General features: G+C 41.1%; 2 protein-coding genes across 8 annotated transcripts; one reads left to right on the top strand and one right to left on the bottom strand.

The window, feature by feature from the left end:
- Positions 1-17,407: 17,407 nt before the first annotated feature.
- On the bottom strand, positions 17,408-85,566 carry CDK8 (cyclin dependent kinase 8). Of its 4 annotated transcripts, none has more exons than XM_041487289.1 (13): positions 85,140-85,566; positions 66,678-66,753; positions 55,654-55,764; positions 52,417-52,557; positions 35,391-35,448; positions 32,516-32,647; positions 30,530-30,673; positions 28,439-28,508; positions 27,348-27,420; positions 24,986-25,083; positions 23,549-23,627; positions 23,271-23,426; positions 17,408-18,686 (listed from the first exon to the last, which is right to left on the bottom strand). In XM_041487289.1, exons 1-13 carry the CDS (start codon positions 85,265-85,267, stop codon positions 18,561-18,563), a joined length of 1,392 nt encoding a protein of 463 aa, XP_041343223.1. In that variant the 5' UTR covers positions 85,268-85,566; the 3' UTR covers positions 17,408-18,560. The 4 variants fall into 4 exon arrangements, with proteins under 4 accessions (XP_041343223.1, XP_041343222.1, XP_041343224.1 ...); XM_041487288.1 differs by having other exon boundaries at positions 23,271-23,429; XM_041487290.1 differs by lacking the exon at positions 30,530-30,673 and having other exon boundaries at positions 23,271-23,429.
- Positions 85,567-93,028: 7,462 nt separating this feature from the next.
- On the top strand, positions 93,029-101,622 carry RNF6 (ring finger protein 6). Of its 4 annotated transcripts, none has more exons than XM_041487211.1 (5): positions 93,029-93,085; positions 93,848-95,434; positions 96,727-96,936; positions 97,421-97,528; positions 98,829-101,622. In XM_041487211.1, the coding sequence occupies exons 2-5, from the start codon at positions 95,386-95,388 to the stop codon at positions 100,523-100,525; spliced, it is 2,064 nt and encodes a 687-aa protein (XP_041343145.1). In that variant the 5' UTR covers positions 93,029-93,085; positions 93,848-95,385; the 3' UTR covers positions 100,526-101,622. The 4 variants fall into 4 exon arrangements, with proteins under 4 accessions (XP_041343145.1, XP_041343149.1, XP_041343147.1 ...); XM_041487213.1 differs by lacking the exon at positions 93,029-93,085 and having other exon boundaries at positions 93,848-94,036; positions 95,281-95,434; XM_041487214.1 differs by lacking the exon at positions 93,029-93,085 and having other exon boundaries at positions 93,848-94,036; positions 95,293-95,434.
- The last annotated feature ends 42,557 nt before the right edge of the window (positions 101,623-144,179 follow it).

Consider the following 144,179-nt stretch of genomic DNA (forward strand, 5'->3'; position numbering starts at 1 on the left):
GGGCCCGCCCTTCACAGGGTTGGGAACAGTAGTTCCATCTTGGCCATGTGCCTGGAAAACAAGGTGTTTCTGGCAGCAAAATCTGGCACTGCCCAAATAGCCTTCGTCATGTCCCACATTCCCCTGGCTCTTCAGTGAGCCCCTCGGACACATCCCTGTGGTTGTTGCTTTCATGTACACTGACTGCAGGACCTTAACATGGGGAGCAAATCTTCATTTGGTATTTGTAAAGAATTTCACAGGATGATGTTTGGGGTAGCTTGGTTTTGGTTTTTTGGGTTTTGTTGTTGGTTGGGTTTTTTGGGGTTTTTTTGTTTGTTTGTTTGTTTGTTTTTTTGTTTTTTTGTTTTTTTGATTGCTTGTTTCAAGGTTTGGGGTTTTTTGAGTTTTTGTTTGTTTTTTGTTTGTCTTCTTTCAGAAGGTACCCTAGAAAGAAACGCAAAAAGAAAAAAGCAGAAGATGATGTTGACACAAGCTCTTCAGAAAAGCAATTGTCCTTTGGTAAAATGTCTAACAAAGCAGTTCTGAGCTAGGAGGTGCTCACTAGAGAAAGAGTCTGATCCTACCTTTTGGGAAGCTTTCTTGTTGGCTGCTCTCTCAGCCACTTTCTCTAGCAGCAAACTAGAGATGGAGCTGCCTTGGTGCTTATGGCTTTTAGCTCTAGAGAACAAGTGCTCACAACTCTGACTTCCTGGCCATACAGGGAAGGCAATAAATCTATGAGTTTGTCTTCATCCCCCTGAGCAAATCTGCTATGGTGCAGCAACCTCCACTTTGTGCTTCGATGTGATGCTCTCTGAGGTCTGGAGAGGGGATGAGGGGATCCTTCCCTGACCTGCCAGTGCTCCGTGTTAAACTGGAGGGCTGCAACATTCTCACCACCTCATCTCTCACTGTCCAGGACCTGCTGCATGCAGCAGGACACAACCTATGGACACAAATTTCTTAGGAGGGGAATGTGGGGGAGACCAAAGCTACACAAGACCTGCTCCACTCTCTCCTCACAGTCCCACCCTCAAGGATTTCCCTGCTCCCATCGCTCCTGCTGAGGGAGCTTTACCCCACAGCTTTACCCTGGCAAGAGACTTTCTTGCTTGGTGCCTGCCCATTGACTTTCTCTGGCACCTGTTGAGTCCCTGCTGCCCATCTGCTTCCCTCAAAAGCCTGGCAGCCCAAAACCTTTGGCTCAGCAAAGATGCTGAGAGGATTCCACTGTAGCCTCTCATAGCAGGCTGCTCTCCTTCTCTCTGCCTTCTCCCTAATGCCTTGAGAGGCCATGCACATTCCACGGAGCCAAGCAACCAACTTCAGGCAAGATTTTTTGTGGCTTGAAAACATTTGCTGGAAGCACCAGGGCACAGGAGGAGTAGAGGAGGCTTCTATGTGTTGGGCACTTCAGTCTGTTCTTGGGCCATCACACGAACTTCTGAGCTTGGCAAAGTTCAGGCCCTTTCCAGCTTCAAACAGTCTTGGCAAAAACAATGTCTGCCACTCGGGAGATTGCTGTGGACTGGAAGAAAGAGGCAGTTAATGTAATTCTGCTCCTTAACCTCCTGTGACAAGGCTTGGAGAGAAGGAAGGGGAAAAAAAAAAGGTGTGATGGGAAGGGGAGGAGGGGGTGGGAAATAGCACTTTTATGAAGACTTTTCAAAATGTCTCACACATTGTCCCTGAATTCAGATCTCCTCCAGAAATGAACACTGAGGAATGTGGTGGTGTTTTCAAGCCAGCCAGGGTTATAATGCAAGATACCCGCACTGGTACATATGTTTTGGTTGATCTGATTTCTTTTGTTGAAGTTCAAAAACCATGGTTCAAAAAGTCTAAGTTTGCACTTCAGACCTTGGGGAAAAAAGTTCCTTCCCTTGCAGGAGGAAGGCTGGTTTTGTGACAAAATTAATGTTTTTCTTCTGTGGGGCTGTTAGAAACTGACTTTACAGTGAATAATATTTAAAACACTTTGGCTAGAAGACATTGCAGCCGTTTTTGTCTTGCAACACACTGGAATACCTGAAATTATCCTTCAGATATAGCAGCCTTCCCAAGACCTATTGACAACCTTCCGGGATAAACCCATGGAAAGGACACCACACTCCCAAGGTGAGGGACCCTGAGATACCCGCTTCTTCTTCTATCTGTGCCCACCACAGCCCACCTTTTCCACCGGCACCCACCACTCAGGACAGGGCTACAGTTCCCCCAGAAAATCCACAGGGAATCATCTCCCTCTCATGGTGCGATCCCGCACTACACTCGGGCGCGCCTCTCCCGGCTCCCCGGGGTTCGCTGGAGCGGGCAGGCGGGACACTCGGCAACAAAACCTCAGCAAGAGTGATCTGACATGGGCATGGGCTGGAAGATGGAAGAGGGGATAGCTGCTGGGGAGGAGAACGAGGGCACAAAGGTGATGATGAGCATGATCAGTCTCTGAGGGAAATGGGAGGCGGTGATCATCCGCGGCTGCTGAGGGCTGGAGCCAGTGATGCAGAGCTCCCAGACAGTCCTTTCCACACCAAATCTAAAAATATTCCTTTGCCCCGAAGGCTGTGCTGGGGCATAAGGTCCCTCTGCACAGGTAAGGGAGTGGCACAGCTCTGCCCGGCGGACAGGTGAGGACAGCTGTCAGGCGGAACCCACCTGGCAGCCCTCGGTGCTAAGGCTGGAGGCATGCCCGCACCAGTCCACCCAAACTCTCACAAATTCCATGTATTTCTTGTCGGCAGAGCTGCTCTGCCCGGCAGAACCTGCGAGGCTCTCTGTGGCACGGGGGCTGTGGCTGGGGCCGGGGTAGGAGCCGGGGAAGCCGCTGTGCCCGCAGCTCACAGCCCCAGCCCCAGCCCCGGCCCACAGCCCCGCTGTGCCCGCCAAGGCACACCTTGCGCATCTCCGTCTGATGCCTGCGCGGGGAAGAAGTCAAATGGGCTTGCCAAAACAGTCCTTGTGGCTGCAGGGAGTGCCAGGAAGGCTGTGAGCGCTGGCCTGCGGGGCAGTGCCGGTGTTGCCCCGTGGAGAAGCAGCTGTCTGTCCAGGAAGAACAGCAGCTCCCTGCCGGCCAGGAAAGCAGCTCCAGGAGCTCCTCCTGCAGGGAAGCCCGCCTGTGCCCGGCTCCTGCCCAGGCCCCTTCCCCAAAAGACTCTGCTGCCCATGTGCTCTGGAGGTGCAGAGCCTCCAGCACAGCAGTCCCAGACCAGTCAGGTGCAGGGGCTGATCCTGGTTTCCATCATCAGTGTGATAAATGGGAAACCTTCATGGAACAGTTGCTGCTATGTCCATGCACCAGCCTTCAAAGAGGAATGCAAGTTCTTCTGCTGTTCAGGTGACTGTGTTGTTTGCAGAGTTCAGGGCAACCGAGGAGAGCTCACTTCATGGTGAATATTTAGAGAGAAAAGCCAGCCTAGGTTAACAAGGATTTACAGTGAAGCTGGTTACATTAATTTAAAAACCAAGCTGTCCCATTTGCTCTTCACACTCTGTGATTTTCATAGACCTCTCCAGGTCTGACTGATTGCTTTAAAGCCAGACTGTGTGTGTCCAGCTGACACAAGCAGCACTCAAAAATGTAGTTCAAGCGCAGTGCTCAGCAGCAGTGCAGGGGCAGGTGCCACACACAGGTGACAGGACCTCACAATGTGGGCACACCCTGCTCACAGAGTGGCAGAGGCACTGACCCTCCCCAAAGCTCCTCTCTGCTTCCCACATCCCAACCATATCTCCCACAGCTCAGCTAATCTGACGCTTACTAAATACACCTTACAGCCAGGTGCTCATCCTTTGAGATGGACCTGAGAGGTATCCAGGGGCTGCTGGCTGGGGCTGCATTTCACAGGCTGCTCCTGGGCCTGGTCCTAATTTGCCCCTGGATTAAATCATCTCGATACAGTGCAGCAAGAGTTAAGGGGAAAGGCTGAACAGAGTTGAACCTGGGTTTATATTTTGGCTTTGCTCATCCCTTCACAGTCCTGAAGAGTGGCCAAGTGCTTAAGTGCTGTTCATTTTGTTGGGTACATTCTTAACAGTGTGAAGGCTCCTTGCTCAACAAATCGGCAATAAAGCTAATGAATCTCAAGGTGAATTCCAATACACATGAGGTATTCTATTTACAAGTTTTCCCACTTTTTGCAAAGAAGGAAAGCTGCAGTTCTCATGTAATGGCATGGATTTACAGACTAACAATAGCAGCCTAGCTTCCAACTCTCCATTAATGCAGGGAGTTGGGGGAAATACCTCCAAATACTTCCAAACTGCCCAGACACCTTCTCTCTGGTTCTGCCAGGAGACACCACACATGGGCAGTGCTGCTGCACCACTCATGTTGCTCTCTAGGTGAAATTCCTGGACCCAGAGACCTGTTGATCCCCACAAAACCAAGGCAGAAAGGAGGAGATAGGAATCTATAAATCCTGGATCCTCATTTTCAAGAATTTCTCCAGGTTCCCAGTCTTGCTCAGTCAAAGATCAGCATTCACTGCAGCATGTGTCTTGCATCAGAAATCCCTTGCAACCTACAGTTCCCTGCCTGCCCTTAACATGGAGTTAAAACAGGACCTCTCATTAACCTCTTGTCTATTTTGGCTTAATAGGGTACATCACATAGTCAATCACACTGAAATTATAGGGAAAAAGGAAAAAACATCTGAGTGTTTATTTGCTGTTCTGGAGTAACAGTCTCTGAGTAATGCTACCTACAGATGAAATGGATGAAAATAAAACGGACAATATGGAATTTAATAGATAGTCATGGTGCAGCAAGCAGAGGTAAACACGTTCTACTGAAGTCGTAATTTAGCAGGGAAAGTGGCGGGGGAAAGAAGAGCAAGAAGGATTTCTACTGCTAGGGGAGGTGGTGATGGAGAGGGAAGAAAAATACCTGCAAAAAGATTTGTGAAAATCACCAAGTGTTTTTTTCACAGCCAGTATCCTATTTATGCTCCCAGAGCACAGGTGTCATACCTGGAGGGAGCGTTTGGATTATTCAGATTTCTTTGTGTGACCAACTCCTCCCAGGTGAGCTTTGAGGAAGCTGCAGTGACAGAAGCTGCGTGCAGCAGGCTGGGGGCTGCCAGCGGTGAGCTGCCTCGGGCTGCAGCGGCAGCCACTGTGATGACCAACTCCTCTCAGGTGAGTTTTAGGGAGCTGCAGTGACAGAAGCTGCGTGCAGCAGGCTGGGGGCTGCCAGCGGTGAGCTGCCTCGGGCTGCAGCGGCAGCCACTGTGGCATTGCTGCCGGCCACCGACTGGGTGACATTCCATTCTCTGTAAATGACACGTACTACGAGTGAACGAACAGCTGGAAATTCATGGAGTCATAACTGGGAAGGCTGAGGGGCCATTGCCATCAGCTGCCCAACCTCCTGTATAACTGGCCATAAAACTGCAGCTGGGAGCTCCTGTATCCAGCCCGGCAATTCGTGCCCGAGCAGGAGGGAATCTGTGAGAAAGACACTCTGTCTTCATTAAAATCCCAATGTGTGTCATAAATCCTGGCTGAGAGCTCCTGAGGGCTAATGACTCTCACAGAATTCATACCTTATTCTTGCTTTGGGTTTGCCCAAAGGATTCCTTACCTGCATTATTTCCAGAGCTCCCCTCCAAAAACCAAACCTCATATTTAATTGTACTGCTGTTTGACAGGCTTGGAGACCAATGCTGTTTGTGGACTAGATTCACACATTGCCCTGAGCAAACAAGGGGCATGGGATCACCCACCCAGAGTATTCAGGACATTCATCCAATATATTTTACTCAAGTGGTTTGCTGAGCCCTCATCTAAAAGTGCTCAGCAGCTGCTTGTGCCCCCAGTAAGGGCACAGAGGGAAAAGCAAGAAGGAGAGGGAGAGCCGAGAGGACTGACCCAGAGCTGATTAAGGAGAAGACTGCTGGCAGTGTGACAAAGCCTCACTGGGGACTGAGAACTGAAAGAAACCAAAACAAAAAGAGCACATTTTGGGAAGCACCGAGTGCTGAGGGAAAGATAAGAAAAAGGGGTTTGAAGCAGGGGTGCCAGGTGGGGGCAAGTCTGTGCCTGGACTGAGGGCCAGGAAGCTGCTCTCAGGCACCGTGCTGGGAGCAGGCAGCTGCAGGAGGCGGCTGCCAGTCACCAAGACACAGGAGAGCAGGGCAGGGCAGGGGAACAGAGAGCTCCTCAGCGTTCCCACCAGGCAGAACCAGACCTCCCATTCCCATGGCAACCCTGACCCGGCTGCGGCACACCGAGGCAGGCGAAGGCATGAATTTCCCAGCACAGCCATCTCAGACCCTCGGCACGCTCAAGGCAGCCGCCTTGGGGTTGCTGGGGAAACCATAACTTTTTAATCACACTGCATTAAGGGTTTTATTACTCTGCATATTTATAAGGATTGGTTTATTCAGATCCAGAGAGAGAGAGAGATATTTGCTATTTTTACTGTGTCTTTCGGATTACCCCAGACTTTTCCCCTGCATGGATGCTGCTGCAAGTGACCAGGGTACCACTGCTGAGGGCAGATGGGATGCAAAATACTTACAGTGTGTGCAAGCAACACAGCAGACAGAGATGCCAAACAGAACTGAAAAGTATGTGAAGGAGGAAGATCACTGAGGTGGTAGATCCAGTGCCTAATATAATACATCATATTTCTGTGGCTTTTGAATGAAAAGACAACTAGGATAAATTTTAGCAGGGTGTTTTACATAAATGGCAGCTACAAACATATCAACAACCAAAAGGGAAAAAATAAAAGCTCAATTAGCTACTTTATGGAAAGACTGAGGAACAAATGCAACCCAGAAGAGTTCTGCTCTCCAGAGCCTTTACACATCTCTGTTATTCCCACTCCTGGCCTGTACAGCTTTGCTCAAAAACCTATTTGGAAAGCTTTTAGAAAAACATCAGCATTAGTCTTTGTTTGAACCAGCTGGAAAAAATGACCTTTCCTGAACATTTGGAAAGGCATAACAGTGACTGACCTAAAGAAACCCTTGGAGGTTGTCCTGGACTCAAGGCTCAGACAGACTTGTTTCCTCAGATGTAGCACTTTAACATGTCCCTCCAAACTTTCACCCCACAGACCTGAGTATGTTTAGGCTTCCTGCTGAGGCACTTGGCCCACTGGAATGGCTGGAAAGGGCAGTGTAGGATGCCAGGGCCAGGCATCTCCTTCGTCCCTGGCAAGGACCAAGAGAGGTGCTGTGAGGCTGCGTGCAGCCCACACAGGCTGAGTGCTTTGGCTGCCCCTGCCAAGCCTGACAAACAGATGAGCTCATGCCAAGCAAAGTCTCTTCTGAAAGTAGCAGGAAAACCAAAAACTGTCAGCTTTGTGACACATGCTTTGGAAAATCCCTTTCAGTGCTCCAGTCATCCCAAGCTCCATCCCAGACAAGCTGAGCAGCTGGCTGTGCCTCAGCCCAGGCTGCTGCTGCTGCCAGCCCCATCTGTGGCAATGATGTGTCAGGATAGTAACAAGATCTGTAGCTCCTTTCCTGCTCTGCCTGCTGGGTCTTTGAAGAGGAGTGTGGGCACCAGAAACACCAGAGACTCTGCAGGGGGTAAGAGCTGGTTTGTTTATTCCCATGCAATAATTATTGGGAAGAGAAGTCAAAAACAGGAGCTAGTAGCATGTGTACCATGGTGGGCTGCACAGACTGGGGTGCTCCCACTGCTCATGTTTGTCCTTTCCTCCATCTGCTCTCCTTTCTGTCTCTGCCAACGATTCTACAGCTCCCTAGGCCCTTCCCACTCCTTCAGCAATGCCCACACTCTTGGTGGTACCTGCACCAGGAGCTGTGGTAGCAGCAGCCGGTGCCCCAGGGGTTCTGGCACCTTTGCTCTCTCCAAAGAGATCTCCTCCTCCTCTAACCCTGCCGGCTCAGTGTCTCCCCTCATTCATTTTGCTCCAAGGCTGATGATTTTAAAATTTTTGAAGATTTTGGGCTTTGACTGACCAGGCAAAGGCATCCCATATGAAAAGGCTCCAGCTGTGCTGGGCGAGTGGCCACGCTGCAGGACCGAGGGGGCTGAGCAGAGCACATTTGCCAGGCTTCAGCCACAGAGTGACCTTCTGTGGTGGCTCAGGGACAGCTGCCCCCACTGTGTGAGATTGCTTGTCATAGAGGAGCAGTCACCCTTGGTCAGACCAAATGTCCATCTGACCCCACAGCTTGTCCCTACCAGCCACAGATGCCATGTGAGGAGGGTGAGGACAGGGTGAACCCACTCCAGCACCTTCCCAGCCTCTCCTCCCCACCCATGGGGATCCAAGGGACCTCCTGGGCCGGAGTTAGTGTCTCTGTAGGCAATAGTGTTTAAACTATTTTCCTTTCATGACTTTTTCCTGCCACGTTTTGAAGCTGTGCCTGGCACTGGCAGGCTCCCATGGCAGAGCCCCACTGTGTAATGACATACGGTGTGAAAGCACCTCTCTGTTTGAAGCTGCTGCCTCCTGCTTTTGCTCCATGCCTCCAAGGTGTTGGCTGGGAAAAGGCAATGAATGGCCATGGCCTATTTGCTGACCCCAGGCCTCTTCTATCAGTTTTTTGGCTGAAAACCACTCCCTTTTCCCTGCTATTGCAACTGCTCTACACCTTCAGCCAGGACCTGGCTGTCTGGGGCGAGCTGCTGCACTTGGCTGTGGGGCAGAGGCTGAGCCCATTCCTGGCCCAGGCTGGCACCTGCAGCTGCACACAGCGAGCCACCAGTGCTGGGTGTGCACACAGCCACGCTGCCCACAGGGCTGGGCAAGGGACAGGGCTCACAGCTCACCCCAAAGCCTTGTGCAGTCCCTGTCAGTACTGTGATGCCTTTATTTTTCAGTGCCCTTTTCTTCTCCATTCAGCCAGTAACTTAGAAGAATACAAGATATTTTTAGACGTAACTTAGAAGTGCTTCAGGTCTGCAATAGGGTGACTCAGCTGCCAGTGCTGTTTACTTTAGTTTTACAATCAAACTGGGCAATTACAGCCCTGAACAGCTTTTAGAGACCACGTTTCCTTGTCATGCTGTCAGAGCTTGCATGTAGCACTGTCTGCAAAGCACTTTGCACACCCAGGTACGTGTCTGAAGGTTTTCTATAGCAGGTGGAGAACAAAGCCCTGGGCTGTCACACCTCTTTCCTCTGTCTGCTTGTAAAAGCACCTTCCTGTGCCCTTTGTAACACTGCCTCATTGCCAGAGGATCCGGCACGCTCTGCTGGGGATGCTCCCCAAGATGACAGCTCGCGAAGGATTGCTGCAGGATTTGGGTCACGGCCGGAGCGCAAGGTGGCATTTTCTCCCTAATGAAAGTCTCTCTCACAGCTTTTTTCTTTCAAAGGAAGAAATCTGTGCAGCTCACAGAGCCATTTGTACTGGTTTAATGATGCTCAAGACATTTATCCTGGGGAAGAGTTCTGCCTGAGCTCCCTGTTTACTTCAAACCCAGTTATTTATAACAACCTTTCCTCCAGTTTTTGAATCCTTCACCTGCACGAACATCTCCTCTAGATCATCTTTATTGAATACAGTTAAGTGTAGCTCATGGGGTTATTGAATTACAGGCATGAACTTGGCAAAATGAGATAAATCACTCACATATTAGCCTCTCTCTATTAAACACATCTCACCCAGAGGCGTTTTTCCATAAAACAGTAACTATATATCAAGCATTTGAATATTTGAAGCAGCTAAGGCAAGCTTCTCCCAGCAAGAAGGCACACAACAGGAATGTAGCAGCCCTCTCTGAAGGATGTTTTACTGCCTAAAATATTTATTAGAAATAGCACCCTCTGTGAGGCTTGATCAGTAAGAGCCTGAGAGCTGCATTTGCTCTGATTTGTATCAGATTCTCTTCCATGCAATGTGGCACTAAGTGGAGATGAGCGCTGGCAACCACCCAGCCCCAACACCCACCTCTGCCCAGCCCCTGGCACAGCAGGTTTAGGGATGCGCCCCCTAATGACAGAGTGGCAAAACTAACCTTTGTCCCCCAAAAAAGGAAAGAAGCCCAGAAGCTTCTCTCAACTGTTAGGTGAAAAGCCACCTCATAGGGCCTCAGGGACTTCACCAAACACTAGAGAGCATCTAATTGGATAGAAGCCAAAAAGTCCCGCCTGATCAATCAGGTAGAAAAGAACAGAACAAAAGAGAAGAGGGGCTTTTGTGAAGTGTTTCTACCAGGAGCAGACCTCTTTACCTGGCTCGAGTTTTTCTGTTTGTTATTTTGCCTTTTATTAAAACTTTTTTGTTTCTAACACCACAGCAGAAGCCATCCTGCTTATTTTATGCCCCCAAAGCAGTAGCTGAGCTATCCTTGGGTGTATTAAGTGTTTTTCGAGGGCTTATAAGAACTGGCCCGAGAAAAACAATTTAATAAGCAGGGACAGTGCCCTCCCTGGGCTCACTCCCCAGGGCGCCCCTGCCAGGCACCAGCTCGAGAGGGACATGCTGTCTTTTAGAGTGAGGGGAGCTTGATTTGGTCAGGAGCAGCATTAGGAAATGTTGATGCCACCTGGGAATGCAAAGGGGACTCAGCTGCAGGCTCAGCCCCTGGCATGGGGGGGAACAGCAGGTCCTGGTACTGCCCCAGGTCCTGGTGCTGCCCAGCCCCAAACCGCATCACTGCCTGCTTGCCCTGCAGCACCCTTGCATTCATGCCCCTCCAAAGTACCTCCAGAATATTGGTTTGCTTTTCTCTCCAGGTAGGTTTCATTCTGGCACCTTTTAACTTCTTTTACCGTGGCCTCAACTTCGGTATTTTCAGAGCCCATGACAAATCCATGTATAACCTTCCCTCCTCTGTGGTTCGATGTGTCTCAAGTTTTGGGGGGATTTTTTTCCCCTCCCTCTGTGACTTGGAAGCCTGAGGGGATGTGTGATGATTTATTTGGGAGATCCTGATCCCCAACTGCATCTGCTCCAAGGCATTGATGCTGTAAGATTTTCAGATCAAAAGACTACCTGAAATACCAATGGAAAAAAATATACATATATACAATAATCTGCCCTGATACATCACTGTGAAGATCAATAACCTCTCAGGACAGGCCATGTTCTGCATAATTCCTCCTTATGCACAGGATTTTGTTCTGAATATTAATTCAGAACACATTATTATTAATTAATTAATATTGTTCTTGGATATTAACATTTTATAAATAATTAGCATAATCAGTGTTTTATTTCCTGGCATTATTAAGAATTACACAAGGATCAGCAAAGGTGTATTTGTAAACTCATGGAGCATAAACTACCCTGTTTAAATACTACTATTTAAGGTGCTGCTCTCGGGGAAAGTAATTTTTACAATCCATGAATTACGTTTCCAGCCAGTGAAAATGGTTTTCAGTGTGGTGTTTAATCCTTTTCACTGGAAATGCCTTTTAATAACCTACAGATTCAGTAACAGTGATGACATCTCTATATTCCAGTGTCCTCTGGGGAGGACACCGGGGCTTCTCTGCCCCATTTTGAATGTTCTGTAAAGAAGTGCAGTGGAAACAAAAGCTGCACCCCCCCTTCTGCTGCCTGTGGCCCTGCACCCTTCAGGACCCCCTGAAATGCCTGAACCCCGGGAGCACACTTGTGGCTGCAGCACGCCTGGGCTGCAGTGCACAGTGGGATCAGTCACTGCCGTGGGCACGGGGGTACGATGTGTTGGAACCAAACCAGGGGCAGCTCCCCTTTCATGGCCTTTGTTCAAACTGCATGTTTGTTACCCCCACTTTGTCCTCCAAGTCCAGATTCCAGCTTGGCTTCTCCTCATTCCTTTGAGGTATGTGCCTGTTGCTGGTTGATGGATACTGCATGGTGCAGCATAGGTTACTCCATGAAAACACAAACCCTCTGGGATACCATTCCTTCTTGTTCCCAGTGAACTGAATTTCATACTTCTTATTCTCTATTTTAAAAAAACCCATCAGATAGAAAAGTGTGACAGACAAGTTTCCACAGTAATGTTTTATGTTGATCCATTTTCCCTGCCTTCTTTCCTGGCAGAAATGAAAATCACTCTTAGAGCCATCTCCCACTCTGTAATAATTTAACCAAAATGATCCATCTCCTGTAAGCACAACCCAGCGTGTGGTTCATTAGAGCAGTGGTTTGGCTCCTGTGTCACCAACTCACCCCATGACTGTGCCTCACTGTTCACACTGTTGCGATGCTGCACTCATTGATGTTTCATGGCATGGGCACAGCAATAAATCCCCAGGGGGTTGGACACAGGATTGCAGATCCCGGCAGACACTGGAAGCACCGTGAGGAACCAGGTGCTGTGTAAGGCAGCTGCAGGACATGAGCTGGGCTCCTCCTACAGCCCATTAGATCTGCCTTCGAGTGCCCACACGCTCTGCAACTTTTCAGTCAGACAAAAGGCTTTCCAGCAGACTGTCCCTCCTGACAGTGGGTCCCCACAGCATCTTGCACCATCAATGTCCTGCTGAGCCCCAGGGCACCCAACCAGATCAGCCAGCCTGACTGACCAGCACCTCATTGCCCACAGCCACCACCTTCCCACCTTCCCTCCTCCCCTCAGCCTGGCACAGCACTGCCTGAGCCTCCCTTCTCCTCCTCCTCCTCCTCCTCCTGGGGAGCTGGAGAAGCGTGTGATTACAAATGACAGCCTCACCTCTTCACCCATGGAGTGGGGGCTGGATGAGATCTGATCAAGCAGCTGCTCATCAGTCCCGGGCATTGTCTGCCCATCACCCAGGAGCCACAGGCTGCCCTGTGTCAGAAGTCCCTGCAGGGCTCTCCCAGCAAGGCCTCCAAAGACACTGAGGGGATTTTCAAACCAGCTGGTTCTGTCTGGTGTGCAAGTAAATTGTGCAGCTGTATTGCATACCTGCCTGGCTGGTGGGAGTAGAATATATTTTAGGAATTTATACAGGGATTTCTTGGGCTGGGACATCATACTCCTTCCACCTTTTCTTGGTCTGAAAGCAAGGTGGGCAGAGCAACAGAGCAAAGCAGGTACAGAGGACATCAGGAGTGCCCAAGCTGTGTATGAGCTGTCTGCATTGAGCTGAGCACACCTCAGAGCAAAACCTCCTCCCACAGGGATTGTTGCTAACACCCAAATGCAGGATTTATCCCCAAAGAATCCTTCTCCATAGTTTGCTGAGTTATCTCCATATTCTGATCTACAGGAGCACATGGCTGAAGCAGGTGTGAAGAATGCCAAACAATATATCCTACTGTCTCCCCTGCACAGGTAAGGGAACAAACTCACTAAGGTGGAGCTTGGCTAATGTAGGAACTTCACAGGTCCCTGAGTATACCTGAGAAACACTATAAACAGAAACAGAATTCTGATTTTAAAAGGTGGTCAAAAAGAGCAGCTCTTGGCACACCTGGCCAGCACCTTGTGGGAAGACCAGACAAATACTGAAGGCAACCTTGCATAAAGCAATGTAGGACATGGTCAGATTTTGGCACAGTGGGTCAGAGAAGGAATGAACTCCCATGAGAGACAGGTGCTCTTTACACCTCAGGGCAAGACAGTACCTCTGGGCCTTCTCAGTGTTACCATGGGCCTTCCATAAGCATGTGCTCAAGGGCTTTTCACCTCTGTCTCAGCACTCCTGTAAGCACTGTCCATACACAAATCCCCACTTCATCTCCCTCCCTCGGTCAGCCGCTGCATGCTGCATGTACCTAATGGGGTGGCAGAGAGGCAGCTGCTCTTCACCCTCTGGCTGACACTGTACAAATTCAAAGCTCCCACAAACAGTAAACAAAGGCTTGCTCCAAGGATATGGCAGCTTTCCCACACCCCCGGCTGAGCAAATGGAAACACTTCCCAAAAGCACATGCTGTAAAGGCTGTCCTTGGTGGTTCTGTGGGCTCAGGGCTATGTGCCAAGATGTGCTGAGCAGCTTAAGTAACAAGCACTCCTGCACTACCCCTTTCACCACCTCCCCTGGCTCAGGACACTACCCAGTCCACCTACGCAGGACCAGAAATGAGAAGGGATAGTTAAACTCAGGCATAATTAAATTCCTTGAGAGCCAAAGAAAGGCACCCTAATCCTGGCAGGCTGAAAAGTACTTTTCAACATCTTGTGACATGGGAACTTTCAGAGCAGCGATGGAGCTCATCCAGACTCCCATCCTGGGCTGGGGCTGGCACGTATCACCCCAGGGCAATGGCTTCATTAACATCAGTGCCAGTGCCCAGTTCTCCAGCACAGGATCCCTGCAAGTACAGACAGTCCTCTGGAGAGAGCTCCTGCCATCACTGAAGCCAACCACCAAGATAAAGGCTGCCTGAAATCCTTGAGGAGAGGAACTTACCACAAGAGACCTGGTGGAAACAGCAGCAGCTTTGTTTCTGTTTTGCTTTCGAAGGGCAAGCACCTTTTTCTGTCCCTATCCTACTGCTGGAGTACAGTTTGTACATCCCTTCATTCAGATGTCTGACAAATTATTTCAGAATGTTCTGTATCCATAGCTGTGACAAGCAAATTACACTGATTTAGGCTCATCTACCTTGGTCTCCAGGGATGCTGGATATTAAACTCTCTCAGAACTGGCAGCCTGAAGCACTGTCACCCACTCAGCCTGAAGGAAGATGCTTCCCTACTCACCAAAAGAAGGCTGCTCTATTCAGGGGAGGAACTAAAATATGATGAAGGGAGCACCACATTACTCATTCCTTCTGCAGAAATGAGGCTCATCTTAGCCATGGCAATAATATTTACTCCAAATGGCAGATCTGCAACTTCACCACTGGCTCCAAGAAATACTCTGTATCTTTCCTTCCTGATTGATACACAGTAAGTCCTGTGAGATCCTGCAGGCTCCATTACCCCACTTGGCGGCAGCCAAACTGCCTAACCATGCCCATAAAATGATCAACAGGCACCACACATGAAAGGCAGAGATCACTGGTGGCCTTTCAGTGAAGCCAGAAGAGGGTGTGCCCAGCAGTGGTTTCAGAATGAAGGAATCGTGGAATATCCTGAGTTGGAACGAACTCACAAGGATCATCAAAGCTCAACTCCGGGCCCTGTACAGGACAACCCCAAAAATCACAGTACATAACTGAGAGCATTATCTAAGTGCTTGAGCTCTGGCAGGCTTAGTGCCATGGCCATTTCTCTGGAAAACCTGTTCCACTGTCCAGCAACCCTCTGGGTGAAGAACCTTTTCATAATATCCAGCCTAAACCTCCCCTGAAAAAAAAAAAAAAAAAAAAAAAAGCTAAAAGAAAACCTGAACATTGGCCCACCCCTCAACTGGGCATTGCTTGGGCACTGCCATGGGCAACTCAGTGAGTGCACTGAGTATTTTCCTATTTACATATATATGAACAGGAAAGAACGGGAGAAAACCAGTCTTCTAGTTCTTCCTTCTAGGAAGGTGGGACTGCTCTTCCCACCACTAATGCTGAAACCCTCTTCAAAAGGGATCAGTGCAAAAGTTATTTTATTTCTTCTAATAGCAGCTGGGTCTTTATTTGGTATGATAAATGCAGAGCTGCCACAGGCCAAGCTTGCTGGGAGCGCCAAGGTTAAGGTGCAATAGCACATTTATCCTCACGATCAAGTTAAGCTTGCAGCCCATTTTCAACATAAGCCTACTCTAGCAAAACAATTTGTCCTTTAATCACAGCAACAAAGACAGGCACCCAGACTCCAGCTATTTTAAATGCACTCAGATGGGGCCAGATAATTGTTGGTGAGTAAGGAAAAGCTTTGAAGTTCTTGAATCGAGTAACAAAAGCTGAGCCATGTGAGGAAAGGGGCACGGCTGGCAGGCTGGCTGCTGCTGCCATGCCTCACGGGAATTTGTAACTCTTCTATTAAACCCTTCTCAAAAGTGCTTTCTTCTCCTCCCCTCTCTGTAACCCGCATGTAAAAAAGCCCCATCAAGAGCATAACAACAGGATTAATGTTTTTATACAGTTCAGGAAAGTAATTTAGAGCCTTGTCCTCTGTATTCCTAAAGCCAGTATTAAAAAGCTTATTTGATGCACAAGATCCCTTAAAACTATCACGAATGTGATGTGACTGACCTTATCTGCAATACGGAATCGTACCCTGTCTTCGAGGTACCAAAGGTTATGCCAAGCATTGAAAAACTTCTTTCCACAGTCCTAGAGAAAAAAATCTCAAGGACCTCCTAACAAATGACCAGATGACTGAGACATCAGTACAAGTCAAATATCAGGATTTGACTTCACCCTAGGATCTGTTTGTTGTATGTAATCTGCAATATATCTACTAAAAATGAGAACACAAGTGAATGAAATTGAGAGTAGCAGGCTATTCAAAACTAAATGCAGAAAATAATTTAGTTTTATTATAATTATTTGATAAGCTGCATCTTTATCTCAAATTCATTCTTAATAAGAAAATTAAATTCAAGCATAAACTAATGGCAAGAGCACTTTTTGTCAACTGGATGCATTTCCTTTTGCAAAAATGAAATTCAAGCAAGCCTGCTACTTTTCAGCTGCAGACATCACAATATAGTGATATCAAATAAAGTCTGCTATTACATGAATAATATTATTATGCATTAATATGAATATACATCAATAGGAAACAAAAATCTGGGCCAACAGCACTTTAGCAAAAAGAAGGTACTCTTGGCACCATCTGAGTACTTGGGAACAGTCTGGACAATATTGAACGGGCAAGCTTAAAGCCTATATATAAATTCAGAATAAAAACTGAAAATGCTTTAATTTGAAAAGCAAACCAAGAAGTTTAAGGCATTCCCACCTATACATTAATTTGTTCCAGTAACCAAGGAAAGACAGACTTTGACACCTTTTATGTCAAAATTAAGAGGGCATCATAGAGTATCATAAAAGCAGCATAAATTCTGCACTCAGATTTTTTTCTTTAGTTTTAAAAGGCTTAAGCCCCCTGAATACTTGAGCCCGTAGTCCATCCAGTTAGGTAGTTTAATCTTCACTTCAAACATGGTTTGCCTGTCAGGCAGGCTAATAATTTAGTTTTTGTTTTGCCCCCCCATCAGCATCTCAGTACATCTGGATGAATCACACCAGTTGATAGTCACACTACATGAAGCACCGGCAGAAAAATATCCTGCATGTATTGCATATATTTATGTCAAAATCATGGTGTGGTATTACCTACCAAAATAAAAATGAGCTACAGAAACCTCAGAAGAACATCCAGACAGGAATGCTTCTGGATTTTGTAGATGAAAAGGAACTGTCTGACCTAGGAATGTCACTAGTAATAAACCCACTTTTAGAGTATCTCCAGCTTATCAGCTATATGAACAGAACAAGAGTAATGTGGTTTTTTCTTCTGCTGTTTAAAAGAAAAATTATCCTTCTCACCAGTTAATGGAAGCCTGCCTTGCAAGATAAATCCCTGTTGCATATTGTTTCTCAGGACACATCCTGATACAGATGTATGGATGGGGAAGCAGGAGGTTTTCAATGATAAAAAGGAATACAGGCAAAGGTCATAATGCAGATTTATGAAAAATAAATTTATTACATAACACCTTGTTTTAACAATGTTTGATTTTTTTTTTTTTTACTCAGAATACTTGTGTCATTCATGTAAAATAGTTTGATACAGTACATTGTATGTAAGTTTTTCCTCATAAATTCTAAGGCTCTCCTAACATCTTGTTCCTCTGCAGTAGGAATGGCACCCCTAAACAACGTGCGAACATTTAAAAAAATAAAATAACTGAACAAAATTTAAAATCCACTACACCAAGCTGGTTTTCAAAAATCATGACAAAATATCTGAATGGATGCCGCACCTTTTTAGGAAATATCATTCATGCTTTTTTAATCCCAAAGCATGCTCACAAATCATTAACACCAACAGGAAAAAAATAAAACACTGTCTATGACAATCATTTTAGTTTGTTTGCTGAACCAAACATGTTTATATCAATGACAACATACTTATTTTACTATCAAATAGCAGCTTTAATACCAGTCAAGTCATAGATTTCAAAACAAAAACAAAAACTCATGTTGGAAATAAATCTTTGGGACGCTTGTAATTGCTGGGAAAAAAATGCAAACGCTTCCATGTTCTTAAAAAAAATCTCATCATAGCAATCATGTCAGTCATAAAACATCGATCTAGCTGGAAAATGAACCAACCCACAAAAGTCACTAAAAATAAATGTCTATCAAAACTGTCTGAGAATTACGGTTAGTTTGCTTTTTTGCCATGGTAACATATACTGTATGCTTCAAGTACCAGTTCAAAGATGTCGTGTACTATTGGTCAGATGAAGTTGTTACATCAAGAGAATTCACCACATACGACAACAAAAATGCTTGCCCCTAGCACATTTCACAGCTTCACCTGCTACAGACTGTCACTGAAAAAAATGCATCGGTCAGTCTGAACCATGTCAAGTAAACTACAGAAGTAGCATATCCACAACACAAACCGTGCTAGCACTTTCTTTTCAAGTCTAACCCCAAAACCAGGTACAACGTGGGAGCCCCCGGCCCCGTGGCGGGGGGGTCGTGGCGGTCGGACAGGTGGGAGGTGTGGTTGTACAGTACATTCTGTGGCCCCAGCCGGGCTCCTGGCACGCAGCTGCGCGGCCGGTCCTGCAGCGGCAGCGACAGCGCATCGACGGCACCGGGTGCAGCTCAGTACCGGTGGGTCTGGTGCGAGTACTGCGGCGGCTGCTGGGAGGTAGCTGAGTATCCCATGCTGCTCTGTGGCTGCGATGTGCTTGGTCCGGGGTTGGGGTAGGCAGCATGGGGGTTGGAACGCTGCAGGGGGGAAAGCACAGACAAACAGCCCTTCGTAACACGGACATCACCAGACAGTTTCACCTACTGACTCCTTCCTGCAAGAGGCACCCAGCACACACAGTCTCAAAGCAGCTGCACTTCCAGGCTTTGCTTCACTTACTCTGATTACAGCAGGTAAGAGACATCAGGAATACCAGATCAGAAAGTGACTGCTGCCAGCCTTCTGCTATCCACCCTAATGGGGATCCCCATCCATCACAGTCAAATCTCCAGCCAACCCTCCAAATGGCTACTGTGCACCTGCACATGACACTGAGCTACCACCACTCATGGCACTGGTCTTCCCCACTTGCTCCCTTCTCCTAGCAGGAAGGTAGGCTGGGGTGGAGGTCCAGGTGAGGCATCTTTCTGCTGATGAGCCACTCTGCCTTATTCTGGAGATTTTCACACACAGAGGATTGCCACCCTCCTGTGTGACCTAGGAGTACAGGCTGAGAGCACTGTGACTTGGCTAAGGTGTCATCTATCAGCAGCCTTAAAATGCTCGAAGGAGAGTTTAAAGACAACAGCGACATGTTCCTCAGTGGAACCAGGTATCTCAGGCAAAAATGTCCTTAGATTGTGGCTTGGGAGGTTCAGGTGGGACACTGGAGGAGGGACCACCAAGAAGCCAGTATAGCACTGGAAGAACCTGCCCATAGAGTCTGTGAGGTTTTTAAGACTCTATGAACGTTTTTAAGACTCAGCTTAACAAAGCCATGTTAACCTGAGTCAGAACTAGCAACAGCCCTGCTCCAAGTGGGAGACTTGGCTAGATGGTTTCCAGAGGCCCCTTTCAACCAGCACTCACACAATTAATTGAGTGGAGCTTTTACTGCAAGGAGGTCTCCACAAACCAGGAACTGCCAATTTTAACCTAACCTGCTTCAATTTTAACCTGAAAGACATTTACTGATCATGTGTTATAAAGGAAAGGACTGCCTGTGAGAATTTCAGTAAGTATCTGAGCACTTAGTAGCATTTAACATTTCATTAAATTAACACAATTTCAGTACACTACTGGGCTGGTTTACATTCACATTAAGGTTTACATGCCCTCACAAACTTTGCAGCATTTAGAAACTGTGTAGCTTCTAAATTCTTGATATCACAGGACATATGTTTTTTAGGAAAAGCTGCTTCTAGAAGAGGTCTGGAAACTTCTACAAAGTAACTATTCCAGGACTAGAGCATTGCTACTGAGACATGAATAGGAAACAACTGTGGTGAACCAACACCCTGAGAAAGTAAAATATTAAGTCACAACATAAAACAAAACCCCCAATTTTTTCTTGTACAGCATTTCGAACAGAAGCTATACCCAGGAAGCTGAGATGATGGCAGAAATAAAAAAGGGCATATTCTACTTGACAACACACACTCACAGGACTGAGCTAACACCTCTAGAGAAAAGGGGGACAAATGGCTGGACCAGCACTTAATGTCAGCGGGAACAAACCAGCACTGCTGATCCACACCCTTAGCACAGTGACTGAACTTTATGGACATTTGCCTTCAGCCTCGCGAGGAGGACTAGGTCACTCATCAACAGAAGGGTCACAGCTCTGGGTCACCCTTCTCCATGTTACACATACAGAATGTACTTCAAAGAGCAAAAGTCTTGAACGCTGGTTTAGCCCACGAGTGGCTCCTGTATGTAGGAAACCATCACAAGTTTAACCATTTAAAACTGACCACTCATTTCAGTTGTAAAACACTCCCTGCATCCTGACCTCTAAAACAGAACTTAAAATTTTTAAGACAGAGTCAATGAAAAATCAGATTCCTTCATGACACCCAGAGCAACAAATGGCTTTTGTTTTAAGAAAAAAGTACACACACAATCCTTTCTGAATATCATTAAGCACCCAGAGCAAAAGCTCACAGTAGTGGAATTGCTCCAGCCTGCTTAATCACACTGCCTTTGGGAGTGTCACATTGCAGATTTAAACAAGGAGGCAAGTCTGTGTGCCATGTGTCTACTATTTTTATGCATGGCAGAAAAGGATATGAGGTCAATGTGCCCTGCAGAGAGTAATTTGACTTCTGAGTGAATGCAGAAACTGTCTTAGTGTGCCTTGCCCAGGAGATGGCAATCCTTCTTCACAAGCTTTATACGGGGAATTTGAGCAAATCAGATGAAGAACAAAGGAACAGGTGTTTGATTAAAACAGAGGGCTGTATTGTAATGTTTGTTTTCCCTCTCCTCAAGCTGCTGGATCAGAAGCAAAAAATGTGAGGAATTTTTTTCAGGGAGACCTGAAACCACCAGTTGGAAACTCGTAACTGCTTTTGGTCTAGTGCTGGCAAGTTCAGGTCTCCTCTCTTTGATTATCATGTTTTCCAGACACCTTAATCAGAACAAATCTACTGACTGCCTCTTTGCAAGGCTAGGGGGAAAAGGATATATGTTTTTGCAAACCAGGTATTTTCCCTCCTAGAGACAGCAGAAAGATTGGTCAGGAGTAGTCAAGCTACAGTAAGAGCTCCTGAGACTGAAAAGCAGCAGTTATCATTCTCTCTAAGGGAAAAGTATTCTGAAATTATATTTGTCAACAAGGGCTGCCCCCAGCTGTAATCCCAAGATGGGTACCTGCTAGTACAAAAATTTTGATGAGCGTGAACTGAAAACAAAGCAATGCCAATTCCAGCCGAGCAATTTGATTCCTCTGACTTGTCAGCCAGCAAACCTCAGCTCTGGCTCACAGAACTAGGAGCTGAAGTTTGTTCAAAATGCTACAATGCAGCAGCAAAATGAGGTGAAGGACATGTAAATAGGGCATGTAAATGGGGCTCCCTGACACAGTACACACAACCTCTGAATCAACCTCCTTAGATGTGTGACTCTACCTGCGGGCAAGATCGAGAAAGTTACAGCTGCATTTGCCTTCTGCTCTGTGCGTGTGTTTTTAAGAAGTGGAAGAAAGAGCCAATTAAAAGGCCAAAACAGCAAGTGACTGCAGCATGCCAGATTGAAAGGGATGAAACTCCTGTAAGAGTGCCTGTGATGGATAATCCTACTAAAAGAAAGATGACATTTATACTTACAGGCACCCCACCCTGCAGAACTATAGTTAAGGCTCACCACTGTCTCAAACAGCTCTAGAAATATATATTGTTCAAGGAGAATTACTTGCAAACTGATGTGTTATTATGTCCTGGGATAAACTGAACAAAGGCACTTGGGGACTATATGAAGGGTCTCACAATAAAGCTCCTGCAAATGATCTTATTTTACATTTTTGTAGTACTTTCAAGTGCTGGCCAATGCTAAGAGTACACAGATTCAGGTAAGGATGAAGGTAATGCCTCCAGGCAGCTTCTGAGGCTATCTGGTACCCTCAGGGACAAACTCTGAAACACAAGATTTCAAAGCCCACTGGTGGTTCATGGAGAAGCTGTATCAAACCAAAAGGCAAGTTGACAGCAGCAGCTTTACTGACTGTTTTTAAACTCTCCCTATGTTTTCTACAGACTGTAAGCCCAGCTAAGTGGGTTTCCATTAGATATCAGGTCTCACATTTAGATATCAACCTTTAAATTAACTGAAAACATTGCCAGTAGTTTCCAACTTCCCCATCCTTTGATTTCATCCAAGACTGCCTGGCCACCTGTACTGTGCATTCCATGTGAACCAGCATGCATGGTTAGTTCCTGCAGGCTAACTTCCAGCAGCATGCCTCCTCTTGAAATCGCCTATTCTCCAGGCTTGCAAAAATCTGCTGCTCTCTAACTGCTCCTGTGAATCATCTGAAGTCTTCCCTGCTCCTCTCTTGTAACTTCTAAGCTTGTATTAACTAAAGGTTCTGTCCTTAAATCTCTTCTTCCCCACCTCCAGTAGTAGCCTTATCCAAACCCAAAACTCAGGTATCACTTGCTGGGATGACAAAGATATTCTTGTACGCCAGCCTCTGATTTCTTAATGTCTGAGCACAAGCTCAAATGCAGGAAGGCCAGAACACATTTTTCATGTGTCCTCAAGTGCTTTTTCCCAATGAACCTCCTCATCTTCCTCACCCATTGACTGCCACCACCCTTGCCTGTCTTCAAATCTGCAATATTTGGCTTACTCAACCTGGAGTCTCCCTTGATCTTCAAAACAGATTATGACAGCATCATGCCAAGTGTTTATTTGTCATCCAAAATACTGTTTCCGCATTCATTAACCCAACTAAAACACTTTTTCAGATTCTTATTTCACAGGTTTTTACTGCAACATCTTCTGCCTTCTACCACTACAGGCTTGTTCAAGCAAGAAATGGCATTTTTAGGTGATACAGAGCACAGTATAAGAGGCTCCTGGTCCATAACCATTAGCATTCCCTAATATGAAGGTGATAATTAGTAATTCTAATAATGTCTGATCCTAATTTCCTTATTGCTAACCTAAATAACATCAGAATATCAACAAAACATCAATTAAATGAATCTGAAAAAAAAATCCAAAGATGACAAAAAGTAACAGTTAATACAGTGACATTTACAAAATTACTTTTTTAGTTTGAAGAAACACTGCTCTAAACATGAAAAGCAAATACACAATATGTGAATAAAACAAAATACCTGATAGTCTGAGGTCATAATAAGTCCACCTGAGGTAGTGGTAGGAGGAACAACTCTCACTTTTTTCAGTGGGGGTCCCTGTGTGTGACTGTTGTCTTGGTTCCCTGGATGACCAGTTCCATTAGTATGGTTATTGCCCTGCTGCTGCTGCTGGTTCTTCTCAATTGTTTAAACACAAAGAAAAATTTCAACTCAAAAGCAGTACATGAAATAACATAAAATCAGGAAATAGTGTAAAAGCCAGTGAAACATGATGATACTGTTCTTCTAGTACTTACTTTGTCTCCTTTATCATCTGGTTCTTCTTCTGTTAAAAACTCTCGTTTTGGGTAAGGGATTTGACAACCTGCAAAAACACTGTCCCCCAAAAAAGTCTATTTATCACTGTATTAGAACAGAAGGGTTAGACCTGTAAGATTCACACTTTACCCATGAGTTTCAAGTGGCCTAAGCCATCATTTAACACCTGCAACTAAGGGAGAAGTTTTCCCTGTTTGACTATCTCCATATTCTAAACTTTGTAAAAATATATTCACCTTTGGTTTTAATATTAATTTGACTCTTACACACTAACTTAAGCTCCCAGTATTTTTTTTTGTTGGTTAGAAAGGTACATCACTTTTTAAGTAGCTACAAGGGCACAAAGAGCTATCTCACTATAGCTACTGTGTAATTGACAGTCTGAGGACTAACTAAAAATTTTCCTGGAAACTTCACTGACTATTAAAAAAACACCTGGAAAAAAAGGTTTAAAAGTAACTAGAAATTTCACCTATCAACTCATATCTCATAGTCCACATGAATTTGCTACTTCTAGTGCAAGCTAATATTTACCTGCCCTTCATCAGCAGAATGTATTTATAACAAAGTCTCTGTATACCTGTTAGCAATACTCACTGTGCATTCACATTAAAAAGTCAACCTAAATTTGAGAAAAAAGCCGAACTCTATCCTAAAAGCAGGTTCTGCAACAGCCAATCATTCGCATGACTTTAAAAGCCAGTTCAGGAGAAGTTATAAATAATCCAGCAGGCTTTAGTGAAATAATTTCCTTTTTAATTAATTCCTTATAAGTATACATATTTTATAAATACTTCCCTACATAAGGGTAGAGAGTCACAGACAGGATGTACTAAAAGCTTTTCTAAAAGGGTGTACAGTCATGCTCTCTGGCTAGCCTTTTGGAAGAAGGGCTTAATTTTTAATGAAATCATTCATTGTCCATAAATTTTCTCCCTTTTGTAAATCTGCCTGTGCAAACAAAAAAGAGGAGTGTCTACAGAAAATGGATTTAAGTTGTTAAGGATGACAGCACAGAGACACAGACTTGACTTTCCCCACCCAGCGAATTTACAACAAAGGCTAAGACAAAAATGTAAACTAATTAGAGACTGTCATCTGGCATTCTGAGGCAGAGAAGCGGACCTGCGGGCACTTAGCAGTTGTCTACCAAGATCTGTAGCATGCATAATCAACCTGTCAGTGAGTAACAAGATTAGTGCTGCAACTAATAGGATCAAAGTTCCATAAAGCAAGAGATTAATAAAAATGCTATTTAATTTTAAAAACCACGAATGGCATTTTAGTGGTTATAGCTTTCTTCGGTTGTTAGACAGTATTTAGCTCAATATTCACAAACATACTTAGGGCAGAGAGAAAGCACAGCTCTAAAGCATCTCTGACTGCACTGATAGATTAATAAACTGACCACTTACTCGGATGTGGGAAGAGGATCTTCCAAGAAGTAAGGATCCTGCATAGCCTGTTCTGAGGTAATTCTCTTTATTGGATCCATAGTGAGCAATTTCTGAAGCTGAAAAAAAAATAGAAAAAAACCCCCCACCTTTACGTTACCAAAACCATTTATAGAAACTTCACTGTATTCCTGAAAGTTAAGATGATCCAAATGTGTCTGAACTCAAAAGCCTAATCCTAACTGGCATAACCACATTCTTCTCCCCTGTTAAAAGAGTAACTTCATTTCCTAACAAAGGACACCCATTTTCACTTGCGAAGCCCAGGACACAGTTCCAGTCACAAGTGTTATATCAAAACCATTCAAAAAGTTTCCACAATGTACTAGCACCTTTAGTCACAAAATAATTTGGGTTGGTAGGGCCCTTTCGAGGCCACTTAGTCCAGCCCCCTGCCATGGGCAGGAACACCTTTAACTAGACCAAGTTACTCAGAGCCCTGTCCAGCCTGACCTTGAACACTTCCAACGATGGGGCATCCTGAGCTTTGTGCAACCTGTTCCAGTGCCTCATCACTCTCTGAAAAAAGAATGTCTTCCTAATATCCAATCTAAATCTACCTTCTTTCATTAGAAAGCCATCATCTCTTGTTCTATCAAAACAATCTTCCTCTCCAGCTTTCTTGGAGACCCCCTTCCAAGTACTGAAAGGTGTTATAAGGTCTCCTGGCGGCCTTCTCTTCTCCAGGCTGAACAAGCCCTGCTCTCTCAGCCTGTCTTCAGAGGAGTGGTGCTCCAGACCTCTGATCACCTTTACAGCCCTCCTCCGGACACAGCATTCCAGATGAGGCCTTGTGAACTGGGAACACCAGACAATAGCTATTTTATTTAGCTCTAGTGCTGAGTTGCAGTGATGCATTCTTAAAATACCTGGTTTTTATTCAAAAAGTCTGGTGTACATGCATATACTTCTCTCCATCCACCCTAGAGCTGTGTGGAATACAGCTGTGCTGGACAAGCAACATGAGATAATAACCTTCAGATACCACACAGAAAAATAGTGAGTTCTCATGTTTCAACAATACAACACAGTGTCCAAGGCAAAACTACACCATAACATATTGTCAAAGACTTCAAAATAAATGCTTCAATTTTAACCTGCAGTGGGTATTTTTTAACAAGAAAATACATATGTAAATAAAATTCATTTACATTTCCTACTCATGCTTTTTATAGGATTCATACATTCACCTTTTTAAAAAGATCCACTGTCATGATCTAAGTCTGAACTGGTCATCTCCTTTCACTAGGAGAAATTCATAACTGCATGTGAGAATTAATAATTGCAATGTAAATCTTCATACTTCAAAAGCTGAGGTTGAGAAAGTACACTTCCCTCCTCAGCCTTCAGTTTTGACAGCATGGTTAAGAACTTCATAACTATGAATTACCACCATCAATCCACTTTTGTTTTTCACATTATCAACAAGAATTCACAGCTCCCTGAGTCTACATTTATAGAAGTTTTTATAGAATAGCATGCTGAACAAGCCAAGTCTTACTCTCTCAAAAAACACTGCCAAAAGCTAGAAAAGGAAAAGGCAAAACATGACAAAGAACTGCCAACACACTGAAAAACATGAACAAAAAGCACTGCAAAATACTAGCATCATTTGTGGTGATTGGATTTGTGGTGATTTGTGGATCAAGAGCTGTCCATCACATGATGACAAGTCTTGGTCATGATCAGCCATACAAAAAGAAATCAAAATGACTGTGCAACCATTATTCACACAAGGGATCAAAACTTTGGTTCTTCCCCCTTGTACAGATGCCACACAGAAGTGAACATTCTACATATTATTACAAGTATTTTCTATTTTAAAAACTGCTTGATGTAAAGATCACCTGACTAAATGACACAGTAAAAATGCAGTAAGCTTCATACATCAACTAATGGGACAATCACTACAGTTTACATGGACCAAAGTAACCACATGGATGATCAAAAAAATCAGGCATATAGGAATTTTTAGAAGTAAAAGTAAGCTACTGAAAGTATGCAAAGCAGCAAAATTACTAAGGATTGCAGCAATACTGCAAATAAAACAATTTGTGTTACAGGCTAACACAACTATAACACAACTTAAAAAACAAAAACTTCAAAATTACTTGATACTGAACCTAATCCAGTGAATGACACTCAGAATCATTTTATCAATGTGAGAAGATAAAGCAATTTTGCAATTTTCAGATTGCAGAGTATCAGTTATTCCTAACTTTATAAATAAAGTTAGTTACAGTGTACTTGACACTAGCTCAACTCTTACTTGGAACAACTGTAACATACACGAGGGATGTTTTTTATGTCTGCAGGAACTTACCAAGTGGAATGCCTTACTATCTGGTTTAACTTTATGTTTTTCCATATATTTGATAAGGCTGCAGTTGGTATACCTAGAAAAGGAAACAGAAGTGATATTTCTAATACGCAAATCATTGATACTGCAAGGTTTTCCTGGTAGCCACAAAACATATTAATGACAACAGTTTAGTCTCCCTGCAAATCCAATAAGCAGGGAAAAATCACCACTATCAACACCAGAGATTGCTTTAAAATGAGAACTGCAGAAAGGCATGTTTCCCTCACATCCTTATAAAAGCATATCATACCCACACAAAAAGCACACTTTAAACCCACAAGCAGACAGCAAACTATCAACTGGATTTAAACTGCCTGGTAGCAATTTTACTACGCACTGTTGAATTCTGTGTATTTCTCATGGCAGTGAAGAACAATAAGCTCATCTGAATGCTGTCCTGCAACCTACAGATTGCTACAAGAACATTCACATACTCACTTTTTTTTGAAGAGAAGCTCCAATAAAAAGTTTCTAAATGGTTGCAATGGTATGGCATATGCAAGAAATGTATGTAACTATACAGCCCCAAATGCCTCAGTACAGAAATCAGGCAACAGGGTGGCATTTTAAGTGCAGGTATTAGCCTGTGGCAATGTGACAGCAAAGCTGAAGGGCATTTTCTTCTTTAGTCACTGTAAGCTACCCTAGACACCAAACCTGACAATTATACCCACTGTTTGCTGGAAATGGTATAAGGTTACCAGACCCCTTTTAAGCAGCTATTACAGAAAATCATTGCAAGTACCACAGATTTGGAAACAGATGTGCTTTGACAAACTTCAGAGCTGCATGGGGTCTTACTGGCACCACCTGTTTCACAGCTGCCACCTTACCCTTTACAGCCTCTGGCTATTCTTCTGAGCCACACCACCTCAACAGGCCAAGTTCACCCTTATGAAGCAACTTTATTTTTCATTTTTCATAATCTAAGTCATAACAATTTCATAGTGCTTGTTTAGCATCTACATAGAAAACAACTTTAACTGCAAGAAATTTAGTGTAGGAAAGAAATATAAGATATGCTTTATTAAGAAAGCTCAACCCAGACTTACGTGTTTCTCCGGAAATCTTTCATTAAGGTTGAATGTTCTGGCATCTTTTTTATGTCTTCCCAATCTTTATCTGCAAAGCAGTATTAATTATTTTTTCCCTTTCTCTCGGAGTAAAACAATGCATTTCCAACTATCTCCACAGCCTTGATATTTGTTTTTTTTTAAATTCTGCTTCTCTAACCTTGCAGTTACTTATCTCTTTGTACTCCCTAGTTCCTATTCCTTCATCACCTCTTCACAATAAATCATACCAAGACCTAAGAGGTTCCAGCTGTGTGCTGATTAACTCAAGAACTTGAAAAAAAGATGCCAACTACAGTGGCCACAAAACAATGCTGAAGAAAAACACATCAGCCCCTGTGCTTTAACCCTTCAGGACTGTTATTTAATTTATTTACACACAGCTGTGATCTCAAGACAGGAATACACCCTGTCTCCTTCTAAGGGATTCTCTGTTCTGACAGCACTTTTAGTTACAGGAAAATGCCCAGAGGTACTTCTGCAAAATAAGAAATACTGTTATTAAACAAAAAGTTAAGAAAAAGTGAAGTCTGCACACTCAAATGAGAAGAATCCACCTCAATGTAGACCAACACCAACATGTATTTTAAAACAGAACAAAAAACTCACTACCAGCACCTAGCCTCAAATGTCTTAAGCTCCAACTCTTGAAAAGGCTCTGTGGGCAACTAATTTGGTTCAATTCAAATCTTTACTAAGTCTGATCCCTACTGCAGAACACTGAGTTTAAAAGCATTAAATAAATAAATAAATACATCAAACAGAAGTAATTATTTAATTATTACTTAGGTAAACAAAAAAGTCTCCTCTTTCCTATCCCATAGACAGGAGAAACTGTTTCAGATATGGCAAATGTCAATTAAAACGAAAAAAAAAAAAAGGCTGCAGTTGAATGAAAAGCATTTCTTGGTAAAAACCAAAGAACTCCAAAGGTCAAACGCAGACCATTAGAAAGGATTAATTAATCCCATCAAAAAACCACAATGAGAGTATGATCTACTTATGTAAGCTATACAGAACCAATGTAAAACCCAAATGAACTAAAAAAAGTATAAAAGGGTAAAATTCTAGTTCAAAAGCAGAAGGGGACAGTATTGCTTGAAGAAGCAAAACTAAGGAGACAAAATGCAAAGGCAACATTTCCATGAATCTAACACAGCAGTACAGAAGCAATGAAGTACACACACACACAAAAAGAGGCAAAAGCAAAAATAAGAGCATGTTTAATACCAAAATCCTAGAACGATCAAAAACATACAGACAACAGAAGTCATGTGAAAGGAAGAGGCAAATTAAAAAAAAAAAAAAAACAAAAACAAAAACAAAAAAAAACAACAACAAAACCAAAACCAAAAGACAATAATTAATAGTGGAGAAGGGAACAGTAAGGAGAAAGATAAACAAAAAGTAAAAATAAGGCCCCTGTTACTCTGACTCCTGCAATCATGTGAACACTAGAAGACAAAGTATAAACTGAAGAAGCAAAGCAGCCTGCATAGAAACAAAATATGACCAACACTGAGGGGAAAATGCAACAAGTGATATCCCCACTGTAATTTGTTTTGGTTCATACAACCAGTTCTTTCTTCCAGTTTGGAATAAAGAAATTTTTTGTATAGCACCAGCTTTCCACCAGGGGGAAAAAAAAAAAAAATCCATACTCTCCATTATTTCCAAATAATACATTTAATTTGGCATGAATTAAACAAATGCATAATATTCACTAAATATATATATTTTTGCTGGGTTTCATAAATCATTAATCACCTTCCAAATCAATAATCAGTACTGAAGAAATGTAGAAATATTCCTTCTCATTTTTAATCATCCACCATTAAATACAATCTTTTAAAATAATAAAGCATTGGTATATGTATACACAAAGATAACCTTATCATTAATAAAAGGGAAAATATCTAATTTGACCATTGGATTCTAGATTTATAACTCATGAAATCAAGATTGTGTTTGAACAGCTCTGTTGCTTTGATCAGCTGCCACCTTCATATGCAAAGAAAGCAATATGGATATCTTTCTTTGAACAGCGGTGATAAAAAATACAGTATGTACCTGCAGGAAATCCCATTACATTGAATATTCTGTCCAGCTGGTCATGGTGATAAGGATTACTAGTTTTGATATCTTCTTGTCGGCAATGGAATATTGGCTCTGATGTTAGCAGCTCTGCAAATATACACCCTATGGCCCAAATATCTTTAAAAAAGGAGAACAGAAATAAAAAGAACAACAAATGAATCTTTCCAAAACCATCTGGATGAGGCATAGAATGTTAGTGTTCAGCTTATCAGAGATAAGGTTCCTATATTGAAAATGTCAAGTTTCTATTGTAGAAGTGCAATACTTCCTCAACTTTTTCTTTTAGCTTTGAATGGAGGTACACAATTCAGAAACTACGCAGGAGCTGAGAATAGCATACAAGTTTTTTTGGGGTTTTTGAAGTGTAGTTACCACTTAACATTGTAAAAAATTAAAGTGGTTAAGAACAAAAGTGAAGGAAACTATTGGGGTAATGGCCAACACACAAAACACAAAGAAAGAAAAGCCAGCCAGCATCTTGCCCTTTCACTGTCCTGACCAAGAAAGGCACAACTGTTTATCAGCAAAGTTTAAATAGTAAATGACCCCAAAAATACAAGCTGAAAAGTAGCAGTATTGGTATAAAACAAGTAACACCTTGAAAGAGAGTTACAAATTGCTACAAAAGCCCAAACACCTCACAACTTTTCCATAACATCCACTAAAAAAAAACCCAAACCCCACAACCTCTCTCTTTTCACTGTTGCTTTCCTATCTAATAATCTGATCGCCTGTATCTTCCCAGTTGTTTTCTCAATTATTCTCCAGCATATACGAACACAATTTTTAACTCTAAGTGGAGCTACACTGAGCCTTGAATGAACAAGGTCATAAACAAGGACAAAAGTAAATAATACAAACAGCATAACTCCATTACTCAGTGTTTTTGCACATTTTTTATCTACACTGAAAAAACTATGTACTAAAGGCTATGACTGCCCATGCAGTTTCACACACTGCAATCAGAAGAAATGACAGTAAAGTGAGGGAACATGCAAATACAACAAATTAAGAAGTTTAAAGCAACATATAAAAATATATCTGATCTATGAAAGAAACACAGTATTAACAGAAAAGTAAATAAGAATACATTTAAGGCATAGACATTAGAATTGCTCACAGAAACACAGATACGACTGTTATAAAAAACAAAACAAGAAAAAAATATTGAGTTCAGAGGAAGACTTTCAGGTTACAGAAACAACACAGTCTGCTGACATACAACCTCCATGTCTGTGCAAAGTGGAGTAGCTGCTAGGGAAGTTATCTGCTCCCAGAATTGGTTGCCAGCCTTTAACATATCTTTTAAACCAGGCAGCAAGAGAAAAACTTCCCAGCGCTTTTCCCTACAGTCTCTCTTCCTCCCACAGAAGCTCATCAATGCAGTAAAAGTGAATCTAACCTCCCTCCAGTTTGCTGCTGGGTTGCTCCCCTGTTCTACAGCCCACAAAAGCTCTGGCCATCTGTCATGTCTTTGAAAAAGACACAGAGAGGCTAAAATGCAACTTAATTTTACATTTTAGCTTCAGTGCAGCCACAATATTTTCCATTCTGCACATTCTTTATTTCATACATTTATTACACTAGGTAATAACCTCTGCAATAAATTCAATGCACTGTGCCTCACAGTCATCCTAATATGAATTCTACCAGCAGTTCAAAGATGCTTCCATATTTTTATAGCTGCTAACAGCATTTATGAAAGTCCTGTGTGAAAGCCACAAACTTAGATTGCATTGCAGAGCATTTGGAGCTAAAACCCAGCAAGATATTTCATTTCTATACACAGCCTGAGACCACAGTAAACTAATCAATTTCTGAAAGATTAATGTTTCTTCAAGAAACGAGGAACATACCTTTAACTCAGCTACTGTCTTTTGGACAATTTATCAAAGCTTTAATATTTGGGTACAGTTTACATAAAGAACAAAACAGTACATTTTTGTGCAATTTACTTACCAATAGCTTTGGTATAATGCCTTGCTCCAAGAAGCAACTCTGGAGCTCGATACCAGAAGGTTACAACTACTGGATCCAAGTCTGCTAAAGGCTTCAGAGGTGAATTAAATAATCGGGCAAAGCCCATGTCAGCTGCAAAATTCAAAGAGAGATGCTTTAAAATTTGAGGGAAACTAACAATCTTCATTTTTTTTTAACAAATTGATTGAGTTTACTTGTTAGCACTATCATCACTCCTAAATAAAACACAAAGACAGACTGTAGCAGATATGAACTCTCTGAGCAGATTTTTTTCTGTAGAAGTTACTGGATGGCATCACCTATGAAGTATATCATTATAAATCATTACTAACATGAGTCATTTACAACAAAGAATTAACCATTGTTCTGAAGAAGTGCATCAACTCCTCAGGACACTGGTAAATCCTGACTCATTTTACCTGATGTTCTATGGTAAAGTACTCCTATTATTACAGGATGTTTTTTCACAAAGCAGCAATTTTTAAAGCAAGCAAAATGCAGATTCTGCAAAGGTTAGAATGATTTATAATACATACGTGCACATGAAAAAATCTCCCTCTTCATGAAGTTAGCTATGGCAAGACTTCCTTCACACAAAAACAGCACCTAAGCCTAGAGCATCTGCCTCCCTGCTGATTTTTCTATCAAGATGCATTTCCAGTATCAATACACCAGTGCTGAATACCATTCAGGCTATGATTTCTAAATTTTGGTTGTGGGCATTATATCATTAAAAACTGCTTTCTAGAATTTGTAGTGTACAAGTGCCTAGAAAGTTGTCTGAACAACTACATATAAGTCATACAGGAAAAAATGGGCTGAGACTAAAATATGCAGCTTCTCCCATGAAATTGCTTTCCTGACCCACCAACCCTGAATCCCAAGACAGAGTGACCCTATCATGTAGGGATATTCCTATGCTGAGAAAGATTTGAATGAAATGAGATGAGTAGCTACCCTGAGGGAAAAGGACCTACATGCTCTCGCTCAATGAGGGAATACTGCAGTGTAAATATGGGTCTCTAACTTGACTACACAATCCTTAATTATTTTTTCATATGCATTCCTATTTATGATTGCTTTAATGCATTTAAAAAGAGAAACACTTTACAGTTTTCTACATTAAAATATCAATTACTCAAAATTGGTCAAGTCACTATGAATAATAAGGAAAACTGTTGGCAAAAAGTGGATTTATGACCCAAAGTGACACAAAAAGCCTATAAAAATTATTTTAAGTTAAATACCAGTTATGTATTTTTTAGAAAAATTAGTTACACTGTAAAGTGGAAGCCCTCGGTATGTGTATAATTTCTGCATTCTTTTACTGCTGTGGCAATCTTAAGAAAATTTAAAAAAAAAAAAATCTACATTTTGATAACACACTTCAAAATCCAAGGTTCCCCTCCCTCTTTCCCTGCTGGGAATGGATGGCTCAGAGGACTGGCGGCCCAATACAGAATCTTTCACCTGTCCATTAACAGAGTCTGACTTAATTTAGTTGTTCACTAAGTTATTCTCAAATTAATTCAGAACTATAAATTAAGAAATAAACGGGTGGTCTATGTGCAATTACTAGCAAGTAGTTGTGTACAGTAAATATCACCACCACTATCAAAAGTGAGTCCAGAGGATGACCTACGTGCTCTGTTTTGGAAGAAATCCTCCATGAAGAGTAAGTAATATGAAGAAATTTTCCCTTCTGTTGTCCATGATGTACCTGTTCTCTATGCAGACCTCAATCCCTACTGCCAACCTTAAAAGCTCAGAAAGGCATTAAAAACTTTCAGAGTAGGATCTCCAGAAGCATTCAACCCTGGCCCATCGCTCCCTGGATTCCAAAGGACAAGGGAAGGCCTAGAGCAGCATTGAATGCTCCCAGAAAATCCTACCCTGAATCATTCTACCAGTGACTAACAGTATAGTTCAGATCAAGAAAACAGTAAGAGAACAGAGCAACAATGCAGAAGAGTAATCTCACAAAAGAAAGCCAGAGGGAAGTGAAAAAGATGAACTAGCTTTAAAAAACCCTTGCAAATGGGGCTGTATTACCATAGCAAATGTAAACAGGCTGTGCATTAGTAGCACTGCCATGATAATGCACAGCCTGGTACAGTTTATTATTGTTAGACTACTGTTAATTTTTATTTATGCATTTAGTTTAAAAGAATTAAACTTTTACAAATCATCCTCTCACTGTAAATAGTAACTCCCACCAGAAAATGTTAGAACAGTGTGGAAGTAAGTGTTGGGTCCTTTCTAACCTGGTCCACCCCGGGCTAGGCATTTAGCATTAGCTATTAGCTCTCCCTAACCATTTTGGATGGATTTCTGTGATTTCTGCACTTTTAAGGTCCCTCGTGTTCATCTCCAAGGGACCTGCCTACTCCTTCAAAAATATTTTGTAGGCTGAATGCCATCTTTGATTCTATTATAAGACAGAAGGTTTATAGCAGTGAGTAGTTCCCTATTTAGATTTTTACAAGCAGCAGCAAGATGTCATGGCATTAGAGATAAATGGAGGAAATTTTAAAATCCCATTTCTTTCTCCTCCTTTCCTCCTAGCTAGCTGTCATCTTTAACCCCCCATCAAAATCCCCCACCCCACACAAACACCCACTTAAGCAAAATATAATGACATTTTCCACTTTTTATTGATGAGGCTACAGCATTTCATTGTCAGAACTGGTACATGGGGCTAATATGATGAAGCCAGTCACTCAGGAAGCAGCACTTAGGCAACGTGCCCAGGCACATACTGGTATTACAGTGACTACTTTAGGTGGTACAACTGCACCTTCAGAACATTCTAACTTAAATGCTACACTGGGACTTATCAAAGATATAAACATACCAATTTTTACTCTTCCTCGCTCAGGACCTTCACCCATAACTAAAATATTAGCAGGTTTCTGTGGAAAAAAAAATAAATATACAATACATATACCACGATAAACCTAAACAATAGTCTCTGAAAAGTTAATTAAGCTTTGTTTTGCCAGTTTTAAACCAACTTTGTTTTGATAAAAATGACAAGTTTCTCTGTCACAGTAATGCTGTGCAAGGACCCAGACACAGGCTCTCCCTGACTGCATCTTCCTCGCGTTTCTTCTTGGCATTGCTGTGCTCCAGCAGCACATTCCCTACTGACACCCTGGTGTCTATCCTCAAGGCATGAGCTGGCAGCCACCAAGCTGCTGGGATTTCTACCCAAATTGCCCTAGATCTTTTCAGTGGGAGGCAGTCCCACTGCTGCCCACCACCCCAGCCACAGGGATGGGAAGCCAGCTCTACAGCAAGCTTTGCCCAGGGTTGTTAGGCACATTCGCAGACACAATGCACATAAAAAATACACAAGTGAGATACAGATCAAACATTACCATATCACTTGATATTGGAGAGAACACTCATCTAAATTCTTCCTATTTACAAGTGTTTACCAATTCACACAGCTGCAAAACTGGAAAGCACTGCCTTTATGTTAGTCTTCTGTCCTTCCTTTGTTTCTTTTACTATGGAGGCAAGTTAAAGAACAGAGCTAGAATATGGCTGGTTAGAAACATGATAACTCAATTCAAAATCCTCTATTTTCTGCTGTCCTGTTTCTCATAATCCATTCTCAGCATCTGTAGTCACAGGATTCCTCAACTCCTAACACAGTTTATATAATGAAACCTACAGTGCTTATTTGGAGGGAAAAAAGTAAAGAAACTCACAACTAAAGCAGATAATGTATGCCAGACTTGTTCTTAAATAGAGTGATTTAGATACCCATTCATTCTGTAAATCCTGGACAAAACAGGGATTCCTATTCAGTTGTGGCCTGTAAGATTGTAATAAGGCTGAGTTACAGCTCTTGCTTTGCTTTTCCAGTTTAAATTGATCTGAAGGTAAGAATACCTGAGAAAAACAGCTTAGACCACCTAAAAGTTAACATAATAAATCCTAGTATCCTTGTGTGATTTTCTAAACACATTCTAGGATATTCTCAAGCCTTCCTCAATCTATCAGGCTCAAATGTAAACACACATGCAAAGAAGCAGAAGACCACAACATGATATCAACCTAGAAGTAACTGCTATTATGTAAAAACCAGGTAGAAAAAATTAGTACTCGAGCAAAAATTTTCCTTGAGAATTTAAATTATTGTTGTTTATGAAAGGCTGCAAAATGGATTTCGGAAACCCTACAATCCTTGGACAAAATATGTAAAAAGAATCTGAGGCACTGCATTTCTGAGAACAGGTTAAGGATAGAAAATATTATCAAAAATGTGGTCAAAAAAGGTAAGATATACTTCATTGTCTTTCTAACAGCAAGAACAACAGATCCAGCTTGTGCTGTATTAGCTCTGTGATTTCCAGAAGAAACTGTTCCCCACCACCACCACCTCCTTTTGCTTTACACTCCAGGTAAGTACTGCTTCAACATTAAAAAATGCAGAATGTGGGCACACAGCTCTCAAAGCATTCAATTTAGATTGCTTCTACAAAAGTCCTAGAAATAAACAAACAGCATACATCTTTAAATTCACAGTTAGTGCCGAACTTTATGGCAATTCAATCTGCTAGGTATGAAAACACATCATTTCACCACAGAAATCTTTCTATTGCTACACTGTGACTCAAAGAACAAATCCACATCTTTCACAAAACCTGCTTCAATATATATGGGGTGTTAAGCTACATGTCTAATTATCATGTTTTCATTAGAGTTAACAATACATTACACAGGCATCAGAATTTTTCAGATATATAATACATGGACATAATACATAAAGTACCATTTTCCCCCCTTCAAGTTCACAGGTTGATAATACTCTACAAAAATGTTTTTAACATCCTCATTGTATTTTCACCTTAAAATATTTTACTGTTTGGATTTTGGTAAGGACAAGAAGTCCTACTCACACAAAGACTGTATTATACCACATGACTAATCAGCACAGCACTGGGTAACAATTCCTGCACCAAAGATCTCCTACCCTAAGGTCAAGGCAGGTAGAGATGAGAAAGCACAGTAAGACAGTACTGTGTCAGCAAAGTATCAACAGATTGATTCACACTCAAATTTCAGAAGTTACAGAACATACTTAACAATAGAGACAATTTAGAAATCTGTGTAGGAGTATTCTAAAGCCGCAAAATAAAAATGAACCCTCAGCTGGTCTGGAATACTCAGTTCACCTTTTTCTAAAGTCACAAGTCCTTCACCAAAATAGCTGTGTTTGGAACACAAGATTTTTCCTACAGACAAAAATATTTATGTAGTCACATCGCTGTAAAAATACATCACAGTTTTAAAAAATAAGTAAATTAGGTGTCTTATTCTGGAGGCTTCCATTTCTAAAATCATTGTATGCATAGACTGGAACAACATTTTTAGTTTAAAAAATTTTCCAAACAAGACCATTCAACTTAAATTCAATAGGGGAATATCTACTAGAAATCAGTATAGGCATAATATTGATATACCTAAATACTGTTTATTTTGAATAATCCCTGAAAAACACTGAAGTCCAGTAACAGAAGTGAATACATGTGTCAGGAATTATCATTACAAGTCTTTTAATCAAGTCCACTATCTGGAGGGAAAAAAACCCTTGAACTCCCCCCTAGATTTGTCTTTTGGGGCAACTCATTACATATGAGAAATTTATTTGCAAAGAAAAATAAGCAGTCATTAGAAACAGAAGGGAGAAATTTGGATAAGCATTAGTTTAATTTGCTAATTTTCAGTTTAATTCTAATTATCCAGAGAAAACTGAGGTTGAAACTGCTTATTCAAATCACTTGGGCTGAGCAAGTGAAGCAAAATCTTTTAGCAATTCTTATACTGTACTCTGAAAATACTCTACTTTAAAGCAGCTATATTTTTTATAACTACAAATTACCAACTACAGTCCCTAATTTTTGTACTAATAAAGGCATAATTACTTTTGCCATTCAGTAAAATAATTTGTGCATGCCAGACAAATGCAAATGAGAAACCTGTTATGATCCTAAACCAAATGTGAAGAGCCATGCAGTGATGTACAGCTGAGTATTTCAGAGACCCACACAAGTGTCTGGCAATCCCATAGAACTAAATGTAAGAAAAATCACCCTTCTCCTCCCAAACCCACCTCAGCAGCAGGGGGAGAATTCATTCTCATGAAAGAATGACTTTGTGACCATGGCACAGCACTAAATCTTATCTTGCCCTATATTTGGCTTCGTAGGACTCCTCCTTATGATTCCTGGACAAATCCTCATCTTGTGTATCTAATCACTATTACTGCTGAAACGAGAACAAAGATTTCCACTGATACGTCTTTAGGTACTTCTAATTTAACAATTATTTGCAAAGTGCAAAAAGAAATTCTAAAAGGCAAGGGAGGTAAAAACCCAAAGAGGTTCACAGATCTGTGAAGAACTTGAGACAGTCACCTTCACCCATCTCCCCGATCTCACACAACACTGCTCATGTTCACTCTGATCCTGAAGTCTCTGGTGACGAAGGTTGCACAATTCCCATGTAATCTCTCTTTCACTCCTCTGCATTGCAGTGTTTTTCCTTTCCTTCTAACACAACAGACAAGATTAGTCCCCTTGCCTCTTCTCTTCGTTAGCAAAAGGCACAGACAACAACTCCTTCACTGCAAGAACTTCCTACACAACTTCCTGGGACAAACATTTCTCTTCAGTCCTATCACCTAGATTTAAAAAACCCTAATAGCTCTCTCCTGCTCTGTGTTTCCGAGTAGGCTATTTTTTTTTTCTGGATCTATGCTCATTCTTGCTGATTTCCTCTAGCTGTTCTGCCTTGGGCCACCCCTTTCTTTGAACTCCAGTGTCCCAAATTACACACTGCTCCTGCTGAGGCTTCACTAATGCTAAATGCAGTGGAGAGGTTGTTTACATGCCTTGCACAGCACCTTTCACTCTGTATGATCCCAGTATGGTATCCTGCCTCACTGCATAAGGTTATTGATTCATGTTAAGGTTACCAGCCGTGCATTTTCTTCGTATCTTTTTGGCAGGACTACAACTTTGACCAAACATTGCAGTCATATACTGCCTCTTAACATACACTGAAAATGTTTATGCTCTTTCATATAGGGGAAACTAGACTTCAGAGCTTATGTGAATCGCTGTTTTGAAGGCAAAAATGCAAACAAAATTTAAATTATACCAGTCTGTGTCATGATGAGATACGACAAAAAAGAAAAAAACATCATTCCTGCTGCTCAGAGAAAGTTATTGACAGGAGCAGGAGATGATTATTTATTCCAAATTTGTATACTAGGTATCTGGAGCCGCTGTCTGGCCAATGCCAACCTCTGATAAATTTCAACAAGCAAAAAATTGTCATGCCTTTTTACATCAATCTGCAAAGATGCTAGTTAAACAATTTGGCATCCCACTTACTGATGCCACTGCCATTGTACGATCCTGCCCAGATTGTCAAAGGGATGGCACTGGCTTAGGCACCCGTGTTAACCCAAGTACTCAACCTTTGCAATTATGGCAAATGGATGTTACACAAGTAGCGGAATTTGGCCAGAAGAAGTTTGTGCATGCCTCATGCTCCTGGAAAAGTATTTTGATGTTAGGCCCTCCTTTCACTAAGCTTTACTCACCAAAGCAGTGAGGAAATGGCATTTTTAGACAGCTTAGCCACTGCAATTTTTGATACTTAGTACTTTAAGCATGAAACCAGGTCTACAGGAACTATTATTCCACATAGGTTTTGCTACTAGTCTGTTTCTGAAATCACCAGTTTTCAAAGACTGATTTTAAACATACATATCACTGAGTAATCTAAACTCCTTGGAATTACCTATTATGGTATTATAATGTCAATGCTACCTTCTCCCCATCCACATTATTAACTGTGTGCAAAATTTCTACGTATACTAATGAACAGACTCATGCTCTTGACACATCCTTTTAAATGTACCTTTTAATAAGGTTTTCGTATAATCCCAACCAATTTTCATTTGGATAATCCAATACTTACGAGTTGGGCTCCTAAAACATTACTCTCTAGAGGATTCACAATGATGGGGCGAGTCACACCAGTGACATTTGTTAACTCCTGGTATTTGTGCATCCTTACTGGCTGTGAGACCAATTTACAGAACTGGCCATGCCATCCATTTGCACCTGTGATGAGCCATGATAATTTTTAAGAACATAAAATTTTCAATTTTAAAAAAGAGCAGGTTAACTTTAGAAGAACAATACTAGGCAAAGGACTTTTATCCTTAAATTATTTTGCTTTTGCAACTATGACCTCAACAATGATTCTATTATGATTTATAGTGAATGACTTCTTTATATTTTAGATTTCAAAGCATCATACTAAACAATATAGGAATTATAATCTATATTAAACAATATAGATTTAAAACCACAGCCCCACAATCATACAAAACCATAACTGAACTTCAGCTGTATGTGAGCAAGTGCCTGTGAAGCATGAAAGACAAGTTAAAAATGTCTTGCTGAGAAGAAAAAAATCAAAAATGTTTTGAAAGACAACTGCAAGGATTTAGCAAGTTGCAGGCTGCTCAGAGGAGCATTTTTGTGGCACAGTGGTAGAAATTGCAATATACTGATGTGGTTTATCACTTCCCAGTCAGGTCCTCTGACAAGAAAAGCTGTGCAGCAAAACCTACTAGCCTTCAGCTTGGCTTGCAAAATTCACAACACATCTCAAAGTCTCACAAAAGATTCGATGTTTATACTTCTCCGGCACATCTCTAACAACCTTGTTGATCTTCAAGCAGTCATAACCAACATCAAAATATTTCCTTATTATCAAGGTGGTATAGATCCTTTACTGCATTCTTAGGGACTGGAACTCTTTTTGGATTAGTTTAGAGTTAGAGAAAATAATTTCATTTTCATTCCAAAATAATTCAATTTTCTTTCCACTTTAACAAAACTGACTACTTCAATACTAAATAGAACTCTAGCACAATAGCAGTGACAATATAACCTTATTCAAATGATAGTATCAGCACTTTTCTGATGTTAATTGCTTTCCTTGAATTCAAATATGTGAATTTTCTTTTGCAACTGACTGGGGCTTTAAAATACATTACAATCAAAAGATCACCACAAACACTGGTGAAAACAATGGCCCCACAACAATTTATTAAATCTAAACATTAAAATATTCTTTTTGATTACAGAACACACAAATTGTAAAATCACTGAAAATTAAGAAAGCCTATTTTAATACTTCCTGTTCATTATCTTCTTATAAAGAACATCCCAGAGTTCCTTAAAATAAATAAATTGAGCATCTAAATAAAGTTCTCTTTAAAACTAAGAGCCATTAAAATTACCAGCAACCGCCAAACAAAAACAAACCCCTAAATTATCAAAGCACACATGTCCAAAAATTTTAAAAGTACAGGAAGTATTTGGATAGGATAGAAAATAGAGGGATGCTGTATCTATGCCAAGGGGGCCTTCTGCTAGTTACCATCAACCATATTTTATCTCTGTTTCAGCCTGATGAAAGCTGTTAGTCTCACTACTGTGTTTTTAGGCTCTGAACACACTCCAAAAATTTTCTTTCTCTGCTGTCATTCAATTGCTGCCAACTTGGGGCACTGTAACTTATTAAAAGCTTGCATACTGCTTAATACACAGACTTTTCTCACTTTCACAGGAACTGAATTCAAGGTGAATAAAAAAAATTCATTACTCTTTTCAGGCCAACTCTTTCACTCCCTAGAAAGGTCAGCACAAGCGGCAGGGTGTAACTTTCTGTACTAAGACTCAAAGCAAGGAAAGGTGGATATCATAGGCAAAAATACTATTATAGCAGGAAAATCTACCATGTCAAATATCATTAACACATCATTCAAAAGTGTAGTAACAAACTTAATACATTAAAATGAACACTCCTGAAGAAATGTATTTCCTGTGGGTTTTGCTACAGCAACAATTACTCTGTCCATAGGTTAGAATGACTCTGGATGCTGTGGACACATCAGAGCAGGATCGAATGCAAGAGGACAGCATGCTCTGAAACGAGTTATTAGGTACTATGTTATTCTATATATAATTCCATCTCCCTTTTAAATTCAAAGTTCTGCCTCACAAGTAAGGATTTAAAATGTGCAATAAAAACCCAGTACTATTTTTGCTCAGTAATTTCGTTGGGAGCAGTTTCCATAGGGTGACAAGCATTCAGTAGTACTGTAATCTCACACATCCCAGAACTTTCATACAAAGGCAGAAAATTGTCTTATTTACTCTTTGGTTTACATGCAACTGTGTTAACCCTTGCCATTTTCTTTAAAAGCCCTATTTTGTTGTTGTTTTTCATTTAAATAATACTATCATTACTTCCATATCACTATACTTGTATGGACTATAAACAACTCCTCCCTGTTCTGGATTAACATAAAATAACAAAGGTGAAAAGCCTATGTAACTTACTAGTATGCACTTTCCAGTGGTTGCATGGGCTTTGCTTGTGTTAGAGCATTTTTGTGTACGGAACAAATACAGTATTTCAAACTACATCCCAAGTATCTCCTTCTGCATCACTCACATTCACAGTAAGACAGATAAAGTTGGGAGTTCATAAAGAATAAGCTTTTACATGGGATAAATATGTCCTATTCATAATGCTACTCTAAAACTCCTTGGATTAGAGTTACTCAAAGGACTGTTTTCTTACAATCTTTTCCTCTATATCATGAATATAAATCATTCATACAGAATACAGCATTTTCTTTGTACAGCAGACTGCAGTGAAAACACTATTATGGCTATTTCCTGTATTTTGAACAATCCATATTCCTAACTTTCACAGCATTTCATGGTGTAATAACTTTTCCACAACTTTAACAAGGTACTTGCAGTAAAAAGTTCAACAAAACTAAAATTCAAACTGCATTCAGGTGTCTCTAAAATCATATCCTAGGGTTTTTACTAAATCCTACTAAAGGGTTTTTATTGACTAAACTTACTTTAAAGGTACATTTGTGATCAAAAAGCTTCTGGTTCTCCATACTTCTCTTAAGTCAGAACCACAAGTAATGCTGGTATTTTTTCCAGCTGACTAGTACAGCTCATCACCTTTATGGCAGGAATTAGATCTGAAGTTTCTAGCACAACTTTCCTCTGCAGAATTCTTACCTCTATTTGTATTTACCTATATAGATAAGTGAGTTTCTGCAGCCAGAGATGACTTAGTTTGCCTTCAAACAGTGAAGGATTACTTACACTACTCTTTCCAGCACTACAGTCAGGTATCTGGCCATCTTGGAAAGCCAGCACATGAAAAACTGCAACAAAAGAACAAATTTATAGCTACAGAAAAGAAAGAAATATAATATAGTCTGCCCAGTAGCTGATGTATTTTCATCCCTCACTGTGTCATATATATGCAGATAGGTGTAAGTAATAATCTACAAATTATATTCCTCAATATGTTACTTATATTACACCATTCTACTTCAGTTGTCAATTTACTTAAATGACCTGGAATTTTAAAAAGTCAAAATATTTCTAAGCTTGAACAAAGCAAAATAAGTATTTCAGCATTTGTCCCTGGTTCAACTACCAATACACTTCTCTCAGAACATGCCCTCCTCTACATGACATTTGCTTTTCGTGACATTTGAAAGAAACGGTCTGTTTTTATACCGCATCCTCTTACCAAATGTACCTGAAATTTGCTAACAGATACAAAGGTCACTTAAGGGAACTAAGAACCAGCATGCCCAGGTAAGCTGTGTCTCCTTAAGCAATCACAGAATATCAACATACCAACATAATTTTCTTTTTATTGTAAAACATGCAACACAACTTGCATTTTCTAAACTATTTTTTCCTAGAGACTGTAGAAGCCAGGCTATCATTTTGCATATCTACAACTCTAAAGCACCACTCCATCTCCAGCTTAGAAATCAATATGCAGTATGAAGACACATGTATTTCTGATGCTGTAATTAAATGCATATTCCACCAGACAAGGACAAACTTCCCAAAGGCACAGAAAAGGCCTGTATTGATTACATACCCTGTAAGGTAAAGATGCAAATGGTTATAAAGATCAGTTCTGAAACATTCAATTTAGTCCTGAAGGGCTCCCGAGGAATGAGGAAAAATATTCAAATTTGGAATTTCCCTTTTACAACAGTTTTCACTGCCAGTTTTAACTGGTGCAAGACTGGTTAAAATTATTTCATGTACAATGATGTAAAAATGTCAGGAAAAAAACCTGTCTGCTTCCATTGCTTCCTGTGTCTGACGGTTCTGCAGCAGACAAGGCAAAAATATCTCACTAAAACATCAATAATCACATAATGCAATTTCATGACTACAAATCCTCATCTGTGTTGCACTTGTCTGTCCCTAACACATCTGGTGGCAGTTCAACAAGCAGTCTTACTTTTTCCATTTATTTTCTGCACCTTGTACTTCTTTCATGTAGAAGTCTACAATGATTTCGGAATACCAAATTCAGAGACTTCACCTGCACTTTGTCTAGGCAACAACAGTGTCCAAGTACTTTTGTCCAAGTTTGGTCATATCATGAGCATGGAAAATTAGCAAAGCCCCTCTTATAATACATACACTGTTCACCTTGACCTTCCCTTTAAACTCTGGACTAAGATTGTATTTACTCTTGTTTCAAAACAAAATATATTCATCAATAGGAAAAAAAAACCCTGTTGTCAGTATTACTGCCAGTTTTAAACATTAAGGTTGTGAGAAACAGGTTTTATTACCACACAGGATTAATTATTTTGATAATTATTTATCAAAATATCTGAGCTAACAAGAAGAAAATTTAAATTTAGGTTCCACCATAGAAAACGTAAGTCAGTACCCCAGACACAATGATATAGTCAGACCTTTTGGAAACACCTGCTGAAGATAATGAAAGCCTACAAAAAATTACAGATAGGGTTGGACTCGACAATCAAGCAAATGGGGCTTTGAATAAAAGTAGCAATCTAAGAGAGGTAGCTTTGCAAAACCTGTACTTGGAATAGAGATTTCTGACCTTTCCTTGCACCCCTGCTTTCACTTAAATCAAGAAAATAAATGAGCTTTTCACTTGCAATCGGAAAAATATCCATCAAATGTTCCCCTATTCAGCACTTCATCTTTTTATAAATTGGAATCTAACAGCATTGTGTGATAAAAGATTATTAAGTAACTTTTAGGACTGATTTAGCATTTTTGCTAAACACCGGTTGCTTGGATAAAAATTTTCAAGTGTTATCTGTTGATCTCACGTATTACATAAATTTTGGAGTCTGTACTATTCTTTCACAATCCTTACTTGAAACTTGTTAAATGGTCTTGCATTTTCTTATAAGTCCTAAGGCTAAAGATGATCAACCTGTAAAAAGCTATGAAATATTACATTCAGATTCAAAAATTGCTTGAAAGAACAGCCTGTGAATTAAAGCAAAATAAAATCTGACTGATTTACAAAATCAGCAGGAAGTCTTGCAGTGAAGGCCCAAACACAACTGGAAGAACAGACTGAATAGTTTCTTTCCATTTATACTCTCTATTTGATCTTAGTACTGAGCACCTTCAGCAAAGCACGAAAAATACAGGCCTGATAGCTTAAGGCTTGGGTGTATCTTTCTAAGAGATACTGCCATTACACAAAAGTTTCATACCAAACAACTGATGATCCAGTAGAAGTATATCTTTCATTTTTTCACCACACAGCTTCCAGAAAGATGTTAGGGAATACATCACCTTATTCCTCAGGAAAAGAAAATGGTACCATGTCATACCTCTCATCATACTGCAGTCAAGATACATTGCAAAAATGTCCTGCTGCTCTTCAAAGATTGGGTATTTCACTGTTTTCTTCACACTGTTCCTTATTCCTTGGGAGCTATTTGATCTTTCATACTCATCTTACACCTGCTCCCACATAGCCCACCCTTTGTATCTGGCATCTCTTCTCTTGATTTGTCATGAGCTGGATTTTAGACTTTGAAAGAGCAGTAATTTAATTTTTCAAGACAAATCAAATGGTGAAAATACAACACATCCACAGAATGGCTGAGGCTGGAAGGCACTACTGGAAATCATTGTTGAGGGCGTGCTCCATCTCACTGCTCAGGTTTCTAATGGTGATGTTAAACAGCACTGAACTCAGAATCAGCCCATGGGACACTCCACCAGTGACTTGTGTCCAGCTTAACTTGGTGGCACTGGTCACACTCCTTTGAGCCCTTCAACTCATCCTGTTTTCAATGCCCTTCACTGTGCACTTCCTGGTGTGAACTTCATTAGTACACACTTGTCTACAAGGCTGGATGGGATGCAGAGCTGAAAGCCTCACTGAAGTAAGCAAGAGCCACTGCTGCTAGCCCATCCATCAGCTCGTCACTGAAGGCTTGCAGGTTGGCCAGGCACAATCTCCCCTGCATAAAAATCCATGCTGAAAACTCTCAATCACCGTGATATCTTCCAAATGTTTGAAAATGGCTTCCAAGAGGATGTGATCCATCACCTTTCCAGTGATCAAGGCGAGAGTGACTGGGAATGTAATTTCCCAGACCCTCCTTGAAGACTGGAGTGACATTTGCTTTCTTCCCCCCAGGAGCTTCCCCTGATGGCTATGACCTTTCCAAGAGAGCAGTCTCACAATTATTTGCATATATGAATATGAAGCACAAGATTTGATATATCTCTATGGGCTTCTCTATGGTGAACTCAAAGATCTCTCACTACTTTTCCAACTATAAGGCTGGTAGCAACTGCAACAATATGCTCTATTTCTACCTTTAGATTTGCATTTGCACAAAACTGACAGACATTACTCAGTCAAAAGTTTCACCTAACAGGCGATTTTTTCAGTGTTTTTTGGGTTGCTTCTCTCTCCTTTTTTTTAATCACTGGCATGAACACCAAATACTGAAATTTTGTAGTCTTTTTTGATAACTTCTACATTTTCATTACTTACTGGTTTGATAGTGTAATCTAATACATTAAGAAAGTGCTCAGAAAGGCAAGGGAGTAGTCATGCTCCCTGTAAACAGAAAAATTAAGAAACACTAGATAGTATTATCTCAACTACAGAATATTTAAAACTATAGTGAAGTACAACTCACAGGAAAGCATGTGATTAGAAGCACATGCAAGAAAATGAAGTTCTGCCAGACACACTGTTCTTTTGTGATCTCATGAAAGTACACACCTAATGAAAAACACCTTGGAAATAAAACTCTTGGGAAATGTATCAGCTGACAACCAAAAGAGTGATTGCTGTGAGTTTTTTTCTCCTCTGAAAGCAAATCATCAGCAAGTCATTGTAAAACCTTCTGGGAAATAACACCTATTACTTGTCAATCTACTTAGAGTAGAAAATCACCCTACTTTTTAAAGCTGCAAACTTATTTCTCGTAATGTTCACTATTATTACTTTCTTCTTTTCAAGGATTTAGGTTCACTCTTTCAAATGACCACATTTTGGAAGTTTTATAGGAAGAATATTCCTGTATTTCTGAAATAGGCCTTTAATATTGACAGGGAGACATCCTTGGATTCTAGAGTTCTAATGAAGAAAATTGTAAATTGCCAAGGTAAAAGTTCCACATATTTAACTCTGCCTAAAGGACACATTTAAGTGATTCACTTTATGAAGCCTGGAAAGTAATGAAGACCCTGTCTACAAAAAAAAAAAAAAAGACTCTAGCAGTGGCTTTTCCTCATTCCTTGTGAAAAGAACACCTTCAATGTTCTCACTAATCCCAAATATAGCAGCAGGTATCCTTGGGAAGAGTCCAGATCTCAGAAAGCTATGCACCAACTGTATTAAATCCTGACTGCCCCAAAGCTTATTAACAGCCAGTGCTTGTCCCTCGGGCGGAGCTGCACACTAGAACACCTTCCCCACACTGCACTGGTGCCAGTCTGCAAATATCCACAGTGACACAATCCCAGGCTAACTAGGACACGGATATTATTGACAAAGGCTAAGAGACTGTTAATTCCTTTGGCAAGAGACAGGAGGAGAAGAATGGGAAGCAGAAGCCCAGCACTCTGTCTCCCACTTCCATACTTCACTTGCCAAGTGGCAATTCATCTGTTCAACACCCACTCACACCAAGCACAAAGAAACAGGCCAGAGAACGTAGTCTGAAGATTTAGGAACAAAAATAATTTTATACTACTGTCCCAGCTTCAGTACTACAAGATGTATGAGGTTTTCTCTAGGTTTTTTTTGCTGGAGTTTTTTGGGGGTGATGGTGGTATGCTTTTAAGCACTGCTGCACTGTGGAGTATTTCAAAGAGCTTAGGTGCCAATTCCATTATTAATGTAAATTGCAGACTAATCTTATTTGCTGTCACCACACAGAAGCTGTGCAGGGGTGCTCATCTCTTATGTGAGACTGGATCCTGACTGTGTAGACAGGACTACTACCAAAACATTAGACAGAGATGCACTAACGAATGTTAACAGGCATGGCTTAAAAGTTATTGTACCATGCAAAAGAACCTCTTTTTTGAGCCCGTTACTTGAAAAAACCTTGCATGCGTGTTGTGAAGTGCATGCTGTCTTTTCCCTTGCTGTTGAAGTTGCATATTGATGAAAACAGATCTATGGCAAATCTTCTGCTTACGCTTATTTTTAGTGTGGAGTAAGAACTTTGAGTAAAGGAAGAAGCACAATGGTTGCATATTATAAAATGGAAAAAATACTCAGAAAAGAAGTCAGCAAAATGCAGTAGGTTACAAGCACGCTTGATAACTAAATTCAAAATATTATTAAAACTATAATTGATGCACTTTGTGGTAATTACATGAAGTGTTCTTATTTCCTTCCTGCTACAGTCAGAGCATGAATAAACAATCTGCCTTCAATTGCTCTCAGCCATGAAATTTAAAGAGGGTGAAGAATATGCAAGTCAAATAAGAAATTTTAAAAGGGCTGGCATTTAGTTGTTGAAAAATTTTACTGGTATGTTTCAAAGGCTTATGGAGAAGTTACTACTCAAATACAGTAGCATTCAAGGCAGTATTCAAAGGCAATACTATCAACATAGATTGTTGATACAAGCAACATCTCCCTGCTCTGATGGAAATGGTGAATTGGCTTTCAGATACCCAGTGGAAGAAAACCAGTCAAGTATTTAAGTTACTGCAAAGATTGGTACACATTTCCTTTGTACACCATGACCACAAACCCCACAACAGACAATTGTCTTCTAACAGATTTTACTGTTTCATACAGAATTCAGTCACTTTATACAAACCTTACATGAGTTGAGATTTCTTGATTCCAACACTGTGAAGACAAATTTCAGTCTAAGTTTGTGTGATTTCAATAGCTGCTACATTTTACTGTCCCGCTTGTAGCAAGAAAGGAGTTGGTTTATGCCATATTTTGTTTCTGATTAGAGAAGTCAAAATCTAAAAAAACCTCCAAAAATTAGCTAGCTAAATGCTAACTCGACTCAGATGTCTTTAAAAATACACCAAAAACAAAGTCCCAACAGAAAACCAACCCAAACCCAGAAAACTGCACTTGGACAGAAGGTAATTATATAGATAATCCATACCCATTAAAAATTTCCTTATCCAATAAGAGAATAACAGATTTTTTTGCCAAGTACTATACTTTAGCCTCCTACCAGCCCCAAGCACCATCACTCTTATAATATAGTATATGACATGAAAGCAAGCATGTTACTTAAGCAGCTCTGTGGGTGTATCTAAACCCAGGAAAACATAAACATCTAGAAACTACAGCAATACCTATTGTTTAAAGGCACAGTAGGAAAAACATGGTAAATCTGTCCAGCCATCCAATCTGGAATTAAAACTGATGATTTAACACTGATATTCCTGAAGAATAATGTTACAAGTATCCTGGAATAGAAAATCACATCTAAGCATTAATGTCAGTTATGCTGCTTTGAATCAGAATGTTAGTGAAGTCCCAATTCTCAAGTTTAACCAACAGGTCCCTGTCTTTCCAAGACAAAACATTAGGTAGAATCCCTTCCCTTACTCAGGCTGTTTCCAGACCCTGATAAAAGAAAGCAAGCATCAGCAGGTGCAATTCTGTCTTTTGTTCTGCAGGAAACATGTGGCTTCTGAATTCAGCTCAAACTGGACAGTTTTGAAATACCAAGTCCAAAGTCCATGGACAAGGTGGCACAGGCAGCCACTGCACAGCTCTTACAGGATTCTCACCAACACAGCTTGACACGGTTCCGGTGGGAAGACCTCTCAGTCTCTGCCTCAAGCTTTTGATCTCTTCCTCAGATTATCAAAAGATAGCCAATTGTGATGGTGGATTTTCTGCTGGAAGGAAACTTCATGCTGGACTGAGACCACCAACTCATTTCACAGGAAATAAGATGGCAGTAGTTTTTTCTTGTAGTTGCCAACTTAAACTGTATCTGAGCTACAGCCCTCGATGTGAAAGGCTCTGTAATAAATTACCAATCTCCTGAGCCATCCAGTTAACAACATGCCTGGTTTTCTTTTAAGCTTATTTCACGTTCATAAATTTTCTGAAACTGTAGAAAGTAAAACATCAGAAAAATTTAGATTTTTGATGACAAATCATTTGCTTCCTGTATGCCTCTTAAAAATATAATAAAGTTATCTAAGTAGTAACATGCACTTTGTATTTCTATATTGTGTTTTGCTCCACTACTTCATGAGTCACGACAAAGCCACTAGAATCTTTCTGATTCTTTCCCCTCAGTGCTGAGGCTTTTGTTCCATTTCTAAAACCAGAAGCAAATTAAAACCATCCACACAATCACTGCAATAAAGCAAAGTTTCCTTGTATTTCAGTTCTGAAAATGCTATTTATCAGAGATATACCTTTCGCCTTCTGTTCAAATGGAGAAACTGGCATTCTGTAAAAGCATTTATCAGGCATGAAAATAGATGTCAAAAAACTAGTCCTTGACCACATTTTCAGGAACACTATTAAAGCTATTTCAAAGACAAAAATTGACTCAGGAGGACTAGTAAGGAATCCAGACTTATTTCACCAAACACAGAATATCAGTGGCAATACTGACTCATAGGAATGAAAGGTTAAACTAATGATACTTCTAATTACTGAAATTTCATTCGTGCATAAGAGTATCATATATAGGTGGTACACTTAGTAGTAAATTGAAAAAAAAGAATGCTATCAAAGAGTAAGAGCTACAGACAAGTGGATCAGAGGAATTACCCAATTCCAAGACAAGAGACAAAAAAGACCAGTTAGCTGTGGGCCTGTTTTGAAGGCGAATTTATAAGAATTGGTGTGATTCACCATTTGAAAAGAATTTGCTGGTTAAAGACACTAACTCAGGTTAAAAATGTTTTCCTTATACTGTAGTTTGGATAAACATTAGTTTAATTGCAGAAATCATCTAAAGTTGGCGTGGCTATATTGCTGGTAGATTATAAACATTAGGAGAAAATAATGGCTTTCAAAAGTCCCTTTCCTACATTAAACTGATAATTTCAGAAAAAAATATTTTTTTCATCAGTTCTTACAGCCAATCATACTCCCCCACCTACACCAAAGCTGTATTTAGTTATTTATCTTGCCTGCAGTGATACTACTAGAGGCATTTTCTGTACCTCAACGTGCCTGTTATTTAAATAACCCATTTAAAATAGTTTATTTAGAAAATCAAAAACATAAACAGCCATCTGATACACTTGCTCTCATAAGCATATCAGATCACAGCCAGCTTTTAAAATCCACTCTACTAATCAAGGCCGTCTGACTGCAGTGTAAAAATATATATTTATTAGTACATGCTCTTAGCACCAAGGCTTTTGTTTCACAGTGGTTTTTCACTAAGAAAAGCAACCCTTGCCCTCAATCATCATCCCAGTGCTAAAACCCATTGAGGATCCACTTACCAAATCCCTGTGTAACACCCAGTTAGCATGCAGGTAGTGAATACCATCTAGGATCTGATATAACAGCGACTTCACCATTCCCCGAGGTAACTGAACTGGTTTCTTGTTTGCTTTAGAAGCCCTGTGAAACTTGATTATATGCTGCAAAGGGGAAAAAAATGAAAATAAAAGAAATGCAATGTTTACACAAAAAGATTACCATCAACTCCTTACACAGACTTCTTAGGGTTTTTTCAACCTTTCGTGATTTGTTTTCCAAACTAAAAACATGTGCCTTATGTACTAAAAAATTAATACTGTACTAAGTAAAGTGTCCCAAAGCAATCTCTCAAAAATTGAATCAGTTTTTGCTGTGGTTTAACCCCAGAAGGCAGCTAAGCCCCGTAGAGTATGAGGAATACAAAACCAATATGACCAACAAAGCACATTTCCTTTTAGATCACTGATCTTTCCAGTTTTAGAGGTATTTTTGTTTGGGGAGTCTTTTTATTAAGATAGGCTGATGTCCTGTACATCAAATCACAGAATTACAGGTCTATTACCTCCTACATTATTTTACTTCTAAGTTTTCTCCTACAGTAATAATGACTGCAACATTCAAGACCTAATGCCAAGCAGAAATTTTTGCAAAACGTATTAGGAATTTTATACATTTAAATCAGAAGCCCAAATTTATTCCTTCTTTATTTACTATACCCTTATAGCACAGTACTCTCAAAACAGAAGCTGTTAACAGAGCAAGTCTACAAATCTGTCCATCTGAAAGTCAGCCACCAAGTCTGATACAGAAAAAGAACCTTTAGCAATTCTAAATTTAGACACAAGCAGTGATGTCTGGCACTGAGGAAGAGCCCAAAAGGATGTGTTGTCTTAGCACTTGAGCCCCAGGCGTCACTAACTTCAACAGCAAGGTGTGCCATAGTCATGGTAACCATTTCCATCTTTGCCTCCTTCAAACACAGAGGCAATTTGCAGAAGAAACTTCTTAACATATTCACACTTTTTTTTCCTGTAATGGCTCGCACTTGTGTGATCATCAAAACAGCCCAGATCTTGTCTACCAAAACCTGGCACCAAACCTCTGTTGTGTGCTCTTCCTATGGTCATGACCCCCCATATTCCAGGTGCCAATTAGCTAACTCAGCTATCTAACACCCTTTGGGAAACTGCCTTTCTTCTCCTGCTGCAGCCCAGCTCCATACAGCCTGCTCTCCTTTGCTTCAGGCAGCCAGGCTTGGCTTTCCTGTGAGGAACAGGCACATTTCTGCCCTGTCAATGGCAAAAATGGAGATGCACAGAGCAAAAAAACATTGATGAAAATGGGACAGTCCCTGCACTGTCAGCCAAGCACCACATGCAGAAGCATCCCTCAGCCTGAGCCAGATTTACCTCCTCTCACCTCTCACTTCCACCAACTCCAAAACAAATGTTATTCTCATACAGTGGACAGAGAGAAGTGACTCTTCAGAGACAGGCAACAAAACAGATTGTTGTCCCAGACTTCTTTTGCTCCTGCTCTAATACACTCTGTATTATCTAGCCCTTTCCCAGCATAAATTAAAACGTGCTGTCCTAAATACACAAGTGCTGGAACACTTGATCCATGGCCAGCCCTCTGGGGCACAGAGCCAGCCCAGTCACTGCAACCAAGCCTCTCACATCCAGATCCAGTGCACAACCAGGAACTGGTGCAGCTGGAGAATTCTGGAGTTCATACAGGTATATGCATGTAAGCATAGAAATCAAAATTGAGGGTCATTCCTAAGTTAGTTACATACAAATCAGTGTTTCATTAACAGAAAGACTTCTGTGGTGATTTAGGTTAAGTATGAAGCAAAGCAGAAGTGTATAAATACAGACAAGAACAGGTTTTAGTAATAACACCCCTAACAAATATGAAGCCTTGTAGCACATTTTGAAACAAAAAAACCCTCAAACGTTCCTAGACCTCTGTAGCTTAGCATATCATAAATATGGGGGAGTAGTTGAAAAAAGAGTGCTCTTATTCTTCCATCATGTTAAAATAAAAACAAAACTAACTAACTGTACTCCATTTCCCCAAGATGTTGTTGTTTCTGTTTATCAGCCTTAAGAACGCCTCAACATTTCAGCTGTTTGCTAACTTTTTTGTCTCTGATCTTACTTTGGTAACAAAACCTCAATACCAAGTATCATAACTTCCAAGACATTTAACTGTAAGAAAGCATCTTTCATTTAGCTTAGCAGAAAGAAAACTTACACACTAGTTCTTAGGCAAACCAGATAATCCCAAACTATAAGGAAAACTGTTTTTAAAAGAAATTAGTTTTACTTCGGTTTGTGCTAAGTGAAATGCTCACAAAAAAACAACTCATGATTCATACTGTGGAATTGTCACATGTACACACATTCATAAAAATTCACCCTTGTTACAAATTGTTTCTGTTGCACCCTTTGATATGAATCTTAGCATCTTTTGAGGTTAGCATGCGTAGCATTGACAGCAGTGCTCCTAATCTATGTCAGCATTAATTTGAGGCATATACACCTTTTTTCAAGGAAGTCAAGGCTGCATGGTGTTTTTCATTTTTTACCATGCTACTTTATTTTTTTAAGTATTCCAAATGGATATTAAGCTCACAAATACTGAGTTAACACAGGAATTCAGTACATATCTTAAAAAAATTTACTTTGCCTCCAACAGGTTTATATTTTAAAGCTGTATCTTGCAATTAGGAAAAAATAGCTTTCCTCCCAAATACATGGAATTCCTGCAGATGAGTTGAGAAAAATTTTTCCCAATGAAATGAATGAATTAAATATACAGTGTCACTGCTCTCACTTCATGTATTCAAAGATGACAACTAATGCAACTGAAACTCTGAACTATCCTATTCAGAAAAAAAAGTTTGTCATTTTTCAAAGGGAATTCAGCTGCATAATCAATACATTTTCCTGCACCCTACTTTTGCTGTAATAGGGGTTTATATCTACATTTATTTAAGTAGACTTCTAGCTATTGAGAGCTGATTTCTGCACATTTTTTGCATTTTTTTATCTTCTTAAAGAGATCACAGGTTAACTGTGTGGTGTGTTTTCTTAACATTTTCCATTGCTTTTCCTTTACTATTGAAAATGCTTCCAACAAACATGGAGTAAGCAGCTATGCTGTGCTTAAAAATTGTGTGTCTCTCCTGACCCTGTCCCTCTGATGCAACTAAAACTCTAAGCCTGGTACCTACAAACAATTCACCTTACCCAGAGGTCATGCTCAGCGTAGTCAAAGAGAAGCCACACTTTTCTGTCAGCATGAGAAAGGAACACCTTTTGCAGAGAAATGACATTTGGATGCTTGAGCTCCCGCAGCAACTGCAACAGAAAAAGTCCACAACAGTTATATCCATACATCCAGAGCTGGGATACTTAGAACACAAACAACAGAAGCTGAAATCTGCAAGCCACAGAAAATCACTTTTTTTCAAAGAACCAGTCATTAGTTTTAAACCAAAGCTGAAAGCAGGTCATAACCCCCTCAGGGCATTCACTTCCTACTCATTTTCTAAAAGCTCAGCTCTGTGTAAACCTCATTATTATCCAGGACCAAGATGACTCTGCAAACAGCCAGCTGTGGCATCTGTCCTTTTGCATAGGCTGTAATCTTCAACAGTCCTATTTGGGGCACCTCATTTTCTCCTCACTCCCAAGGAGGAGAGTCACCTGAAAAGGCTGCATTTTCAGTGCAGTCATTTGAATGGGATGGCTGATGTAGAGCCTGTTAATGCAGTCAGCTAAACCAAGATGTGGTTTGTAAGGTGGACTCTGCTGATGTACAAGGTCACTGCTCTCTACAGAAGAGGGTCCAGCTTCTTGCCACAACACAGACTACACCTGTTAGTACATTCACAGAAGCCACCCATAAAACAGCACCCAGTTCAAGAGAAAACTTCTGGATGCACAAAGGCTGGTGAAAGGCAACCTGGTATGGAGCTCTTGAGCTAAAACAAATCAGGATACTAACAGCAGAGACAGCCTAGCAAAGGGACATACCTGCATCTTCTTTCAGCAGTAGTGAGCCATTGAACCAGCTCAGCTGCTTCAGAAACTACATTTGAACCCCACCAAAAGGAAAATACAGATGAGATACAGCACAACAACTGAAAGCAGACAGCATCACTCTATTTGAGGTCTACTGCTCACTGTACTCATTCAATTGCTAAGAAAGAAAAAAGCTTCATTTAAGCAAACTGTGGTTAAGTGTAACTACCTAAGACTAGTCAAATTCCTGCCAGTTCAGTGTGCCAAAAAATGATTTCTTACTAAAAGGAATGGTTAGGGCTTTTTATTAAAAAAAAAAAAATGCCAACAGAAAATGAAACTACTCTTTGAATATAGAATTTATTTAGGCTTTTTATTTAAAAAAAATGCCAACAGAAAATGAAACTACTCTTTGAATATAGAATTTATTTCTGAGACAATATATTTTCAATGAAATATAATTTTCCACTACATAAAAAAAATTTATTCCCTTCTATTTATGCCTCCGTCATAAATGCTAAAATTTTAGCTGCTATTGAGATAGTAAAGTGGAAGTATATATGCGTGTGCTTGTTTCCTTCTTTCCTATTTGAGACAGACTTGCATTATGACTCACTGACCAGTCTTCTGTGCGCCATTTCTTGGAAAAAAGGATCTAAAACCCACAGAAATTTTACCTCAAGTACAAGATCAAATAGGGAGATAGTGTAGAGGAGACAAAGCAGAAATAGAAATCAATGCAGAAGGCTGTAGAGTTTCAGCATGGTAAAACTCTAAGATTTGTAAAAGCACTACATCAAGGCACTTGAAGGAAGGATCCACAAGGAGTATGAAATTCTTTAAATGCCTATAATTCCTAGAAAGAATAAGATCAGTATGGGAAAAACCAAGAAATGCTTATTTGCGCTTTTTTTATCAATTACAGGTAGGGATCGCCTGTGGTAATTTAACCCCAGCCAGAAGCTAAACCCCACAGAGCCACTTGCTCACCTCTCTGTCAGACATGAATGTAAGAACAAAAATGCAAGAAAATGTGTAAGACAGTTTAGTAAGTGAAAGAAAGAGGAATTAAACACCACACCCACAACAAAAAAACAACAGAAGCAATGCAAAGGTAATCACATATGACTTCCCACAAGAGAACTGGTGCCCAGCCAGTCTCCAAGCAAAGGCTACCCCTCCAAAGGGAGGAGGGGCAGGGATGGGACAGAGAGAAAGCCACTGTACACTGTAAGCAATAGCCAAAGCACTGCTGGCTTATCAACACTGCTTTAGTCACAAATTCAACACACTCCACCATACAAGGTGATGTGGAGAAGATTAACTGCATGCCAGACAGGCACAGCATCAAAGACCACCTCTCAATGGTGAACAATGCTGCAGGGTTTAAGAATACACTGTGCCAGTCCATATAACAAAGTAATTTTTCTTTAATCAGCATAAATCCACATATTAAATTTATGCTAAAATGTTTAATGAACTGTACCAGAAGATTACATGGCAGTTCAACTGCGTCCATACCAAAAGACTGTATTTCCTGTGACCTAACGGACACATCTGCACCCGGTAAAACAAAATGTTCCTTGATGAAAGATGCAGATATTAGAGCTCTAAAAAATAATGGAATGTTCCCTTTTGTCTGATCCCATTTTAAGTCTCTCCTACTCCTTATTCCTGAGGTAGCATCTATCACCTACCTAAAAAATCCAACCTTTTCACATGAAATATGATTCAGCTTGGAGAACACACAGAAAACCCCCTATCACCAAAGCTGGACACAAACATGAGAAACATTTAACTAATGCAGCAGAAAGATTCTCTGTCTGTGTAGTGAGGCAACATAGATAGAATTCTCCCTTGTTTGTTCTAAGGAAGTCTTTGCAGACTTTGAGATTGACAGCATTTCTTGCTTTTTTCCTCCCCACTCCACCTTGATCATTCCCCTTCCTGCCTTTTATTTTTCCTCTACATATCCCAGCAGCATCCCTCTCAAATACCCAAAACCCCCATTTATCCTCCTAAAAATCCCACAGCAACCTGCTTTCCTTCTCATCAGTCCCAGTTGACACTCACTCTTCACGAACACACCTGAGAAGTTCCTTCTGCAGCCCATCACCATTGTGTTAGGATTTCTGGCCTTTGCAACTGTCACTGACAGCACCTCTTACTGTTTGTGCATCTGTGCACTCAGTTTATTTTTCTTGCTGGTTTCTGCCTTTGCCTTTTGTGTTGAGTAACCGTTAAATCCACATTCTTTCCGTTTGCTTAAAAAATCTGATGGGTTCCACCAAAGCCAGACAGCCACAAGCAACCCAGTGAATAGGGAGGCTAACATACATCAGGAAACCAGCAGCATAAGGAAATGATTGCTGCAGTGGGACAGATGATTCCTGAATCACTGTCTTGGAAAGGTCGAAACACTCATAGTGACAAATGCAAACACTGTCTCTGAAGTATCTGAAAGAGCTCATGCAGATGATAATACATCACATGGGCTGCAAAGAGCATTTTCAGCAACCTCAGTCTCCAGGAACCAAGCTTCTCCAGCCCATAAACCACATGCCTTTCCTACCAGATGACTTGACTTGTGTCCAGCAGCTGACATAGTTCAAACAAAGACAGTTCAGACAAAGTAGACTGCAAGAAGCATGCTTTGACTATCACTTTGATGCCTGCTAATGATAAAGGGTATTTTTTGGCCTAATGACTTTCTTATCTAACTGCTTCTGTCTATCCTAGCTCAGTTCTGTAGAACACAAAGAGACAGCAGACAAAAATTATGTTTTTGGCTCTCAGTAAATTGCCTTCCTTTTCATTTGCATATCACATGATGATTCAAGTCTATTTCCTCAACCAGAAAGATTTCTCTTATATTAGTTAGTCTGGGTACCCCCCTTATAAAGAAGGGAGACTCAACAGACCTTCAAAGAAATAGAAATCAGCAAATGACAAATATGCCAATGCATCTGTTTTAGAAGCTCGTGTTTGTCCCGTTTGTTTGTTTGACAAGGGCTGGTCCTGCCCTTGTTTTCTTACTGTTCAAGATCCAGCAAGGGAAACAGCATCCCTTTGTGCAGCTCTTGGCCTCACACTAAAGTCCCTCCACCTCCCTCTTGAAATGAAGAAATACTCATTCCACACAGCCACAGGGCAGCTGAGGGACACTAAACCAAAGTGTCCCAATGATGCATAAAATTGTTTAATTGCTTCAGGAACAAGGAGAAAGTGAAGTAAACCAGGATGTTATTAAATAATCAACAGCAACAGTAAGGAAACCAGGAAAACTGCAGCATGACTAAGACCAATCTTTTCTTGTACTAACAACAATTCTGTTTCACATAAAATATGAAGTCAGCACAATTTTTATGAACATGACCTGCTTCCTTCTGGTGATATTCCTAAACTTCCTGTGAAGCTCTCCACAACTACAACAATTCTAAAAAGCCAAGACAAAGCACTCTTCACATAAATGAGGATTTCTAGCTCTGCTGCAAATGGCATTTCATCCCTGCTCTTGACACTGGTTAACATTCGTGGTCCACAGGGAATGTTAACCTGCAAAATGCAGTCTTGCAATACTACCATGCTTACTCCTATAATTCAAGTGGCACAGGGGATGTTAAAATCAGTTACCAGGAAAAATTATTTCACCAAACTGTTTGGCAAGGACTGGAAGAGGATGCCCAGGAAAGTGGTTGCATTGCCATCCCTGGAGGTATTTAGAAGACATGCAGATGTGTGGTTGCTGAGGGACACAGTTTTGAGCTGGACTTGGCAGTGCTGGGTTAATAGCTGGACTTGATAATGCAGGTCCTTCCAAACATAAATTATTCCAAAATCCTGTAACGGAGCACAATTGCTAGAGCAATTTGCCAGATAACCTGGCCCAGGAGTCTCCCCTATGTCAGGACATCAGCTATTTTAGAAAAAGCAGCTTCTTGCTCTGCCTGCCTTCACTGAGTGCCATGCAGCACTTCTCCCAAGCCCTAGGACAGTCAGAAAACTGGCTACACACCAAGCCATGGGCACTATCAACCAAACACTCACTTAAACAAAATTCACTATTACATTTCATGGCTAGTTTGATGGCATAAATTCCAACTCTAATCATCATCTCATGCATCAAAAAGGCTCACATCAGTTTTACCAAGGGATCCAAAAACAAACATCATACATTAACAGTCATGCCATGGCCTTGCAACGCAAAAATGGGCAAGCAGGGCCTTGGAACACAAAGCAGATCGCAGCTGATGCAGAAAGGCAACTTTCAGACTGGGAGCAGAATGACAAATTTTACTCATCCTGTAACAAGTAAGATGCCAGTGGAATTACTGCTACAACAGATGAGTATAGGCAACAGTAAGACATTACCTGAAACATTATGTGTAATTCTGACCCATTCAGGGAAGATTAATTCCAACTGCAACAGGGCAAAGAAAGCATAAGCCTACACCCAGAGAAAGGGAGAGGCTACTGCTCTAAGAAAGCCAGCAAGCCAAGACAAAATGCTAATAGCCTGCCAAAACAAAGCAGAGAAGAAACAGTCTCTCTCTCTTTAAAATGAGAGCAGAAGAGAAGAGCTATTTTAACTAACTGACAATATTATGATAAGTATAAATGGGTACAAATTAATCATGATTAATTTTGGCTTAAAGGCTGAATAATGTTCATAGACTCATTACTAGAATGAGAATCAGAAACTGCCTTCAGAGATCTCTTTTCGTTACTAGTTTAACTTGTAGCTTGCTAAATTTTTTTAAGTATCCTTTGCTTCTCTGCAAGAGCAGGAGTATAATATGACTCGAGAGATGTCACCCAATTCTACACCACAAACATTTGTTAAAAACTTTCCAATCACCACTCTTTGTTTCCTATGAAGCACTGGAGCTTGACTCAAGTGCTTTAAACTAGTTATATAAACCAACCCCCAAATTTTATTATACAATGCCTCAAATCCCAGGCTGGCTTAGCTGCTATGCATCAGACTCAAGATCTGTTTGCTTCAGTGTAAATATAATTTTAGTTTCATATTCTCACTAGTCAGATATTCCACAGTACTAAAAAATAACACAATACCTGCTAAAAGTACATGCTGTTTTCCTTTTTCAGAGGTGTTCAAATAAAAGCTTACAAAGGCAATGGAACAAAAGTTATAATACTGCTCACACTAAGAATTTATTATGAAGCTGACAACACATTTTTGAAGCTCCAGTTCTTCAGACAAAGCAACAATTTCAAAAAAGTCGCATATTTTATTCTTTCAATTTTTTAAAAGTCCTAAATGTGCAAAAAAGAAGCCTGACAACACAAAACGTCAAGTGGAAAAGACCCGCATATTTCTTTTTATCTTCCACAGTTTCTAAAATAAGAGAGTCTTATGTGATGTCACACACAAGTCAATACTTATTAGCACCTTCTAATTCCAAACACATTTGAAGTATTAAAAGAGGTGTTACTAAATGTTCCCTCAAAGTAAGGAGGTGGGTGAAGAACCCAGATGAGACAGACACTGGATGTCAAGCTTCAACAAGTTCTGCCATTCACAGAAAACATTATGATTCCTAAGGATTCTAATTACAACATTTAGTCAGCAGCTTTGTCCTGCTGTGACAGAATTAAAAACAGTGCTACACTCCACACAAAATCTCTCAAGAATATGGTCTTCAGATCAGTAATGTAGCTGGGTAAGTACTCAGTCAAAACTGATATTTTTCATACCATGTTAGTATTAAACTAAAGCATTTGAGAATCATTAAACATGACAAAAAGAGTCAAATTAAACATCTGTCTTCCACAGTACTCGGTCACCTTTCACTACATGGAAAGATTGCCAAGAAACCTTAACATGCCCTCTGACATGAGGAAGGTTTGGTCCTTCGCGTGGGAAACTGCTTTCACTGTTAGCGTGGAAGGGACATGACAGCCCCATCACCTGAGGAACCTGCACCCAACTATTTTCATTGACACACAGCTGGTTCAGGATCTCTTCAGGCTTAGGGTTATTTGTTCCTTACCAGGGGAAGGTGTTGAAGAGGGTAAATCCTGGTGTTACCCAGTTTTGGCTTCTGCCTCATTGGGTCCCCCTGGCTGCAGCGATCAGTCATCCTCAGACGTGCTATGAAAGAGCCTTTACCCCCTTCTTCCATCCCTTCCACTGGCAGAGGGCAGAGAGACCTGACAATCACATGGTGAGACACTGTTGTCACCCAGGGCATGGAAGGCCCATGTGAGAAGGACCAATTACTCTCTAGAGGAGCCTCCTCCACCAAGGTCAACTCAGGCAACATCACTCACCAAGAGCAGCTCCCTTCTTATTTGCCATGGGAGCTGGGCCTGCTGCCACCCTCCAGCCCGGGTGAAAGCCATGGGGACAGTGCAGATGTAGAGATGAGCAGGCCTGCTGCAGAGGCTCTCCCTTCCACAGGAGTTCTGTTAAGTAACAGCACATCCAAAGATGGTTCGTTCAGCTCTGCTTGCTCACTCCACAAAACTGCTCTTTTGCCCTTAGGCAAAGATGAACATCCTACAGTCACACTATCACTAGATCCAACACAGAGGACATCATCTTTTGTGATAACAGCCTGCACCTGTTACAACAGGAAACATAAAATCCTAGGAATGCCTCTGAGGCAGACCAAAAGAGCAAAAACAACATGAGAAGCCAGCTGCTTGTTGTTCTGTAGTTTTCTGTTCCATCCCTGGCAGCCTCAAGGCTGTTTTAACTCACACAAACTAGATATGGTGTTTAAAGGACACAACACAGACAGGAGACAGCCACAGCACAGCACTGTCCACCTCAGATCTGCACTGTCACTTTCACCATTTCCATCACTGAAAGCGTCTCCTACGACACCCAGCACTTCCCCTTCAGATCCAAGACAAAAATTAATGCTATCAGATATTTCTGTTGACCTAACCAGGCACTAATAAACAAATTACATGGAAAAATGGTAAAAAGAAAAAAAAAAAAAAAAAAAAAAAAAAAAAAAAAAAAAAAAAAAAAAAAAAAAAACAAACAAAAAAAAAACCCCAAAACCCTCACAGCTCCCTCAACTAAACAAAAAAATCCCAAACAAAACCTCAGCCTAAGCCAACGCCTCGCTAGCCAAAGGAAGCATATGCAAGCAAAGTACTTGCAAACCTGCTAAAACTGAATGAAAAACGCAACGCATTTCAGCAAGTGACTTGGTTGCTTCAAAAGCTAGGACTTGCATATAGGAAACTGTCCAAGCCAAAATCGTGAAGCTCTATTAAAAGCCTGGTTAACTACTTCAGCTTCCTACAGCCTTGAAGAATTCTCCCGCTTTCCGAACTGTGAAACAGCATTTGCTGCACTTCTCCAGGTGGACAGACTTTAATGACTTTCTTCCACATGATTAAATCAGAAGACGAGGAATCAATCATTTGGGCTTGTACATTCTGCATATTTTTGTACAAATCTTCTCACCATTCGATCTCTCTGCTCTCCCATCTACCACAAATAACACTGGTGGCATGCTGAACGTGCAGTTTTTAGTGCCTGCTTAAATCCTCAGAAGTGAAATTGCAGATCACAGAACAGATACCCAGTATAGCAGGCAGTTCACAGATCCGCAGAGAACAAGATATGAGCAGCCAAACATTCAGTTAAGGTTCTGAAAGAGGCAGGATTCACAAATGTTTACCACGGTGAATGAATGGGGCAAAGCTAAGGAAAAATACAACTCTTCAACTAGCTTGATATGAAACATATTGATTCAATTAGCACAGTAACTGTTAACTCCACCAAGTAAACAGATGGTTGAAGAAAATCAAAGTTCAAATGATTGAAGGAAAAAACCCCAAACAAATCACTTATTTAAACTGAGTTATAGATTTAGCTCATCCCATAACTGATTCAGACGTCGGAAATCTGGTCTCTAACCTAACTGAAACCTTTCCCTGTAACTGATGAATTTCAATAGTTAGCTTATTTTTCTGACACCGTTCTCCAACTCAGGTGTCTGCATCAAACAGATGTCTTAAAAGATTAAGTTATGGGCATTTTTAAATATAAAAGTTACTCAACATTCCAAAACTGAAGTTAGTCATCAGAAGACAAAAGCCATGACAGAGCTGTAAAAAGAAGAGTTTCACTGGGATTTATATGGAGCTACATTCTTCCTAGATTGTCACAGAGTAGAATACACAAGCCTCAGCTCTCCAGAGAAACTGAAATGGATATGGTTCATATGCAAACTAAATCATCCTAGTTCCTCCTAACACCACCACGCTCTTAACACGTTGACGTTAATTTGGATAGTCCAGAACACGCTGTAACAAAGTCTGGCACGCAGCCTTGACTTTTTAAGTACAACAATAAATAATTTCCTTAGTTATATGTACAGATGACAGGGTATAATACTGCTGGTTAACACAGTAGCATTCTCACATGTTACATACACTCACATCATCAATACAAACAGTATGATTACTATCATCATCAATTTAATTCATTTCCATAGAAGGTTCATTTTGCTCCTTTTATTAATTGATAAAAGGGTGGAAAAAAATCTATTTAACAGAATTAAAATAAACAACACCATTCCAGGGGGGAAAAAAATTGTCGTCTTCACTTCAAACAGCAACATCAAAAGAATGGCAAGAAACCAATTCAAACCCAGAAGTCCATGGTGAATTATTAATTCAACCACAGGAAAATTCAACCACATTATTAGAAGTCACAAGCCTGGAAGCATAACCAGAAGCAAAGTCAACTATAACTCAAGAAATATTGCTTCAGGTTTCTCCTTCTATCGTACACCTGCTTTTGGGCTCCATTCCTCTCTTGGCTCTCGATACCTGCTTTCTTGGCATCTTTGGTATGTGCACTGTGTTCCCTCCTTCCTTCACCAGTCCTGTCACACATGGGCACTGAGTTGCACTGCTGTTCTCTTCCAAAGGCACAGGCTGCAGCAGCTCAGAGCATGGAGACAGCAGCCCTGCTGCTCACTCCTTTTCCATCAATACTGCGGGACCTTGCTGCCCAAGAGGAATGAGGCCAAATCCTTCCTGCCTGTCAGCCAAGTCAATGATTCTCATAATGCACAGAAATTGAGTTACGGTCATAGAGCAGAGACACCTCCCTAACACCAGCCGGGCTTCTCCTGCCAAGTTCAAGCAGCACAAACTCTTCAAATATTTTTAGGTAAATCACTGCAGAAAGACAACAACTTATCTCAAATCCTTCTGAAATGGTAGCTGACACTTCCTCAAAGCATTCAGCCTGAGTCACAGTATTTGGAAAACTTGTGCCCAGGTGGCTGAAAGTAACAAAATTTAAGACCCTGTTTTCTGTTCCTTTAATTCAGAGTGGATATCTACAACAGCAGAGGGCTCAGCTTTCACTATCTGACAAAAAGAGCATATCCTAAAGAATATTGTTTGTGCTTCTTTTTTGCCTCTGTTCAAGGACTAATGTTTTTGATATCACTAAGCCAATTAGAATTTGACTAAGTGGGAAAGCCTAGTACTTGCTTCAGTCAATAAAAATGCAGCTTAGGGTGAAGTTTTACCCTCTTGAGGAATATGGACTGAAAATAAACTATTCCCTTCCCACACAGACCCTTAAGTTAGGTGCATTTCATTTTGGTAAGCAATTTCATTTGAAACATTTAAAGAACAGCAAACCCAAGCAGCAGTAAAACGTAAGAACCTACAACAGGTAAGCTTCATAATATGCTTTCTTCACAAGCTTCTCATAAACTATAACTAGATTACATTATTCACCAGTTTCTAACAACATGAAATGTACAAATGCAAACCTGAAAAACTAAAGAAAATGTATGAATAGCATTCACGGCTCTACTACAGCCTCCAAGGCAATAACAACCTCAGTTTATTCACCTAAATAGAAGTTTAAATGTTTTAATCATTGTAAGCCAATAAGAACTAATTTCTTTAGGAAAAGAACTGAAGTACAATACTAGAAGTCAGACCAAATGTGTCATTTAAGTCACTAATGCCACTCTTGTTTTTAAACTGCTGCATTTAAATATAATCTGCCCTGAGGTAGACAGTAAATTGCAACTTAAAAACACTGTCAGTTTCAGACATCAAACATAACAGGTACATAAAATCTCCCATGACATTTGTACTTACTTTACACCCCTATGATAAAAATATAGCATCCATAGTACAGTAACATGACTGAGCAGAAAACACCCAGCATGCATGCAAAGGAATAATTTTAATAAGTTTGTTTGCAAGTAAAAACAACTGTTACTTACTGCTATTTCTCTGCATGCAGACATGGAAATTCCAGTACCTTCTATCTGTTTTAAAGCGTAATCTTTATCATCTTTCCTGTAAAGAGAAAAAGAAGTTTGGTTTGGTTATTTTTTTTAATTGCACCATGAATTCAAAGTGAGCTCTTCAGAGCCATTCAGAGATCAGTTTCTAATTAATACAAGTTATCCATGTTATTTTCTTTTCATTCTTTATTAGTTAAATGTCTGGATATCCAGCTAAACTGTAAGCTAACTACAACACTTTGATAAAGTTAAAAAGTAAGTCTGCTCTCATTAGAATGAGATTATTTAAAAACTTTCTTTTCTAAATACAATGATTAACACTTCCTTCATTTCTTCCTTCTCTTATTAAAAAGAAAACACAGCAAACAATTAGCACTAGAAATAAGCTGAGCTAGGGCTTCATCTCACATAAATGTATTACTCCAGGATACAGTAAGTCTCACCCATATTTTAATGAATTCTTGAGCAGCCCAGAACTAATGTCACATTAAAACACCTTTCCTTCCCCTAGGTACCAAACTGCAAATGAAACCGCCAAGATTAATTAAAAAACTCCAGCAGATGTAAGAAGGATCTCAAGAATCCAGAAGTGGATTCCAGTGGAAGGTGTCCCTGTCCCTGACAGGGGAGCTAGAACAGGATGATCCTGAAGGCCCCTGCCAATCCAAACCATTTCATGAGTCTATGAAAGTTTGCTTAGATTCAAACATATACAACACTTGTAAAAGGAATACTGTCACTTCCCTGTACTTCAACCAGTATGTACCTTAGAGTCATTTATTTAAAATGCAAGCCTATTATAACTCCAGCTACCAAAATCAAAATCAGGAAGAGATAAACTGCAGCAAAAGAAGATACTGAATTCTTGTTCATTCTCAGCCTCAAAAACTCAAAACTTTTAAGAGATGGAGTGCTTGTCTTTCCCACTTGTGGGCAGACATCCATAGTACTCCTGGGGGGCATGACACTGAACAGCAATATTGCAGCACTTTTATAGCCTCAAACCTCCAAGTTACATAAAAAGCCTTATTCATTTTTAATGACTCCAGCTTTCAGCTGTGAAGAGCCACCCTAAAAAAATGAAATTCAATCATCCTTAAAGCAAATGAAACTAAGCTGTAGTTAAGGACTGGGAACAAATGCACTTGTTTCTTCCAACTCTCACCATTCGTAAAACTTTGAATTGCTTTATTCCTACTTAAACCACACACTTTTCCCTATTCATCACCACCTAGGGAACAGAGAAGAAAGTGGGAAATTAATGGACAAAATCTGAACACAGATCAGGAGAAAGAACAAACAGCAAGCAGACAAGAGAAGATTTCAGTAAGGGGTCAATTTAATGGATGCAGTGAGATAAACAATAAAATATACAGCATTTAACACAAAAAAAGGCAAAAAAGAACAGGGAAGGCAACGATAGAAGACATTAAGAAGCTTCCTTTAAAAACAGTAAAATTCGCCAGCCTGGAAAAGAAAGAGACAATGCTGAGCACAAAGTCTTATGTGGCCAAAACAAGGTGTTACACAATCCCCCAGAGTACATACCTCTACACAACTTAGATGAAAACATGTTGCATGAAGCCCAAAACCAAGAAACCATTAAGACACCAAGCACATAACTGAACAGTGCAACTCATGATGTAAGAATATTACAGGGATCAAAAGCATAAACAGATTTAAGATCAAATGACACAATTTTATCTTTTGATGATCTTTGGTAATTTGATTTTAAGGTCAGATTAACACAAACCCGTGGTGGATAAGTGTGGCAGTCATATTTTCTGGAAAAATCTCATTGCCCAGGATTCTTCTCCTGGGAAGCTGAGAAGCCTCAGAGGAAAAGGAAAACAGTATTATCTCATTTGCTTCTTCTGTATTTCGCTGCTTTGGAATGAGGTTGGAGATTGTTTATCCAACAGGTGATTGTTTCATTGGTTTCTGCTGTGAGTTGTTTTGACTTATTGGTCAATTGGGGCCAAGCTGTTTCGGACTCTGGAGAGTCATGAGATTCATTAGTATCCTTTTAGTCTTCTTTAAGTAGCCTTTCTGTATTCTTTAATATAACATAGTATCATAAAATAATAAATTACCCTTCTGAGAACATGCAGTCAGATTCATCATTCCCTCCTTCATCTGGGAACCCCGCAAATACAACAGATAAGGAAGTTATGGACCACTCCACGAGCAGCTTCTGAACATAACCCCAAGCTGCTTTACAGCACAGAGATAGAAAAAGAGGGACATTTTCACAGCTAAAAATTGTTTTATCCTTTACCTGCCTTAGTAAGCAAAGGCTACGCAGCTGTTACTCTAGAGATATATGAAGCAGAACAAATTGGACTACAGGTTATTCTTATTGCCCTACATGCTCATCTACTTAGTTTTGAGGTGTTTGGAGAGATCTCTATTTCAAGAGAAGCACTTCCACACAGCTGCTGTTACAAGCATTACCACTAACAGAACAGGGAGCAAAATGGGCCAGACTAAAGGTTCTTCTCATTGCCCTGCTGCTCATCTGCTTAGATTTCACAGTCTTTGAAGGACAAGTCAGTGTTAACATGAGGTACTACCATAAATCTAGTGACATTACAACAATGAAGCATGCCATACACTTAAGATGGTACTACTATTTTTAATTGGTCAATTTTTTGCCAAATTGAATCTGGACTACAATTTACCATACCAGATGGCAGACCTTCTCTGGAAATTTTTAGGAAAAAAAAACCCTCAGCTGTTTCCTAGAACAAAACTGGAAGAACACTCTTAGAGCTATGTATGTTAACTCTTTCACAATCAGGGCTTTAATGGTGAAATTTGACAGGGTGGTTTAAAGAACACAGCACTTGGTCTCCTCAAAGCAATGAATGAAGTCTCTGAAAATTAATCTTCTCACACTAAGGCCATTTTTAGAGCTGAAATCAAGAGCTTCAAAGCCCAATCCTGCTCTGCCCTTACAGTGACCCGGGGCTGTGGGGAATGAACTGTTCCCTTGCTTTGCTCTGCCCAGGTGCTGCATGTGGGAGCCCAGAACATGTGGCCTCTGCTGGGTCCTCAGCCTACCCTTGCAGTCTAGAAAAAATATAAGCATGGCAAAAAGAAGGAAAACAAATAAAGTTTAGGGATAAAGCACATTTTTTAGCACCATGCTATACTCTACTCCAGAATGAGGAAAAAAATAACTGAAGACTTCTGAGACTTAAATTCTCTGAATTGTGCTGGCACAGTTGAGATACAAATAACCCAATTCCTAACCCACTCCTAACATGTTCTACTCTGAGGGTGCTAAAATACCATGATTACCCAACTACACCACAAGTACCAGCTTTTCCATTTACAGGAGTAGGAATATCCTACTTTTACCTTTAAGCCAAGCGGTATTTTCATTGAAAAACCTAATGTAATTCTTTGGGAGCCAAGGAAATTGGGGGAATACTTTTTAAAGGGAGTGGTAAGAGTCTGCAGGAGTGCCAAACACCATGACCAAGCTTATTTTACAAAACTTAAGAAAATATTTTGCCAATAGTCTGTTTAGAATCATAATGCAGCCCAAGGCTACTCCATGATTTTGGACATGGGCAATTTCCTTCTCTGAAAATAAAGAGATGTCTGAAGATAAAGAGACATTCAAACTGAAAGATTTAATACTTTAGTATTATACTAAATGCCCAAGATATAACCACAGCAAACATTTAAATACAAACCATAAGAACACATGATTTTCTAGAAAGCACAGCAAGATGAGGACAGACTTGGTACTAATTCAAATGATGATCTGCAAGAACAGAATTATCTATTTCCCAGAGATATTATCAATACCACATTTGTGCACTAAATCTTGCCAGAATAAGTTATTTATACCAGTAGTTCTAATTGTTTTACATTTTGTACCTATTAACTACCAACCCAGTGTGTTGGAGAACCAAGGGGCAAAGGACACAAGAGGCTCAGGGCCTTCTTGGCATGGGTTTTCACATCACAGCACACTTTCACAACTACACATTCCCAACACCAGTGGCATAGTCCTGGTGAAAGGAAATACAGGAAAGCCAAATTACGGACAATGTCAACAAACTGGACACACTCAAGTCCACGTGACCAGGTGGGCTGCATTTAAGCACTGGCAAATGTCATTGCAAAGCCACTCTGTCATCTGCAAAAGGTCACAGTGCACACTGGCAGATTCCCGATCATTGGAAAAGGGCAAATATCGGGACCCTCTCAGAGAATGGCAAAAAGGTTCAGTGATATTATAGGCCAACCAGCTGAATCTCAGTCTATGAAAAGATTATGCAGCAAACCCTCCTTGGAAGCTTTAAGGAAAGCAAATAACTGGGAACTAGCAAGGATTTTCCAAGGATAAGTTGTGTCATATCAACCTGAGCGTCCCATACAATGAGAGGACAGTGAAAAAGCACTGGATGTTAGCTTGACCTTAGCAAAGCTTGTGACATGATCTCATCGTAGACGCAGGGGCCATATGAGAGAGCCTGGACAGCAAGCAGCTGCATAGGGCTGAGCTGCTGAGGTTAATCCTCAAAAAGCAAGTAAACTGCCTTTAAAACTGAAGAATGCAGTAAAATTTAAATTTACTAAGGGTCATTGTCAAAACAGCTAAGAATGAGAAAAGTTTCAAATTATAAAGCCATTTAAATGTATAGAACCCAGCAGTTATCACTGCATACATTTCAATCCTGAACAGGTATAACTGCAGAATGAGATATAACAGTTCTGTGAAGATGGAGGGTAACAGTCAAATAGCAAAAATTATGTGCATCAACAGAAAATAAATTGTACAGGAAAAAATGGATACTAGCTACTGGGTACAACAGCTGAGAAGTCACACAATAAGCACCTGACTTCCCAGAAATGTATTGAGGTCAAAACTTTTGTCAAGCTAATTAGCACACCTGTACCTTCAGGTAATCCTAAAACAAAGAACAAAATCCTATAAATCATTGTCTCAAAAGTATCTAAGCTAACAATGATTCAATGACAAGCACTTCATCTTCTTGTACTTTCCTTTTTACAAAACCTGCTGGTTTTCATACATCAAAATGTTTTCCAATTATGTTGGAAAAGAACTGAAAAATACCAAGAAGTTTTGCACAATGGCTTGCTTTGAGTCAATGAGTTGCTACTGAAACAGCCCCTTTTTCACACACACACACACACACACTCCTGCCCTTTGTGTTAGAGACCAGGCACTTGTCTCTGATGGAGATGAGCTTGTTCTGACCTTATTCAGAAAGGTACTTCCCGATTTTTCTCTGGTACACTTTCTGCCCCATTAGTACACTGAAGTGGCCTGCTGAGTGCTCAGATGAACACCGGAATTATCTAAAAATGAAGAGCAGACATAGCAGAAGTACAGCAGCTGCTGTCCACATTTAAGATGACGTTAGGTTATCTTCTAACCATTACTTTTTTTTCTACATCAGCTGGATGCAGTGCATTCACATTTGCCAGCTAAGTGCAGCACCCCCTGCAGAAGTAATTATGATCACTGGAAAAATTCACCATAGCTAAAGCCACATACTTTTCAAAATATGGAAACAATACAAACTAAAATTATGTTCTTCTCTTATAGAGGTTTAAGAAGGATTTGAAAAATAACAAAAAAGTTATTTTACTTTTACTGATGCTCTATGCATATTATGAATATAAATTCCCAAAATTTGATTATTCTACAAATACTTAATTTTACAAGAGCTACTCATGGGTTTTGTCTTGTGAACACATTTCAGTTTAACTGGCTAAAATAAGTTGGATGAAACCAAATCAGAAGATAAATATTAGCTCAAATTACTGCTTCTTCATTTGACTGGACTTAAAAACATTTTGAAAAATGCAGCAGTTCCGTAACATGCATTAAACCTACAGGAAATAGGTTAACATTATCTTCTCTATTATAAACTGTGTTTCACACACCCAAAGCATGACTATTTTTAAAAGTTCAGATTTATTCAAACCCAGAGTATTTAAATGTATTTACAACCAGCTTAAAGTTTATCCAATCATAAATTCTAGCTTGTTCTTTTCAAGGAAGAAATCTGCCAAAAATGAGATAAAATCCCAGATTTTGTCATGAAAGCCTCTTATATATTAATATATGAGAAAGGATTATGAATAATACAACCCCGTCAGAAAATCTGTGAATCTGAACTATTTTTTAAGCATTCCGGCTAAAATGAATAGTTTACAACTCTTCTCTCCTCTACAAAGTTACCTGCAAAGAGAAGATGAAAATAAAGGAACATCTCTTTCCAGGATGAGAAGGAAATAAAGTGCAGCTGGTACTAGTTAATCAGTAGATGAGAATAAATTCAGTTCATAAAGTAGTGCGACTTGTTTCATATTTGTCCTTGCCACTAAAAGCAGTATCTTCCACCCATTCTAATCCAGATGCCAGCATTAGGACCTCTTTAAACTGTCACACACTCAAGGGTGCTCACTCCCAAAGGGGAGATTTCAGACTGCTTCCCTATTTGTACAGAAACAAATGTTATTTACTTCTTCAACTTCGGATGTGAGATACATGAAAAAATATGAATAAAAATGCATGGAGGCATGTTAAAAATAAACAAAAACCAACCAAACAAAAACCAACAAAAAAAAAAGTGATCAACTGTCTAGAATCTGCTAGAGTTGAATGAAGCCTCCAAACAATATAGCACCCCTGCAAAACTTGCACATTGCAAAACTCAGAAAAATTGACAGAAACTTCATATTTCATTTTAATTACCCTGCTGTTATGTCCTTTCTCTTCTTTTTTCCCAAAGATACAACAGAAATAAATGCCTTAATGCTAGGCAGTGATTATCTTGCAAGTTTGTCGATAAGTTCTAGCTGAATTTAAAATTTAACTTAAGGTCTAGCAGAAAGATCATATTTAAAATGTAAGCATTAAGCAACCTAGCAGAAGAAAAAAAATTAGACTTCTCTCTAAGGCAAAATTTCAATAAATTTGCATGATAAGGGTTGGGTTTTTTCCCCTTTTGAAGACATGTACACGATGTACAGAAAAAGCAGAGGCAAAAGACAAGCATATGCAGAAGCAGGGAAAAAGGAGAGTTTATGCTGTCCATTGTTATTATTAGGTGCATGCTGCCCTCCCCCCCCCAATATAGCTTATCCTGAAAGTAATGCTTCAGAATGTGTCTAGTTAACACTTTAATATGCAATTTTTAGACTGTGTGCTCTAAAAAAAGCAAAAAGAAAAACCTTTACAAAAGGATAGAAGTATGTAAGGTGCAGAGTTTTTCACTGACTTGGACTTTCATGGACTTGGATGTGATTTTACAAGATGTCATGTGAAAATAAAAGCCCATGCTACTCACCACAATGCCAACACAAAGAAATTAGTCCAGGGGAAAATGCATTAACAGAACTGAATTTACTAAAGGTCTAGCTAAGGCATCAATATTTTTTCCATTCCCAAAATACTTAGGAGGACATGGCAAGATCACTGGGCCAGAACAGCATCATTATTTTTATCAGATAGCAAGGCTCATGCTGAGAATACTTTCTACTTCAAAATAAATCCTCCAATAATCAGAGCTTTTAGTGGGTAAAGAAAAATAATTTCCAAAGCTGGAGGAAAAACCATCAACAGCAAGACAATAAACACAAGGGCTTCTGAGATGGCTGATGTGGTAAATGGCAATTACTGATTCCCTTTTTTCCTTTTGTTCTTAGATTTGTTTTGTTTTTTTTTTTTAATTAACAACTTTTACCACAACATGTAGTTTGGCAGGAAGTTCAAAGCAAGCAAGTAAATTCAATGATGCACTGTAAATGTGGTTCTTCTGATGTAGGAATTTGCTGCGGTCAAAAGGAAGGTCTCCTCTCAACATCTCTGCCTTGCTGCTTCCAGCCAAAAAATTCTCCTCCTTTATGCCAGCTCTGATTTGTGCCACACTCCATGACAGGACTCATCTTCCTAAGAGTTATCTACTTCTAGAAAAGAAGTTAACTAATGTTAACTAAGTTAACTAACATAAGTTAACATATTCTGTCCATTTACAGCAGGGTATAAGGAGTATCAAAACCAGCATTAACAAAGTATGTGGTAAGAGCAAAAGACAGCAAAGAAATGAGCAGAGGAGAGAGATGGAGGAGAAAAAGCAAGATACCACTCGCTTCACACCCTGCTTTCTAGTGGTAAAACTGCAGGAAGGATGGCTGTCCATAACTCAAAAAAACAGAAAAAAGGAGAGGAAAAAAAAAAACAAAAAACAAGGACAAAAAAAAAAAAAGACCATCTTGCCCATAGCCCTGCAATTTCCTCTCTTTATAGACAAAACAGTAATTTGACAGTCAGCCTAAAACGTAGGTTTTAAAGCCACACAATTATGAAGATCATTCCTATGAGATTAGCTGATGGGCAGCAGATCCCTGCTCCAGACTCAAAGCTCCATGGTGCTTTATTAAAGGTCATGGCAGTCTTACCCGTACTTTTATAGGAAACAAAACAACAAGTGCCTACAGAAATTATAAAGGAAAAGATTGCTGTTATTCATCTGCACTTTCCTTCTCTTCTCAGATTGCTCTTAAGTCACCTCAGTATTTGTACCACTTCAGAAACTAGAAACTGCATAAAGAGTGCACAGCATTTCAAAGCATCAACTACAAAATGGGTTAAAGCATAGGTCTGACATTCCAGAAAACCGTCATTTCATTGGGTCTTGTCTATTTTTGGTCCATTTTTCTTCAGCAGTCAAATCTATGACATTACTTGGTTTACACAGAAGAAGCAACATATTTGCTGCTTTTAAAAAAAGCCTAACAGTCACAAACTTGCTACTGCAGGAGCTACAAGTCCACAGATTATATTCACTTATTTATTTGCCCTTAAGGGAATTCTCTTCCAGAAATGTATCCAGTCACTTAACAACTGTTCCTTCTCAACAACACTCAAGATTTTAGAGACTTTGCCTGTCCCCTGCTCTCACAAGACAAAAGAATCCTTGTCCACGGGAACGACTGAAGTTTTCACACAGACACTGCTCCACATTCCTGAGTGTTGTTGGTTCTGTAATGAAGGAATTAGAAGCACCTATAATACTGAAAGTAAGAGTTACAGCAACAATGGCACTGTGCTTTGTGCTCCACTCCATTGCTATTAAGTTCTGAGATTCCCTCTGCTTTTTAGCAATTGCTTACATTGAACTGGCACTTTCATGAAGTGTCATTATAAACTCCACAACTGTTTTCCTAAACAATAATTAACTTGTGTGTGTGTAAAGAAAGGACCATTTTCCCAAACAAATAGCTCCACATCAATTAGAATGTGTTATTGGAAGATTGTAATATCCAGGGTAAAGCCCTCATGATCACTCCTTGCCTTCAGTATCCCAAGTAACACTCATCAGCAAAGCTTCTCCCCAATTATTTATGGCAAGTGATTTCCAAACAAAACTTCTGAGCAGCACAGATTCCTGGGAGATACCACTAATGACCTCTCACTATTATTGCACATCTCTAACTTCTCCATCCAGAGAAGGACCATCTTTAAATTCAGCTTTAATGTCTGGCAGGAAGCTTAACAGGATGTCTCCTGAAAATATAGTTAAGATTACATAAACTGCATTGTCTTTAGCCTGTATATTAACTCCATTGATGCATTTTAATACACTTATGAAGTGCTGAATATGTTTTCCAAGACTGTTCTCTCCATCTCAGTACCTACCATGGGTCCACTATCTCTGCTTTTGGTTCACCTTACCAATTAGTAGTTTCCACTTCTCCAAGAAAGTCCTTATAAAATCTGATCTCACCACTGCCCCCTTCCAGTCTTTCATAACTGGGACAATTTAAAGTACAGGGTTATACTTTCAGGTTGGTTAGAAATGTGCTCCTTCCGATGTGCAAAGATACCTCACCTTGACAACTGTCTGCACTTCATGAACACCTAAGTTTGAGACAGATCCCTCAATCACTGTCTTCACTGCTAATCCTTTAAATTCTTTCATAATGTCTACATTCACTTAGCTCCTATTTCTTTATTCATCCATCACAGAAGACTTAATTTTTCAAAGAATATATCCTCACTCCCAAGGTCTTCCTTTATTCTACTATTTCAGCATGTCACATTTTTTTAATTGATGGGTTTAGAGTACCTACTCACCCTCAGTCACTGAGAGCCCAGCAAAGCTTCAGAAACTGTTCCCAGGCAGCTTGCGACACTTCACCATCTTGGCTCTCTTTTAGCTTTCAGAGGCCATCTCCTCCCACCACCACCCCTCATATTTTCTTTTTTAACTGAAGTGGTACTTCAAACAGGAGGTTTTTTAACCCTGCATAGATTTAGCATACGCCAGGAGCAAAGAACAAGCCATGTTTGTCACAGTCCTCGGTAGTATCGGTTTGCATCTAGCTTTCACCCTGCTGTAGGCCAGGTCCCAAGTTGATCCCCCCTCTGTGCATGCCCTATCTGTTTCACTAAGTAACTACTCACTAGCATGAAGTTTTGTCGTGGCATTCCTCCCCGCCCAAAAGCACGCACCTAAATTAAATGAGTCTAACAAGCCGTTCATTGCTGTATTCTCTGCTTTGCAGCCTCACTGATCCAACACAGCACAGGCAAACAAGTCAGGCAGATGTAAATGCAGTCCTAATGATATTGTTCCCCCACCCTTACACTCTACCCACAGACCTTTCCGTGTTGCAATAGCTGGTCTTTTTTAAACGTCTTTTGCTATCTGACACTCATCTGGCAGAGTCACACAAGCTTCCAGTTGGGCTTTTATACAATGGAACTAACATAACAGTGAATGGCACTGTTAGCACATTTAATTGCGAGGGGTTGTTTTTTTCAGCCCTGCTTTAATAGGATTGATGTTCACCCAAAAAGAAACTAGAGATTTTGAAAGCCAAGCTGTTCAAGTACAAAAAGTTAGATAAGATTCAAATTACAGTCAGGGACAAGTTTGCTGCCTTGCTGTCTTCAAGTCCCCCCAGGTAAAGCTTGCTCCAGCTGCTTTGATTAAGCTCCATACCTTGCACAGTAGTTCTGTGAGAAAACACATTTGATGAAACCTGACTTTCTAAGCCTTCATTGTGGGATTATCCAGTTATCTGAATGCAAATCGTAATTGGAAGTACATCTGAAGTTAAGGCTCCCCACTCACAGGGTAAGGTTATGCCTCTCACAGAAAATGTATCTTGGCCAGAAATACAAAGTGGAATCAAGAGTTTTCTCCAATTCAGATCCTTTTGTATTTCAAGTTCTCAGCTGCACTTATTTTTCACACAGACAGTAATGAATTGAGTCTTCATTTTTAGAGCAACTCTCAAGTGTCCTTTATTCAAATGTCAACATCTTGTATGCAAGGTGTTACAAGCCCACAGCAGAGCTTTCCCAGAAAAACAGGCAGATTGTTTCAGTGACCTTTAGTTGTGTTCTTGTCTGTTCACAAAACGTGCCTTTTTTCAAGGACAATTTTAATTTTTGATGTTTAGGCTAGCATCTGTAGTTGAGAAAATCATTATGCTCTCTCGAACATTTTGTCCTTTAAAAAGTATCTGCAGCTTTAATCATGGCTTATACAGTTCTTTTCCTGCAAATTCTAAACTGACTGCACAATATGCTTTGCCATACTACCACTTAACACTCAAGGTTGTTAAGAAGCTGTTGAATAGAAACTGTTTTCTGAACAGCACTATCTTTTTGCTTGAGTATCACACAATTTTACAGGCACTTTTTGGCATCCAAATATTCCTATGATTAAGTCAGTCTTTCACTAGGATATGCAAAAGAAAAACATGAAATAGGGCAACATCAGTAGAATCCTCCATTAAAAAAAAAAGCAGAATATTAAATGGTCTATCCAGCACCTTTCCTACATAAGCTACTAAGAACTTCATATGCTTCTGTAAAAAATTCAATATATTTATTCATAAAATCACAGAATGGTTTGGGTTGGAAGGGACTTTAAAGATCATCTAGTCATCTCCAAGTTCAAGCAGCTATCTCTCAAATAGGAAGCCTCAACACACAGAAGTCAGCAATTCATTCACAAGTAGCCTAACAAAAAATTGTAACTATGAATAAAGCTAGGGCTGTAATCCCAAATGTGCTATTATGGGGCTTGACAAGGTCTCAGAAACCATTTGTTGAGCCTTGGAGGAGACAAGAGAGAACAGCAGGCTAGCCAGCCAGAACACAAAACCCTCCTGAATGGTTATCAGCCTGCACGTAGCAGTAACATGCAGCATTACTTGCCAAGCTCACAAAGAAAAGATGGGGGACGGTGGGGGGAGAGGAGCATGAAAGGTACAGCACTGAAACTTTATTCCCATCCACTCACAAAACACAGGCTTCTCTACTCTAAACTCAAGGCTGCTTTACAGTAGAAGGCTACCAGAAAGAAAAGCAAGCCTTTTATCAGCAGCACTGTTCTCTGACAACGTGCACCTCCTGTACAATCAGCACCCTCAAAAACTAACCCCTATTCTCTAATGGGAAGTCACGTACATGTGACAGCCACTGCATGCCCCCACTATTTACAGATATTACTGTAATTTGTAAATCCAGAATGGATGGAAACCTTGGTGTTTTTCTTTGTTGTTTTGCAGCACTACTTTCATAGCCTCTTCTCTGTACTTGTCATAAGCTTCAGATAGGAATGAAACACCGACTCACCTTTGCTGCGGGGTATGAAAATAAATCAACACATCTGTGACAAGATAACAAAAGATCACACCAAATAAGGTCCAAAGGACACAGCAGGACTCTCTCAACCACATGACCTTAAAAACCTATAAAGCCTGGAGTCATGTAACTGGGTGAGAAGGGAAGGAAGAAGATGGAAGGCAGTTAAAAGAGTGGTTGACCAGAAAAATGTAAGAGCACAAGACTTTATGCAATCTGGCATGCCTACCTCATTATGTAGATACAGTTTAATTAGGAACTTTGTAAGTACTATGGTGAAGGATCCAAAAGAGACTCGGGGCATATATTTTAAGAAGATAATACCACATATTACAAACATAAATAAAGTTTGTGGCATTTAGAAATTCCACACCACTGTTGACAGGAGTCAGAAGCCAAAGGCTTGCATGCCAGCTCTGCGGTTCTCACCACCTGCCTACAATCTCCACCAACTGCTTCGGGTCAAAACAGTTGAAATCAACACACAAACATTCAGCAAAAAAACAACAACAACAAAATCACCACTGAGAAAAAACAAGAGCTGTCTGGAAATTTATATACTCTATGTAACGTGGGAAATTAATTTGTAGAAAATTCTCAAAGCCAAGAAACACTTATAATGTATTATAATTAGAAAATAGTTAGCTTCTAATTGTAATAGCATAAATTATAACATCTGTATTGTCTCACCCTGCACATGAGACTAAAAATAGAACAAAAATTTTTAAAATGCCTCTCAGTTACCCCACCTCTAAGTCAAAAGAAGACTTAATCCAACATGTACCTCTCAGTAAATATCAGTTTCATATAGACCTTGACGAAGTAAGTGATTACTTATCCAATGTAACTCAATCAATACACACTCACAAACACAGACAAACTGGAACTAATCTCCTAACCACCTTATGAACCACTAGAAAGTGGTTTAGTGTTAAAAAAAAAAACAAAACAAACAAAAAAAAAAAACAGCATAAAAACTCAGAATTCCTGAAGCAAGCAAAAGCAGGCTCTTCTGCACCCACTACAGAGCTTGGCCTGACCTCTAAGCGAGCATCTTAACTTCTACAGTTACAACAGTCAGAACATGTAACAGTGGTCAGAAGTGACTGCTTTTGACAACATTATAGAACAGACATTATGCTGTTATCTTTTCCATTCAACGACAGGTTACGCAGTTTATCTACACTGCATTAAAATATTTTATGTTTTCCGAAAACATTCCAGGTCATCCATCTTCAAATGCTGTGAAACAAGAATAGAAAAAGAATCTTGCACATTACACAATCCATTCATTATTTTATCTAACTTAAACGGTTCTGCCTTCTCTGTTTTCCAAGACAAATATTCCCCATCCCTTCAGTTTCTCTTTATACAAGAGTTTGAGAGAGAATCCAAAGTCTTACAATATCCTTTTAATTGGTAGGTAGAAACTATGATATGTCATATTAGAGATTATGCAACCCAAAAACTGACTGGACATCTACTAGATTTCCACCATTCTGCTTCTTTTACAACTCATACAGATCCTCAAGGGGAGAAAAAAAGGAGATTAGATTTGACTGCTTGAAGCATGCAAGTTGAATTTTCATAATGCCAATTACAATGTGTCAGTAGGTTCAAATTAAATAATCTGTTCCCCTACCTACAGCAATACTTCCAACACAGAACTCTAAATGCTGAAATTACACACAAGAAAAAAAAAAAGTCCAATCCCACTTGTGTTTGGGACCAACATCACTTCTCAGAGTTCCTGACAACAACTAGGACAGCACCAGTTCGCTTAGTGCTGGCTTCCCACCTTCAGTCTCACCACTCAAGTCTCTTTCAAGAGATTACGAAAGCTTTCAATAAAGCACCAGGGGACATTTTTACAGTTCAAGACCCTCAATTATAATTTTTTTCTGTTGTAATTAAAAAGTTAGATACTGTCTAACACGGACATTCAATAGTTTATTATTCTCATCCAAATCACATGCAATAAACAGGAAAAATTATTATTTAGAAACACTCCGAATTGCCACTGAAACAGTCAGCCTTCCTCCACAGAATAGGCTTTTCTCTCAGATTTCTGACTATAGCTGTACCATAAAAAGGGAGAGGAGAGCCAAGAAAGCAGTGGAAGACCAATCCCAGTAAGCCTGGGAATGCGGCTTTGACATGACCACGTGCCCAGCACATGGTGCCAGCCCCAGGACAGGCTGTACCTCCTGTGCTGCACAAGCTGGGCAGCCAGGCTTGCATGAGAGACCCCAGTGTCCTGCCACCTCAGTCTGCCAGTGACTGGCACTCAGCTCCTAGGGAGCTGCAAAGAAAAAAGTACAAGCAGTAGATCTGCATGCCAGTTCACCAAACAAAACCTGCTGGCATATTTTCCAAGTCCAGCATAAGTGAAATAGCAGCAGGGTCGAGCAGCATTCCTGAGGGAGCACCCAAATGGCACATAAGGCAACTTTTATGCAGGAAAAAACTGACATTTTCTGGACCAAAAAAAAAAAAAAAAAAGGTAAAGTATCCTACAAACACTAGAGATGAGCAACAGTTCCTTTATCTGAAGACTGATGCCTAACATGCCATGCCTGTGTTCCCTTCCCAGTGTATGCCATTAGAGTCAAATGCCTTCTTGTACACCTTTCTGCTATAAAAATAAACCCCATTAGAGTCAAATGCTTCTTTGTACACCTTTCTACTATAAGAATAAACCTCATCAACTCAGATTTTGCTCTAAGCAGGTTTTAGAGCCCACTGCAGGTACTGCACTGATGAAAAAGACACCACCATTCAATAAAAGACAGGAAGATTCAACCACCTAGACAGACCACAAACTTAAAATAGAAGAGATTAAAATAAAAACTCCAGAATACCATTTTGCTGCAGGCAGTACATCTGATATAGCTCAGTATGATGCCTGACATTGTCACTCAGCTGATTTGGTGCTCAGTTGGGTCAGGTTTGGCAGTTGATATGTGAGAAATGTCCATGGAGCTGTGCCTGTGATCCTCTGAGATGGACCAGTCGAGACCCCAAGCCTCACCTTGTGGCAAAGTGCACTGCAGGGCTAGACGGGCTTTTTTCTTGGAGCAAGGCATGAAAGAAACCCTGGTTACACTCCCATCTGGTCACCAGCACACATACTACAAGACACCTTCATTAGAAGGATTCTCACTCCATCAAGATACCTGAAACACTGTTCTCCAAAATATTCCTGTGTAGTTCTAATGATGCAATTATCTTCCTAGAACTAGGATACACAGCTGCTATCTAGTTTTCAATTGCCTTACTGCACCTCAGAGGCAGCTGTAAAACCTGTAAAGCAGTAAAATAAAAAAAAAAGGAGGTGAAGACTGCAGTTGTACTGCACCTAGTATTCTTTAACTGGGTTTTATCACCAAGGGCCTTAGAAGATACATTTGCACAAACTGAATTACTAAAATTTAGTTATTTTTTATGATCCTTCTATCTCTTAGTCATTCATAGTAGAAAATGTCTTTAAGAAAAAGCTGAACCAATATTGTTAACAAAATATCTGCAGTCCTGTGTGCCACTCTTCAAAGTACTCTAAAAATTACCATGCATATCTTAGAAGATTTGTGCTATTTAAACTAAGAATTAGAATAATGTAGCAAAGTTTAAAGAATGCTGGTAAGCTCAAGGGAAATATAAAAAAAGAAAGTTTGAGCTGTATAGACCCTAGAAACAACTAAAAAACTATTGATCCATCACTACTTACCATTTAGGGAATACTAAAACAATGCAAGAGTATTTTTTGAATATATGCACGTACTAATAAACAAATACTGAACTCTGTTGCAGGTACTCCCCACCACAGGACATAACATCCATTCATCTATTACTACAGCTTCAGGAACATTAAATGTTATTACTAAATATTATTTGCTTCTTTGATTTAACTGATTCCCTCTGGATAAAAGGATGTAAACAAAACCTTCAACTTCAATCCTAATTCCACCCTTGTAATTTAAGATCACATATGTACAAATGTATTACAAGCTACAAAAGCATCTTTGGAGGCTTCTATCCTACATATTTTAGTGACTGTTCAAGGGCAATTACACAGGATATCCAAAACAAAAAGTTATCAGAAATCAGAAAGGCAAATGGGAAGTATTATGGAAAGGGATTGGAAACAAGGCACTAAATGAACAACGAAGAAAAAAGGAGACAATATACATTGCTAATATTTTTTTTTCCCCAAACTTTAATCAAACACCGTTCCCCACTCATCAACAACAGTGAAGATTTAAAAACATATACACGCACCACGTTTGAGCAACTATCCATTTTTAAAGCAAACAATTCCATTTTTTCCTGTAATTTCTCAAAACAGCAGTATTTTCAAACACCCTCTCCCAAACAACATCAAGCAGACAGATAATTTCACCAGAAATATTTCAGCAGTATGAGATGCTGAATTCCCTACACGTTGCTGCAGCCCAACATGCTGAAGAGCTGCAAAGCTGCCTGACATAAACATTAGAAATGTAGCTGTATCTTTCAGTACCTCGACTTATTTTTCCTATTACAGATCTCTGTATGGGCACAGAAACCAGGGCTGGCTGTATCAGCAGCATTGGTGCCTGCATATAAGGAGACTTGAGGCAACAGCTTATCACACTTACAACAGTTTTTTTTTTCCTCTGGCCCTCCCAGAATAGAAAGAATTTGGGCAAGATTTTTTTTCCCATTGAACAGCTGGAAAGATCCAAATATAAAAGTTGTGCAAAAAAGCAGTTACCTGACTCCTACCATCAAAGAAAATTCAGGCTGAAGTAACTGTGCTGCAATTAATATCAGCACGTTTAAGACAGAGACAAGACAAGGTGCAACCATTTTCATTACAGCTGTTCTCTAGCCAGAGAATTTAGCCAGAGCATTTCTTTCTAGCATCAAAAGCTTATGTAAACACAACCAGATCGTATTTTGGCCATGACTGACCACTGCCTGCTTCAGAAGTTTATTTATCCAATGTAAAAATAATAGCCAGAATTTTAAAATGCACCTTATTTGAATGACAGCATGGAGAGCACCACTGCGGTGAGACTTTAAGTGAAAGACAAGATGCAATTCAAAATTTAGAACCTGCTACAGAACAACCCGTGCCTCTCCCGTTTCTCCTGCTCCCTACTTCCTATTGTTCCGCTGTTCAGCAAGTGATGCCATGTCACGGAAGAGGGAAACCTAAATGACAGTTTCATTAGGTCTTTCTTCAAAATGTTTATGCCAAGAAATTAATTTACTCAGGTCTATAACAAGAACTGGTCATACACAAAAGGTGGTTTAAAGCATTCTAAAGCCCCAAAAGCACGAGCAGACTTTGGCTTCTGAAGCAGCCAGCAAGACGACCCAAAATGGTGACTACAAGTAATAAATCATATTTTAAAAAAAAGGCATTGTTAAAAACAACAACAACAAAAAAACCGTTCTGTGAAGCCGGTGATCAGGCTGAACAGTGTAAGCGGCCACTGATTTACTCATAACGAGAATCCATTAAGGGAGCGGTTTTCCTCGGGCACAAAATTTGTTTCTCCAAGCCCACCCGCTACCGAAACACGACTCCGGCTCAGCGCTGAGGGGCTGCCGACGCTCGCAGCGACCCAGGGGGAACCAGGCGCCGGCCGGCCGGGGATCAGGCAGGGCCGGAGAAAGAACGGCACTACCGCGGGGAGCGGGGGGAGGCACACGAGCCCGTGGGGCAGGAGGCGGCCGGGGGACGGAGGGCGCGGGGGGCCGGGGTCCCGCGGGGCGCCGCTCGCTCGCTCACTCACCCGTCCTTGCGCTTGGCTTTGTAGACGTGCCCGTAGGTGCCCCTGCCCACCTTGCAGCCCTCGTACTCGAAGAGGTCCTCCACCCGCTCGCGCTCCCCGGTCAGCTTCACCTTGAAGTCATAGTCCATCTTGGGCGCCCGCCGCGATCCGCCGCCGCCGCCGCCCCCGGCAGCCGCGCCCCGCCCCGCCGCACACACCGGGCGGCGGCAGCAGCAGCAGCAGGAGGAGGAGAAGGAGGAGGCCCCCGCGCCGCCCCGCGGAACATCCAGCGGCGGGGCTGCTCCCTTCGCTCCGAGCCCCAACCCCGGCGCTCCCTCCCTCCCTCCGTCCCTCCCTTCGCCCCGCGCCAGGAGCGGCACCGCCGCCGGTCCCCGGGCGGGCTCTCGGGGCCGCGCCCGCGCGCGCTGCCGCAAACGGACGTCGCAAACCGCGGGCACCTCCCCGGCCGCGGGCAGCGCACCACGTGGAAGGGGCCGTCCCGGCGTGCCTTGCGGGCGCAGCCGCACGCCGGGAGGTGTAGTACAGGCGAAGGGAGGCCGGGCCGCGCTGCCTGCCGGGAGCTGTAGTTCGTGGGCAGGGCACGAGGGGCTCGGGGCTCGCCATCCGCAGCTACCGCCGCCCGCGCTCGGTCCCTTCCCGGGTCCCTGGCTACGGTGAATACTGAATATTCCGGTCCCCGGCTCGATCCAGGCTGGCGATGGCAGGCGTGGTTGGTCCTGCTGCTCTGAGCATCTCTTAGCATCGCTATAGTTAAGACAATTCCATGACTGTGAACATGGACAAAATCAGAGAATCACAGAATATTTTGAGTTGGAAGGGATCCATTAAGTTCATCGAATCCAGCTCCTGGCCCTGCACAAGACCATCCTCAAGAGCCATGCCATGGACCTGAGAGTGTTGTCCAAGCACTTCCTGAGCTCTGTCAGGCTGGTGCTGTGACCACTTCCCTGGGCAGCCTGAGCCAGTGCCCAACCACCCCCTGGGTGAAGAACCTTTTTCTGATATCGAACCTAAACCTCCCCTGACACAGCCTCAGGTCATTCCCTCGAGTCCTGTCACTGGCACCACAGAGCAGAGATCAGTGCCTGCTCCCTTTCTTCCTCCCTGAGGAAGTTGCTGGCTGCAAAGAGCTGTCCCCTCAGTCTCCTCTGCTCCGGGCTGAACAGACCAAGTGACCTCAGCTGCTCCTTCCCCATCTTGGTTGCATTGCTTTAGACACTTTCCAATAGTTTAATGACTTTCTTATATTGTGGTGTCCCAGGCTGCTCACAGCACTCAAGACACAGATGGATGTCACAGTGCTGGCAAACCTCTGTGTGGCTGCTGAGATCAGGTGGGAAGTAATACAAAAACTGTTGTGTTTAGCAGAGCCCTTGTATGTGACCAGTAGTAACTGGGCATTTCCCAATTCCTCTCCTTGGCTGACAGAGCCAGAGTCACCCACCCAACACAAAGTCAGTCAGGTAATTTTGTAGAACAGGCAGCTTGGAACTAAACTAAGGCCACAGCAATCTTTCTACTTACAGCCCAGCTTTTGGCATTTTTAATAGTCATACACAAATGCTTAGTTTCATGTCAAGAATGCAGCACATTGAGTAAATAAGTAGGCACTCAAATCCCCTAACTTAGAGATATCACAGAACATGAGGGCTCCTGAAAGAAGCTACAACATTCTGGAATTGTCTAAAATAATTTCAATTTTCAATTACAAATCTCAATTTTCATTCACACATTAGCACTGATCCCTGAAAATTTGGATATTTCCTGTTCCCCAAGCTGGCATCACTCAATCAGACTCATGTCAGATGCCCACAGTTGGACTTTCAGTATGTTGCTATGTAGTTGTTAGGGATATTATGTATGTTGAATAAAGCACTTAAACATATGTTACAAAAAATAAGTGCAATTGAGAGAAGCAGCAAAATTACACTTTATTTGCCCAGCAACTCAACTAAATTTTACAAGAACATTTTCCAGCACCTCACTACACCAACCAAACAGAAACAGGTCAGGGCAGCCCAGCGGAGATCAAACAATCTGGAGGATGCCATCCACCTCACAAAGTTCATCCATCTCAGCCCCATCTCTGCTTTCAGTCGGGGACTGCTTGGCTTTGGGGACTTTCAGGGACAATAAGGGACCAAGCTTGCATGGCCAAACCCACCATGTACAGTACCTCTGGCCTGCTCACTACCCTCAGTCCTATCAGAAGGGGAGATAGCAATACCCACACTTCTGTAACTTTGTACTCTTTGTGTTATTAATCACTTTTTTTGTGGAGGCAATGAACATCCAAACTCCTCCACATGGATCCAATTACGGCATGATAATTAATGGTTGGGATTAGTCCATTCCGAGCTGAAACATTGCAGGGTGTGGAAGACAAGCAATCTCTGCTTAGAAAAGAAAGAGATCATGAAGGAAAGCAAGAACAGACAATCCAGGTAATTTGCTGATGACCTGTGCTGTGTTTCACATTTGCATAAAGCATTTGGAAAGAATGCCATACTTTGACAAACTCTGAGAAGCCAAAACCACAACCAAGATATCTTCTTTTCCAGATTGTTGGTCCTGTTGTAAGCATATTTACAAGTTTGCTTGAATGTTTCTTTCCTTAGTTTTACATACCATTTGAATTGAATTCCAGAACGAATGTAGCTGTAAATCTGCTGCACCTTCACTCTGTTTCCACCTCAGGTACTTGTACTGAAACCAATGTTTGATTTTGCCAATTGAGACGCATGGTCTCCAGCTCAAGAGAGATTTAAAACAGAAAGCACACTTTGGCTCTTTTTATAATGAGAAATAAATATTGGTATTTCAAGGTCAACTTTTAAGTCTGTTTCATGGAAAGTTGTGTACTTTTTGTGCTTCATTTTAAAAATCTGTCACAGTGTAATACAATTTCAAGGAACAGTTTAATTTGTGGTCCGCTCTTCAAACGACAGACACAATCAGATCTGGTATTCTTGACTCTCAGGTCTCCATCCCCAGTGGCCCTTTCAATTGAGAGGATTTCTTATCTCTTACTGCCTGTTTTTCATTCCCTTGTCTCGTGCTCTCTCAGGACTCAGTTTAAAAATATATGCTTAACACATCCTGCTGAAGTTGGATTTTTTGGAGCTTTCCTCTTTCTCTTTTTTCCTCTAACAACATTCATGGTTTGCTTATCATATCCTTCTGTTCTGAGTTTGTGTAATTTCTAATATGTCCAGAACACACAAACTTCTGACATTTTTTTGTCTGGCATCACCTCACCTGTGAAGGATGTCTGAGTTCTCCACAGGAAAGCCACTGTTACCTTGTTAGCACTGGTAACGTGCAATGGGTTGGAGACAGTTATCAAAGCAAGCTGTGACCAAAAAGGACAGTAGTCAAGGAAGGCTGACACAATTAAACATTTCTGAATATATTTCAGAGAATTGTTTTTCAGGTGAAAGCCTGGATTGTCTGAGAACAGGCTGGATTGCGACAATAAGTAAATGCTGTCACTTGGGGTATGGGAGTGTGGAAGAAGTTTTACAGTGATTTCTGTGAGCCAGAGAGAAGTTTGATAAGAGGATCCATGTTTACCCCTGAAAGAATTTCCTGCCAAGGTCATTGGCATAGAAACCAAGAAAGAGAGAAGGATAAATAAGAGAAATCTGCAACTGTCTATTCCAATAAGCACTTTGTTTGTCTTTCCTGACCAATGACTAAAGTGTAAACTTATGAGTTTTGTAAGAATGTATAAAAAACATGCATAGTGTAATAAAAACTGGTTTGAAGCCTTCTGATAATGGAGTGTTGCTTTGTATTGTGACCATCTCAACTACAACATGGGAGCATCAATACCGAAAGCAAAGCTGGTTTTGGGAGGCATATGTGTTTGCGTGCTTGTGGCCACGGTGTTAGTGCTAGAGTCAAAGTTTGTGAAGCAAAGCTACAGCTGGGAAATGTACAACAAGCTACTAGCTCTTTGTTTTGCAGTCTTCAAAAACTGAATAAAAATATAGAAAAGTAAACTTTCATATTTTTGCTTTCTTATCTTTGTATTTTATAAGTAGATAACCTACAACACTCTCCCCATGCCATTAGAGTGTCTGCTCATTCCACTTATTAATTTGCCTAATTTGAACATACTTTTGCTTTTCAGAAAGCTTTTAATGAAACTGTAGCTACCTGCTAAAATTTTCCCATATCCCCATAGAAACATTCTTTACTGGTGACTGAGGTGTTCCCAGCTTGGTACTGACTGAAAAAGTGCAGTCCTGGTAAGTGCTATACATCTTCCATTTTTTGATTAGTCCAGAGAAAGGTGAAGGCAAGACAATAATGTGGAGCACTTTTTCCTTTTCTGTACGTAAAGAAAAACTAACTGTCATAGTTGCACAGTCTGAGTATTTTTCAGAAACCTTGCAATTTTTATGTGCAGATGAGTGAGCTGAATAGTGGCAGCACTTAAAAAAGCAGTTTACTTAGTACAGATAAGTAAAGTGCTGATTCTACAAACAGTCTCCTATGTAAAGCAATGTGTTGGGGTTTTTTTCCGCTCAACTATATTTTACTATAAAATTGATCTAAAAAAGCATCCTAGAATCTGGCTGGAGTGCAAGCTACTAACCAACATACATCAGTCCTGTGGATCCAGGTGCTGTGTAGGAGACTTGTGCTTGCATTCAGTGAAACATCTGTTTGCCAGACTTGTGACCACCTACAGTAACAATTATCCTATGTTATGCTCCTGACAGAGATTCAGTTGTCACCATCCCTGGAGGTATTTAAAAGACATGCAGATGTGGCATTTGGGGACATGGTTTGGTGGGGGACTTGGTAGTGCTGGGTTAATGGTTTGGACAGATTTTAAAAGTCTTTTCCAAACTAAATGATTCTCTCGTTCTGCTTCTACAAACCTTGAAAATTCAGACCATGAACTCACGGTTACTTTTGTTACTGAGAACAGCCCTGCCTGAGGGGAAATAAACCCTGAAATTAAATACTACTTTATATTTTTTCATATAATCATAGAAATATTAAGGTTGGAAGGGACCTCTGGATGATATCTAGGACAATATCCTGCTCAGAGCAGGGCTACTCTTAAATTGGAGTTGCTTGAGTGTTTTTCCACTCAAGTCTCTATGGAGAGAGCTTCCATAGCCTCTCTGGACCTGACTATCCTCCAGGTGAAATTTTCTGTCCTTCTCTCGATACAAATCCTGCCTCTGTCTTTTCAGCAAGTTCCTTGTCAGCATTGGCAGGCTGCCCATTATTCCAGCTTGAAGAAGTCCTAGGGCCCACAGCCTCTCTCACATGGCGAGAGCTCCAGCACCATGAACATCTTAGTGCACTCCGCAGAACTCACTCCGATTCATCAAGAATTTTCCGTATCAGGACTGTTCTACTGGAGACCCCCAAACTGGGCATTGTATTCCATGTGCAGGCAAACAAGAGCCATGTAAAGGGAAGTAATAATTTCCCAGTCACATCCTGATAATCAATTTTCTGTGTTCGCAGGATCACAGAATGGGTCAGGTTGGAAGGAACCACAGTGGTCATCTGGTCCAACCACCCGGCTCAAGCAGGGTCCCCTAGAGCACTTTAACCAGGGTTGTGTCCAGACAGCTTTTTGAATATCTCCAGTGAAGGAGACAACCTCTCTCAGCACCTCTCTCACCACAACCTGTCCCAGTGCTCAGTCATCTGCACAGTAAAAAAGTTCTTCCTCATGTTCAGGTAGAACATCCTGTGCATCAGTTTTGAAGGGCCCATTGCCCTTTGTCGTATTGCTCAGCACCACCAAAAAGAGCCTGGCCCCATTCTTTTGACACACTATGTACATTGAATGTTGGAACCCTGGATGCTGAGAATAGAACTACTTTCTAAAGAACCTAAAAGATGGAACAATCAAATTAAATCCAGGTTCTCAAATTCTTTATTACAAAACTTAGTAATTTCCTGAGGTTTGCTGCCCTCCACAGGCTATTTTTATTATAGTTGCAAAGAGAGTCTTTCACTGTGGACAGCACTGCTACAGTGCAATAATATTCTAAGATCTACTCTTGTCATTTTGTATTAACACCACAACATAAAATGAACACGTACTTTACTTAGTTATAGTGCACTGTTGTGAAACATCACTATGAACAGGACATGGACACCAAATTTTGTGTTGGAGAACAGGTCAGTGGAAAATAAACTAATTCAGTGTAAGGTTTCGGTATGGAAATACGTGTGTATTCACCCATCTAAATCTTAACTTCCTTCTGGATGAACAGTCTGTATGTGGGCTTGATATCAAAGAAGATGTTGTGTTTCACTGTGTGGAACAATGATTAGTAAAAGTAGACTGTGAGAGGAAAAGATTTAAAAAAACATAACTATATCTATATATCTATGTATGTGTGTGTATATATATATACACACACACCCTTTTTCTGATCCAAGATGGTGAAAATGAGAGGTGTTTCAAAAGCTTTTATTCCATCTTCAGTCTCATGAGAAGGGTGAGACAACACAGATGTTATAATTCATGCCATCACAATCAGAAGCCAACTATTTCCTCATTACAATGCACTACAAGTGTTTCTTGGCCCATCAGCTTTTTGCCATGCCATGCTGTAGATGCCTTAAAACCAATCATCTAAAACTACCCCTTGTGGTCCCATTACAATCTTTCATAGTTCTATTTCTCCAAAGTATCTAGTCTTATTTGCAGGACTAGATGGCCATCTTTTGAAACTTTTTTCTAGCTCCATTTCTCTCTCAACAATATCTATCCTATTCCACGGCATTTCCAAGTCAGCATTTCTTGTCTCAAAGTTTGCATATGGGTGCATATGCAGGCCCTGAGAACCCTCTACAAATCCATTTCCCACATATTCTGACTTTTATTATGAAAGAAAAATTGATCTTCAGGAAGGACATATTTTAATTGCTTCAGGCAAGGTGAATCATAATAGAATACTAATTATTTATACTGCAGCAAGGCACATGGAAAACAAAGAGATGACCATTTTCTGAATGCAGTGAGCAAAGAGTAGTTCTGGATCTGGCCTCGGTGTTAAGAATTTGTCCCAGCTGTCAGTTTGTCCCATGGAAACCACCCAATGGCAGAACAGGAATGTAAACTACCACCAAACCTAAATATAACACTTGTGCAAACTCTTTTCCTTAAGCAGAATAAAGAAATCCTGGGTGTATTGTGAAACTATCTTCCCCGACAGGGCCCTGAGCCCTTCTTAGCACCTCATTCATTACCGAGAGCGCTGCTTTGTATCAAGACTGCATGTACAGAAAACACCCAAACTCTTGTTTATTCTAATTTGGACACAAGAGCAGTTTGGACGGGAGAGGGATGAGGTAGAGGTTTCACACAGAGGCACCCTCCTGGCCAAATCCCCTCATTTTGCCGATTCATAGAGTTTGTGCAAGATGCGCGGAGACAAACCCTCAGGAGCAGCCCGGGACCGCGCTGTGCGTGCCCTCAGTGTGTCCGCACCTAAAACCGGCCAAATTTTGTGAGAGGTTCGCGTGGGAGAACTTTCACCCAAGGCTCTGCCAATGGAAATCACTAAAATCGCGGCTTGAGGTGACGGCACCCAGCAATCATTTTTTGAACGTTTTAGAAAAAATTCAGTGGGAGATTCCTGTAGATGGAAACGTAAACAAGAAAGGGAGACAAAGTCACGGAAGAAAGAAAAGCGTCTCATTTAAAACCGCAGGCAGCCAGGCAAGGAGAGAGCAGAGGGAAAAGCAACCCCACAATCAATCTCATTCCTTATGTAAGGCAGCACAAAGTGCCAAACGCGCGTGCGCGACAGGGGGCGGGGTTCGCGGCGGGGGCCGCCCCCTCTCTCGCGCACGGAACCTGCGCCGGCGGCGCCGGTAGCCACCCGGACCGCAATCGGTGCCGGAGCCGGCACCCGGACGGCAATTGGCGCTGCAGCGGCCCCGCTCGCACACGCAGGGTCGGTGTCGCGGCGGGGGCGGCTCCGCGGCCGCCGGGAGGGACGGGGCGCGCAGCGGGGCCGAGCCGGCCGCTCCGCGCCACCGCCGGCAGCAGGCAGGGACGGGCTGTCGGGTTTTGCCGGCCGCGCTCTCGGCAGGCTTCCCCCCACCGGGGCAAGCGGCGGCATGGGCGCCTCCCCAGTTTGCCGCAGCGGGTGACGCGGCCCGCCCCGGGCAGGGCAGCCGTGGGCTCGGGCAGCGGCGGGGAGCGTGGGTCCGGGCGGGGCGGTGGGTGTCGGGGTCGGGCCGGGCAGCCCGGGCGGAGCGGGGCGGGAGGGCACGGGCTGCCGGGCGCCGCTGCCATTGGCCCGCGGGCGGCCGGGACACGGCGGGAGCCCCGTCAGTCACGGCGCTCCCGTCCCCCCGGCAACAGGCGGGGGCGGGGCGGGAGCGGGCCCGAGGGCTCGATCAAGCCCCGGAGCCCTCGCGGCTCCGCGGTCTGGGGTCGCGGGCCGATTCCTGCCCTGGGCCTGGCTCAGCTCTGCCGTCTGCGGGCCCTGCTGCCGGCAGGGGCGGGGGCGGCCGGCCGCTCTCGGGCTCTCGGCTTGGGTCGCGCTGGGTGCCCGGGGGCGGTGTTTTCATTACCTTCTGAGTCTCCCTTTTTCTCTCCTTCCTCCCCTCCTTCCCCAGGCTTCCTGCGTGGGGCTTTCTGGGTTTGGTTTGGGGGTTGTCTTTTTTTAAATTTTTTTTAAATTTTTTATTTTTTTTTTTTATTCCCAAAGTCGGTGAGATCATCCTGCCTGGAGGCTGTGGTGTGACAGAAATGCTAAATAGCCCTCTAGCTCGGGGAGGCTTCCTCAGTTAAACTCCGTAGTTGCCTTGCAATCAGGTGGTAGTCTTTCAGAAAAGGAGTACGTAATTGAACCGGGGGTAGTACTTCAGGGAAACAAGCTGAAACTTAAAAGCATAAGGTGTATATATATGAAAAAACAGGTGTAAACCTTAAAGAATAGGCTAGAGTAATCATGAATGAAGGTTTAAAGGAGTAAGTCTTAGGTTGAAAATGCTAGAAAATGTAAGCTGTTGGCATGCGACCCTTACCTCTTTGCAAAGGAAGAGTAATCCAAGTTATAAGTGGATTTCGATTTCATTTTTTTGCATTTTACTAGTAAATACCCTTCAACTTTCGATACCCAGAAATGTTCTAGTGCAATGTACTTCATTTTTGATACAGTTAATACTCTTCAACTTTAACAACTCTAAAACATTTTAGGTGCCAAAGTACTTAGTTTTGATGGCATTTGATAAACAGGGATAGTAGTTGTCATCCGTGGAGTTATGTTTAACAGATGGGACAACCGAGCACTTCACACTCCTTACTGTTTCTAAGTGAGTCACTCAAGGAGTGTGACTAATCATCCTACCATACAGTTGTCAACAAAAGAGTATTTTTTTTCCTTGACTACCCACAAAATCAAAGAGATTTCCAGATTTTCTGTGGATAACTGATAACTAAAGAACCTCTCTTTTGAACCACACTTTAAATTCAAATTGAGGGGGACTACGTGTGATGGATTTATTTCTTGTCTTAAGAATATATGTGGGATTTTCTTCTGTGCAGCAGTACAGTGATGTACCTGGGAAGTCGTTAACTTAGAGCGGTCATTGTCAGGCAAGCAGCCACATGTTGTTTTAAGGCATTTGTTTAAATAACAACCTCACGTGAAACTGAATTAATTTCATCAATCCTCTTTCTCTCCCTCCCCGCTGCATCTGTGTCAAGCTGTAAGTCCCCTGGGACAGAGGCACTTCAGTATTCAGTGCAGTCTGGATTGGGGATTTTCATGGTAATAGTGTTGATTAGGTAATTTTCATGATGGGTGTTGCCAAGGTAATGCTAGTGCTGGCTGGGAGTTGGATGGGAACTGCTTTTGTTGTGAGGAAACCGGGGTAGTAAGAGGAACAGCTGGATGAGAAATTTGTGTTTAGAAGTGTGATACGAGAAGTGACCTGATTTGAACGTAGCCCTTGTGGGAAATCAAATTCAGCAGTTATCTACAGCTTGTGAGGCTGAGCCAAAAGGACAACATTGATTAAAAAGAAAAAATATTATGGGAATGGAAAATGTCTTGAAGGGAAGATACTCAGATTTAATTTCTTTTAAGTTGAATGAGTTAGATCTGGGAGAGAAGATTTTAAATGTACCAAAATGTAGTGTTGCACACAGGAGGAAGATGGTTGATTTGGAAGAAGTGTATTTAGAAGTGCAGTTATCTGGGACAGGGGCTGGTGGGGGGAAGTAACATGAGGTGTGGAGATAATGAAACCAAGGACACATCAGAATGGATCCCACAAAGAACGTAAGAAAGGTATATTAAATGTATGCCAGCTTCTGCTGTTGACAAATACATTTTTTGATTTTTTAATTTGTTTGCAGTATTGGTAATGATTTGCTTTATTTTTTGATGTATTAATCTAATAGTTGGTGTGGTCTGTTTGTTGTCTCATCACCTGTCCTGTGAAGACTAATTATTGATCACGAGTGTGCTTAGAATGCTGTTTTCCTTGTTTTCCCTGTAATCTAAACTTGAAGTGACTTTTACGTAGGTGTAAATTGACAAAAGCAAACAAATAAAACAGAAAGGCATTTACCCACATGCAAGCAGATTGGTGCAGCGAGGTTGGGGCTTTTTAGCCTGATGATCTCTAGAGAAGTGATCTCTTTTTTCAGGTATCTGCCTCGGCAGGTGTTGCAGGTGCCTTTTGTTGAACAGGAGGCTCAATTGAAAGGATGCTTTATCGTCTTTCAAATAGAGAGTGGAAGAACAGGTTTCCTTTAGAAAATAGGAAAGTTGAGGAGTGGTCTGACGATTGAGTCCTAACCAGAGAGAGGTGGTAATGACGCAGAAATCAATGGAGATGATGCCTCTTTGACACTGGAAGGTTATTCTTGCCTTCTAACAGTGTGGTCCCACTGGTTCAGTATTTGGCAAGCGATGAAGAACTGTGGCAAAAGTACAGCCCATCCCTTTTACCCCATATTCTGGAGATGGGTGTCTCTTTGCTAGCTAATCCTTGGATTAGAGAATGCAAGGGAAATATACAAATAAAGTAAGAATGCCAAAAGAGTCATTCCACCACAAAGAAATCTGTCGGCTGTACACTATGTGGGTGATATTACCGATGAAAATACTAATGTAGTCTTATGTTGGGGTTGTCACAAGTCTGCACTGGGTCATTGCAGTCCAATAATCATAAAACCTCGTTTTTAACTATTCTTCAGGTTTTGAAATACTCCCCACTGCTGTTGTGTTTTACTTGAGAGAAAGGACATTCATTTTATGTTAATTCCTTTAACTTTCTAGAATATCATTATTTAGCTAAAAAAAAATCCCCAACCTGTCATTACATTTTTATTTTAAAGTTGCCATACCAACCAGTGTGCCCTTTCAGTGAGGAGGGGGGCTTGAAACTTCTTCAGCAAGCTACAAGTATTTATATATTTGAATAAAACTACCCTGTTGTCTTGGCAAATAACATGTAGCTTGGTTCACTTTAATCATCTTTAACTATTAATAAACTAATTTATTTGAAAATGCTGGGGATGTAGGTAAATACTTCCTGTAATTCCTGGGCAGTCTAATCTTCTGGTTTTATCCAGGACAGCTTGCCATTATCATTATGGATCGCTCCCGACACCGTGCGGGAAATGGCAATGAGCAGGCGCCTTCACGGGAGCGCAGCGGTGAAGGTGAGAGACAGCGGCAGCTGGAGCGCCTCAGCAGGGAGGAGGCCTATTACCAGTTCATTAACGAGCTCAACGAGGAGGACTACAGGTTAATGAGGGACCGAAACCTGCTTGGCACTCCTGGTAAGATGTGCATACCTTCAGTAGAAGTGTAGTGGAGTAACTCTCCTGCTGTTAGGCACCACATGAGGTACTGTGACTCAAGCAGCCTGACTTCTGTGGCTTTGTAGAAAGGGAGAAATCCTCCATATGCAACAAAAGTATAACACTTCACCTGTATACCAAGATGGTGCATTTGAATGTCCAAACCCAGATAATTAACATTTGGTACATTCAAGTTGATGTGTGGCAGTTTTGGGGGCCTCTGAAGTGTTACTGGAAGCTGGCATGCTGTCAAGACATTCAGCATCTTTTTCTTCACTCCACCACCTACTGCCTCTGATATCTGCATTATGATCACATTAGTGCTGTTTTCTTTCTGTTTCATCAGTTTTGTCTGTCTTCTGAAGATTTTCATTCAAGATAGAAAATGTTATTTCTGCATGGCTGTATAGAGGCAGGAATAGTGTCTTGGCTAACAGTGTTATCAAAATGTAAATTAATTCAGGAGAAATAACAGCAGAAGAGTTGCAGCAGCGTTTGGAGGGGGCTAAGGAGCGTCTGACGTCACAGTCTGATCTGGATAACAGAGAAGGTGAAAGTAGAACTGCTGGAGGTAAACACTCTTTATTCATATATGTAGACACATAGTATGTGGTGCATAAGTACAGTTCTGTAGAGATACTTAAGAGACACTAATTTTTCTTTTTTTTTTCTTTCAATGTGCCTCTGGGGATTGTTTAAAAGTGAGAGATTTCCTAAGGATATAAAACCAAACTTGAAATACTTGATGAGAACTCATTTATGTTAATCACAAATTACTTGCTCCTTTTTCCCTCATTTTCCTTTGCTAGTAAATGTAGTAGCACAAAAAATACTGTTTTTTCAGTTCTTAGAGGTTTTTATTATGTATTAGAGCAGTTGGAAAAGAAGTTAATTGGAAACTAGTTAGTCTCTCCACTGACACTTCTGTTGTTTCATTTCCATTTGTTTTAGTCAAGTGAGGCTTGTGTTGTATGCACTGTCTGTCTTCAGTTCCCCAGAAATATTGGCTTACTCATTTGGCCAGTTTTAGTCAGATTTGGGAGAGGACTTGGCAGCTCAGAACTGAAAATACCAAAGTTCTTGGAAGTTTCCTGGACACAGAGAGATGATGGAGTAGAGAGAACTTAATCTGATCCCTTCAAGGGAAAAATCTTCACGGTGATCACGACAGTTGGCCTGCTTTATACACAGTTAGCCATAACCACAACACTTCTATCTGTTCCTGAGGGTGTAGTTGGAGAAGGCTTGAAAATGGAGCTGTGGATATTGTAATAGGAAAAGAGTATGTTTGCACAAAAGGAGAAAATTGTTCAAACCATGCATCCCACCCAGACACGTTCCTGTATAAGCTGCTCTAGGTGACGTTGCCTTGGCAGGGGAGTTGAACTAGATTCTCTCCAGAGGTTCCTGCCAGCCTTAATGATTTTGTGATCATTTATTCTACTGCTTATAGGAAACATTTTTTAAAAAAATTTTCCAAAAGAAGACAAGACTTATTATTCCTTTTCCTGCTGTATCAAAATGAGTTGTTAAAATATTCCCAAACTGGTAACTTCAGCAAGGAGCAGGTATTGGATAAATACAACCATCTTTGGACCACCTGAATCTAAACACTGGCTCAGAAGAGGCTATCTGGGCATATTAATATCTCTTTGAGTCTGCTGGTGAGACAAAAATTCTAGGTTGAACTGGTAAGTTTTGCTGACATTTTTCCATAGAGCACATTTTTGTACATTAGCATAGCAAGGTAGGCGCCCTGCTGCTGTATTGTGTCTGAAGTAAGAGCCTAGCAAGTGAAGAGGATTTGGAGTGCATTGTACTACGCAGAGCATGCAGTTGTATGAATGTTTGCAATTCTTTGTTTCTCTCAGATTCTGAAGTTCTTGGGGAAAACTCCAATGGCGACTCTTTGCTTGAATGGCTTAACACGTTTCGTCGCACAGGAAATGCCACTCGCAGTGGGCAGAGTGGGAACCAAACCTGGAGAGCTGTGAGTCGAACAAATCCAAACAGTGGGGAGTTTCGCTTTAGTCTTGAAATCAATATAAATCACGATCATAACAGTTTGGAAACTTCTGGTGAGGAGTATGTTGATATAGACGCTACCAGACTCTACGTAGAAAGAAGACGTCAGCTAGCGCCACGGACAAGGAGCGTGGCTGCAAGAGAGGCAAACAATGAAGCTGCAAGGACCAGGCTTTTAAGACGTGCCATGGCATTAAGGTCAGAAATAGTCTCTCATGCAGTCTCGGGGAGGCTCAGGAGTAGAACGAGGGAGCTGACAGGCCAGACAAATAATACTACACGAAATAATTCTGTGGCTGCTGCTGAACCAAGACAAATGCCAGAAAGAGGTACTTCTGCAGGAGTCAGAAGGGGTAGAGCTAGAACTAATGCCCGGATGAATACAAACCAAAGACTAGAAATTTTGCGGCTGAGGTCTACCCTAAGTAGTCGAAGCCGCTCCCCACTGCAAAGGCAAGGTGATGCTGCTCATTCTGAGGAACGTCGTCAGAGGCAGGATAGAAATGCACAGCAGGTCAACAGAAGTAGGAGACAAACAGCTCAGGCTTCTCCGAGGCCTACTGAAGAGCAAGCAAGAGGTAACACTCAGGCTCCCCAGCTTTCCAGTGTAGCCCCATCTGTACGAACAACTTCGGAAGAGGAAGAACCTAGTAGGCCAGTAGCTGCTGCCAGAAGGCACCCGACTATTACACTGGATCTTCAGGTGAGAAGAATTCGTCCTGGAGAAAACAGAGACCGGGACAGCATTGCCAGTAGAACTCGTTCTAGAGTAGGAATGTCAGAAAACACAGTTACCTTTGAAAGTGACAGTGGGGGATTTCGGCGCACAATATCCCGCTCAGAACGCGCAGGTATTCGGACCTACATTAGCACTATACGGATACCTCTTCGTCGGATTTCAGAAACTGGGCTTGGGGAACCTTCATCAGTGGCTCTTCGATCAATCCTTAGACAGATAATGACAGGCTTTGGAGAGCTGAGTTCTTTAATGGAAACTGAATCTAATTCAGAAGTGCAAAGAGGTGGTCATCACTTAGCGGATGCACAGAATAACTCAAGTTCCGCAAATGGCAGTGATCCAAGCGGGGTTTTGTCTAGGAATGGACATGCAGTAGATGGCAGCAGGGAAAGAAATGGACAGAGGGGTGGTAGTCAACGCTCTGGGCGCAATCATGAGAGCCAAGATAGCAGGCAGTCTCAAGATGCAAACAACCTAGTGGAGAATGGAACACTGCCCATCCTTCGGCTTGCCCACTTCTTCCTGCTGAATGAGGACGATGATGATGATCGTTTAAGAGGTTTAACCAAAGAGCAGATTGACAATCTTTCTACACGGAACTATGGGGATGTTCACACTGAAAATGAATGGAGTAAAACGTGCAGTGTTTGCATTAATGAATATGCAACAGGGAATAAGCTAAGGCAGTTACCTTGTACGCATGAGTTTCATATTCATTGTATTGATCGCTGGCTTTCTGAAAACTCCACCTGCCCAATTTGTCGGCAGCCTGTTCTGGGGTCTAATGCCACAGATAATGGCTAGAATTGTTTGTGCTGCTCAGCATTTAAGGATTTGCTCCTGCTCTGTTATGAGCCAGATGAAATTCATTGACTTAGATATGGGTCAGTTTGTGGGGGGAGTTTTGTTAAATTTCTTCAAAAATTATAGAAACTTATCTAAATCTAACAATGTAAATACTATTTTTTCCAAGTGCAGGTCTAGGAGCACACATAGAACCAAATGATATTGGTAAAGTTTATATTTTTTTAAGTAATTTTGTTATGCTAAGCACTTTTGTAAATACAGAAATGCAATAGTTAATCAGTCCTGCTTAATGTATGTTTTTTAACATTGTAATGGACTCGCTTTATTTAGATTACAAAATGTTTCACACAGACCCACCACTGTGTTGAAAAATTAGTGGCTAAATAGCCATTTGTTAGCTTTTTGTTCTAAGAACAATTTCTTTTACAGAGAGTCTCTTGCTGGACATGTTTGCTAAAGATATTTAAGTTACTTGAAGTGCTCATTTTATTAGACTTTTTTTTTTAACATTGAAATATCCTTTCCAAAAACTTGCCAATTTGGTTCTATTTAAAAAATTCTATGGCAATTTTGCATGTGGGTTTACACAGTTCTTAATGTTGACGAGTTCTTATTCAGAAGTGGATGAGTTAGTGGCATTATGAAATGTATATAATTAAATGCTGTCTTTGACAATCTTTGTCTTTTCAGTGCAGACAGCAATCAAATCTGATAATTCTGAGAGGGTGTGTTTTACTTGCTCAAAGAATAAATGAGCATTAAGGAAGCCTTTTTACTCTTCAAATTAATCAATATTCCTGGGGTTTTAACTCCCTTAGTTTAAAGAGGGGAAACATTTCCTTGACCATTATACTGTCTATAATATGCATGTTTTGGGCATCCTATTCAGAAGAACAAAACAAAGACTTGAAGTGCTTTTGTATAGAAATTTAAGGTACACATGTAGTGTTAGTCCTCTTGAAACACACCTGAGGACCAAGTGGCAAAAGACACTAAAAAGGATAAAATTTCCTGAAAATCCCCAGTATCTGTATAATTAGATATTGAACTTTATACCAATGACTTACACTGAAATAAAGTTACAAGTTAAATAATTGAGGCTGTATGTGAATTGCTGTTGAGCCATATCCTGTAGATTAACAAGAAAACTTACTATTCTTAATGTTCAGTCTCAGTTTTCACTTTTTTTCCCCAGCTCTGTTCCTGGCCTTTTAGTTATTATGGTACATAAAAGCTCAGCACAAAGCACTCCAGGGGTTTCTAGGAGAAGCTGGATGATACAGAGCTTGTCTTCTGAGCAACCTGCATCGCAATCCCTGGAGAAATGCAGAACTGTGCACTAATCTGCTGTGTGTATTCTGAGCAGTAGACAGAGTACTTGAAGTGAACAAGTCCTACTGCCTTTCTCTGCCTGCGATAGTGGCCTTGGCAAATGTGCTTCTGTGCCAGGTGTGTCACTTAGAACATCTGCTCATGATATCCTTCAAGGGTAGCTATAAAATCCCGTGTGATTGGATGTCTGCTTCAGTTCTGCAAGTGGAAAACTTGTGTCATAAATTCCACAGAAGGGCTTCTTTTCATTCCTGAAAGTCGTTCTGAGAAACTGTGTTATGAGATTTAAATGATTTAGGGATATGATTAAGATCTCTTCTGATGTAATTTGTGCTGTTAATTACTGCAAAGGTTGTTGACCCCTCCCTTCAGTGCTTCCTTAGCTGCAGTAAAGAGTGAGGAGATTTAAATGTGATTATAAGAACTAGCTTTTCTTTTGCCTTTTTTTTCTTTTACTTCTGTTAGCTGCTCTGACAGTATATAAATACATACATGTCTTCTGTCACTTCCTTGTTTCTTTATGACTTCCTTTTATTTTTGAAATCTGCCTGATTGAAAAGACACATACATAGAAACCTACCTTTGGCTCACTACTGCCTTGCTGGTTAGGTCCTTCAAGGTGAATTTTAACTCTAATCCTTACAACTGCTACATTAATGCACTAGAGATGAAAGGAGATTCCCTGTGCCTTTTTTCCATTCAAATTTGCTGTGTGTAAGAGCACAGTTGGTTACGTGGCTCAAGATGAGATCATCTCATCACAGGGTATGTTTAACTGAGCTGATAAGTGGAATATCCCAAAGCACAGTGAGAGCTTTCTGTAGAAATTGAAGGCTATGGGAAAAGAAACTTTAAGCCTCCACTATGATATTCCTGCCCTGTCACATGAGAGCTGTCAAGTATTTCCTTTCCATTGAGAAGCATGCAATTTGTTATTCGGCTTTCCCAACATACTGTGTTAATGGCACCAATTAAATCATAGTGATACAGTTTGGTATTGGCTTCTCCGTTTCTGTGATAAAACTTCAGTTCTCTGCCACCTCCACCCTCCAAACTCTTTTTTTTACCTTTTCCTTTGGTGACATTAAGAAACATAATTTATTTATATGGGAATAAATAGAAAAATGTGGACAGAATTTTTGCAAATAAGTTCACTTAAAATGAAACATTAAATGAAGTTCAACTGGTAGATAGCACTAATACAGAGCCTGTAGAAAGCCTTAATGTGGAAGATGACCAAGAGAGCTGCCTTAAACGTGATGCCTGCAAAGATAAAGAGAAATATCAGGCTGAATTATTAGATTTTCGTATTTCTTATATGTGTGATGCTATCAGTGGCTTTATAGCTGATATTATGGCCCCATATGTCTCTTATTGTCTCTTCTTTAATAATATATCACATAGGAGTGGATTCCTGTGTTGCCAAGTAACACACAACAATTAGCAACATGTGTGAATTTGGAAATATAAAAGGAAGCAGTAAATGATAGCAGGTTATGTCCTGTCACTTCCTGCTTTTGCCTTGATGGGAAATAACTATTCCGCTTTTAAAAGCAGATGCCGCTTCCCCATGCCCAAGCTGCTGCTGAAGTAACCCTGTGCAGTTATCTGTAACTACCAAGTGACTGATCAGAGCCCAACCAACCTGACCACCAGGCCAACTGGGAATGATGTGGGGCGGGGCAGGACATCCTGCAAGTGTGTGAGGATATGGTGGGCCAAGCTGGTATTCAGAGTGTGCAAGGTGATGTCGGGAGGAGAAACCTCCTAACGGAAGAGAGTGCAGTAGACTCACTCCAGGTCTGTTCACACAAATAAAGCAGGCCCTGCAGGTCAGTAAAGTGGGGTAGATACTTTTCTTTCTCTCAGAACTCAGCATCTCAAGTGCCGGTCTGCAGCAATTGTGGGGAAGAAGCAGGAGGAATCAGGTCTGTTTGCAGTTCAAAGGCTGTGATCTCATCAGGATCACAGAGACCTGGGGGGATAGCTCACACAGCTGGAGTGTTGCAGTGGATGGATGCAGGCTCTTTAGGAAGGACAGCGATGGGGAGGAGCTGCCTTTTGAGGTGAGAGCAGCAGGAATGCATGAACTGTCTCTCAGAATGGATGAGCAGCCAGCTGAGGGCCGGGTCACAAGCAGTAGGCAGACCAGCATGGTCCCTGTTGTGGTAGCTGTCTGCTACAGACCACCTGTTCAGAAAAAGAGGCAGGTGGGATCTTCTTCAGACAAACAGTCCATATCATCTCAGGATTATTGTTTCACAAATGAGACACATTAATTTGATTGTGGGTTGTAGGATTTGCCAGTTCCTGAAGAGGCTTTGAGACCTGACTTTGCTTTTGAATGCACTGACCATACATCAGTGCAGTCTGCAGGACTTCATGGGAGAGAGGGGGCAAATGTCAGAAAGCTCAGGATTATTGTTATCCAGTCATATACCATGGTTTTAACGGAGCTGTGCATACCCAGCTGTGGTCAGCAGCATTCAGAACAAAAGACATGGCCGTGCTGACAGTGCAGCACTCAGAGATGAGTCTTTAAAATTAAAAATATAATTAGCTCCCCTGAGATCCTATGCAGCTAATCTGATTTCAGCCTGCACACAGAAAGCATCAACAACAGGCGAGCACTTCCCAGCACACTGCAGACTTCCCTCAGCCTGCTCAACAGGGGGAATGGGGTTAGCCCACCTTTTGGACACGGAAGGTATCCTGCAGCAAAATTTCTTCCATTTCTTTTTTCTTCCCCTGGGCTTACACTAGACTTTGACTAGTGTGGAAGAGATCTGGAGCAGGTTCACCAGATACTTGATGCACGTTGCTCTTTGGCATTCACACTTATTCCAGAAGGTGTTTATTCCAGCGCTAAATTTATCTTTAGTGTAACGTAAATTTCCTGAAGTGCAAAAATGAAACATATACACACTAAAAACAAATACAGCTTTGATTTTGTTTTACGGGTTGAACAGCTGAAATGGGATGTGTGGGATCACTTTGTCCCATCATTTTAAGCAGTTCCTTTTGAAGGCTGAACTTCAGGCATTTATAACCACATCTGGGGCTCTTGTCCCGAGTAACATGGGACAGATAAATTGTATTGCTTGTACTTCCAAGAAAAGCACTTGAATTGTGTGTTGAACTCTTCCATTTCATCAGTAATATTAAGACTTAAACTTGGCTGCTTCCATTGTGATGTATTTCCTTTCACAGCACTGTTTCTACAGTGCTGAGCATCTGACATACCTTGCAGAGCCTGTGAGCTATTTTTGCAGTTCACACACATTTGAGCTACATTAATAATGCCTCACTCTTTTACCTTCAGGCATGCGTGCCCAGGAAAGCATATCATGTTGCTATTTTAATACAGAGGTCTTGCCCTTTTCTGACTGAGTAATGCATGAATAGAGCACTTTGGCTGCTAGTACAATTTCTTTTACTGTGTTCTTAAACACATTTTGCATACAGTTTATTCCATTTGTTCAATGTTACCAGCATACATATAAACACTGAAAGAGTAGGAATTGCCAGTAAGTGTATTGTAAAGTGTAAAGTCTACACTGCATAATGTGTAGACTTTAACTTGAATATACATAGTGAGAGTAAAGAATCATATTATTTCAGCAAAAGGTCTCTAAAATTTAGCCCTCTCCCCCCTTCATTTTAAGGTATCTCCAAGTCTAGACTACAATTTTTTTTTTCTAGTTACATGAATCTCACACTATGATTCTGGCCTCCAGCTGATTTCAATCACTCATTATTCCCCTGCATCCACTGTGCTCTGACATAAATCAAGTTATAGCTCCTTTCTCTATGATCTAGGCTGTGAGATGTGAGTAATGCAATTTGAGGCATCCAAAACCCCAGGAAGTACTGTGATGAGATTCTGTCTCACTATAAGAGATTCCTTCTCCCTGTGATGGTGGTAGAACTGGGAAAGGCAGAACAACTTGAATAACCCGGACTCTTGGACAGAAGCACACTGAGAGCCAAAGCCCGTGCAGAGCCCCAGTGCACGGGGCCCCAGAGCATCCCACGGCACATCCCCGTGCGCTGCCTGGACCAGCTGAACTCGTCTGAAACTTCGGCTTCCAAGAGGAAGTGTCTCACAGCAGGAGAGGGCGCCAGACAACAAGGAGCAAGTGGTGGCTTGGCGAGCACAGACCTGCCTCTGAAGGGGGTGACCGGCAACAGGGCACCGTCTGACAATCCTCCCTTTAAGGGGAAAGGAACACTTGAGCTTCGAAAATGCTCATTGGTCGAAAGGAGCGACAAAATTCCGAGGGTCCACAAACAGAGTTTTACTGGCAAATTACACACTTGATGTGGAAATTGGTATGTTAGTCCTAGACCTCCTATACAGGCACATGGCACTGGATTTTGGGTAAAGGGGTAGGGTGAAGGGAAGAGAAAAATTAGGCATATGGCAGTGGGTTTTGGATAAAGAGGGAGGGTGGAAGGGAAAAGGAAAATTAAAGAGGTTAATTTAAAAAGGAAAGGTTAATCTTTAAAAGGAAAAGAGAAAAAAGAAAGGGAAAGAAAGAGGAAAAGAGAGATGAAAAGGCATTATCAGCCCTTGTTGCAGCATTGATCCAGCTGATAAGATGCCTGTCCCTGTTTCAGCATCAATCCAGCTGATAAGCAGTGGTCTATGTGAGCTAGTCTAGCTGATGAGATGTCCAGGCTCTGGGGGCACCACCTGGACTTGGGAAGGCCCTTTATTGACAAGTTTCTCCACCCCAAAGACACGTTTCTCATTTTCCATATTAATTAATTATCATGCAATCAGTTCTTTCAGGCCTTTCTAGAAATGAGTCAGAGGGCTTCAGGAGTCTTCAATGGTTGATTTGAAATAACACCAAGGAAAGCCAGCTGCCAATCCCACCTTATAGACCATGTCCACTTCCTGCCAATCATTCCTGCCCTCTGCTGTACTGTGCTGCGGCTCTTTCTCATGAAAAATGCTGCCCTCTCTCCACCTGGCCCCCCTTTCTCCAGCCAAAACTTGTTCTTTCTCACAGCATCCTAGTACCAATAGTCCTTGGTTATTACCAACAATTCTGATCTGTTATTACAAACTGTCCTTGGCTGGCTCCACAGCTGTCCAGTCATTGGTATTCGAGACATACACTTCAGCCCCTTATCTTTTGGGGAATGAGAGCTCAAAAGGATCTCCCTTTGGACCACTGTCTACAGGGTCATAAGAGAATGGGGTTTAGTCATAATTATTTTTCATACTGGCCATGATTTAATTCAGTAACTTTATTTGAAAGTTCGTCAACAGAAATATTATTCCACTTGGGTTGTTATTCAGGCAAGAAAAATAAGTTTCCAAGGCTGCTTGTTAAAAAACAAATGCTCATTAGACAACACTGTTTCCTGGGAACAGACAGTGTTTCTGATAAGCTGGAGAGGGGCTTTGTCCAGGTGCAGCTTCTCAAGGCCAGGACCTCATGAGCATTTCTCATATGATAGAGCAGCCTGATCAGGGAGGGGGGGTAGGGCTAAAGTCAGCTTCTCTGGGACTCTACACACCGTGAACCCGGGAGGCGGGGGGAGACATGCTGCCGAGCCCCAGCTTCCCCTGAGAGGGAGGAAAAAATCCAGGACTGGGGAAAAACCGGCTTCCCTTCGTGCTCCGCGGGGCCGGCGCTGCCCCAGGAGGGAGGGCAGGGCAGAAGCTCCTTGGACATTGCACCCGTGGTTTGTTCTCCGCGTGTGGAGACACTAACGCGACCTTAAACCAGTGCTTGTTTCGAAACAAAACGAATGAGCTCGGTTTGAAATTACGCCGAGGAAAGCCGGCTGCCAAGGGCGGTGACTGCGGCTCCACTCGCGCCCCGCCGGGACGGAGGAGGAGGCGCCCGCAGGCGCGGCCCGGCCCCGGGAGCTCTCCGAGGTGCTGCAGCGGCTCCCACGATCCTGTCTGGGGAACACGGCGCTCCCCAGGGCAGGGACACCGCCAGCCTGCGCTCAGGACATCCCTCGGAGCGCTGCTCCTCCAGATGCCCCGACGCGAGCCACCGCCGCTCCCTGTCCCTCCTCCGCCCTGGGAAATAGGGATGATGACACTGCCTCTCTGTACGCCCCCTGGAGACGGGTGTCCGAGAAGCAGATTTCCAGCCTGCAGGAACGGCTCCCAGCAAAGGAACAAACCTCAGTTAGCAGGGCATGAGCTGGACCTGTTTCCTGAAGAGCACCAGGGCAGAGACCAGCGTCTCTTTTATCCTAGCCTGCCAAAACACTGGAAACAAGCAGAGCTGTGAGTGCTGCTCTCTAGGGTATGCAATATCATAGAATCATAGAATGCTTTGGGTTGGAAAGGGCCTTAAATCCACCCCCCCTGCCATGGGCAGAGACACCTTCTACTAGACCAGGCTGCTCACAGCCCCATCCAACCTGCCCCTGAACACCTCCAGGAATGGGGCATCCACATCTCTGGGCAACCTGTTCCAGTGCCTCACCACCTTCACAGCAAAGAAGTTCCTCCTAATACATAATCAAAACCTACTCTCTTGGGAGTTCAAAGCCATTCCCCCATCTCTACATGCTCTTGTAAAAAGTCCCTCTCCATCTCTATTATACTAAATGGTATTTCAGTGGGTTTAAATTTTTTTTACTTACCATGTGTTGTACACAACACTATTTTTTTCTGGTATTTAAAGCAAAGTCCAAATCACAGATAAACTATATACTGAACTCCATTATTTCTAATTATATGGTGCCTTGGCCATAGCAGTTGGCTCAAAACATATTTCAGAATATTTACACACGTGCTCCAGACTATGTTTTACCTTAACAAGTTTGTCCACTCTCTCAAGCTTGTTTTCAGTCTTTCTGAGAACATCTTCTTGGGACTAAATTTTGCTTTTCTGCATTTGTTTACAACTGTACAAGGTGAGTGCCACCAAATCAGTACGGCAATATTTTATGCCTGCCTTGGATTCTCTTTGCACCAATCTCATTGATTACAAAGACAGAGAATATTGGACTCACATTAGCCAGCAACCTAGCTGTGGCAGAGGGAAGTGAATCAAAATAATGAAAATGCACCTCATGCATTTTGAGAACTATTTACATTCTGGAAATCAATCCCATCTTAAACGTTTCCTATGAAGACAGGCTGAGAGGGCTGTTCAGCCTGGAGCAGAGAAGGCTCCAGGGACACCTTAAAGCACCTTCCAGTACCTAAAGGGGGCTGACCAGAGAGCTGGGGAGGGACTTGTTACAAGGGCATGGAGTGGCAGGGCAAGGGGGAATGACTCTAAACTGACAGAGGCCAGGCTTAGATTAGATACAAGGAAGAAACTCTTTACTGTGATGTTGGTGAGGCACTGGAACAGGCTGCCCAGAGAAGCTGTGCATGCCCCATGCCCGGGAGTGTTCAAGGTCAGGTTGGACAGGGTTTGACCAACCTGGTCTAGGGGAAGGTGTCTCTGCCCATGGCAGGGGGTTGGAACAAGATGATCTGTAAGGCTCCTTCCAACCCAAGCCATTTTAAGATTCTATGATATTTCATTAAACATTTAATTTCTTCAGTATTAGTCTTCTTTGCTAAGAATACATTTTTTTCCTAGCTAATTGCTAACTAATTACTAGCTAATTGCTATCTTGGCTCCATATAAGCAAAGATCAAAATTATGGTCCACTCTATCATATGTCTTTCCTGTGCAAAGCATTTGAAGGGGGTTGTTCTACACAGGGCTTTTCATCAATTTCCAGCCTGGTGAATTCTTTCTGTCGACACCATTATTGTGGAATAAAAATTACTTGTTCCAATTTAGCTTACTGTGTTTTGAATGTATCTTTAAAACCATGCAAACTTGAAGTTTTTTAGTAATTTTCAGGCAAATCAAAGAACACCTCCTGCTATAAAATGAGTATAAATTTCAGTTTCCAACATATTAATATATTATTCTATACACCTTTTATTTTATTTACATAGGTCATTATTCGAAAATCTGAAAAACCTGAATGACATGTAAACAATGAAGATGCCTGCATTTCCAGATTTTTTATCTTTTTCCCCCATTTCACTTACAGGTAGTGGTTTACCCTTTCTCTACCATGCTCCCACTCTCCCATGCTCCCACTTAATGTGCAATTCATCATATTTTTTTCCACCTTCAAGTTAAATCTGTGGGTTATGGTGAACTGTAAGAGAAGTGTTATTGTTGAGCCCCTTCTGCTCTATAAAGTACAGGAGACTCCAGCTCCTTTAAGAGATTACAGGTGGGCCATGCATGCATTGACACATGTTCACATATTTAAGGTCCCATCCTGTATCTCTCTATAGATACCAGCATCTCTGCAAAGAAGATCCTTAAGCTATTTCAATTATTTTCTTAAGCTGAGTGATGCCAAGCACACCTTCTCTATCAATCTAGAAACAGCAAGTCCTAGGTTTTTTACCTTTTTTTTTTTTAACCTTTTAAAAAATGTAATCATGAGTGACAGATACCTCCCCTGTAGCTCAGCATATTATCTGCATCGTACTCAATTTGATCCTGTGCATGTAAACAACGGCAAAGCACCACAGCACAGAGATTTGGTTTAAGACCAAGAAAGTCCATTATATTGGGTTTTTTTGTTTTGTTTTGTTTTTTAAGACAAGCAGAGTTAGGCAAGCAGAACTTGCATGCAATTATCCTCATGTTGTTGCCTAATACCACCACTGCTGGCAGGAGGCCACAGGCTTTGTACTGATTTTGCAAGGCCTCAGGACTGAGCCTCATTTTGTCTGAGCTTTTATTGACCTGTCTGTGGCTTTCTGTCACTTGGTTGTTGCAACAGCTATATCTCTAATGGGAAGGTAGCTATGTCTAACTGTTACTTTTGTTTAACTTTGTATGGTGTCATAGTGGCTTTTACATGGAGATTGACAAGAAGTTTTACTGTGGACAATGAGATATTTATAACTTACATAATGATGTATAACATCACTTATAACTCACATAATGATGCATAACAGAGTAATATGTAGAGGAATACAGGCCTGGTATGACAGCAGAGTCTCCTGAGAGTGGACTCACAGGACACTGTGAGTAGAAGAGGCATAGGATGATGAAAAAAGGAGCACAGCCTTGGCACTGGAGAACTTGGGGCTGCAAAGAGCTCATCAGCAGTCAGCTAAAGCAGTGCAGACCCGGGAAGTGGACAAAGATAGCTGAGAGATTACACAAAGAACAAGTACGTACCATACATAAATGGCATCCTATATAATACAATGGGATGTAAAGTGGAGCAGTAGACAAAGGGATAAAGAGCAAGGTGTGAAGTCATCTTAAAAACCACACAAAAATAGCCCCATAAGAGTTCTTGGTTTTTCTCAGCAAAGAATTCGTTGGTGAGACACCAATGACCAGCTGCTTTACAAAGGCCAGCACTGTCAACCATTGGTCTCAGAGGGGCAGTGGAAGGGTAAGCACCAAAATCAAAAACAAGGCAGACAGGAAGAGTGTGACTAAAAAAAATTGAAATGGTTTATTATTTTTGCTGTTTTTCCTTTCAGAAGCAGTAGCATTCTTAATTTCTTACTAGTAGCATTATTTAGTAGCTTATTTCTTAGTAGTAGCATTCTTTAATTTCTTTCTTTTCTTTCTTTTTTGGTAATAATTAGCTATCACCTTTGATTAGACTGTTACATTTTCCACCACACTAATAAATGTGGAGTAATGTGTGTTTCTTTCCTTTTTTTTCCCCAGAACCAGTCTCAACATTAGTAATTGGAGCAGAGGATGCATCTTTTTGGAAATTTGGGCTTAACAATCTCTCTAAGGTCCCAGACGGCATCTGGCACAGTCAAAAATAGAATAAAGATATCCTGTCTCCCAGTCTGGCACATTAACTACAGGACCATTCTTCCTGCCTTTGCTTTATTTATTACATTGAAATAATTATTATGCATACTGAGCTCTTTGAAAGTACATTGCTATAAATACTAAAAAAGTGAGCACGTTGTAATTTGAAAAATACCAACTCCTTTTTTTTCAGTACATCATTCAAACCATGGAGCCATTATGACAGACCCCAGGGAATAATACTGCTGTGACTCATGGTCCGATAATACACAATTTAGTGCAAATCAGCACGATGACAAAGACAAGCATTGCATAACAAAATGACAAAGGTGAGTCCTGCAAAGCGGAATGAGCTGTTTCTTTCCTCAAAGCTTAGGGCTTACCCACAGCTTGTCAGATGGTTACTAATGAACATGAGCTTTCAGAAACACAACAAACTGCTCTGGACTGCACACTTAGTTTTCCTGCAGGCCCCACTCTTAAGCCTGCTGAGCAGGACTCAGGTTCTTTCTCAGTTACCGAGATTATCCTGCACACTTGGTGTCCTTGGACACTTTTGCAGTCCACTTTCTCCCCTCAGCTTTCCACTAGACTGTAGTGTATGCTTATATAAACTTGTGACTTGAGACAGATTTTACAGGCAGGTCTCCTGTGAGGCCCTCATTCTGAGCAGAGGCAAAGATGTGTTTTGTTTTTTCCATGCCAGTAAGCTTTATTGAAATGCCTGGTCATTAAATGCTCGGGGCGTGCCTTCCATGGGGATACAGCTCAGGCTTGTTGAGGTAAGTGTGGGCTGGGTAATTAAATCTCCTTGAGGCACTCAAGCAGTCAAGTTTAGGTGAATGAGTAGCCCTTGTAGCTGCAAGGCAGATGGTGCTCTAGCTGGAGCACTCTTTGAGAACATTGAGTGTGCAGAGGTGAAAGCAAGTGCAGTGCATGTGAAGGAACAAATGCACTGAGCTGCTACGTGGGCTCGCAGGCTGACAGTCCACAGTACTTTAAGTGCACTGGAAGCACGGTTCACCTGAGGGCTAATTTCTGATGAAAAAGTACATGTGAATCCAGGAGTTGCCATTCATTTTTTGGTCCTTTTTTGGGAGCACTTTCTTTGACTTTGAGCTGACAGCTTGAACCCCAAGTGAACTTTACTTTAATCTGTCTACCAGCTAACAATATATGTGAAGTGATTCCCTGTTCCCCAGGCCATTTGTTTTGGTACAAAGATACTGACCACAACAGAAAATAATTGGAGAGGAGAAAGAGCAAGCTGAGGGAGAAAATGATGTTCATGAAAATAACCAGCTCCATGTTATGGTCTTAAAATGGGAAAGGCATGCAGGAATGCCAGAACTTGTCCTTACTGGATGATTTCATTCACAAGAGCTCTTGGGCCACTTCTCCCAGAGTGATAAAATCCATGAGTAAAAGTCTCTCACAGGCAAATATCTGTCGGCAGCAGTCCTGTCACAAAGCACACATCTCCAGTGGGCTATGATGCATTCAGTGCAGTCAGTGTAAAATGCCACAGTTCTGGATTACTTTGAGTTTAGGAAATTCGAAGTGGTTTGTCAACCATATTTCTATTTCTAACATTTTGTGGAGTTGTAGCTAGAAAGTATCACTTTCCATACTATATATGTGAGGACACCAAAGTACAGCAAGATTCAGAGGTTTAGCATTATTTATGATCTTTGAAATAACACCCAAGTTACCCATCATCTGTGGTAGCCAACTGTGGAGTCAAGTGGTTGAGACACAGGCTTAGGGCCGTTTGTCACAGACCTTCAAGATACGGGGGACCATTTCTTATGCAGTAGATCCTCCCAAAACTCAATGTATCCTCATCCCGTGGTGATTCTGCCTCATTTAAACCATTCTACCTTGAAGCTCATCTAGTAGAGAAAGCAACCCCTTAGGATGGGGCAACTGCTGCTAGCTATGCCTGGTTAAGACCAGGATCTTAAAGATTCAGAGGTGCTGTTTTACCTTTTTTTTTTTTTTTTTTTTTTTTCTATTAAGTTACATTCCTTCTTTGCCTGTCCTTAGTAGGTAAATTCTCATGGTCATAAATGTTTTGCACAGAAAGCTGATGTGCTGTAAGTGCTACATCGATTAATCTTTCATCTATTTCTTTTTTTATCCTTGATTTACCAGACATTTTGAGACGGAATGGTATCTTTTGTGATGAGGCTGGCTGCATGCCACAGTGATGAAAGATGTCCTTGTAACCGGAACAAAGAAGCCCGGATAGGGATCCTGATCCCAGCAGGGACTTTGTTGGGATGCTTTATGCGCCCAAAATGTTTAGTAAAATACTAGTTCCAGCCAGACACCTCTAAACCCCCACCAAACCCAGGCCCTGACTTCATGGCACCTCACGCGATGGCTCACAGCGGGCGCACGGAGCCGTGAGCGGCTCCCCGGGAGGGCATCCCCGGGCCCGGCCAGGGCTGAGCGCCTCGCCCGCCCCCGCAGCCCGGGCGCGGCGGTGCCGGCGGCCGCAACGCGGCGTCTGCGTGCGGGGGGGCCCATGGCCAGCGCGCCCGGCCGGCCGCACCATGCCGAACAGGGCCGGCCTGGACACCGCGCTGAAGATGTCCCTGCGGCGGAAATCCTCCAAGATCCACTCCTCGGCCGGTGAGGAAAGGGCGAGGCGAGGCGGGCGGGAGCGGCGCGGGGAGGAGGCGCCGCGGCGGAGGAAGGAAGGCGCGGCGGAAGGGAAGGGAAGGGATGGCAGCGGCGCCTCCATGGCGCGGCCGCCCGGCCCTGCCGCCCCGCCGGCCGCAGCCCTCGGGGATCCCGCAGTGCCGCCCCCGCCCTCGGGGGCGCCCCTCAGAGAGGAGGTGCCGCGGGGCCGGGGCGCGGCGCTGCCCGCCCGGTGCCGGCCCAAGGGCACCGCGCCCCGCCTGCAGACCCCGGCCCGGCGCTGCTCCCCGCTTCCCAGCGGCGCTGCCGCACCTCCCGTCCGTCCCACCTCGAGCCCGGGGCCCCCCGGCACCCTCAGCCCGCGGCGTGAACAACCCCTCCTCCTCTTGGCTCTGACAGTTTTTGACAGGGAAATTTCATCTGGTCAGAGGGCAGTACCGCCGGTGCAGGGGAGACAGGGGTCCCCCCACCCCACACGCCGGTCAGGGCCTCTGTCCCGTGATCAGCAGTGGGAGAGCACCAGGCACTGCAGTGAGCCTGCGGAGAGGTGAATTACAGGGCTCCTTATGAGGTGCGTTTAGGAAACTGTTTTCCAAGTAGTTCATAAAAAAGACTAGACAGAAATGGAAGGTTTTGAAGGTAGAATTCTGCTCGCAAAGGACTTACACTGACTTGTGTAGGACCAAGGTGCATTCAGATTTTGTCTCTGCTATGTTCTGCTTGGGCATCGCTGAAGCATCAGTCACATTGCTGGTGACTTACAGACACCCGTTCCTGTGCAGATTATTTAGGTGCCTAGTACAGTTTCTGTGGTGAGTAAAAGTGTAGTATAATGCTGCTTCAGCACTCTTTATTTCAATGAGAAATGTGCACATTTCCTGATCAGCTCTGCTTTGGGTTAAATCTCAGAGCACCTTGGAGAGCATTTGCTGGATTGTTTTTGGATGATGCTGTATTTGAAGATGTCCCTTAGCCGCTCATGGCTGTTCACCTCATGGAACCAGGCTAGAGCTAGCTGAAAGCCACCTTCCCTTTGGCTCCTCTGCAAACCTGGTCAGTCTAGTAACATTTTCCTGTTTGGTCTCACTGCTTGGTAGCAAGGACAGAACTTCAGGGACTTCTGCATAGCGGCTGAAGTAAGTGGGATGCTGAGCAAAGAGGAGTGTTATGTCTGCTCAGAGGAAATGGTAAGGTTTCAGGATAGGATTTAGCATATTACCAGCTCTACTTATCTTCAGCCTAAGCCATTCAGATGAAACAGTTGCAGTTAAGCAGATTCCACTCTCCAGTGTTTGGGGCTGTGTCCACTTCTGCAGTCCGATGTGAAACCCTGTCCTGTGGTAGGGAGGCTCTTTTCCCAGAGCTGCACATCTTTTTGTGACTTAACCTTTGGAATCCAAACCTAGGCTCCTTTCAGATACCAGGTTCTTGTTGCTTGGAGAATGTTTAGCTTCAGCATAGCATACATAAGGAGTTTAAGCTTCAGCTTTTGTCAATGACAGAATCACACACAATGGGTTGGAAGGGACCACAGAGGGTCCAAACTCCCTGCTCATGCAGGGTCATCCTAGAGCACATTGGATGGGACTGTGTCCAGAGGGTTCTTGAATATCTCCAGTGCTTGGACATCCACAATCCACAATGGTACTCATGGATCTAGGTGGTTAAGTTGTGCCTTGATGCCCTTGGTGGTTAGGGCACCCAGATCTAGCTATTTATCTAGGGATTTATCTATACACAGCCTCAGACTTTTACATGTTCCCTGCATTTCACATAAGGAGAATCCAAATTAGATGATACTTTGAAGAAAGATTGAGGTTGCTGGTTAGCATTAAGACCAATTTTTAGCTCTTGAACCATGTATTTCCTCTCCAGAATATTTTCAAGAGCACTAGAATATTACAAGAGTAATATCTATTATTAAGTTGTTGTAGTTGGTTTAGTACATGAGAACCAGCTCTGGTGACAGGACAACCAGAACCAATCTCTCAGCCACTCAGAAAGTCCTGCCTTCCCCATTCTGTGCATTCCCACTGCCTTGCTTATGTCAACATTAGCCATCAGATGGTTACCTGGTCACTGGGATGAGTGCTGATGTGGCTCACTACCAGCCTGTATGACCTGAATGCCAGCAGGTACCAGAACAGAAAGGCAGTAGCTCTGTTTTTCACAGCATGTTGTGGCTTGATGTGCAGACCTGCTGTCTGTGGGGGCCAAACAGGTTCATGTGAGTGGTTCTGGGCTGTCTGAACCCAAATGTAACAGCATACCTTTGGAGACTGTGCCACTGTCCACTGACAAGCAGTTCAGATGTGGCTGTGTGGTGGCACTGCAAAATCTCAAGACCCTTCTGAGCTGAATGGTGTGGAGGGGGAACCAGTCACCCTTTTGTCATCCTTAGTTAAGGTCAGGTAACTGTGTCTATCCGTTGCAGGTTTTTTGGCATCCATGTATCAAAATGTTCTCTCTCCTTTCCTTTTTAGGAGAGATCTTTCCTGCTCTGAAGTATTTTGGTTTATTTGCTAGTTTTATTTACTTCTGAGTTTTGGTAATCTAAACTATTAGGTTTTAGTTTGGGTCACTGAGATTTATTTTCATACCATGTAAAGCATTTCAGTAGCTTATAGACATTCTTCTTTAGTCAGGAAGAACACTGCCTCTGTGATGGTCTAACACAGTCTTTTTGTCTCAGATTTTTGACCCTCTTGCATTTGGTAGTGTGTCTTCCACATGTGCTAATACAGTATAAAGTGTAACTGGTATATTTGATAGAGTTTTAAACCTGCTTAACACCCATATAAAGCACTTACCAGAAAAGCAGATGACGTGAAAAGGAGAATTTAGAGATGGGAAGTCACCTTCTGCCACTCAGATGATCACTGCATTTCTTTTTTATGCATTTGCTCCTTAATCGATTTTTTTCCTTGTACAAGTAAACCTTTTTATTGCTGTAATGTTGTACCAACTGAGCTAAATTGATTAGATTTAAATTATTCTCAAAGTCTCTAGCTCCTTACTGTTGTAACCACAGACATCAAAGACTAACTTGTTCTTCTCTTTCGTGCCTCCTTAAAATCACTAAAAATAAGAAACCATCAATAAGACATTGGACTACAATGGCATTTTTATTTTTAGGGAAAAAAATCGAATTTCAGCTTTATAATGGATTAAAGGTATAACTGATCTCTATATTATTTACTGTGGTCTTTTTCAATTGCTCAGCGATACACATCAGCAAGAAAAGTATTTTTAGTGTAAAGGTAGTAACAGAATCTTCTCTTAGGACATGAGAAGCTGGAATATAAACATCATTTCATGCTATGAAACAATACTCCTTTTATATATTTTCCGTCTGCTTTTTCTGTGAAATGCTTATAGTTTATGCTGTGTTTTTGATTTTAGAGTCCTAGTCCTTTCATTGTAAAGGATCTATCTCTTCCATTTTTCAGAGAAATGTCTATGCAAGAATTTATTTTTGCTATTTTTGTGCTGTGATATAATTACCATGATTGCAACTGTTGGGAAGCATCATACAGAGCAGTTAAAACTCTACACAGGCACTTGTACTTTGCTCAAAGCTTTTATCCTTGAGCAAAGATGGCTAAAGCATTGGAAAGGCTTCTCAGGGAAGTGGTTGGGTCACCATGCCTGGAAGTGTTAAAAAGTGAGTAGACATGGCTCTTTTCTGTAAGGTTTAGGGGGCATGGTGGTATTCAGTCAAAGGGTGGACCTGATGATCTCAGAGGTCTTTTCCAACTGTAATGATTCTTTGATTTTATCTGTAGTCATTTACAGGTTAGACATAATTCCTATAGATACATATAAAATGCACAGGAGCTATAGGTAAAATATATCATCAGCTCTGCATCATTTACATATGGCTGTTGCTGCATCAAATAAGGTGTAATTTGGTTTTGTGGAGGCAGGTTCAGGTGGTGTAAGAGGCATGGTGAAGGCTAAAAAGCTTTAACCTTGAAGCTCACTCTCATCACCTCTACTCACGGGATACCTACATCCTATTTTGCAGGAGGATCAGCATTGCCTTGGATCCATTGCCTTGGATACATTTTTAAGCAAACAACCCCTATGAAGGGATCAGCAAAGTGCTGACCAAACAAATTCTTTAAATACTATTATTAAAACTGGTTTAGTAAGAGTAAAAGCCCTATTCTGCTGAGAGAAATGCACCTGGCAGGAGTAGTGACAGTGGGGACTGAATTGGGGGGTGTGTACTTCCTCAGCAAGTGCTTTAACCACCCATTAGCATCATCAAGAGTCACTGAAACATTAAGCAGGACGATTGCAACCATAGTGTTAGCACACAGAAATTCTGCTCTGTGATGGGAAACTTTTCCAGGTGAAGACTGAACTTCTACCAGTTTAGTGGCAGAAGTTAGTAGAATAGAATAGTATAATAAAGTAGTAGAATAAATAGTAGAATAAAGTAGTCTGAATAGACAGACTACTTTAGTCTGTGTTTGTTCATGCTCACGCTCAAACTGTGTGGTGGTAATTTGGTGTGTTACAGACCTCCCATTTCTTTTCATCCACATTTAACTGGCACGCAGTGTAGTATAATGTGCAGCTTATTCTATCACATCAAAGGCCCCATCCTATTTATGTAAACACCAGTGACAATTACAAACATCAGTGACAATTATGCCTTTAGACAAAGTGCTCATCACAACAAACCCTATGCTCTGTGTTACTGTTTCTGTAGTAGCACAAAGGGGAGCCTTCTCAAGCTGTGTGGGATCTTGCACGACTGTAAAGTGAGGTGGTGACAGCGACAGGGCTAACTGTAGGCCGACCTGAACTTCTGCTGCCTTTGCTTAAAGCTTGTTTGGCTGTGAGAGTTAGTTTGCATTAGAATAGGAGGGAAAATAAAATACCTCTGCTTAGGACACTGAATTAGAAAAAGGTGATTTACGCAGTTACTGTGGAGCAACTTCATAAATAACCAAGATCCTAAGTGGAGTGGCAGAAGAAACATTTCTTTTCCCTACTGTGACGGGGGAGGTGAGATTATTAATAAATCCATTAAAGATCAAAGCACTCAGATGATAAGGAATACAGTTATTCAGGAGTTAATTGAGGACATAAGATATTTAACTACCCTTCTGTTTCTAGGATCAAATTAAATGAATGTATTTAATAAAAGTTTAAAATTCCACTCACTGTATAGCCAATATATGAACTCTTATGCTACTTGAGTATTCATAACTCCATTGAAATAGACACATGTACTGCCTATTTATAGAAACTGTTTTATTCTTTCTCTGTGCCACTCTCTCCAGAGGACTCTTGTTTCAGATTTTAGTTTTCTTGCAGTATCTGCTTTAGTATACTTCCCTGTGTTGGGTGAGTCAGTTTTCTCCTTTTCTGGGCAGACCTAAAAGCACTGCCCTACTAGTGTGATTTGGCAGAAATGCCACTCTAGTTCTATGAAGGATTAAAATATCTAACAGTGAAATGACTGCAAGGAAATCTGCTTGTCTGTTCAGGGTCCTAGAATGTCACCAAGACGATGGAACTGCTGGGTGTACTTCCTGTGTGGGACTCACTGGGCATAGAAAGAATAGTCATTTAGTATTGCATTTCCATTGCCACAAGGTTTGAGTGCAGTCTTGATCTCTGCCAACTCTGCAGGGTGTTTTTTTTAACCTGGAAATCTATGACTTCGTAAGTGATGTTGCTCTTCACTTTTTTTCTTACCATTAACCCTCCTTCCCTCTACAAGAAGTTTCAAGCTGATAGCTCCCATTGACTCTGGATAGTATTTTGGATGATCATTTGAAAAATTATGTCAGCATCTAAAACTGATCACTCTCCAATTAGCGATTCACAAGGCATTTTTATTGTAGAGAAGCCTTGCTGAGGGCCCTATGAACAACCAGGTCATCTGTTTCTGCTCTTCTGGAGAGTTGTCAAGTGATGCTCTGTAGACTTGCTACAGGGCAGTACTCTTGGCTGGTTCATTTTCCTTTGGCCAGTCTTGTTTGAGCTATCAAGTATAGCCTTTAAATAATCTTTGAATCTGACAGAGCCGATTCGCTACTTGTGAAGCAATTTCCTAAGCACCTATGTTAGCTTTTTTACTGCAACAGGGAAGTGTTTCAGACCTGTTTTCCTGTACCATGTTGTATTGTGGTAATTATGTCTGTAGTAGTACAATTACTAGAATATCTGTTACAGACAGTATCTGTAGAGGCTGATTGCCAACATGTTCTTTTAAGGGGTAGTTAATCCCCAAGTCTTTCTTGCACATATACTGGGTAGAGCAGAGCAGTATACTAGATTTTGAAAAGGCACTTGAGTATCTCTGCAGCAAGATCTTTCTGCCTCTGGGACAGCTCTTAAGTGTGGCTTGCTACAAATATTTTCCTTTCAGTCTCTTATGTTTTCCAACCAAGCTACTTAAGCCTTTTGGAGCAGTTGCAGGTATGTAAGACATGGCATCTGAGAGCTTTAGATAACTGATTCTCAGCTGGTGCGCTCAAAGGATAATTTGGGAAAGATCACCGACACAATTAAGATTGAGAAAAAACCCCCAGATTGTACAAATCTTTGGGGTTTATTTTGAGTGCAAAAAAATTCAACTATCAATATTGAAAATATATTATTTTCAGTTATTCCAGTATTTGTTAGGAAAGCTCTCAGATTTTTGATTAGCATTATTACCAACTTTTCATAATGAATCCTGCCCACTACAAAAGTTCCTGGACAGTTTCTTTCCAACCCCAGGAGTGGATATATGCCTGCCTGTTTCGAAGTTCCTGGCTGTCAGACTGCTGGCTGAGTGGTACTTCCATGACAGTAAAATTACTGGAAGATACACAAAAAGACAGTATCTTCCACACAGGGCATCACCCCATTACCATTCCCTCTCTTGTGACAGAGTGGCACATGTGCAAAGTCCAAAATCCCACAGTAGACCCAAGAAGGCCTCTTTAGTTGCAGGATTTCCACTGAAAACAACAAGTCTGGTTTGTGTCACAGTAGATGCACCTGCTTTAAATCTCTGGCCATTTCCACCCCTGACTCCATACTCGATGCTCTCCCTCAAGCGTTCTTAGCCACGTTGTTTCTGGTAGGAGTTCAAGTGAGATGCAAGGGACTGTCTGGCATGGCATGGCAGAGAGCAGTAAGTGTTCCCAACCTGGACTGCTGAGAGGCTTCAGCAGTCCTAAACTTTCACCATCAAGAAAGACTGGACTGCAAAGAAGAAGATTCTGCAGTCCTCAACACTGGGTGGTTTTGTTGAAGTTCTGGTCTGCCAGCTAATTACCTAAATCATTTTCTTTGAGGGCTTTCTGCCAAAACCCCAAAGGGAGAAAAAACGGGAATAAAATAGCTGTAATAATAAATCTGATATGATCTGGTTGAGACAGTGCAATTTGTGTTAGAGCTAAGTAGCAGGGGATTTAAATAATTTAGTATTCCTTTTGGTTTTTTGGTTCATTAGACAGCCAGATTCCCAGGGTGTACTTGCCATTCCTGCTAGGAACGCTGTTGTTTACAGAGACATTAAACTCTCTTATCAGTGTCATCTTCTATATAGAGAAATCCTGACAATCAAGGACAAGAGTTAATCTTAGATCTTCCTACCAGAAACCTCCTCCCTTTTTTTAAAATAAAGTCCCTTCTTAAGACACCCACCACTTTACATACACAAGCATCTTGCTGAATTTCTGCATCATTCTTTTACAGACTTCAAATCAAATCAGAACAGTTTTGCCCTCTGATGAGATGAAAACATTTATATTTCTGTGTACCAGTTCACATCTCATGAGGGCAGATGGTATTATTGGAGAGTACATTGTCATTAATTTGGGACTCAGCAACTGCAAACAACCATATTTTTTATTTTCATCAGAACTAGTACACAAATTAGCATTCAGTAATAAAATGTTAGTACCCTAAGCAGGAGCCACAAAATTTACTGAGGTAGAGAAAAGTAGCAGTTATGTGGTGGCTCCTGTCCTTGTGAGGAGCTAAAGCTGTTTCATTGCAGTTTCAAGTATTTTGTCATCAGTGGCTCCAGAGCAAGGGAATAATTTTATTTATCTACTTCAGAGGGCAAGATGAAGATCACAGGCACCTACACAGTGTTTGTATGATGCTCAGAAACAGAGAGTCGTATACAAAAATATTTCTTCAGTCAGGTAAGTTTACAGCCATTAGATTTACGTTTTTTTTTCACAGTTGCCTTCTGGCTGTGGTGGCATCAGACCTCGTGAAACTAAGTACACTTGGATATTCTGGACAAAATAAACAGAACATGACTTTTTATTTAATCCTCTACTTCTTAGAAAGTTTTATTTTTACAAGGTAATTTTATAAACTATATATCTGTAGGTTTTTTGGCATTATTTTTTATTGTCTAAGTTGTTTATTTATAATGATTCTATATTGACATAAACAATTCTAATAAGAAAACTGATATATCCAATTTTGTAGACTAAAATTTGAGAAGAGTGATTAACAACCTGAAGAAGGGGGAAGGGAAGTTCTACATTAAGAAGATTGGCAGTGCTTCAACTAGAAGACTATGCTGTGGCTGAGGCTATAGCCAAAAATAGAAGTGGATTAACAGAAGAAAGGCAAGTAGATAAAACTAAGGTCAAAGCAGAAATAGATGCTTTAGAATTACCTCATGCACCAAAAGATATGAAGAGATATTTAAGGAGTTTTCCTATTATATGCACCTATAATGGAAAAATCAATTTACAATAAGAAGCACTGTGAAAGATGACTCAAATAATAAGTTAATTAAGAAACAACCTTTAAAATGGGCAGAAAAAAATGACAGTAACTTTTTCTGATTGTTTGTACAGGCTTTAACATGCATGGTATTACAAATAAACTTTAAAAAAAGCTGTAAAAGCTGTAGTAATACCAACACTTACAAAAAGAAACAGTAAAGATAACATTAGACACTCTCTTTGAGGTGGGGTAATGGAGTGACAAGGCAAACTCAATAGGTTATGTTTTAACTCCTCCCTAGAAAAAAGGCTTAGCTAGGTACGAAGTTCTACCTGATGAAAATTATTACAGCTCTGTTTAGACTAATGAGCCCCAGATGTGTAATTGGTGTGGGAGAGAAGCTAATGCACACAGATAGGAAGACTTTAAAAAGGGGGAAAAGTAGAAGAAGGTCATGTCTGTAGAGATTTTGGTAAGATAAGCTATAGCACCTAGGAAACTTCTCCTTTCTCGTAGCTTTGAATTCCAGTCAGGTAAGCTGGTTTCAAAGGAGGGAAGGTTGTGCTTGTTGAAAAAACTCGTTTTAGATGTGTTCAACTCTAATGGTCTAAGGTAGATACTGACCATCTTTTCTTCAATTTTCTGCATGGAAAAGCTGAAGACCTGTTTTCTTGATAGGAAGGTTTACTCAGAGCTAAGGTAATGATCTACTAGTAAGCAAGACCTGTGTCTGCTTTTATTGTAATGACTTTGTTTCTTTATTTCTGATTAGATATTGCTTGGTAAAAGCATAGTAAAAATCTAAACCCTGAGAGGAAATACTTACAGATTCATAATTCTTTCCTGTAATTCTGTGTTCCTGTGTGACATGAGTACTACAGTGATGGCTCTCAATAGCTGCATAGTAGGAGTTATGTTAAAGATGAAAGGTATACTTGCTTAATGCAAGAGATTCCTTCAAATTTCTTGGGATGTAGGGCTCATTACTGGCAAGGAACTGTTGTTTTGGTAAGGAGCCCAGTATTAGGACAGTAACTGAATGGGAGGGATTTCTCTCCACTGAGTACTTCTGCTATTCACAGCAAAATAGAACAGCTGTGTGGAAATGGTGTTTCAGTAATATTTCTAATGATCTCTAAACGTGGAATAGCAAATTAATGCTTATTAGTTTGGGACTTCTGCTCATATGTGACCAAATAATTTCTGTAATAGTCTGTAGAGTGAAAAGAAATAAGGCTTGCAGTCTTTCAGAAAAAACTGCTATATGAAATTAGTCCCCAGTAGTTATTTCAGAGAACTGAAGTATTTGCTTTCATCTTTTTTTTTAAAAAAAGGGAGTGGGTATGAAACTTGTGTTAGGGGTGCGAACTATTTCTCTTTCAAAAGGTGCCTCCTCTTTCACAAAAAGACTTAAACAATGGGTATAAAATCCAGGAATGGCTATAGCTGAAATTCTGAGTGTAGCACCTCTTGGGTTCATCATCTGAAGTCTAGGTGATAAGCCTTTCCTAGGAAGGAAACACCAGTGCTTGCTGTGCCTCGGTGGATGCACTGTCACTGGAAATTGAGTCAGCCAGGTGGTGATATTCAGCTTTCAGCTGTGGTTGGTTGGTTTAGGCTTTTTTTCCCCCTTCTCCTCCCTAGGGCTACTTTTTAATGACAAACTCCTCCAGTACCAGCACATGAGTCATAAACATAATTTCCTCTAAATTCGCAGCAGCCTATGCAATCCTAGATAATTAAATATTGAAAAGGTCTGTGATTCTTGTCTTTGCTCATTCTAGAAGCAATTGCAATAAAACTCTGCCGATTGCAGACAGGTATTGGAATGTCTCAAAAGTGACAGATGGATACAGTACAAATGTACTTAAAGTCTCAGAAATGATGCAATAGGTCAAGCTGAATCCTGATCCAATAGAAAGCAAACATTTAACGTTTTGGCAATGACAAGCTTTGTGTGGACTCTAGCAGGAGACCTGTAAGGTTGCAGGCTCAGCAGGTCAAGTCAGCATAACTCTGCCTAAATCAAATTCACTGTCACCAGTCTGCAGCAGTTCAGGGTCTGATCTATAGGATTACCAGAACAATCTGTCAAAGCATCAAAATATATCTTCTAGAGATCAAGCCACTGAGGCTATTATCTCTCTTTGGGGGTGGTGGGTGAGAGGAGAGAATATTTTTAAAACTCATCCAGTACAGATGCTGCAGACAACATAGCTGTTCCAGGAAGAACAACCCGCGTAAGAAGGCTGGGATTTTTAAAATAAAAATACTTTCTTGGGGAAAACATCTCCAGCTATGCTTATAGTGTAGGACTTTGGCATAATAGTAGCAGGTGGCTGCAGCATTAAAATAACTGGTAATTATATTTTTAATATAATGTGCTTCAAAGGAAAAAGGAAGAAACCACATGAGGTTTTAGTTCCATCAGCTTTATTCTCATCCTTGGTCTGATGTTTTGGCTAAGGCTGCAGAGCAGAGATAAGACTGGCTGATACTGCAAACCTGTAAGCCTCTCTTATCTGTCAGTAGTGCTCTCTTCCTGACAGGGACAGGCAGAGGCGTGTGATGGCAGTTTTTATCCTTGTCCTTGGTTAAACATAGAACTGCTGTTGAATTTTCTGTTTTGTAAGTCTGTTTATACATCCATTACACTGAAAATAAACTTGTCCTACATGGAAGATGTTCATTAAGTTCACAAGTCTGTTCTGAGCTTAGTGCACATATGTCTTTGTTAAGCTGCCCTAAACATAATTAGCTGTGTTCTGGCTTTGATAGACCTTGGTGATAGAGATCAGTTGTAATCAATATAAGAGGTTCTGCACTAGGTTCTTCATTTGGTGCTGAAGGCTGGGAGTACAGTAGCTACCCTTCTCAGTCAAAATACAAGAAACCTGAAATGTAGGTATCCGTTCTTCCACCCCCTTTGCTGCAGCTCTTCTCTTGGACAGGTGGTAGTTTCTGTCTGATATTCCAAGCCCTTTGGAAGCTGCCAGGGAGCAGTCCTCTGGGAGGGCTGCTAATTCTCACACCAGCATATTTACTCCTGTTTGAAGGTGCCTTAAATGGAAGAAGATGTCTGTTAGAGCCAGAAAATGACTCTGAGGAATGAGCTGCCTCTCTGCATGCCCTGTGCTGTGATGGTGATAGAGGACAGCAGAGTCCCTCTGCCATGTATCTGTTATTCTGAGAGCTCTGGAAATAGTTACCCTCAGGTTTATAGTGACTTTCTGCTGGTAACAGGAAACTGCATGATGTCCACTCTGCACTGGGGATGGCGTTTCTTGTTGCTCTCATGGAAGCTGTGTGATGAGTTTGTGTGGGTTATACTCATAATTCTGGGATTCAGTGCAGTCTTTGACATGGTCATGAAGTGTTCCCTTCATCATGTGGGATTGCTGAACAGTCCTTGTTCTGAAGGAGGAGGGCTAAAATTTTCTTTCTGTTTAACAAGACAGTATTAATTTTGTTCCTGCATCATGTCAGACTTCAATGCAGTTAGTAGATATTAAATTAGACAAATTACTAAAAGATAAATAAGGACACAATAGACTAATTTTATTAGTTATTACACTATGAAGTTACATGCTGTTTTCTGCAGGGCATTTGGTTGCTGCATGAGACATCTGAAAGTATTTTGCAATTAGAGAGAATGAATTGGTTGCCAATTTCCTCTCTTGAATGCTTCCATTAACAGTCCCACTAATAGTTGTAGTGAACCTTTAATGAATACAATAAGCCACATAACCCATATGAGCCTGCATGGCTTGGTACATGAGAGGTTCTGTAGTAGTACCTTGCAGTCATATTTTCTAAGTACTTCATCAACAACATGATATGATTTTTATTTTAAAAAAAGTTGCCTCAGTGAAGAGAATGGACTATAATTGAATTTCCCTGCATTATCTTTTTCATATCTGCTTTGCTCTGTGTTAAACACATTTGGAGAATGGCAAAAATAGCACAGTAGTAAGGATGTAGTTGATTAAGAATGTGCTGCTCTTAGTTTAACACTCAATCCTTAGAACTTTTAGTATAATGCTGGGGTACCCTCTTAGGTAGGCTAATTTTGATGGCTTGTGCAAGCCCTTAGCCATGCAGATGGGATCTGCTCCATGCCAATTCAAAGGTGTGTCTGAGTGTCTAAGGTGAGTGCTTGGATGTGTATGCCTGTGCTGAGTAGCAGGACCTTCATCTAAGGGAGTCAGGATGAGGTAAGATTAGGCCTTTTTTCTTCAGTAACCTAGTCACTTCCTCCTCCAAGTGATCCTTCCCTGTTGTCTTCTGCACCATGTGTCTCGTAGCTGTAAAGCAGAGAGAAGGGGTTTGAAGAAATGTTGGGAGTGACCTTCGTGGCTGACTGTATCCATTAGTTGGTCCTTGATGATAAAAATTGCTTCTGGATCAGTCTTTGTTCCTCCCGTGCAATAAAAGAGATGTATGGATTTGAGACCCAGAGGTTTAAGAGAGTTTGTTTAAACCTTAGTTCCCTATTTTGTAATCTAATGTCTTCTTGTAAAGGCAGTTTCAGCTGTCTTGTATGGCATATAGGTGTGCTCAGAGTATGCCATATGGCCATGTATTTAAGTATCTTCCTGAAAACTGGTATTCTGCTAAGATCCTCTAGAGTATGGACTTCTGGGTTTGGGGATGTTGCTATTTTGGACAAATTTGGATTTAAAAGATGAGACTTTTGGGGGATTTATTAAGGGTGAATTGGGAGTTGTCCTCAAGGGTGCTGAGGGAGCCCCACTGTTTCAAAGCTGGCGCCACTTTGCAGGGCCACTCTCTCACAATACTTTACCTCAGATCAGCATTCAGGATGTCTAAGCTGTCAGCAGCACTAGTGAGGAAATGGTGCTCCCTGAGACATGGCTGGCTTGCTGCTGGCTGAGCCCTTCCCGGTGAAAGAAGTTGTCGGTGGTGAGATGAAGACGTAGTGCTGGATTTGTTGGGCTTTTGCAGTAGGATCTGCCACAAACTGTAGAGGGGCCAGCACTGGTTGGGTTGGTAGTAGAGCTGCAGTCTGCTATGCTTTGTTCTTAAATGTAAAACTATGCCCCAAAACTGTTATCAACCCCTATCTGATCAAGGCAAACTATCCCTCCTTTTGTCTGCGTAATAGAGAAGATGCTTTGAAGAGACAGGGCTTTCCTAATGTGTGTTTTCCTTCTGCTGAGTTCTTCCTCAATATCTGTACGTGTGCAGACATGAGAACAAACCTGACTTCCTGAATAAATTGTTTTCCCAGTGCTCTTACATTTTAATAAAACAGTGGGATTGTCTTTGTAATCTGATTGCTATTGGCTGAAGGAAGTTTAGCAGATCTACTCATCACTTACTCCATTAAGGGTAGGAGCAGCTCTGTCCATACATGTCATAGTTATTGCAAAGTGCTGCCTAGCAAGCAAATGGCTTGTCTAAGCTGCCTCTGGTAAATTCAGTTCATTATCTGTAGCCTAGTTCATTAACCAAGTCTGAACAGTGAATACTGCACTATTAGCATTGCTAGTGGTGCATTTTGCATGCTGCCTCTTGGTCAGCACTGAGGGTACCTGCTAATGTCCTGGGTGTTTGGAGCAGAGCTGCTGTGTGAATAATTCATGGGGTTTACAGGTTTCAGGAAAGTCTAGTTAGAGTGCATAAACTGAAGTTGAATGATGGTAGAAGATGCACAGTACAGGATTTTCATCTGATGCAAATCTGGATTTTGGTAGAGCTGTTCTAGATCTCCCTGGGGTAGCTGAAGCCAGTTTTCCCCAAGTCTTGATCAGACTGCTTATCTGCAGTTGCCAGAACAGAGCTATCTCTACCCTATAGCCACCTTGCCTGCTGTGGGTTCCTTTGAGGTCTTTGTTGTTGGTGGTGGCTTTTTTTTTAAAATTTATTTTTAAACAGAAGATTTTGGTATGTGATGAAGATTGCCCATAAGGGAGTTCCTATGGATCCAGTAATCATAGAACACCTTTATGAGAGGAGTGTTGGGGCTGCATTAAACCTTGAGAACCTGTAGGGGAAAGACTGTGCTTGGTCTCTCCAAGGTACAAGCTCAGAGATTCAGTGTGTTACCTCTGAATCTTTAATGTCTGTTAGACTTTGGCCAGTCACCAGAAATTAGGCTTTAGGGCTTTGTTAGGCAAGAATTGGTAAGTGAGGCAGTTTGCTTTTGGATTAGTGAATGTGTGGCCTTTCATTTTAAAAGGCATTTTTGTACCATACCTGGCACAGGGTACGAAGAATGCATTTCTTTGCTTCATTTTTTTGCTCCAAAAAGAGATTGTTAAATGTTTTTATTTTTCCCATTACAGATATTTAGCATTCTTGCCCCTAGAAAGAAAAAAAAAAAGTAAATGAACTCTATAGCGTTTTTAATGCTGGCTTAATGTAAGTGCAAATAAATGCAAAAAGCTGTAGTGGCTTCAGGCTACTTAGAGCAATCTAGAGTAATCTTAACATAGTGAACATATTTGACTTTGTTGGTGTTTACTTGAGACGATATTAAGAGTAAAGGATGAAAGAAAAATACCTGTTCTCTTTATTGATAGCATTACACTGTTTGCAAGTACTTTATCTTCTTTATCAACATGAATATTTTGGCTTTCTAAAGTAGGAGGCTTACTTAATGTGGAAGCAACAGCATTGATAAGAGTGAGACAAAAGCACTGTTAACTGGATTGCAAGGACTGTCTATTAATAGGCATGCTGCTTTAGTTTGGTTTGGTGGCCCAAGTTGGTAGAGCACAGGCTAGGTGGCAGGGCATTAGTTCACAAAACTGAAAATAGTTCACTGTGATTTTTCAGTATTATCTTTAGATAATAGATTTATAATAGGCATTGTTCTTATTTATTGAAAGGCTGGGTTTCTGTGCATTCTGTGAAGAGGTGATCCAGTAGGGATGAAGGTGAGTGAGAAGTTGGTTATCTTGCTTTTTTTTCCTTTTTTTTTTTTTTTTTTTTAAGAATGGTCTTCTGTTAGTCCTGAATGTCTTCATGCAAGTGAGAGATGCCTTCAGCTGACAGTGCTGTGTTCCTACATAGCAGGGGTGGTCTGGCAGTCCAAGTACAAAAGTGGCTTTGGAGGTGCAGTTGGCTCCTCTGTTTTGTCATCCACTGTGCTGGCAACACTGGAGGTGTGGGCATGTTTACAGTGGGAATAGAGGTGGTCTGGCATCTCCTACATTTCAGTATAGAAAACTGCTCTGGAGTACTTTGAGACCAGAGACTCATCCTGTGATATCTGTTATTGTTTGCCTCTGAGTTTTTCTAGTCATTAGAACAGGAATATGCATGATTGTTATCCTATTCTGTATTTTCAGTAAAGATAACATTGATGGCTTGTGCTTTGATTTTTGACTGTGGCTGCTTGATAAATAATTGTTTCTGGAAACAAAAGCACTTTGTACATGTGAAGTGCACTTGCTGTAGGTAGCACTAAGATAATCTAGAAAGAAAGGTAGTTTTTTGGAATGCTTGTTCTCTCTTCCTTTGTATGCCAGGTATCTTAAAAAATGCATTTTTTAAAAAGAGACTAGCTGCACTTGAGTATGTATAGATGGGACAATGTTTAGAGCTGACCCATAAGAAGCCTCCAAGGAGGCATAATTATGGAGTGAGTGGTAGGCAAGTAGCTCTGTTGGTGAAAGGTTTACATCATTCTTATTTTCAAAGTGTGCTTAATTTTATGGTGCACTTCTGTTTATATGTGAATAGTAGTGCAAAATCAGACTTCAACGTGCTTTTATTTCAGCAAATTGTGGGGGCTTCAGGCCACCACAAACTCTCTCTTGTGGGACTTGGTGTGCTTCTTTGCCATGAGCCTTGAGGCTTGAAGTCAAATTCTTAAAATGAATTAATGTTTTAGTATCTTGCTGGATTTCTAATGAGAAATCATTAGACAACTTGGAGAACTAAGTTATACAAAGTAGAAAACTTCTCCAAGCCGCAATATTTTTTATTTTATAAATTTATATGAATTTTGAAACTTGCTAGCTGCTGTAGGACAAAGACTGGTGGCAGATGGGACACTCAGTACCTTCAGCGTTAGTCAAAGGATGCCTTGCAAATCAGAAGGTAGCATAACCTGGCTGATTTTTTAGGCTTCCTTTTGGCTTTGGAAAAGACAATTGGAATTTACTTTCTTCCCTTCACCTTTTGAAAAGGAAATATTTGATGTCATTTTTTTCAGAGAAGGGAAATATCGAAAGGCTTCCTTTTGCAGGTTACTGAATTGTGATGAATCTCATGTTTATTGATTTTAATATATATTTAAAAAAACAGCATAGATATGTGAAAAGCTGGGTCCTCTGTAGATCTTATGGCAGTATAGGCTTTGGTGTGCCATCATGAAATCAAAATTGTTATACTTTTCTCCACTAAAATTCCATAAACATGAATTGGCTGACTCATCACTAATCTCATCAGGATTGAGAGACTTTAATCTTACTCAAACAACATAACAGCATAACAGAGTAAGAGACTGGAAACTGATTTTTCTTGTTTGTACTCCATGAATTTGCATACAAGTCCTTACTATTTCCTGATTTAAAGCATCCAATCAACAGCTTGGAGATTATATAGTAAAAATAAATTTAAAACTGAAAATTCTCTTACTAAATCATTTGAGGTTACATTCTTGAATACTAAATTATTTGAGGTCTCCGTAGATCTGAGCTGCTCTGAGAATTAATTCCCTTCCCAGTCTATGGTAGGGAACATGAATCTTTGATTGTACAAGCTAGGGAATTACATTTAAAAGAGAACCTACAGCTACTCTTTCATTATTAACAAATGCCTGTGAGAAGAATGGTCTTTCTGACCTCGCAGGCGTTCTATGCACATCTGTCAATGTTTGCCATATGAAAGCATGAAACTGGTGCTCACTGCGACTACTACTTCAGGACTCTTTTGAACAGGTGCTTTATGAAAATCCTGGAGGTGGGCAAAAAGCAGGTTTTTGAACTTGACCAACATCTAGCAAAGGACAAGGGAATATTAATTGGTTGTACCTGAACTTTTGACTGGAAAATACTCTCAAATGCAAGTGGCAGTAGCAGTTATTACCCTGCTTATTACCTGCATTTGAAAAATTGGCTTCCTGTCTGGGAAAACTGAGTTTGAGCTAGTGGGGTTTGATACAACAGTATCATTATCTTAAATCACTTGAATCCACCGACAAACTGATGCTAAAAGAGCTGTTTTTCCAATGTTTCAGCCACTCTGTTCTCTAACCAGCAGCCTCAGGCAGAAGGGATTAAATCTTGCAATTGGATGCTACCCCCACCAATCTGATCTGTTTTGAGTCAGAATGCTAAAGATTTTTAACCTTTTAGAATGCAATAGAAGTTAAGCTAATAGTGGGTGGGATAGTGAAGTGTCATGAATGGAAAACTTGTCAGTTCCTCCCAAAAAAAATCCCATGAATTTTGGTGATACCAAATCTATTTTGAAATTATTGGAACATGGGCTTTCTCATGTAATATTTAAACAAAATGTCATATTTCAGTTGTAAGATGCTGGGAATCCAAATTGTTACATAACAAATACAATTTGTCTAAATATAACAGCAGAGAAGTACATTCCAGGCTTCAGAAATCATTAGCTACAAAACTTGAGTAATTGCTAATTAGTGTGGTTTGTGGCCAGTACTGATGAAGTCACCAGAGCAGGAACAAATGCACTTAAGCCAGCTGTGGTATTTGGTTTCTTTCTTGTAATCCTTCTCATTGGCTTGCCAGGAACATGGCCAATGTATTGACTCTCTTTCTACACTGAAGTACACAGAATGAAGAGATATTTGCTTTATTGCAAGTTATTAATTGGGTGAAACTTGGTTTTTAACAGCTTGCAGCATTCTGAGCTCTGCTTGTGGCTGTGGGCGCTTTGCTGGCTTCCAGTGCTAGATACATACTCTCATAGTCAGTTTGTGTGGAATGAAGGTGCTACAGGAGATCAGCATGTTATGATCATGTATTTGAGGCTGTAGGCAGAGGAGAGGCTTGAAGTCTGAACTCTAATACTGTTAAGCAGTTTAAATTTCTCTATTTCTCTACAGAATAGTCTTTGAGGAGCACAGATCACTCACTCCCTGCAGAAGGAAAGCTCCTTTAGCTAGGACTCCCAACAGTTAATGAGATGTTGAACTGTGTCAAAAATATATTTCTGGCCTCCAGAAGTATTTGCATTTCACCAATAAAGATCAAACCATAAAGGAGGAGTAGAAAACTTTTTTTATAAAGTTGACTTCTTGATGCTCAGCCTGTGTCTTCAGATGTGTCTCTGAAGCCATCATCTCTAGGGTATGTTCAGCTTCTAGGCCTTAACTTTGCTAGCTTGATTAGTTGCTAAGAAAGAAACTTCAACTCAATTGTAGGTAAACTGTATTATATTAAAAGTAGACTGCTAAAGGGAATTTTTGGTGATTGGACAATATGCTCTGAAAGAGGCTTGCATAAAATTAATGTAAAAAATTCTGTTCAGCTCTGATCTGTGCTCTTGCTAGGTATGTAGCAACCTGTCAGAACTTGAGAGATTAAGACCTAAACTTCATCTTTAAACTGAAGAACTTCCACAGCAAACCACTCAAAATCATTTATCCACTTCATACCTGAGCAGTGTGCATACTGGGGGAGGGACAGGACTAACTGCTAAGGTGGGGTATTGTTTAGATGAGCTTCCATTCTGGGGTCTCCAACAGACAGCCTCAGTTTTGCTCATAAGTGTTGTGACCAGCACTATTTCAGGCCACTATTTCACTGCTGGGCTGGCATGTTTAGGTATCTTCCTAATAGTCAATGCCCTTGGAGATGTTTCAGCATGGAGAGAGTGTCCTGTAGTAGCCTTCACAAAAAACTTAAATTGAGCAAGTAAGACAAAATTGCCTTCAAGTTTTTTCGTTTTTTTTTTTTTTTTTTTAAGAAAACAAAACAGGAAACCCCAAAAAACTCCAAACAAACAAAAGAACCCCAACCAAATAAGAGAGTAAAAAAAAAAAAAAACCAACAACAAAAATAAAAACACACAAAAAAGACCCCCAAAAAAACAAATTAAAAAAAAAGAGTGTTAACTGGCTATATAGGTATTTGCAGTTGGACTGACATTTTGCTTTGCATTTCTTTAACAAATTTTTTTCCTTTAGAGACTTGGAACTTTAGGAGCGAAGTAGATCTAGATTTGAAAATCTAGAATTTATGGAAGACTGATAGAAATTCCATATTGATTTCAAATTATTTTATAATAAGGACAGCTTCAAAGCCTTGGAAATTATTGTTTAATACTGTTAAAAAATTTGATCACTGGTCATTTACAGGTCTGTGCTCTTCTGTGAGGTTACATTTGAAATATAGAGTAACTACAGTGACAGCAGAGGATGGCAGCAATGCCTACTGTGCTTCATGTTTTGATGCAGTCAGCTGTCAGCACAGCTGAGTGAGTTGAAGCCTGAATGCAGTAGTAGGGGCAGCAGTACTGTTGGGGACAGTGATGCCTGCTGCAGCAGGTGTGGGCCAAAAAGGTGGGGATGCAGGCTCTTGGAGGGGTGTAGGCTACCTTCATGATCAAAATGTGGGAGACAGAGAATGAGAAAGAAGCTTGTGTTCTGCCTGATTAGGGATGACCCTTCAGAAATGTGTTCTGGTCTGTAATCTAATGGTAGAAGAGGGATTTTCAAAAATTAGTGTATTCCATGAGGGTATGGACTGATTACTAAAGGAAGGACATGGTTGGATTTGTGAGGTACAAAGGCCAGGAAAGGGTTAAAAGTTACATAAATTTTTGAGGCTACGTTTCTGGGAACCTAAAATGTTCAGTGCTCATGGTGAAATCTGAAGGCTCGTTCAGTAATCAAATGCATAATGGTATCTGGGGGATAAAGAATAGCTCAGCGTTACAAATGGTAGGTCTTGGTACCTGTCTATGATGCACTTGGGTCTTGAAGACAGGAATGCTGGAAACAAGTGGGAAGAGCCCAGTTCCTGTTGCATGAATAAGTTCACCTGTGCTGCCCAAGTGCTGCACAGGTCTAACTCCTACCTTAGCCAGCTGTGCCTAGTGCCTTGGTTGCAAAACAGGAAACCTGTGGTGGGGATGGATGTGTTGAGACTGGGCAAATGCTTGTGAATTAGATGGTTAGGGATTTCATTTTCATGTGCTTGTGTTGGTAACTATCTAAAATATTTGCTGTGTGCTGGTGAATCATTCCTTAGTGAATCATTTTAGCTGGGCAATTCTGGCTTATCCCCTAGCATGTAGTTCTGATTGTCAGGATAAACAAGATGACAATCCCAAGGTGACTTTAGGGGCAGATATGAGAGTATATGTAATAAACTGATCTGATATTTAGTCATTCTCTATGGTTGTTAATAAGTTTGCTGAAGTGTGAACAGTTTCCCTGAGGGAGGAATGCATTAAGGAATTATCCAACTTTCTGTTCTGTTTGTAAGCTTCTGTTTTTAATCTAGTTCTTTCATAGGTATACCTATGCACACTAGGTATACTAAAGAAGCAAAAACCTGTTAGAGAAGTGCACACAAAAAAGAAACTTATGTTCAAGTCTGTTTTACTAGAATAAGTGTTGGACCCAAAATTACTTGTATTTGGAAAGTTTTCCTTAAACTTTATACAAACACATCTATTACATCAGAGATGAACTTTGTCTTCAGCATTAAAGCAAAATGCAATTACTTCCAGCTTTGATGATGCTTCTGATCAGCATTATGTCAAGCTTCTAGCTCACTTTCAAGCAGCGTGTGTGGAGAGGAGCCTGCATTGCAGAACAATCTGTAATTGCAGGCAATCCTGAACATGTGATGTGTTTAATCTAAAGGGTCAGGGATGAGGAAATACTTATTTTTTTGAAGGACCAAAACCAAGCCTCAAACTCCAAAACTCTGAACATTATGATGTCTAAAAAAAGCTTTTGTAATGTTTTGATGTCTGACTCATTTTTGTCAATGCCTGGAGCTGGCAGCATTGAGTCAGTGATACTCAGCATTATGCATAGAAGGGATTTCCAATAATAAAATGCAGTACTGATGCAAGGCAGCACATTTGATGGTAAATATGCCAACAGTACTGGCTTAAACTGCATTCTGATGGTTCTTGAGTATCCTGTATATGACTTATGTATGTTCTACTTGCTCTGAGAGAAGCTCAGAGGGATCTACACAAGGATATAAGGGAATCTAAGAAACTTTGAAATAAGGTAGGTTCATCGTGGCTATGATGGCTGGGATGAGGCTGTAGGGTGTAAGTGGGAGCCCAGGACAGGAAGCAGTCAACACCTACCTGGCTGATTTTGGGCCTGGCTGTTCTAGTGCTATTGCTATACTCTTCTCTAGATGTGTTGGAGGTGCCTCTGCAGTCTATCAGAGGCTCAGCAGCCTGGAAAAGATGAGATAAGAAGTTTGGGTTCAAGATAGCAGTTCCCTACAATGGGACATATGAATGACCTCATCTAGGCTGGGTCAGTGTAGTCAGCTGATGAGCTTCTACTGTATTTTTAGTCAGGAAATGAAAGCACAACTATATGCAGAGGACAAACAGATACAACATTATCTGCTCATGGATGCATCTATGTAGGGAATAGATAATGTTCTCAAACATTGTTCTCTGATGTTTCCCTCATGCATTATGCAACATGCTTCCCTAATGAAAGCTGGATAAGAGCACCTAAAATTTTAGAGTTACCTTCCTCTCCTGAGGGAAAAGCACTTACTTGTAGCTAGCAGTGTCTTCCATGGTTTCCTGTCATTATGTTTCTCATAAATATTTGATTATCTCTTGCCAGCCTTTGTTGTGCCAATTGTCAGGTAGTGCATGCAGCTTCCTGTTGGTGGAAAGAGATGGGCTTGATACACCCCTCATATCTGGAGCCTGGCTGTGCACAGGCATAAACAGAACTGAACCCCACAGCTGATGGTGTCACCAGCATTCGTGTGCTGGTAGCTTTAGAAAGGCTGAACTGGCCAAGGTGCTGCTGTTGGCAGTTAACAGCCAGTGGTGGTTCTTCCCATTTCCCCTGGCTAATGTGGGCTGGCTTTCTCGGAGCACACAGCTGTCCTAGCATAACTGTACTCCCTTGACAAAAAACCAATATGTACTACTCCAGAGGGCCTCATGGCCCCAGGGAAATCTTCTTCAAAGCACAGATCCAGTGCTTTGCTGGGATGGTCACTCCTGGTACAGTTCAAAAATCCAAGTCCTTGCTTCCTCCTATGGCTGTCTTCTGAGGCTTTAAACATGCTGCTGATGTTTTCTTTTCTATTCCCTTTTCAGAAAGCAAGTAGTTTGGAGGGGACCAATGGGAAGAAGGGAGACAGACTGCCAGGGAGGAAGGACCCTGGACAGCTGTTTTTAGTGCTTCATAGTTATGTACATGACCCACAAATAGGACTAATGGTCATGGTTATCCAAGATGTATCCAACATAAGTAGATATGACTTTAAAGAGAGGCACATAATAATGGGTTTGCTATGGATGAAAGGAAAGTGAAAACTACTTTCTTAAGGGAGAGGGGGTTTTATTGCCTGAATTGATAGCTGAAATAATTTCTAAACTTTTCATTTGACAGCCAAAATACTTTGCTATTAACCTTGTTCTGAAGCAAAAGAAAAGTAAATTAAAAATAACCCTTTATACCTGCAGAGGTGAATGGGTCTCATGACCTGTAACATCACAGAGAGCATCTCTGATGGGAACAAAACATCTTTCTACTTGGATTTCACTTGAGAAATTGTGCTTCAAAACCTGGTTGTGGTGGGGAGGAGGGGTCAGAGTCCAGGAACTGACAGGTCATTGTTTCAAGTGCTGAAATCCAGGACGTTGAATTTTCCTTTTTTTTTTTCTTTTTTTTTCTTTTTTTCTTCTTTTTTTTTTGGTTGAAATTATTAGAATGTTGCTTTGAAAGGCACAACTGTCTCTCTTTGTGCATGGGTATACACAGGCACCTAGTGCACACTTGCCTTCTGTGAATCCAGTGTGGAGCAGTTTGAAAGTGCAAACATATATTTCACAGATTACCATGGGGATCACTTTAATCAGCTTTGAGACCTGCTAATGCTGTAGAGATCTTTGAATGACTACTGCTGTTTTCATCTCCATGCAGAAGGAATGAACATCAGGTCTCTGTGCCACCGCTGGAAGAGATGCTTCTCTCTAGGTAACTGCACAATGGGCAGCGGCTTTTGTTGTGCAGTACACTGAACTGGGGGTGGGCAGAATTAAGAACAGCAGCTTTGGGAGTGCTTTAGAGCAAGAGGTCACTATGTGGGCAGTAAATCTTTCTAATCTACTGTTGGCTAGAAGCCAACAGTTATAGGCCTCTGGGCTTTTAGTAGAAGAAAACAGCTTTAAATCATGAGCATATATAATGGAAACCTATTTATTGTTCTTGTTTAAATTGTTCTCTTAGAAATCAAGATCAGCTGTGCTTGCAGCTGATATGCTTAAAGCTGTTAATAAATTGTTATAGAACAGATGCAGTGTTGTAGAACAGAAAGGAAAAAGCACTTGGGTGTCAGAATGCTAACAGAATTATGATGCACCAAAGATATTTTTAGCTTCAACCAATATTAATACAGGGAAACAAGCCTCAAAGGTGTGAGGCAAGAAGGCTGTAGCTGCTTTCTTCTCAGGATTAGCTTTGGCTGTCAGTTGTGCTAAGCAGATTTCTGATGTCTGTTTTTTAAATATTCCACTAATCACACAACAGATATGCTGTACTTGATAGTTATGTGCATGGCCCACAAATGGGATTACTAGTCATGGTTATCCAAGGTGTATCTGACAAAAGTGCTAGAACTACAGGATCCTCCTTTAGCAGTGGGATTATTCACAGGAGGGATTCTTATTCTTGTTTGAAGCACAAGAATGCAATGTAGCTGTAGCTTCTACCACCTCATGCTCACTTTCTAGAAACTGTTTCAACAGTCACATCTCTGATCAAGTCTCATTATTTGCAGTTCCTGTAAGATGGAAGTAGAATTAGTGTTGTGCATTGTCAAATGCAATGGTTTGTGTTTTAAGTTTTTTCCTTTGTATTGAAAGATTTTTTTTTCTTTAGCAGAAAATTCAAAAGAAACATAATTTAAAAGTTTTTATCTCAGAGGCTGGAAGTTCCCACAGAATGAACACAGTGTGTTTTCATGTGTTTGCCCAATGAACCTGCATTTGCACTGTTACTTTATATGTCAAAATTCTTAAGTTATGTTAAATGTAAACATAAATCTAAATCCAGTGGTGCCCTCCACACTGTCTCAAGTGCTGAGCACTTGTTCATTGTTTTCTAATGCGTGCACATGTTTTGAACTCGACTGGTAGCTGGTAGGCCATGCTATCCAGGAGTTAAAAATAACAGTAATTTGTGAAAAGAGCAGTGAAGTGGTGACATGTGGCTTTACCAATAGCAGAAGCTTTGTTCCACAGAGTGTCAAAACCAGGACACCCCAAAGAGAACACTAATTCTTGATATATTGAGTTCTTATTGAACCAATGCCTCTGTTACCTCTTTCAAAGCTGCCTTAACTGGTGTTTGTTATGGTGTTTGGACTTGCTCATGTGCATCATTTTGGTTGGAAAAAATTATTACTTTTTTTTGGATGCCTTCATGCCTTTATAGTATCTGTGAAGTTGCTGGAAACCTGGAACATATGGAACTCAATTCTCAGAGTTGAATCTGAGTCTGAGAAGTGCAAATTGTCTGAACAGCTTTGAAAAAAACCTATTTCACAGGAAGTGTTTGGGTTTGAACTTGAAGGATTTTAGTGGCAGTTTAGGAGGCTCCTTGAGCTTACTGGAACTGCAGTGTTTGCCTATTTAAAATTCTGGTGTTGAACAGTTTAAACTCTGCTGTAGCTGAGTATTCAACTTTGTGTCAGGCTATTAGATCTAATTTATATGCTGCCTGAAATTTATTTTTTTCAGGCATCAGATATGCCATTGCTTCTTATAAATCAGACATGTGTTGTATATACCAAAAATCCCTTCTTGAAGTCCAAGTTCTAATGACCAACTGCTTGTAAATACACAAGTGAGTTTGAACAAGAGTGAGGCTTCTAGAAACACCATTTTTGTTCAGCGCAATATGGAAACTCTTAAACTAACAACAAACCACTTGGTTGAACTGGTGTCAATTACTAATCCCCCTAATGTTTTTGTAACATTAGTCTGGATGCTGGGGTGGGGAAAAAAAAAGGAATTAACTTCTCTACTGACTAGTGATGCATCTTCATCCTTGGAGTTTAGCTGACAGTTGTGGCTATGAAGCTTGAGGCAGAATAAGAATAGATCATGTGTAGTGTTATTAGTTCAGCATTTTCAGCAGAAACTAGTTGGTTTTGACATTAAGTGAGAAGGTACAAAATTACTTGGGAGAAGGAGAAGAGCTATTTTAGGCCAGTATTCTTCTTGTGGTCTCACCAAGGCTTCATATGAGGATTGTTAGAGGGAATAGAAACATTATACCTTTTTATTTTATTTTTGGAACTTCAAGAAGCAAAAATAAATGCACCAAGGAGACTTTAATTTAGATTATAAATTACCCTAGGCACCTTTGCTTTCCCATACCTAAGTATTCTGCCAATTGATTTTTTCTTTTTTTTTTTGCTTTGAATAATGTCTGTTATTCATACAGAGAGAGGTGAATTTTATTGTGTGGATCTGCTTCTTATCCCTTCCCTCAGTAAGAGTTCTGTTCTGTCTCTAGAAATATGCAGTACTTGTGTGTGAGTGCATCTGAATCCTCTTTGTATACAGTTTCTGCTGAACTCCTGAGGTAGCATAATTCTGGTTGCTGCTGTTTAGTTCTCTGAAGTCTCTAATATTCTGCTAGGAATTAGTTTTGATTGTTTGTGATAACATTTAGCTACTTCATTCGAATGAATTTGAGCATATCCAAAAAAAACATCCAGGCTCCAGCTGTCTCTGTGGCATGCAATTCCATTTACAATTGGAGGTTGCTCTTCAAAAGCAGCAGTGTTTTATGCCTTGAATTTCTTAGAACTAAGAACTTCCTAGTCAGTAATTTAAGATTATTCAAAAATACCTTTTTTTAGTGTTGTCAAATTTAGCTTAAATCTGGGATAAACACAAGAAAAGTGACTAAACTTCACAAGGAACATACTATTCCTGTTCATGCTTAACATGAACAGGGCCAAGCAAATGGAGTTCTGGTTCTCTTAGTTCCTTTAACCTCAGTGGTTGCTTTTGCATCAGCTGAAGCTACAAGAAGTCTTCCATTAATGTGTGCAGTTCAGTGAAGTGAGAGCTACTGATGCTGTGTGTATGTTAACACAGTCATGTATGAGCTACTGACCCACCTATACTGTATCTGTGCATTTATTAGAACACAGCAGTTCTGTAGCTCCATCCCACAGGCAGATTGGTCCTCCTTGGATTGACCAGTATGTATCCAAGCTTATCTTCTGGCTTAGCTGAGCTCCCATGGCATAGCAGCATTCTTTGCAGCAATTCTGGAAGTTCACTGTGAGATTCTAGAAAGCCATGAGCATTATCCTATGGCTAATCCATGGCTAACTTTCCTGTCCAATAATAACCTTCTTAGTCTTGTTAATTTTGATAAAAAACACATTGCACAGCTGTAAAGAGGAGGGGGGAAGTTACAGACCTGTGTCTGTTTACTTTCCTGTGCAATATCTGTTAGCTTGATTGATGACAACTTCCTCCTTGCATCTTGGAATCCAGAGAATAATGTTCCTTTGGTCTTCTCTGGTGCTTTTGAATCTTCAGTTGCTTTTAATATCCTTTGGAGCTACTGTCTCCATCCATTTATTTATTGGTCTGTATCTCACACAGAAAAAAATTCCTGTCTTCCAAACTGATTCACTGTTGTGCATAAAATAGCTGTTCTGGCTTGCTGTGCATCTCTAAAACATCTGCTACAAAGACATGGATGTCTTTTTGTGTTCTGACTTGAACAGGGGAGTTATCCAAGAGCTTTAACCCCCACTGTCCTCAGTTTGACTCACAGTAGGATTGTTTCATAGCTACATCAAGCTTGAGCTGAACACAAGATTTTTTCACTATCCATTTAGCTGTTGACAGATAAGAATTCAGGGTAACTTTAAAGAATAAAATCTTGTTTGAAGAACTCTAATATTTTTTTTTTTCCTCACTTACTATCCTTTCAGGTCTTCTGTATGCAACTATTAAAAAAAAACCCCAAAAAACGAACCCAAAACAAAACTAAAAAAGAAAAAAAAAACAAAAAAACAACCCAAAAACGAAAAAACAAAAAACCCAAACCCTAAGAACCACTGAAAATCCAAACCAGCAATAAAGGCACTTGGAGGATCTACCTACCAGTTAAAAATCAGACCTGAGTTTACTTCCAGGTTTTCTGTTTCATATTGTCTTTAGTCTGTAAGAAAAACAGTACCTTCCCTGGAACTGCACATAATGCTGTTTGTACCTTGCTGCACAAGCTGGTAAGTGGAGGGAGTGGCTTGAACTGAGTCGTCACTTGGATATCTGCAGTAGCATTTCAGTAAGTAACAGCACTGATTTGTTGTCCACTTCTGGTGTTGTATGGTAGCAAGCACTTGAGCCCATTAGTGTACAAGACCTGTTGTAGGGCTCCTAATGGCTGGAATGATGGAGATGGACAGAGAGCTCATGCTCCAGCCTGAGAGGTGTTCCCTGATGATAGTCTGAAGGTTGCTGTGCATGTGTTCTCATGTTTTGTGTATGTTGAAGCTAACAACCATCTTCTGTCACTAGAATTTGTCATGGCCTCCTTGTTATCCTAGCTAGAAGCACTCTTAACCCGCTAAGCTGATTAGATACTACTGGCTCAGAAGCTCAGTGCCAGTGAAGTCCTGGTTGAAAATGTACAGTACTTTGCTCCTTTTTGCTACTCAACTTTTGCATTCCCATGGGAATCCTACACTTGTTACTGTCATGTATACAAGATTGGTTTTAGTAAAGGGAAGTTCTGGTTGGCCTCAAACTGCAAAGCACTCACATGGGAAAGATGAAGAAAGCTTTATAATTGTCTGTTAGAATTGACAGGATTTGTTAATATTTTCACCATCAAAGTTAATTTGGTACCACACGTGTTAACTGTACCTGCAGAAAGCTTTAAGTTCTTGAAAGATAAATATTAATAACATCCATGGTGCTGTTTACAGAAGTGAAACAGTTTGCAGTAAAACATATCTAAAACCCCATCTATTAAATATAACTTTTTAAAGGAAATAATAGCTTAATTTCTTGATGCAACTTGCTTTACTCCTAAGATTTAGGGTAAGTGTCCTTTGGGCAGGAATCCTGTATCATATTTTTTTCTCCTTAAGCAAATGAAAGAGCCACATCATTTCCAGTAACTTAAGGCACGACAGTTCTTGCATGGTTCTTGAGAGAACTGAGAGGTGTTTTGCAACTGTGTATTAACTTCAAAGCTGCTGCTATTATGAATTCTGGTACTTGCATGCAGATGATCTAAAGACATCTTAATTTGCAGGACATAGATCTACAGTGAAGGAAGCATATTTAAAATTACTTCTGGTAATAGAAGAGCTAGAAAATAAAGCTCCACTATGATGTCTGCCAGATCGTCCTTTGTTTGGACATGTTTATGTCAGAATGTTTACCTATAATGTTATGCTGTTGAACACTGTGGCAATTTTCTAAATTCTTAAAAATTAAAATCATAACACTGTTCATCAGGGGTTTCTTTCACATGAACCGGTTTTAACTCAAGGTCAAGATGTCCCAGTCCTGTGAAAAAAAGCTCTCTTGGAGGACCTGGTAGCTGAAGTTTGTGCCCTACATCTCCTGTTGGCAGCATGCTGTGCTCTGCCTCTTTGAACTCCTACCTTATGTGCTTCTAGACTAACTTTCAGCTGCATTTCTGTTGAACAGTGAAAGCAGCCAGGGAAAGAGTGCAAGAAATAACATATTTCAGGTAAAACAAATTTGTTTAGTCACGCTTCAGAGTAATTGTTTGTGTATTAACTTGTTGACAATTCTGAAGTGCAGAACTCCTCATTTGGTGTCATCTTTGGTACTCAGTTTGTGATGGTAATGCTGTGAAAAAATGAGATCCCAAGAAAGTGAGCATGTTACTGCATCTGGGTGGCTTGTTGAGAGCCAGATTTGCTTTTCAGTGCAAGCAAAAGTCTAAACTTGTCTGCCAGCTCTCTGCAAGCTCTTGGCTT

This window comes from Pyrgilauda ruficollis, unplaced genomic scaffold (assembly GCF_017590135.1).
Source record: "Pyrgilauda ruficollis isolate IOZ18807 unplaced genomic scaffold, ASM1759013v1 scaffold8, whole genome shotgun sequence".
Classification (NCBI taxonomy): Eukaryota; Metazoa; Chordata; class Aves; order Passeriformes; family Passeridae; genus Pyrgilauda; species Pyrgilauda ruficollis.

Bases quoted from the DNA above. Each gene is read 5' to 3' on its own strand.
- CDK8 (XM_041487288.1), bottom strand. From the start codon at position 85,267: ATGGACTATGACTTCAAGGTGAAGCTGACCGGGGAGCGCGAGCGGGTG. The intron at 30,674-32,515 runs GTAAGTAAATTG...CCTTTTTTAAAG, and splicing joins GCATTATACCAAAGCTATTG to ATATTTGGGCCATAGGGTGT. The intron at 18,687-23,270 runs GTATTTTGTTTT...TCCCCCCTGCAG, and splicing joins TTATGACCTCAGACTATCAG to CGTTCCAACCCCCATGCTGC.
- RNF6 (XM_041487211.1), top strand. From the start codon at position 95,386: ATGAAACCAAGGACACATCAGAATGGATCCCACAAAGAACGTAAGAAA. The intron at 96,937-97,420 runs GTAAGATGTGCA...AAATTAATTCAG, and splicing joins AAACCTGCTTGGCACTCCTG to GAGAAATAACAGCAGAAGAG. The intron at 97,529-98,828 runs GTAAACACTCTT...TGTTTCTCTCAG, and splicing joins TGAAAGTAGAACTGCTGGAG to ATTCTGAAGTTCTTGGGGAA.